The 144,179-nt window shown below is 38.9% G+C and overlaps 2 protein-coding genes and 1 long non-coding RNA gene across 6 annotated transcripts; 1 reads left to right on the top strand and 2 right to left on the bottom strand.

Annotated features, from left to right (window-relative positions):
* Positions 1-15,309: 15,309 nt before the first annotated feature.
* Positions 15,310-72,987, bottom strand: KLHDC10 (kelch domain containing 10). 2 transcript variants are annotated; one of them, XM_081284684.1, is made up of 10 exons: positions 72,720-72,987; positions 45,516-45,602; positions 27,745-27,966; positions 26,182-26,336; positions 24,066-24,214; positions 22,499-22,583; positions 20,951-21,017; positions 20,379-20,426; positions 18,278-18,417; positions 15,310-17,365 (listed from the first exon to the last, which is right to left on the bottom strand). In XM_081284684.1, the coding sequence occupies exons 1-10, from the start codon at positions 72,883-72,885 to the stop codon at positions 17,156-17,158; spliced, it is 1,329 nt and encodes a 442-aa protein (XP_081140810.1). In that variant the 5' UTR covers positions 72,886-72,987; the 3' UTR covers positions 15,310-17,155. The 2 variants fall into 2 exon arrangements, with proteins under 2 accessions (XP_081140810.1, XP_081140811.1); XM_081284685.1 differs by lacking the exon at positions 45,516-45,602.
* Positions 72,988-94,110: 21,123 nt separating this feature from the next.
* Positions 94,111-126,067, top strand: ZC3HC1 (zinc finger C3HC-type containing 1). 3 transcript variants are annotated; one of them, XM_081284733.1, is made up of 10 exons: positions 94,111-94,278; positions 96,439-96,550; positions 102,185-102,335; positions 102,872-102,955; positions 113,027-113,154; positions 114,300-114,454; positions 115,526-115,769; positions 121,871-122,083; positions 122,682-122,888; positions 125,634-126,067. In XM_081284733.1, exons 1-10 carry the CDS (start codon positions 94,133-94,135, stop codon positions 125,700-125,702), a joined length of 1,509 nt encoding a protein of 502 aa, XP_081140859.1. In that variant the 5' UTR covers positions 94,111-94,132; the 3' UTR covers positions 125,703-126,067. The 3 variants fall into 3 exon arrangements, with proteins under 3 accessions (XP_081140859.1, XP_081140860.1, XP_081140861.1); XM_081284734.1 differs by lacking the exon at positions 102,185-102,335 and having other exon boundaries at positions 96,439-96,569; XM_081284735.1 differs by lacking the exon at positions 125,634-126,067 and having other exon boundaries at positions 121,871-122,192; positions 122,682-122,818.
* A 9,869-nt stretch (positions 126,068-135,936) lies between these two features.
* LOC308644050 lies at positions 135,937-140,757 on the bottom strand. The gene is made up of 3 exons (XR_014020886.1): positions 140,696-140,757; positions 139,717-139,817; positions 135,937-136,010 (listed from the first exon to the last, which is right to left on the bottom strand). It is a non-coding gene; the product is annotated as an uncharacterized lncRNA (long non-coding RNA).
* Positions 140,758-144,179: the final 3,422 nt, after the last annotated feature.

Genomic DNA, 144,179 nt, shown 5'->3' with positions numbered 1-144,179 from the left:
CTCCCAAGCTGCTGAAATTACAGGCATGTGCCACTGCACCCGGCCCATTCTTGAACTTTTAACATTGCCTCTGATTAGCCTACATCACATTGCACCATTTTGTGAGTGGATTTGTTTCTTAATCATTTTATATCCTTGAGAGTAGACCCATTTCCTGTTTTTTTTTCTTGTTTCCTTTTCCCAGTATCTAATGTGGGTATAGAGTGTGTTTGTGTGTGTGTGTGTGTGTGTGTGCGCGCGCGCACGCGCGCGCTGGGCCAGGATTCATATGTGCTTAGTATATGCTGTACCACTACACCACACTCCAGCCCCTGGTATGGGAGCTTTGCCCTCAGCCTGTGCTAAACTATTTGCTGAAACAAAATGGTCACTTAGAGAGGGCCTGGAGGACCCTCAGAGCCATGTGTGGAGGAAGCCCTCTTTGCAATGGACCACATACCTTCAGCTGCCTGTTCAACAGCCACCCCTTCCTGGGGTGACCTGCCTTGTCTGGCCCACCTGCCCTCCCCATGTAAGATGAGGGCCAGGCTCCTTCCGGCAGATCCAGAGCAAAAGAAGACACAGCGGAGGCAGCAGCAGGTAGCACCCATGTCTTCATCTTCTAGGTGGGTGGGTGGGGGCTCATGAGTCTGGTCACTTAGCCTGGCCTCAGTGCTCAGCCCTCCCAGCCCTTACCCCACTGCTTCCTGTCAAGCCCAGCAGCAGTGAGAGCACCCTTCTGCAGGGAGAGACCCTGGTGCTGTGACTCACCATGAGACTTCAGAGAGCAGGATCTGGGAGAGGGATAGCATGTCTTCAAAGCTAAGCAGCCCCTGGTGGGAGCAAGAGGTCTTGAGGGCTTTCATGATCTAAGGTTTCTCAAGCCTTTCACCTCCCCCTACCCTCATGTTGAATCAAATTTTAACTGAAACCTGTAAAGTGCAAAGTCTTGCAGAAATCATTACAAGAATCTTCTGGAAAATAGGGATTGACAACACTCCCTGCAGGGATGAGGATGAAAGTAATTCAGGGCTTACTAAGCCCTCTGGGCAACAAGTCCCAGGGCACCCAGCAGCCTTCTTTGCCATTTCAGTGCTATCCTATTCATGGTCTCATTAAAAGAAAACCAAAAGGGCCATATTGGAGCTGGGGGTGTAGCTCAGTGGCAGAGCGCTTGCCTGGCATGTGTAAGACCCTGAGTTCCATCCCCAGAACTGAAAAACAAAGCAAGCCATATTATTTGGCTCCCATCTGGTCTTTTGAAATGTAAGAAGGACTTTAATCCATAGAACATTAAAGAATTAAATCACTTTGCAATAACAAGGAAGCTACCAGCTGGCCCTTACAAAGTGACCTTGCCAGAGTGGATGGGGAGTGAATGGCACCACATGGGCCTGCCTTTTCTCTCAGGGAAGAGTGAGCAAGGGCACCATTTCAGATTCCAAATTTCCCCCAAATGACTTCCCAAATGCAGAAAATTTATGCCTCTGAACAACTTATATCCAAAACATCACTGGCTTTTTTCATCCCACTGTACCCACCCTAAGCAAGCCCCCTTCAGTTTCCTATTCCAGGTCAAAAATTCCAACATGCCCTTGTCAGGAAGTGTTGGCATTTCTAGGCCCTCAAAGAAGGCCCCCAGAGGAACAGTATGGAAAAGTCTAAAAGGAGAAAATAAATTACCTTGGTAGATGAAACAAGAGAGTTCACCTCATTCTTCCCCCAAGCCTGAATCTAGGACGTACCACCGCTCTTCCTGAAGCCACCTTTCTCTCAAGGGGAAGAACCCGACACTAAATCTGTGGAAGAAAGATGAAGAGGCAAACTGCCCAACAGTCTGGGAGCACTCTAGTGGCACTAACTGGCCTGCCCCTTCTCTAGGAGCCACAGAGAGGGAGCCTAAACGTCTAGACCTGGGAGCGCAACCCACAGTGGAAGATTCCCACACATGTTCCTCTGGCAATGGTGCCCTAACTTTTGTGTCCCCAGGAAAAAGAGAAAAAGGGGAGTAGAGAATCTTTGGGAGGCAGGATGGAAACTGGAGCCGGCCTTGGAAGCACTGTGAGGAGGCAGCTTGGGATCTACTTTCCCCAAAAGGGCTGTTGAGGAAGCAGTTTGAGGTCAATCTTCTCACCAAATGATACTCTTGCAGACTGAGCCACTTGGCTGGCTCCCCTTTCATCTACTGCTCCACCCTGGGCTCTTTACAAGCTGTGGAAACTACCCCCTGGTACTTGTTGAGTACTAAGGCCTCTTGACCAATGGTGCCCTTTTGGAGGAACTGGCCATTATCACCCTGGGTAGCACTCTGGCCCACTCAGATTGGGGAGGTCCATCTGAGGTGTGAAGTGGTGAGGAAGATATCTCCCTGAAGGTGAGTAGTGATCCCGGGAAGAGCCCTCCTGACGTGTGTGGGGCAGCTCATGTGGCTGGAACCACATATTCCACAGGCTCTTAAATGTGGCTTTGTAGTCCTAGCAGTGTCTCACAAGACTCCTACCAGACACTTTTCTGGTCACCCTTTTATAATTCTTGTACTTGATCTTCACAACCTTTTCTGTGGGGCCCAGGTGGTCATCAGAACCCTTCTGCCTGCTGGGCTGTTGTCCTCAGGACATGGCCCCCCAGTTTCAGGCTCAGAGCCTATGAGTTCAGCAACCCCAGAAGAAAGCAGCTCTTTTTGACTTAATTCTTTAAAAGAAAACCTAGAGAATAGCATAGACAACACTTGTACCTCCCACCCAGAATTGTCACATCATCCCATTATGTAAAATCTGTGCTTAAATTTTTTTAATGAGAAGGTTTTATTAAAGAAATACCAAAACATCAAAAACACTACCACCCAGGTCTTGACTTTGCATGATGCCCCATTATATATAGTTCCCTGGCTGAGTTAAACGAGAGACATTTATTCTCCCATATTCTAGATGCTTGAAGTCCAAAATGGAGGTGTCAGCAGGGTTAGTTCCTTGTGAGGGGCAGCTGGGTCCATGCTTCCCTCCTCACTTCTAGAGGTTTGCTGGCAATCTTTGATGTTCATCAGCTTGTAGACATATTACCCCAAACTCTGCCTTCACATTTGCATATTGCTCTGCCTGCGTGTGTGTGTGTGTGTGTGTGTCCAAATTTACCCATTTTGTAAGGATAACATTCATGTTGGGTTAGGGCTCATTCTAATGACTTCATTTTAATTTGATCATCTTTGTGGAGACCCTATTTCCAAATAAGGTGCTGTAGTTTAGGACTCGAATATATCTGTTTTGGAAGGGATATCATTCAGCCCACCACACCACTAAGGACCTAACTTGCCCTGACAGGTGGCCGCCATGGAGCCTTGAGGACAGCGTTGATAACTAGCCTGGGCAGAGTTGACTGTATCCCATCTTGGAGCGCTCACAGGTAATTTCACAAGTCAGATGCAATTCACACCTCCATGTTCCATCACAGCAACCTGTCAACACGCCTGTCGACTTGGTTAGACACAATTTCCAGGTGTCGCAGGACCATTCAACATGTGGCAGGTCAGCCTTCGCTCAGCAGCAGGGACAAGCCTCCTGCAGTCAAATGCAGAGGCTGTCCTGGAGACCCGGATGCTCCAGTAGCTTTCAATTTCTTACTCTGTGCCAGTGCACCCACGCCCGACACTCTGCCAAGCAGGCAATTCCAGCAAGAGTTTTCTCAAGATCTATTGCCCAAAACATACTTACGTTTGGCATGGCCATTTGTATTCCTTCTAAGTCCATTTTTGCATTGCTGACTTCAAGAAAAGCTAATTAATTATTTTAGACACCCTATTAAATTGACATAGTGATTAATCTGATAATCCTTTTTATGAAATTACCTCTGAAATGCTAACTTTTCATCTTTTGAAACTCACTGTGTAAATTACTCTGAAGATTACATTGTACCAGCTTTGGGCTCTGTAAATCTTAATGGCAGTTTTTTTTTTTCATTTTTTTTTTTTTTTTTTTTTGCCAAAAGCAATAAAAGCTGTCCTGAATTTATCAGGTCAATCAGAAAAGAAGGAGGCAGGCAGGAAATTGAAGGTGACTCATGCTGCAAGTGGAAGTTTCGACTGATGGAACTGTTAGAACCTGCTGTTACTGGTTAGATAGGAGCCTCATGAAGCAGAGGAGCACGCGCAGCCCCTGGTTGCAGATATCCCTGAGAGAAAGCCAGCATGAGGCTGAGAGATGGTCCCCTCCCCTTCTTCCTCACCCCTGCATCTCCACCCAATGCATAGGGCTGGGTCTCTCTCACTGCCACTAACTCTGCGCAATCCCCAAAATTCTTTGGCATGGGGCAGGAGCATACCTGAGCTATTGTCTTCCACCCTGCTGAACCCAGTGGATAGGACCCTGGCACTCCAATGGTGCTAGAGATACTGTTGCATAGGACCTTAAAGCCGGGCTAGAGCTTGGTAGAAGTAGCAGTATCTACTTTTAGTCTTTTTGTTAAAGCTAGTTTGCTGCTTTTCTGATTTAGTAGTAACCTTGTACATCTCTGTGTATGCCTATCTTAAGGCACAGGTCTCACTTGTCTGGAGGACAAAACCTGCTGAACCTGTGGTCCCATTTATCTACTGTTATAGTTTTGATATGAAGTTCCCCCAAAAGCTCCTGTTACTACAGGAATGGAGGTGGAATGATCAGATGAGAGCTGTGATCTAATTGGCCCATCCTAGTTTGAATGGATTGACCGGGTGGTAACTGTAGGTAGGTAGGGCATGGATGGAGGAGGTGGTCACTGGGGGTGTGCCCTGGAAGGGTGCATCTTCCCTGCCACTCCTTCTTTTCTCTGATTTCCTGCTGCCACAAGGTGAGCAGTGCTCCACTGCTAGGCTTTCCACCATGATGCGCTTTCTTACCTTGGTCCCAGAGCAACGGAGTTGGCCCTCTATGGACTAAATCTCTGAAATTGTCAGTTCAAAATAATCTTTTCCTCTTTCAAGTTGTTCATGTCAGGGATTTTGGTCACTGTGATGAAAAGTTGACTAACCCACCATCCATCCATCCATCCATCCAAGAACGAGGCTCCAGATAGCACAAGAACAAGGCAGATGATTCCGGCCCTCACAGCACTTCCATTTTACAGAGGGAGTCAGACAACAACAAGATGATCACAAAGTGAGATGGGAAGAGGACAGGGCTAGGGGAGGAGAGGGTATAGATATAACTTAAAATCAAGGAACCAAGGTCTGGTGGCCTCATGGTGATACCCTAGCCGTGGCTCTGCCTCACTGAGATGACATTTGAATAAAGAACTGAACTTGAGGAAATAAAGAACTGATGGTGTTAGTATGGAGGACAGCATTCCAGGCAGAGCCAGCCACTAGTACCTAGGCCTCAAGAGGGAGTGTGCCTGACTAAGGAGCAGCAGGGAGACCTCTGTGGCTGGAGTGAGCCAAGGGACGAGGTAGGTGTTCAAGTTAGGGAAGTTTGGAATCTGTGGGCCATGGAAAGATCTGAGATGTGGCATTTCGGGATTTTTGCAAGGGAAAAGCAGGCCTATTTGCCTTTTCTTGTCTTTGCCCTTGGTTCTTTCCTGAAGGTATCTCCCAGGAAGACCACAAGCATCTGAGGTCTTATGTTAAGAGAGGAGGCCTGAGGCCTGGATTTCCTGGGCCTAGAAGCCTCACTGCCAGAGGGGGTTGTTGTCTAGCCAGGGGAAACTGAGCCAGAAGAATCCAGCTTCCGGCCAGCATCCCTGCTGCTGCGTCAGGGGCGGGTGGAAGCTACTCAGGTTCACTCAGCTTTGCTGGGACAGGAAGCTTACCCACCCACATCTCCCTCTCTCACACAGCGGTGAGAGCTGAAGGATAAAGCCAGCTGCTAGCACCCCAGGAATGGAATGAGTTTCTGAGGAATCTGACAGGAAGTCTCAAGAGGTTTCTGACCCCCTTCAGGTTGCTCCTGAGAGAAGGGCTTTGGTGATATGGCTTCCGTCAGTGGAGACTTCATTCAACTACCGGAGAGTGACATGGTGACAGTCTTGGCCTTCAGGACGGGAGGGGTTAACCCCTGAGACCCACACCCACAATTCCAAGCAGGAGTTATTCCGTTGTTCCCTGAGGCTCACCTCTTTGAGCAGCCATTGATCCCATACTGAGGGATCAGGCTCCAGAAAAACAGGACAGGTCTTGAGGAGGAAGATGGGGCCAGCCAGGCGCTCCCAGGGGAGCAATGTCCTGCCAGCTCTCTGAGATGGGGAACTAGGGATCTCTCTGTTTCACACAGACTCTTGTTCGGGCCTCAGTCCCTGGGTCTCTTGGTCCCAGCTCCGTGGCTGCCCCTTGGAAGGGCTTTCTGGAAAAGGGCAGTGAGGTGGGAGTGGGAAGGTCTGGGACCTTTGGTATCTGTTTTCTGTTTCTTGGGTCGATGACTGCATTTTTGGTGCAAACCCACACCTGGGGTGTCTCTGTCCCCAGGCCCTGGCTCATCTGCCACTCCACTAAGGGTGCCCAAGGTCCCCTCTCCCCCCAACACCAGGCCCATGTAGTGTTCCAGAATGACTCCCACCGCGACCACGGCAAAGGCTTTTGCAGTGAATCTTTTTCTTCCCTGAAATTACACGCACACATCCGAGAGCCATGTCGACCGCCCTCTGGGTTGCCATGGAAACAGAGCGTTCTTTCCTCCCCACCTCCCCCCTGTTTACCTTGGTCAGGGACTGCGGCAGAAATCAGCCTGTCGCGGGAGAAGGGGTGGGCGGCAAAGAGGAGGAGGGAGAGCAGCCCGCCCTAAACCAGATCATTCCGGTTCGGAGTGACTCCCCCTCCCGCACTGGGAGCCGCCCTCTGCAGTCTGGTGGCGGGGGCTGCGTAAGCTCCGAAGAGTGGCTCTGGTCCCTGAGTAGCTTTAATGGAGAGGGTCCGAAACTTCCGTGCCAAGCCCCTGCCCCAGTTCCACACAGGGTCCCTGTCTCCCTTCCTGCCAGGGCCTGGCTCTGGGCAGCCTCTACAGGAGCTGCCCCAGGTTGTGGGCTGTTTGTCCTGAAGGATGTCACTACTCAAGAATCCGTGCTCAGGGTGGGTGACTGAGCACCCCGGGTGCCCAGGCCTTAAGCGGCCAGGACCAGGGGGCTTGCCTCCTGCTGGCACGCTCCCTGTGGCGCCAGAGGGGCCCTTGGGTGTGGCTGTTGGGCTGAAAGCTTCCCGTGCTGTTAGGCTAGGTGACCAGCGATGCCACAGCTGCCCGCTGCCTCTCCTTCCTCACTTCCCACGCCCCTTCCTGGGCTTCCCCTGGGACGCGGCACCTGAAGGCACTTGGAGCTGGGTACTGTGTCTGGAAACAGATGGAGTGTGCCACTTTCCAGCACCCTCGAGTACGCTGGCTCGGTCCTCGGAGGCTTTCGAGAACTTTCCGCACAGCTCCTGGTCAGCCTCCTCCCCTCCTCCCATGGAAGCTCCCTGAAGGCAGCGCCGTGTCCCGGGTGCATCCAGCCCTGCCCGGGGCAGGGCAGTATCATGTGCTCAGTTAGCAGCGGCCCAAACGAGGGCCACCGCTTAGCTTCCCCGAAGCGGTGGCCACCTCCTGGCGGAGCACCGCCGGGCTCCGCTGCTCGCTAGGGGGCGGCAGAGAAGCCACCCCGCAAGGCTTTTTGGAGACGACTTGGCGCGAGCACGAGGCCATCTTGTTGCGACCTGAAAACCGCGACTTTTGCTCTCCAGCTATGTGTGCGGCGGGCGTCCTGCCCCAGCTGGCAGGGATCGGGGGCAGGTGGGCGGCTGCGGGCAAGGTGGCGCTTTGGGGACTCCCCGCGCACCGCTAGCAGCACAGCTTCACCGACCAGTCCCGGGCTTCACGGTGCTGCTAGGCTGCTCCGCCGAGAGCTCCGCCCACCCCGGGAAGTGTCCCTTTTTAAGAGCCCTGTTGGTGGCGATGCAGGCAACCCGGCGGGGAGGGTGCAGGAAGGATGCGATTTCTTAAGCATGGGCCTTCTTAGGATCATGGGCTGCTCATCCTTTATCTGGGCTTTGAGGGCCAGGGAACTCCCTTGGCAAACCACTTACCTTGGCTAGCCTTAGCCTACCAATCTGTGAAATGGGGCTAGGATCTCCAGGCATACGTTCCTCTACAGATTGGCTGAGAAGAGAATGCTGGGCTACCAAGGCACAGTTTGCGGGTGTGGTGGGGTGCAGAAGCAGATGGAAAGCGGACGATCTAGGCCTGAACGTCCCATTGTGCAAGTAGCTCTGTGCAGCCTCCATGGTCATCGTTCTTAGGGATCATGTCTTTGTGGGTAGTGCAGGATGAGCAAGGGACAGATGCTGACACCCTGAACCATATTCTGATCTTGGTTGTCTTCAGGATGACCTGATTCTGGTGATAAATAAGAGCCAGATGCATGTTGGGTGTGGTGCTGACCACCTGTAATCCCAGCGACTCAGAAGCCTGAGGCAGGAGATTTGCAAGTTTGAGGCCAGCCTGAGCAATTGAGCTTGAGACCCGTCTCAAATTTTGTAAAAAAGGGTTGGGGATTGAGATGTAGCTCAGTGAGTGGATAAGCGCCCCAGGGATCAATTCCCAGTACCAAAAAACACAAACACAAAAAACAAACTCCAGGTGCGACAGATGCCTGGGTAGTCTGAATGTATTTCTTCGGGGTTGTGCACTAGGTAAGTTTGCTTCCTTACAAGGGGTGGAGGAAATTTGGGGACACACCCTTGGCAGTCATGGTAAGAGCCTCCTCAGCTCCAGAAGCCAAGCAGCTTTAGTATAAGAAGGATAAACTGATCTGTCTGTGGGCCTCTGAGGTAACAAACTGAATGACAGCTGTTTTCTCTTCTCACAGATGCCATTTGCAATAAATACTGTTCTAAAGATCCCCACCTAGTGTGGAGTCCCCAAACAGTAAATGGCCACGCTCCCAGTCATCTCTAGTCTTCTCTTTCCTGGGGCTGGAGCTGGGCTGCGGGCTTGTTGCCCTTTGACTCAGGTCTTGCCGTTCCTTCCTGCCAGGCTGCCTGCGCCTCCCAGTTGATCTGTCTCACTTTTTGCATTCAAGGTTTCATTGGCAGGACCCTGGGCAAAATGAGCAAATCACTGGGTATGCTTGGTATGCCACTCAAGAATCCCCCACGGTCCTCCTCTTACCTGGCTATGGAGTGTATCAAAGAACAAAAAAACTCTGCCCTTGTTCTTGAATAAACGGATGGTAAGGAACAGACTGGGCAACAGGATAGGACCACATTTAAACTGACAAATTGTGATTTTTCTTTCTTTTTTTTTGGGGGGGGGAGACCAGGGATTGAATCCAGGGTGCTTAACCACTGAGCCACATCCCCACTCTTTTTATACTTTATTTAGAGACAGTCTCATTGAGTTGCTTAAGGCCTCACTAAATTGCTGAGGCTGGCTTTGAACTCAGGATCCTCCTGCCTTAGGCTCCTGAGCTGCCTCGGCACCCAGCCAGTTTGTGATTTTTGTTTTTGTTTTGTTAGGTACTGGGGATTTAACCCAGGCTCCCTGTACCGGAGCTATATCTCCAGGCATTTTATTTTTTATTTTGAGACAGGATTTTGCTAAGTTGCTGGGGCTGGCCTCAAACTTGTGATTCTCCTGCCTCAGCCTCCCAAGCACTGGAATTACAGGCTTGTGCCATGGTGACCCTCACCGTGTATTTTTTAAAAAGCCCCTCCCTTGCTCTGTTTTTTCCTCTCACTAACCTCTAAGATTGGTTATTAAGTTAAAGATTCTCAAATGCCAGTGGAGCTGAATCTGAATAATGAGAGACTAATACTCTTTGAGTCACCCAATCTGAAAGTCTCACTTAGAAGAAACCCACATTCATAGTATTACATACAGCTCATTTGTTTCTTTCATTCTCTTTCCCTCTACCCCCCCCCAACCACCCCCCTTTTTCACAGTACCAGTGACTTAACCTAGAGACACTCTTCTACCAAACTACACTCCCAGCCCCTTTTAACATTCTTTAAAAATTTTTTCAGACAGGGACTAAGTTGCCTACAGTGATCTCAAACTTACTATCCTCCTGCCTTAGTCGCCCAAATTTCTGGGAACACAGGCTTGTACAACCATGTCCTACTCATTGCTTCAATTTGAGACATTCCAGGTATCCCCTGTTTTGCTGTGGAATGGAGGACTTGACTCCTTTATATCCCCATCTCTCCTCCTCATCCTATGTTTAGTTTCCTTATTGGTTAATTTTCTACTTTATAGTAAATATTTCACTTTCATCAGCTACCAAGAGCAGCAGTAGGTCAAAAATCATGTAATGTGTACACAGCTACTCATTTAAGCCCCACAAGAATGTCAAGAGATAGGATATTATTATTATTATTAGTTCCATTTTAGGAGGAAACTAAAGCCATTTCATTGGCTCTCCAAGAAGGGGAAGAGATAAATATGTGTGGCCAGTGTGTCATCTTGACGCTGAATTCTGATAGGGCAAGGGCTGGTGATAATTCACTCTTGGCTCTAGAGTTCCAAGCTGGAAAATTATGACAGGATTCCCAAATGTCTTAAGCCAGCTAAATCCAAATCAACTGAGTTTGTAAAACAACACATCAATATACTGAATCTCTGTGATTTGGGCCCAGGAATCTGTATTTTTAACAACCATGCACCACATTTTGGAAACAGTGGGTCACGGGTGGGCCTGTTTTATTAGGTACTGGGGATTTAACCCAGGCTTCCTGTACCGGAGCTATATCTTGTTCTATTTCCTACTCTGTCCACAGCACTCATACTCAGAGCCTGCACCTCACAAGCGGGGATCCAGACTGTGGCACTCATGAAGGAACTGCCTGGCCTGTGCTGCAGGCCACCAAGCACCACAGTGGAACCAGCTATTTTAGTATCAAATCAAGGTGCAGAAGTAACTCTAGTCCAGGCCTAGCGCTGTATAGATGGATGCTCCAGGCCTTTGGCCAAGCATCCTAATGGCAAAATGTTGAATCTGAAAGGGATGTGGGGGATTATCTAGCAAACCTCCTCTTTGACCAATGAGTTAATCAAGGCCCAAAGTAAAATGAGTTGCATTCAAAACAGGACTATTATGAACTGGGCCAAGAGCAGAGCCCTGGTGTCCCAATCCCTGGGTCATCTCTTTCTAGAATTGCCCTAATAGGTAACCACATGTGGTTATTTACATTTAAAAAAATTTAAATTACCAAATTCAAAATTTAGTTCCTCAGCCACAATAGTTACACGTGGCTAGTGGCCACCACCCCAGTGGATGGTGCAGATACTGAACATTTCCATCACTGCAGAAAGCAATACTGGTTTACAACCTAGGCCTTTTATCCGAAAGCACCACAGAAACTGGGTGTTTTTGCCAGTGTCCTCTCCCTTCAAGCAACAACTGAGGAAGATTACCTGCAAGAGAATGTGTTGTACTGTTCAATCATGATAGCTGAGTAACAGCAGCCTGACAAACTAGAATCATAAATGTAACTGGAAGAAAAAACCACCCCACTGAAACCTCTTCCCCTAGGCCAAGATGGGGCTAGAAGTCTAAGAACCCAGACAGAAGCAAATAAGAGTCCATTTCAAAGCTCTGACTGATTGAAATCTAAAGGTACAGGGGGGCTTACTTCTTAATTCTGGTAGATCTGAGGGGAGTACACTTTTGAAGAGGTGGTGGGGGAGAAGACAACTTGTGATACATGTCAAGTATTAACTGTAAGGTGGGTGAATAGGAAGAAATTGTTTCTTTTTCCTTGTAGATTTACATTGTAGTATCTAAGCTTACTTATCCTTGGAAGGTATGTTTGATCCATAATTAGCCAATAGAAACACTGAAAATTAAGAGGTATATTTGCAGTTCTGGAAGGGAGACCTTAAAAGTGACCAGACTTGGAATGTCCTTGCCTACTCTGGACTTATTGGATTTGGGGTGACACACTGCTGGCAGAAAGGTTAGAGGGTGAAGTTTTGGAGAAGCAGCATCTGGAAGACTAAGGCCAGAGGTAGGAACTATGGTTTCATCCCCTGAAAAGCCCCCTGCACGGGGCTCTCCTCCTGTGGTGGCTTTTCCCTTGGACTATAAAGTCCTATGACTCTCTATGTAGAGATTTCCATTTTCCTTTCAAATTCTCTGAATCTCCCCCAACCCTTCGAAAAACTCTCGATGTACCCATACAAACTTGCCCAGCAGTTGTTTGGGGAATACAGGATGGGGCAGCTGCTTCTTTGCTGAGGTCCTTGTGGAGGGAGTAGCTTTCTACTGAGCGAACTACTACATGTCCAGGAGTTCCAGATGGTGAGCAGACAGAAGGACCCCCAGGAGGCAGATGACTCTCAGATATTACAGAAAAAAGCTAACCCACAGGGAGATGGTAAGGGGATTGATGGAGATGGTGGGATTGATGCTTATGTCAAACAGGTGAGTCTATATACATACAAATGACTGTCAGACAATCAAGGTGGACTTGAACCAAATAGATTTGGATAAGATTTATTGATCAGATTGTTTTAGAAAACCAACAGCAAAACACTGACAAGGTACATAAATACAGATTGGACATTTCAGGGTAAATTCACTACATTTCCCACTTGATTGTAGGAAACCAGGGAAGGTGGAAAAGCTGTCCTGGTCATAAGGCATGCACACCAGACTGCAAAAGGACTTTCACACTATTTAACAAGACTGTGGCAAAAGCTTTAAAGTAAGGCAAGCATTGTGTGTGGCCTAAGCATACCCTGCAGAGGAGCTCAGCTTAGGCTCACCCCTCAGAGACAGTTTCAGAGACAGGCTTCCCTTTCTTGCCTGGATTCTTCCAGTCAGTGACTTGTCACTGGCAAGTATCCTTACTGGGAGATGCCTGGGCTCTCCCTGCATAGACTCTGCACCAGGAAGTGGCTTTAGAGAGTCAGTGTGTCTCCTGACGCTTCCTTTGTATTCTATACGTGTAACTAGTAAAATAGCAATTACTACTACCTGGTGAACTTGCTATTTCTCTGAAAACTGTCTCTGACTCACCCTGTACATTGACTAAGCAGGGCCTTTAGAAAACATCTCAAAAAGTAAAAATTGAAAACATAAAAATTACACCAAAAGATGGTACCACTTTTGAAGCACAACTCAGAACTTCTGTTTATAACACCAGACAAGGGAAGAGGTCACTTTCCACCAAATTTCACGACGATAGAAGGGAAATTTCATTGCTGGATATAATCTGGTGGCGATATATGGAGGTTCCAGAACTCTACTGAGCCTACCTCAGGCCCTGCCAAAGCTCCTAGAGTCCCAAGATATTTGAGGAACCAAAGCAATTTAAACCAACGGTGACCAGTTTTTGGAACTTATGGTCATAAGACCATAAACCCTCATCTACCCCGGAGCTCAATGCCAGAAAAATGCGACGAAAAAAACAAAAAGAAGCAAAAATGGCTTTTTGTGCTACATCAGAATGCTGGCAGATAAACAATTCGGTAACCTGTGCTACTTTCTAAACATCTGTAAGACCACATAAAAATAAACTGGTATTATAGGATATAAAGACCAACATAGTCGGAAAGGACAGTCCAACCTTTCCTATATGCCAGGCAATCGGGAGATATAACTGGAGAAGGTATCTCCAAAGGAAAACAAAAAACAACAACAAAAAAAGCAAGGACTCGTCAAGAGTCAAAGCAATGTGTTCAAATGATGGAATTTCCTGTGTCATACACAGCTTTTTTCTTCCCACAGGTGCTGAGTTCTTTGGTAATTTAAGAGCGACAGCCTAGAACTCAGGGCAGGAGATGATGCTGAAGAGTGACAGCTAAACTCGGGACTGCACCTGTGGCTCCTCCGCTCAGTGTTCAGCAGTGCCAGGTGGACCAAGTGTAGCTAACCAGGCTGCTCTTGTGTACGCTGCTTGCCAGCCCCTCTGGGGGTCTTCCTTTCCCTTTTCTAACTACTCATTCCACTGAAAAGGAGGTGCGTGTGGCACATGGACGGGAGGGAGAAGAAATACAAAGGAATCAACTGTTTGATAGAAAAGTTGAAACATTGATTATTATCTATGGATTTCAATTATCTGTGCTTTACTCTTGCTACTGTGGGCAACCAAAGGTCACTGTCAATGTACCTTTTGCTTAGAAATGTTAATATGTTTATTATTATACTTTTTAAATCTAGTTATGTAATGGACAGGAATGGTATAGAGCAAATTTTTACATCATGTTATTAAGACCCTGAAAAAAGAAGAATCTGCCAATGGAAAGGATTTTATTTGGCTCCTGAAGAACAGTTAACATTTTATTCTAACCTTTATCAGTCTGGGTTTCTCCAGGGTGTGGAAAATACTTTATTAAATGAAAAAAAAGCATCTTTTTCATCATTTAATAAGGTATTACATTCCCAGATAAATAGTGTATACGTGAAAAAACTGATAGTGCCAAATATTAGGTTTTGATTCCCCATGTAGGAAACACCTTACCAGTGACTTCCTTGTTCCTGGGCAAAACACACAAACATGAGATAGTATAAAGAGGTGACTGGGGAAAAAAATTCTCAACTCTAACAAACCCAGGGAACAATAAGTCTCTATGACCTGGAGTAAGAAAATATGGACTTGAAAATCCAGCTTTACCAAGATTTAGCTTAAGCCAGCTGATCACATCAAAAATTCTAGGCATAATTTTACTCTAAAGCAATGAGCTGGCTTCGCCAAGACAGATACAAAAAAGTAGTGTAGCTGCTTTATAGTCACATCCTCTATATAATCTGTATATATCCATATGTGTTTCTATATATTGCACTTCAATTTCCAGACTGTAGGAAGATGACTGGGAATACCTCAAAGAGGCAGAGGAGCATCAGGCACAAGCTTTCCCACATCAAGTAATGGTGTCGGGAATTCCAAGTGCTGGTTATAGGTATACTAAAATGCCTGGTGACTGTTACATAAAAGTCCAGTCATCTTCATTTAAATCACCATACACACAGTCTCATTTGGCATTCAGAACTTGTGCATGTGAATAGCACTCAGAGCTGGTCATACTACATAATTTTCACAAGTGTTATATTCAAAGAAGACACCGTAGACCAAGGATGTGCACTTTCATGAAAATGTCACATGCAAGGTCTTCAATGTCAGGCCTCCAAGACCTATCTCAAAGAAAACTGCCCTCGGAAGGCTTAAAAAGGATGCTGGCAAGTGTGGACTGTCTCAGATCCCCTCTCTCTCCAGCTTTCTGGTGCAGCAGAGCCAGAGACCTGCTAATGTTCCAAGGACCAGGGAAGTCTAAGCATAGAAGCTAAGCATTTAGTCTTTGGTCCCTGCAAAAATCAATGGAAAAAATCCTTTTGCCACCCTAGACAGCATGACTTGGTTGGTTTCGGATGTAATCCCAACAAATGCCCAGAAGCAGGCTGGAGAGAGCTCCTCTGAGGAACAAGACTAGCAGTGGGTGGTAAGAGGTTAAATGCCTCACTAATTGGGAATGGCAAGAGGTGGGGGCAGGGGACCCCTAGAGGAGCTGTCCTTTTCCTGCCTCTCCCTCACATTCCTTACTCCCCAGGAAGGACCCAGATTCACAGATAAGTGCTTATTACAAGACTCTGCAGAATACAGGTTCCTCTGACACAACCCAACAAGAATGGGATATAATAAGGCCTAGAAGTTAAGAGTCCAAGTCTATAGGCCACAGTTGTCTCTTCCCCAGAACTGAACACTAGATGGTATCTTTTTAGCCATAATAAGTCAAAGGTGATTTTTAAATCCACACATAAGCTAAAGAGATCCCTTCTGGGGTAATGGGGGGAAAAAAAGAATCACTTTAAAAGCTAAGTGAAAAAGAGGCACTTAAAGAAAAATGTGTCCCACATCTCCCACATGAATCTCCCTCTGTGAGGGGATGGCGGGAGGGTCAGCACTGTGCCTTCTTGCATGCCTTCAGCACCTTTGAGAACACCTGTGCACATCCAAATGCTCATGGCAAGCGACTGCTCAACCTCTCTAGCAGCCTGCTGGCAAAACAAGTGAAAACTCATGTCATTTTTCTTTTTAAAACTAACAAATCAGAACTCAAATTTCACACATGAGAAAGCAAATTCCTTCCTTGCGCTAAGTATCTGATACTTGGGTTTCAGGAAGGATGACCTGTGGCTTTTCCCTCAAGACCACTTATCCAATTATTACACAATTTCAGCACCATGCGCATTAAAGCAGACAGAAAAGGAGACAGCAAGCTTCGGGGAAAATTGAGGACCAACTGCCTAAGGAAATGGCAGGTACATGGTCCACAGATTAGAAAAGAAGCAAGTTTTGAAAAGGAAATGGCCAGTGTGACAGTCAAAGGCCATCATTCTGAACAGAAACCAAGTTATCAAATCTGAAGGTGCTCTTTGCCTGCTCTCCTGTTCTGTGGCCATTTACACCACACATTTCTTCCCCATGAAGAAGTCAGAGAGATAAGCACAGGAGAATTTCAAAACTGCCTAGAAAGAAGAACTTGAACAACATTAAATTTCTCAATTTAAAATATTCTTGGTGCCATAATTTCTAAGAGCAACAACAAAGACCACAACTCACATAGAAGTCTCCTGGACAAACCAATCTAACAACTGCTGGCACCGTAAGGAAGAGAAAAGATATCATTAACCAGGAGTTGCTGCGCTGCTTAACTTTCCTCCAGAGTCAAAGGTTAAGCTTAGGTATACATGCAGCAAGATGTCAATCACTGCTGCTATGCAATCCAACTAATCAGACACACCTTGAAAATACCAAGTTAAACATCCTGGTTTTTAAGAATAACCTGCAAGATTCTCAAGGTTAGTTTTCTCAATCTATCCCCCAAACTACTTGTAGCTGTTACTACATTTTTATTTTTGTTTTTGTTGATGATGTTTTAATCTGTAGAGCATTGGTTGACATGGTCATTATGCCCAGAATTCCTTTTAAAAATTTTCTTTATCTTATCTTGATCAATGACATTATTAAAGTACTTTTAAACTTTCCCTCAACTCCATCAAGAAAGAGAAAGTATGTGAGTATGTGGGTATGTATTGAGGCAGGAGGAAGAGAAGCAAAGAAGAAAGCACATGGAAAAGTGAGATGTCCATAAACTTAAAAACCAATTTACAGAAAGGCATCTGATGTATTTTCTGAATAAGGCCTTGATCAGGGTAACCAATTCTCTTTGTAGCACATCCTACACTGCCCATAAATAAAGGAGTCTCTTTAAATTAACGTTTCCAGCATCAATGAACAGTCCAGATATCCTCATTTCAAGCGCTCGATGAGTCCCTGTGTTAGTCCAAGGTGCAGAAGCTGTATTTGGGAGAGGTTTGCTAGGTTGGGGAAGGCCGCGAGCAGCTTCTCCCATGCCAGTTCCAGCAAGCTAGGTACCACCAGCCAGATCTTAAACAAAGACCCAGTCCGCTTGTTTTCGTGGATGTTCACCACTCCTCCATGAATGTACATGCAACCAGCCTATGAACAAATGGCAATCAAAAGAGGACAAATTCAAACGGAAGAGAAATAGATACCAGTGCTGAAGACTCAGCAAGAAAAAAATTAACAAAACAAATAAACCATAGCAAATTAAATCCAATGAGTTGAAACAGAATTTCTCAGGCTGTGCATGTAGCTAGCTCAATGGTAGAGCACTTGCCTAGCATGTAAAAGGCCCTGGGCTGGATCCCAAGTCTAAGAAAAAAAAAAAAAAAAAAAAGAAGTTTTCACTGATCCCAACATATACAGAAATCAACAGAGTTTAAAAAAATGAATGAAAGAAAAAAACTATAGGTGTGTGTATGTGTGTGTGTGTGTATGTATGTGTGTGTGTGTTGTGTGTTTTACTTCAACAACAAAAAACTTCACTATTAACTAACACTAAATTTTTAAAAACTTTTTTTTTAGATGTTGATGGACCTTTATTTTATTCATTTATTTACACGCAGTGTTGAGAATTGAACCCAGTGCCTCACACATGCTAGGCAAGCGCTCTACCACTAAGCCACAACCCCAGCCATTAAATTATCACTATTCTAAGTACCCCAAATGCTAAATGTTGGGAATACAAAATTGAAAATAAAGGTCTCTGCAGTGATATCTTCAATAATATGGTACAGGAGAATAAAGTTATTTTACCCTCTCAGGAAACACCTTTGATATCACTGCCAGGACCTAAATGCCATATGTAGTGTTTCTTTTACATTTATGTTTGTTTAAACTTGGGTATGTTGGTATTTTCCTCCCCTTTTCTCAGAGGAAGGGCTAGCTTCAAAAGGAACTTTTAAAAACAATTCTTAATTCAAGGTTTGCCAATATCGGCATTTTTTTTCTAAAAGATTTTCTTATCATCTACAATTACATAAGGAAGATACAAAAATAAGAACTTACTGGTGTAACAGCTGCACAGTGGAAATAAACTGGCTCTGGCATGGTAGCAGGAAGCTTCACCCATTGAAATGTCTGCAGATTCAACTTCCAGATATCTCCCAGGATCACTTCTCCATTATAGCCCCCACAAATGAATACATCTATCAGAAAAGAGAAGGCCAAGATCACACAAAGGAAAAGGGCCAAAGCTACAGAGTGATTTACAATAGATCACAAGGCTGGCTGACAGTTAAGGGGATTGCCCCATAAGAGAGAGGACATCAGCTGTGTGGTCCGTCACGCTACTGGCTTGTCCTTCAACAGAATTGGGATACTGTGTTGGAAGAGTCTTTGGGGGGCAGGGGCTAAAGCTTTTTAGGAAGTTTCATATCAAGCCTTTCAAATTCAAATACCTCTAGGTTCCAGGCAAGGGGTTGAGGGGAAATAAATGACAGGAAGTCTCAGTACAATATATAGGCGTACTCATGTTCTAAAGAGAGCTGGCTATGATTAGTAACTACCAGATCTTCCATTTTTTCAAGAGAAGATGAAAATCTGGATTTTTTTTTCTAATGAAGTATTTTGATTATAAGTATTGGCCACTAATTCAAAAGAAATTTAATGCACGTAGGAGCCAAACAAAACACATCTATAGATCACCAGTTGCAAGTTCTTCTTTTAAATAATGTTCTGGAAAGTACGTACATTTATTTGCCCACAGAGACTAATGTCCTCCATATGGATTCCCCCTTTCTCATACTGGGGATTGAACCCAGGAGCAGTTTACCTCTGAGCCACATCTCCAGTCCTTTTTATTTTTTGAAACAGGGTCTCGTAAAGTTGTTGAGGGTCTAAGTTGCTGAGCCTGGCCTGGAACTTGCAATCTTCCCCCTCAGCCTATGTAATCAGTGGGGTTACAGGTGTACGCTACTGCGCTCAGTTTCCCTGTAGACATTTAACCTGAGAAGCACTCAGTGCAATGTGCAGCTTGGGGACACAAAAGAAGTTCTTCTAGGCTTTCTTTAGTTGAAAGAAGATATTCTGAAGCTCTATTTGATCTGTACAGCTCTTTGTCAGAAACACAATTTTCCCCAAAGGAAAGGTAGAATTTTAATTTTGTTTTTGTAAAACCAGTTAGTTCTAACTAGTTAGTCAACTTGTAATAAAGACTATGTGAACAGTTTAACTAAATGCCCAGAATTAAGGCTGAATTCCATTTGTATGGTGCTTGGCTTCAAAGAATCAAATGGATAAATATCTTAATTCAGGTCTAAATCAAGTTTAAGCCAATAATTAATTAAACTATAAAATACATCACAATTTTTTTGGTTAGGATTCAAGGAAAACTTTTAAGAACAGTTCCATTCTCAGAGAGGCAAAGCTAAACAATGACAGTATCTATATATCCTATCCCCAAAGCAGAGCATAACAAAAAGCCCCTCTGTCCTAGAAATGGTAGAATAATTCTGGTTAAATATGAACTAAGTTGTTGAAAAGATACAGTCTATCCAGCTCATTTATACACACCTTCCTGGGGGAAGCACTTGAGGAAGTATATCGAAGAATAAAATAAACTGTAAATGAAAAGACAGGAAGTATCCCAAAAAGAGTCATTATCACACTCAGATAAAGGAGCTGCTACTGCTTTCTGAAGCCATACAATGCCTTTGTTATAATATGGCCAAAGAATGAACTAGTTCTATTTGACATTAGTCAGAGAACAGGATAAACTTTATGAAATAATACTCTGAAGGAGTTACTATCATTTTAATATAATATCTACCAAGGTTTCCACTATATAAGCAATCACCCTTATTTGTGTTATAAACATAACCACAGATATCTATTGAGGTCAGATGCTGAAAGATTAGGTGTACAATAAAAACTTATTTATTGCCAATTTTTGAGTTCTCTGATAACTGAAGGAATCCAGACACTAGTTTACATCATAACAATTGCTAAGAGAGGCACAACTCTATAGTTTTCCCTTTAAGTTTAAACTATCAGAAATAGATTCTTCCCAAAGTTATGAACCTCTTTTGAGAAATTATCATTAGAAAATAAGTCATTCTCGGCAGATACAATTACAGAAATGGATCAAAATATTATTTAGAATCCTTACCATTTTTTATTTGAACACAACTGTGACATCTTCGGGCTGCAGGAAAACCTGCCAAACACACATAAAAACAGAAATTCCATTATTCCCAGAAAGATAAGGAATGATGTTGATATGACACAGTGAAAGATATATTTGTAAATAACTCAAAACAATCCCTTTTTTGTATTAAGCAAACATTGACTAGTCCTTCCAATCCTTCCTTATTTCAAAAGCCATCAAAACTTCTCTCTTTATAGCAGCACAATGCTAAGATGCCACGGGAACAAAGTGGGGTGCAGGGACAGGGGTTACTAGTGGCTTTCCCCAACCCTTTTACTCATAAAGAGTTAGGGAGATCTTGATTTCTCTTCCCACCCACATTTCCCCACTTCTGCCACAGAATTCAATAATCCCTGGTAAAATTCTTTGCTCAATTGCTAAGAATAATTGTGTTAAGGAAGAAGTGATTTCTAATATCAGTTCAACAGATATTTTACTTGCCATGTAACTCAAGAAAATTACCTCCCCCCCCCCCAAAAAACAAGTAAAAGTATAAAATAAATTTGTTAAATGAATTAATACTTTTAATTTACCTATTTTTTCATGAGGTTTTGTTGCAATTTCCTCCCATGCATTGGTTTCAAGGTTGTATGCATGTATCTTGGGCGGGGAAAAAAAGAACATATATACAGATAAATAACTTGCAACTTTAATTAGCCTGAAAAAAAATTTTTTTTAAATAGACATGTTTTTTAGAGCAGTTTTTTTAAAAAAACTGAGCACAAGGAACAGAGATTTCCCATACAGACTAACTTATTTTTTTTTCTTTTTTTTTTTTTTTTGTGGTGCTGAGGATTGAACCCAGGACTTTGTGCATGCTAGGCAAACACTCTACCAATAGGTAGACACAATATGTTTATTTAATCTCCAGCCCCAGAATACTGAATTTTTAATAACAGCCTGCGCAAATATTCTGGGTTGAAAAAAATTCTTCTTTTCCTTTGCTTTTCTCTGGTCTTTCCTTTTTTTTTTTTTCCTCCTCACCCCACCCCACCCCATAATACTGAAGATTAAACCTGGGCTACTTTACCACTGAACTACATTCCCACCACCTTTTATTTTGTGGTTTTTTTTTAATATTTATTTTTTAGTTTTAGGTGGACACAATATCTTTATTTAATTTTTTTTATGTGGTTCTGAGGATGGAACCCAGTGCCTCATGCATGCTAGGCAAGCACTCTACCACTGAGCTACAGCCCCAGCCCTCATTTTTTATTTTAAGATAATGTCTTGATAAACTGTCCAGGCTAGCCTTGAACTTGGGATCCTCCTGATTCAGTTTTTCTAGCAGCTAGGATTACTAGCATGTACCACCACACCCAGCTTCTGATCTTTCCATATTAAATAAAATAGGGCAGTTGAAAATTAAGCACATATATGATAATAATTTTTTAAATTCACAGGGGAAAAAAGTGGAATAAAAAGTAGAAGTGCACATGACACTTGATTTTTTTCTGTGTGCTATCTGCTCTGTAACTTCCACATTTTCTACAGTGAATATGTATCATTTTAAAGCAAGCTTTGGTAAGGAAATATGGGAAGATAGCTTTGACAAAACTTGAAAAGTTCAATAATGTTTCAAAGCACACCAAGAACTCTGTTGCCTAATTGAGATTTCCCTTGGGATATGTAACCATGACATTTCAGAAATGCCACAAGGATGGGTGAATAAAAGCTCTTCAGAACTCAGCTTTCTAAAATTAGTCATGTGTATTCCTAAAAATGTCTATTCTTTTTAGCATCGACGATGAGAGGGATATGACATTGTGAGAATCCTGATTCTGATTCTAATTCATTGCCCCATTCAAGCTACTATACTTCCCTTCTAGTCATTTTCCTCATCCAGCTTAAAGGGATAATTTTCATAATATACTCTCAGTGTGTGATAAATGCAACTGTCAACTGAAGAGTATCGGGAGCAGAATTCAGCCTTATATTATAAAAAGCATCTACCACAAAGCAGGTGTTGATGAGGAGGATGCTTGACCTAAAGCAATAGAATTATTTCACTTAGTAAGATACATGACTCTGTCTACTCTTCTCCCTATCCTTTTTTTTTTTTTTTTTTTTTTTTAATGTACCTTGTTTAAGGAATAAGCTGTCCAGGAAGTACCACCTCCCAAGATGTAAATCCTCTGCCCATCATGAGCAATTTCATGTCTGTACCTGAAAATATACCCCCCAAAATATTTATAATTAAGTCAAAAATGATCTAACTAAGGTTTAGCTATAATATTTTTATTTCATCATTATTTATAATAAAAATTACTGGGAATAACCTAAGTGTTTAACCACAGTGAAAACTGGTTAAATGAATTACAGAATACACAGAAATGGGTTAATATACAATCAATAAGAATGTAGGCACCAAGGAGATTAATATATTGAGAACCTCTTTTCATGATATTTACTGAAAAAAAAAAGCAGTTACACCAAAGTAGATAGGCCATAATCTCATTAAAAATGTATAGATATGCAATACACATAGAAAATGACTATAAAATATAACCTAAAATGTTAATCCTAGTAATCTCTAAATTTAATTTTTAAATTTTTTTTCATTTTTGCTTATTTGTATTTTCTAACATCTTTTTGTGATAACTTTGCATAAGGGGGAAATGGTTACAGTTTTATTTTTGCAGTGCTGGGGACTGAACTCAGGGCCTCATATATGCTAGGCAAGCACTCACCCCTGAGCTCAGTCTTTTTCTGGAGTTTTAAAAAGTGATGTACCTACATTTAATTAGAGACCCTAGACTGTGAGTTTTCAAATTAGAACCCTTATTTTGCAGAAAACTATGCTATATATAGAACTGTGATATAAAATACCTACCAGGATTTTTATCCAGGCAGTCTAGTCTAGCTAAAAGCTGAAATAATTTATAATATGTCCATAAAATGATTCCAAGAAGGCAACCAGGTGAAACTACTTTGAAATCTACTTCCTTCTTTCCCTAAAAAATCTAGTGCGGATAAAATAAATTTCATTGAAATCATTCCAGTATCAGGCTGTCTCCCAAGTCTTCTCATGGAAGTTTTGCGATAATCAGACCACTAATATACCATACAAAAGATAAATATTACAGGTGCTTCCTTAGCATCCATAGCCATTTTGTTTAAAGGCAAAAAAAAAAAAAAAAAAAAGACACTGGATAGTCTAAACAATGAATAAAAAAATTATTTGCTCTTTCTTTTAAACTTGAGGGGAAATAATTTCAAGTTTTTTAAGGAATTCTAAGAGGCAACTACTATTAGGAAAGGAAAGTGAAAGGTCTAGGACTACTAGTAGAAAGCCACTAGAGAGAACTATGTGACATTGGAATGTTTAACAGAGCATTTAAAAAATAATCTTTTTCACCCATCCACCCATCCAATCAACATTCATTGATCACCAATACAAACTTTTGCTACCATTGGTTTCTTCTTCAAAGTATTACAGAAAGATTAAAAAATGTAAGAGGAAATAACATGAAAACATTTTACAGTTCAGGGGGAAATGTCATATTCTCACTAGAATACCTTTCTTTACTGCTGACCTGAGATCTCACAGCCAATTAGCTATTGTAATCAGGGTCATTGGATTTTCTTCACATTACCAATATTCTAAAAGAGATCCAATCTTAGTATGCTTTAATATTAGAAGCTTACCTCTCTTCCGGCAGGTCACAGGACAGGTTGTTTGGTTTCAGTTGTGTCCACTCTCTGGTATTGAGATCTAACTTGTGCAGGTCTGTGCTGTAAATATAGCCAGTTGTCCCTCCAAAGACATAAAGGGAGCCATTGATGATAGCCATTGCCTGGGTAACAAGGAAAAGTAGACAAGAATGACTTGTTAACACTTTTTAAAAATATATATATCTTTTTAGTTATAGATGGACACAATATCTTTTTTTATTTTTATGTGGTGCTGAGGATGGAACCCAGTGCCTCATGCATGTGAGGCAAGTGCTCTACTACTGAGCCACAACCCCAGCCCAAGAATGACTTAACACTTGATTACAAAATGTAAACTTGTTAAATGCCCCAAATCAGGTTTTATGAAATTCTCTTGAACTTTGTTTGTTTGTTTACTGGGGATTAAACCCAGGGGCACTCAACCACTGAGCTACATCTCCAACCCTTTTTTGTTTGTTTGTTTTGTTTTTTATTTAGAGACAGGGTCTCGCTAAGTTGTTCAGCCTTAAGTTGCTGAGGCTGGCTTTGAACTTGCAATCCTCCTGCCTCAGCTTCTGGAGCACCTGGGATTATAGGTGTGCGCTGCTGCACCCAGATCTCTTGTACCTTTTAACCATTAAAAATACCAGACCCAGGGCTGGGATTGTGGCTCAGGGGTAGAGCGCTTGCCTCACAGTTATGAGGCACTGTGTTCGATCCTCAGTACCACATAAAAATAAAGGTATTGTGCTCATCTACAACAAAAATATATTTAAAAAAAAATACCAGACCCTAAAGCTGGGTCGGTGGTACATGCCTGTAGTCCCAGTTACTTAGAGAGCTGAGGCAGGACAATTGCTTAAGCCCAAGAAACAGAGGCCAGTCTGGGCAATACAGCAAGACACCTTGTCTCAGAATAATAAAAAATAAATATCAGACTCTCAAAGGAGTAAAGATTTTGAGGAATCTAGGTAATATTTTCAGAACCTGGAGATTCCCTTTAGAATGGTAAAGTTTTGTGAATTCTACCTAGAAAGGCAAGGAGAAATGATTCTTAGAGTCCTAGTCAAGAATGTACCGATCATGACATGAACATTTCCACTGAAAGCTACTTCTCTTTCTAAGCAATCAGAAAAATGTTCTCAAGAAGCAACAGCAGAGATGAAAATAAGCCATGAGAATTCTGTAGATAGGAAGGCTAGAGTTGGCAGTCTCAGGAACACAATAGCGTCCATTAATCTCTTCTTCAATATAAATTCAGCTATCGTTATCACTGTGGTCGGATAGAGAGTATGGTCCAGTATGTGCCCCTTTCAAAGTTAAAGTTCACAAGCTGTTTATCAGTACCAGTGCCAGTTAGTCAATAAAGAAATCAAACCGTGGTATTTTAACTTAGTCCATTATTTTCAAAGAGTTTCTAGTGTAGAGTGGGCAGCTCCCTATCTTTCTGGATATAACTTTGCCAATCTAAGGTTGAAGCACTGGAACCTAAACTAACCTGCACAATGTTTAAGCTCATGTAAAAGCCTCTTAGCCAAGTATAGGGATCATCTACTGTACTACTTAGGATTCTATGAAGAGCCTTCTCGACCATCATTCTAAAAATGACAGATTGTAGACTGTCCTAGAGCCCAGTCTCTCATTTGGTGTGGAGATGAGGTGAGGTTCTCACATTTAAAGAAACTTCCAAACAGGCCTAGATGATGGCCCTAAACTGGATTAGAAACAAAAAGTGAAGGAAAAAGGAGAGAAATGGCAAAATTAAAGTTTCACATCAGAACTGAAAAATCAAATATTAATCACACTGAATTCATTCTCCATTTTTAAAAAAGACCAGCAGCATGTTGCGTGCCTGTAATCCTACAAACTCGGGAGTCTGGAGCAGAAGGATTGCAAGTTCAAGGCCAGCCTCAATAATTTAGCATGATCCTGTCTCAAAATTGGAAATTAAAAACAAAACAAAAATGGACTAGGGATGTAGCTCCGTGGTAGAGCACCCCAGGTTCAATCCTCAGTAACCATCCTCCTTAAAAAAGTAGCAATATAAATATCCTGACACGGCTAGAAAAATATGAACATACAATCACAGTAACTGGCCACAGACTGTTACCTGTCCATATATACGACTGGGTTTCTTTCCCCGACAGCTGAGTAAAGCCCATCTCTTGTACTTCACATTACAGACATGGACATCATTGCCGTTGCTCTCACCAAATGGAATGCCTGTACCTCCAAACACTAACAGGTTGTTTCCATGCAGCACAACTGAGAAGGAAGCACAAATTCCATTTATGTACTGGCTACCTGGAATGTGTTCCCACACAAACTCAGAATAGCTGAAAAACTAAAAAATGTCTAGTGATCTTGTAAGCTAGCCCAACCATTGGCTATTTTATCTAATTAGCAACCCAACATCTAACTACTATAAAGTTCTGCAGAAAAAGGTATAATTCATACTGTGTGGACTATATCATATAGTTTCACCATTAGGAGTATGATACACAGTCAGTATGTATCTATGAAATCTATTAAATGCCATATACACAGCAATGCTGAGTTCTATGAACTATAATATGCCACTGTTGCTCAAGACAGTTCAAGTATGTGATAAAGTAGAAGAAAGCCAAAAATATCATAAACCCCAGGGGACTCAGGATGAAGAAAGTACAGGATCATTCAGTGTGTGTCAGAGAAATGATCTCCACATTTAAATTGTGGTTTCTGACATCTTAATCCCTTATCAAATACTACTATACTAATATACTGCATACTAATATCCTATAGGGAACACTCTCTCTTCTGTTCCTGCCACCCCACCAACACACACGTTCTCCTTTCTCTCTCCCCCTTTTCTTTCTCTCTCTCATGCCTGTTTTCTCCATCTCTCAAAATAGTACCACTGTATTATTTCAGTGGCTTTTTTAAAAAACCATATTTTAAACTGATACACTATAGTGGTCAACAGCTGGGCTCTAGAGCCAGCAAGAATTGGCTGTGACCTTCAGAAGATATTTAACTTCCCTAACTTAACTTTATTTTCACAGCAATTTTACGAGGCAGGAACTATTATTATCTCTCCCTTTTTTATAGATGATTAAACAGAGGTGGAGAGCAGTTCAAATAACTTGCTGAGGGTTTCCTAAAAAGAACCTTGCCAAGCTGGGATTTAATCCCAGGCAGTTTGGCTCCAGAACCTTCACTCTTAACCATTAACCTTAGGGACTCTAAAAGTCTCAGTTTCTTCATTTGTACAAATGGCAATCACTGTAGTAACTGCATCACAGGGATGCTGTAAGGATTAAACAGATAATGTGTGTTAAGTATTTCAATAGTTATTTACTCTCATCATTATAACCCCATTTATTGATCTCTGAAAACATTTTGCCTTGCATATTATGATGCTTTTTATTAAAACCTCTGAGATATTATTAATCCAATTTCACAGGTAAGGAAATTAAAGCTAAAACATCTGGCAGTAAAATGATATATAAATGGATTCAAACTCAGGACTTAATTCTAAATCACCATGCTATATTATTACCAGAGTAAAATGCATATTAAAAAGGTTTAACACATTACAATGTTATAAATTATTAACAAGGAACATGTAGATAGTGAACCTGGACTCTCAGATATTTCATAAAATAAAAAATTCAAAACTGTTTGCACTCACGTGACATAGATGCCAATTCCCGGGGCATGTAGCCATCTGTGCCCATCTGGTGCCATACTCCTGTTGCAAAATGATACCTCCAAAGCTCCCTGAAGAGAGGATAGTCTTCATTATCTGGCCCTCCCGATTCATCATAGTCTGGGTTATAACCTCCAAACACATACAGATTGGTATTATCTGCCACACAACGATGTCCACTGCGTGCTGGTGGAGGTCTGTGGCCTAGGAGAGAAGAAGACCCTTTTCCACAAGTGGCCCACCAGATAGAAAGCACAAACAAAACTGGATAACAACCATTTGAGCTTTAAAAGGGAATCAGGTAAGATTTATAACATGGATGTACTTTTCATTTGTTTAGGTTATTTTATATATTCGCACATACTACTTAAGATTTAAGGAGCTAGTCTCCATTTTTATTTCATATGACTACTTTTAAATTTTAGTAACTGTAAAGATATTTCCCAAGGAAGGTTGCATAGCATGATAAACTCAAGAAAATGGCTGACAACTTGGAATTTTCAAGAAAAGAAAAAAATGAGGCTTGATAATCTAAAACCTAACAGGATAAATTTCTTATTTCCTTAGAGAAAAAAACACAGGAAAACTAAACTGTGAATATTAGAGAACTACATAAATATAACCACAAATGTGAATGAGTCATGTATAAATAAAAATACACACACATAAATCTATGATTTTTCCACAATATATACTTATATACTTTAAAAGAAAACTGGCTTTCAAGGGGTCAAAGAAAAATTTTAAATTTAAATACAGTTCCAGATATTTAACAAAGAATATCCTTACAAGTATCTCAAATAATATTTTTCATTCTATTAAAAGTAAGATTAAGAAAAGATATTTCTATAATTTATATTTGAAAGCTCTCTGAGGTCTAAATTATATCAACTAGTTCACTAAAATATACTTTAAGGTTATTTTAGAGTTAAAAAAAAAACAAAACTTTATATTATTTCTATTATCCTTACAAATTTTTATACTAATTCACATAAACCCTTAAAGCACTATAGAACAAAGATCCTTAAATATATATGGGATAGAACAAGACACTACTGTAGCTGTCTATTATTCTAAAGATTAACCTACCTTCACATGTTAGTAATAGATTCTAGTATAATATTAATTAATATATAGGGTACTGTTAGACATTTGATAAACATCACCAACCTAATACAGGCCTTATATTATTTTTTAAAAATCAAAATCCCACTTTCTAGGGTATGCTTTTAAATAAGAACTGAAAAGAAATTTTGCACAGATCTAGAGCAACTAAAAATTTGATGGTTCCTTACTGCTCAAAGACCAAGACCTTGGCCCAGGATTTTAAAGCCTATTTTCTCTCTCTTGCCCCTCTTTTTGGGAAACCCAGAGTCCTTCCCTTATTCTTGGCCTGGCCCTTCAGTCCCTAGTAGATAAAATGCCTCCAAATATCCCTTGCAGCCCTTTCTCATTAAGGACCTAGGGCCCTTCTGATTTGGGACCATACTCCTCATATTCTAAGGTAGATGTACACAATTAAAAAGATGATTGTACGATAACCATGTAAATACATGAATATAACATGCAGTAAACTAAAATCAGTTGGTGTATTTACCAATGAGCCACAATTTACCTTAAATGAAGAATTCAGTTTCTCTTTCTAGGGCTCTGAAAACAGAAGAATGTGGTATGGAAGAAAGAGCCAAGTACACTCCTCATATCCAGGTCTGAATCCAGGTTCTTTCTATCTGCTACCTTGAGCAAGTCACTGACCTTTACTGAGCCTCAGCCTCCTCATCTATATGTGGGGATATTATTACTGTACTTCACAGATTTATTTATGTTAAAATGTGTATTGGTTTAAATATGCGTCTTTCCAGGAGGCTGTGAACTATTTGAGGGAAGAGGAAAGTATTTGTACTCACCTTCCTATAACCAAGCCTAGGCACAAAGAAAAACACTGATCAAAGTTAGGAGCCAGCTAATTTGCATTTAATTCTACTCTACTCATTTAATCAGCTTGTTTTCCTCTCCAAATAGAGAATAAGCTCAAAGACAAAGATCATGTGTAATAATTATCCTATATCACCCACAACACCTAAAGTAGTTGGAGATATATTAACAGGTCCAAAGTTTGGTTGACTTCAATTCTGGTAAAAGTCAACAGTGACAGGGATCATCAAAACAGTGTCCCACTCTCTGTGGACTTTGATATTATTACGCTTAAGAGACAGATGATGGGGCTCAGTGGTAGAGAATGTGCTTGGTTTGTGTGAGGCCATAGGGTCAATCTCCCCCACCAAACCAAAAAGGAAGAGAGGGAGAAAGAGAAGGTGAGAAGGGGGAAGGGAGAGAAAGATATGATCTAGGGGATAGGTATTGGATTATGAAATGGTCTTCTCAAGACACAATGCAAATCAGGTGTAGTAGCTCATGCCTATAATTCCAGTTACTTGGGAGGCTGGGGCAAGAGAATGGGCAAGTTTGAGGCCAGTCTTGCCAATTTAGTGAGACCCTGTCTCAAAATAAAATTTTATAATGGGCTAGGGATGCAGCTCAGTGATGAAGTGCTTGCCTAACACGTATAAAGCCCCGAGTTCAATCCTCAGTCTCGCAGGGAAAAAAAGACAGCAATGCTTCCAAGAACTAATATCAAGACAATCACAATTACACAGATAGGAACTCAAAGAACTCTGTTATTTGTTCTATTATCTGCAGCCAGTAGATAATTTTTAAAGCTATTTTTGAGCAAATATGAAAAGAAATACAACATATTCTAGATTTTTCTCTAAATGACCATACAGCAAGAAAGGTATTATAAGTTTACTACCAATTATTTCTGTAACAAACATGACTCAGTCACATGGATTACAGTTGAGTCAATGAGATAATGATTTTATGTTTGTTCATTCATCCACTCATTGAGTCAAAAATGTTATTGGGGGCTGGGGTTGTGGTTCAGAGATAGAGCACTCATCTAGAATGTGTGAAGCCCTGGGTTCGATCCTTAGCACCACATAAAAATAAATAAAATAAAGGTATGTGTCCAACTACAAATAAAAAATAATTTAAAAAATGTTATTGGACACCAGCTACGTACTATGGTATACCAGCTCCTGGTATACAATGATAAACCAATTACTATCTATGTCCTCTAGAGCTTACAGTCTGGCCCTTCGTTGGTCAATGCCATAGCCAGCCACTGGCCACATATGGCTATTAGACACTTGAAATGTGGCTAGTCCAACTGAGACTACGTTAAACCCACTGGATTTCAAAGACCTCCAAAAAGAAAATGAAATTCTAGTTTTTATGTTGATTGCATGTTGAAATAATATTTCAAATATACATCACTTTTTTTTTTTTTTTTTTTTTACTGTTCATGTGGCTACTTACAAAACTTTTTGACCCACATAATATTTCTATTGGACAGTGCAAGTCTAAACCAATTATTATTGGCCTCTGTTAATAATTTCATGATCTATGCAAATTAAACTACTGAGTAAAGAGCATCTGATCTATGTTTGATAAATGTTAACCATCCTGTCAAGGAGTTTCACAGCTGGGCGTACACAGGTGACTCCTCTTTTTCTAGTCAGAAACTAGATTTCGGGCTGGGGATGTGGCTCAAGCGGTAGCGTGCTTGCCTGGCCTGCGTGCGGCCCGGGTTCGATCCTCAGCACCACATACCAACAAAGATGTTGTGTCCGCTGAGAACTAAAAAAATAAATAAATATTAAAAATTCTCTCTCTCTCTCTACTCTCTTAAAAAAAAACAAAAAAAGAATCACAGGCTTTGGGACAGGAGTCCCCTGTGTTTCTCCTTTAAAAAAAAAAAAAAGAAACTAGATTTCTTTCTCATATTTATAGCCAAGAGCGATTAACATATTAGAGAGCCACTTCATTTTTAATAAATCAGAGATATTTGTCAGGGTGAATACCATGGATATTAAGCATTAATTTTCATTATATGGAATACAGCATATGCTCCTCAACATTGACAAAAATGAAACTGGGTTTTAGAGTCTAAAGTAGCTCTCTGAATGCTCTCCCAAATTCTCCATGTACAAATCCCTTTCTTAAAAACTACCTTGCTGCTAATAAAACCACCCATAGAATTGGGTTACTTGGTTTGGGAATGCCTATTAAAAAATGCAGAAGTAGGGGCTGGGGTTGTGGCTTAGCGGTAGAGCACTCACCTAGCACATGTGTGGACCTGGGTTCAATCCTCAGCACCACACAAAAATAAATAAATAAAATAAAGTCATTGTGTACAACTACACCTAAAAAATTTAAAAAAAAAAAGCAGAAGTAAAAAAAAAATGGGGCTAGAGCCCTGTATGGTGGCACATACCAGTAATCCCAGTGACACAGGAATCTGAGGCAGGAGGATCACAAGTTTAAAGCCAGCCTTAACAACTTAGACCCTGTTTTAAATTAAAAAAACAAAACAAAAAAAAAAAAAAACAGGAAAAAGGGTGGGAAAGTAGCTCAGTAGTAGAGCACCCCTGAGTTCAATCCTCAGAGGCTGGGGGGTATATGTGTGCTGGGCCATGGTTTAGTGGTTGAGTACTTGGCTGGAATGTGTGAGACTCTGGGTTCCAAACCCAGCACCAACAAAATGAAAAGAAAAATTATCTACACACAGAGATCAACATTTTTTTCAGTTGGGAGGATTACTGGGGATTGAACCTAGGGATGCTTTACCACTGCGCTACATCCCTAGCCTTTTTTATTTTGAAACAGATTCTCATTAAGTTGCTGAAGCTGGCCTGGAACTATCTATCCTCCTGCCTCAGCCTCCTGAGTTGCTGGGATTACAGGCATGTGACACCACACCAGGGTCAGAGGTAAACTCGCTAGCTAGAGGAGACCAGGCAGTTGCAGGGTTGTGTACCTGGGTTATCTGAGTCATATTCTCTTTCCATTCGCAGGCACTGTTCTTAACCCCAGGGAGAAAGCAGGAACTTATGGTAACCAGGGAAATAGGTTTTAACTTCTAGCCCAGAAGCAGAATGAAACTAGCTGTCTGAGATAATATGACAGATGATTAGGTTGTTCTCAATGTTTTCATTATTACGAAGCTTTCTCTACATATTCATATGCAAATGTATGAGTGTTCCTGGAAGTCGAATTTCTGGGTTAAGGGAATACTCATTTGAAATTATTACAGACACAATATTGTTATAGAGCCACACTGCTCTCAAAAAGATGACCAATTTATACTCCCAGCAATGTGTATGGAAATATCTATTTATTCACACCCTCTTTAACCTTTTCATTTGTGCCAATCTGATGAGCACAAATTGATGCCAGGTTAATTTGCATTTCCCTGATTTTACTAATTCACATGTTTATTGGCCCATTTATATTTTTTCTTTTAGGAATTGCCTTATCATATCTTTTACCCACTTTTTCTATTAGGTCATCTTCTCACAGATTTTAAGAAATTATTTTTTTTCTTCCAGCTTACTTCTTGTCTTTTAATTTTGTTTATAGTATTTTTTAGCATACAGAGGTTTTGTGTAATTGAATCCCTCAATTTTTTATAGCTCCCTTGCTTTAATATTTTATTTATATATGCACCATTATAAAATAGTTATTTATTTCCAGTTATTTCATAATTTTGATTTTATATTCAGAATTTAAATTTACACTCAGAACTTTTTTTTAGTATTACATGAGGTAGGGCCCTATCCAAAAAAATGGATAGGCTATTGTCCTCAAACCACTTCAGGATAGCCATCTCTACTACACTCGCTTGAAATGCCATCCCTATCCCATATAAATTGACGGATCTAGAGTAGAATTAGGAAACTCCTAATATTCAAGTCTAATCAGCATGGGCACAAAATTCACTGCTCTTAAAGAATGTACATGTATATATAATCTAAATTATATATAAATACACATATATATATAAGTATAAAGCCACATCACAATCTTAAATGTAGAAGCTTACAGATAAAGTAGCACATAACACTTATTGCTTAATAAGTCTGTTACTTAAAAGATGTAGCCACCTCCAAATGTGCCATTCACCGTTTGTGCTGAGGCCATTTAAAAAAATAAAAATAAAAAAAAAACTTTTGTTGCTAAAAGTACTAATTATAAATACAAAATATTGGGATGGGGTTGTGGCTCAGTGTAGCACGCTTGCCTAGAATGTGTGAGGCACTGGGTTCGATTCTCAGCACCACCTACAAATAAATAAAATAAAGGTCCATCAACAACTAATTAAAAATAAATAAATAAATACATAAATACATACATACAAAATGGCTTAAAGATATATAATTGGTCACTTATTTCCAAATACAAAATAACCATTATCTCTCCAATAAAAGACACGTCTTCAGTTGTGCCCCTGGAAGCCTGGACAGGAAAGCCAAGAAAGCCTGGTCCAGCGGACTCCTGCCCTCAATCAGTGGGCAGAATTTTTTACTGCTCCCAGAGCCCAGGCAGCTCAAGACCAAAGCAATCCATTCATGCTAGCCCACAATATTACTTATTGGTTATGTAAGCATCTCCTACCACAGGAGCTCCACATCCAGTATGAGATGCATATACAAAGAGCTCTTGGCTTCTTAGGATATAGTTATCTTATTGTCTATGACAGCAGCAATAAAAGAAACTTGCTATCACAACCTGTAGTGTTAGCATAAATTAGTTTCAAGTGCTGAGCAAAGCATCCTTGAGATAGCTGTCATGCTCTAGGTGCACCTTTACTAAAATGATGCATACATATACATTGGCTTCTGGGCTCTATTCACTGTCCATTTACCTATTCCTATAGCATTAAACTACCGTTCTAATTATTATAACTTTGAAGTATCTTTCAATACTGGGGAGGACAAAATTTCCTATTACTTTTTTCAAAAACTTCTTGGCTATTTTTCTCCATTTACTCCTGCAATGAATTTCAGTTTGTTAAATCTATAAAAAGTGCCTTGGACAGACAGCATCTTATCCAGGTGATCAAAGTTAACATCACCAGTAATGGGACAAATCAGTCAACATCACTTCAATAAGATGAGCACAGCATTACTTCAGGGGTAGTCCTGCCCAAAATGCATGAGGAGAATGTAATCATGATAAAACAGACAAGGCCAAACTAAGGAACAGTCTATAACCAGTATATAGACTATTCTATAATTGTTCAAAAATATCAATGTCAAAAAAGACTAAGTCAGAGTTCAATACATTGTCCACACCTGTAATCCCAGCTCCTCAATGGGCTGAGGCAGTTCTATGGCAAGTTTGAGGCCAGCTGGGTAACTTATCAAGAAAAAGAAAGGGAAAGAGGGAGAGAGGGAGGAAGGGAGGGAGGGAGAGAGGGAGGGAGGGAGGGAGGGAGGAAAGAAAAGAGAAGAGAAGAGAGAGAGGGAGGGAGAGAGAGAAAGGGAGAGAGGAAGGAAGAGAAGGAGAGAGGGAAAAAATAGGAAGGAAGAAAGAAAAGGCTGGAGATACAGCTCAGTGGTAGAGTGCTTGCCTAGCATGCTTGAGACCCTGGGTTCAATCCCCAATCATACACACACACACACACACACACACACACACACACACACACACGAAGACAAAGCCTAAGAAACTGCAACTCACTCCCAAATAGCTTAAACAGAAAAACAATACATACATGCCTGTTTATGTTCCTGTGAGTTATGCATAAGGGGAAAGAAAGAACAGGATAAAGCAAATGAGATAAAATGTTAACATTTGGGAAGTCTGGATGAAGGGTACAGAAATTTTTTATGATTCTTGCAGTTTTTTTATTGGTTCTTTTTAGTTATATATAACATTAGAATTCATTTTGACATAAATTATAAAAGCATGGAATATAATTTGCTCTAATTCAGTCCCTAGTACTACTTCCCTCCTCCCACCCCATCCCCTTCCCTCTTCTCTATGGATCCTTCTGCTATTTACTATTTTTAAAAACTTAGTGATATACATAATGGTGAGATTCACAGTGGTATATTCATATATGTACACAGGCAAGTTAGGTCAGATTCATTCCACTCTTCTTCCATATCCCATCCATCCTCCCTCCCCCTCAACCACCTTTTTCTCTACTCCACTGATCTTTCTTCCATTTTGAAATTGTAATTTTTATTACAATTTATGGAATAAAAATTAAATTAAAAATGTTTTATTTTCTGAACTCTATAGTGGCAATCATTAATTATCTCAAATTTTATAGGTAGAAAATCAAATCAGATTACTATTAATCATGATTTTCAGCCTTTTCTCTCCAATATGTGGACCTTTTTACTTTTTTTCCCCTTTTGGTTTCTTCTGTTATTTTAGCTGAAACCTCTAGCTGAATAGTGGAGATGACAATGAGCATTTCTGTCTCTTTTTTCAAATTAGGATAGATATTGGCAGGTTTCACTGTTAGATATGATGTTGGCTATTGGTTTCTTATAAACATGTTAACAATACAATAATTTTTTTCAATACCTAAATGACTATGAATTTTTTTCCTTACCAGAAAAGGTATGTTTGTTTTGTTGTTGTTATTGTCTGCAGAACTGAGGACTGATCCCAGGGTCTCACGTATGCTAGGGCAAGTGGTCTACCACTGAACTACATCCCCAGCATTTTTATCAATTTACAAATATATGTATAAACTGATTTTAAATTATCAATTTATAATTAATTTATACACACATATACATGGGATTAAATCCAGAGGCACTTTACCACTAAGCTACATCCTCAGTTCTTTTTATTTTGAGACAGGATCTTACATTGCTGAGGCTGGTCTTAAACTTGTGGTCCTCCCCCCTTAGGCTCCCCAGTAGCTAGATTATAGGTGTGTGCCACCATGCCAGACCAAGGGTATGGTTATTTAAAAAATAAAATTTTGCTGGGGTTGTGGCTCAGTGGTAGAGCACTTGCCTAGCATGTGTGAGGCACTGGGTTCCATCCTCAGCAAAAGAAAGAGAAAGAAAGAAAGAGAGAAAGAGAAAAAGAGAGAAAGAGAGAAAGAGAGAAAGAGAGAAAGAAAGAAAGAAAGAAAGAAAGAAAGGTATTGTGTCCATCTACAACTAAAAAATGTTTTAAAATAAAAATAAAAATAAATAAAATAAAATTTGGTGCTGTGGTTGTAGCTCAGTGGTACAGCACTTGCCTAGCACATGTGAAGCTCTGGGTTGATTCTCAGCACCACATAAAAGTAAATAAATAAAATAAAGGTATTGTATCATATATATAATGTATGCATATATACACACACACACACACACACACACACACACATATATATATATATAAAATAAAAATAAAATTTGTTTTGAAGAGTGCATATATAAGGGCCTAGCTTTATTTCAACAATGAACACAGAATATCAAACTTAATTAAATGCTTTTTTGATATCAGAAAAATCACACTTTTTCCTTTAAATATAATCCACAGATAAACTCCATTTGATTTTTATTTATTTATTTTTTATTTAAATGTATCCTTGACATCTTATATGTATCTTAATGCATTCTGGAAAACAAAAGTTTTATTTTCTATTAACGTTTAGAATAAACCATGTCTGCAAAGAAACAGGCCTATTAATGGTGGTTACCTCTGAAAAGGGGAGTAAGTTGTGCGCACAGGAAAAAGACCTTGCTTTTATTATTTAGTTCCTTTTTACTGTGAAATATAACACATGAATAGAAATGTACATATATATAAATGTAGAATTTAACATATTATTTAAAAAGGAACATGTAATCATCACTTAGGTCAAGAAATAGAAAAACACATAAATGTGGAGTTTAATAAATCACTAAAAAGGGAACGTGTAAACATCCTTGAGATCAAGAAACAGACTACTGACAGCACCTGGAACCCCTTGCCTGCCCTTCTTGATATGAACACTCACTGACTCACCCCCTTCACTACTAGAGGTAACTTTTTTTTTAAGAGAGAGAGAATTTTTTTAATATTTATTTTTCAGTTTTCGGTGGACACAACATCTTTATTTTTTATTTTATGTGGTGCTGAGGATCGAACCCAGTGCCTCACGCATGCCAGGCGAGCGCATTACTGCTTGAGCCACATCCCCAGCCCTAGAGGTAGCTTTTAAAGGAGATTTTTATCATAAAACTTTGTGTGTGGGGGGGTGCTGGTGATTCTACCATTGAACTGCATCCCCAGCCCCTTTTCTCTTTCATTTTGATACAGGATCTTTCTAAATTGCCATAACTGGCCCTTTATCTTCATGCCTCAGCCTTCTGAGTAGCTGGAATTACAGGCATATATCACTGTGTCAAGCTCCTTATAGCTTAATAATACTTTTTATTTTGGCCTTGTTTTAAAGTGTATTTGAATGGAATGATAGAATATGTATTTTTTTGGGTTTTTAAATTTGTGATTATGGGGTTTGGGGATTTGAGTACCAGGGATTGAACCCAGGGATGCGTTACTGAGTATATCCCTAGATCTTTTATTTCTTGTTTTGAAACAGGGTCTTACTAAGTTGCTGAGGCTGGCCTGAAATTTTCAATCCTCCTGCCTCAGCCTCCTGAGTTGCTGAAATTGTAGGTGAGCACCACCATGCCTGGTCCACAATTTTTTGAGATTCATCAATGTTAAGAATAGTATAGATGGTCTGTTAATTTCCATTGCAAATATTATTTCTTTATATGAATATTTATTACAATTTACTTTTTCAGTCTAAGTTTTGTGAATGGACATTTGGATAATTTTAAGTTTTGGGCTTATAATGTTGCTATAAACATTTTTGTACATATTTTCCGGTACATAGACCCACATTTCTCTTAGCTATTAACCTAGAAATAGAATTGAATCCTAATGGAAATCTGTATTTTACTTGATAAGGTCAATATGGTTGTGTGAATTTATACACCCAGCAGTAGCATGTGAGAATTCCTGCTGTTCTACTCCTGCTGTTCTACACCCATGCCAATACCTGTTATTGTCATGGCAGTCTTTTTATTGGCCTTTTAGATTTTTCCTTTTGGGCAACTGTCTGCTCAAATCTCTTCGGATTCTTAAGATAGTTTTTTTTTTTTTCTCCCACTGATTTGTACAAATTCATTGTGTGTGTGTGTGTGTGTGTGTGTGTGTGTGCGCGCGCGCGCATACTTGCAATAAGGATGCTTGCTTTTACCCTCTTTCCATATTATTTGAAATTTTAATAAGTAGATATTACACTTGTATATTTATCTATTTATTTAAAAACTTTTAAAGTTATACATGGACATAATTCCTTTATTTATTTTTATGTAGTGCTGAAGATCAAACCCAGTGCCTCACATGTGCTAGGCAAGCGCTCTACCACCAAGCTACAACCCCAGCCCCATTTGTATATTTTAAAACCAAAAGTCTAAGATCTTTTTTCAGAAAATATTCTTTTAGTTGTAGATGGACAAAATACTTTTACTTTATTTATTTTTATGTGGTGCTGAGGATCGAACCCAGTGCCTTACACATGTGAGGCAAACACTCTACTGCTGAGCCACAACCCCAGCTCCAAGTATAAGATCTTTAATATTAATACTCCAAATTTGTTTTAGTTACAAAATATCATATATATACACTCCCTCTCTCTCTCTCTCTCTCACACACACACACACACACACACACACACACACACATTCGTATCATTCGTCTATATTCTTAGATATCTCTTTAACTATTGTACTAGGCTTCATGGTATCTTTATTCAGATGCAATTCTAAATTGTACTGTTTTAATGCCCACTAGTGCTATTTATAACCACATCTTTTTTTTCACTTTACTGTATCTCTTCAAATATTTTTTCCCAAAATGTGTATATGTCATAAACTTTCAGAGTTCTTATTTACTTTGATCTGACCTGCACTAAAATATTAGTGAGGCTGGGTAAAAAATTGATCTCCTAAATAATTTCCACTTAGAACACTTAAGATACTTATCTTTTAGCAGTTGATACTGTAGGTAAGAAAATCAATGCCAGTCTGATTATCTTTCTATGTAACTTGTTTTCTACCTCTGGAATCATAAGCAGTTCAGTAACATACAGAGCGGTGCTTTTTGTTGGTTTGTTCTTGTATTTTCCAGCTTGGACCTTGGTACAACCTTCATACTTGAAAACTCAGTCTTTCTTTAGTATCGGAAAATATTTTTTCTGTATTTTCTTCCTTCAAGAGTCTGATCTTTACTTTCAATTTCCTATGAAATGGATTTTTATCATTTAGATCTATCCTTAAAGCATGAAATTTCCTCATGTATTGGTTTTCTTACTTTATGGTCTGCATATTTCTTTTATTTTAATTTCATGAAAATGACTGGATTTAAGCATGACTATTATTTAACTTCTAATTTTTATTTCAGCAATAAAATATTTCAGTTTTTCAATACAGAACTAACTGTTCTATTTTGTTTGAGATGGGATCTTACTACATTGCCCAGTCTGGCCTTGAACTCTGGGGCTCAAGTGATCCTCCTGCCTCAGGCTTCCAAGTAGTTAGGACCACAGGCACACATACCAGTGCATTTTACTTCTTATCTATGGCAGTTGACTTTTATATATATATATATATATACATATATATATATATATGTTGTAGATGCACACAATACCTTTATTTTATCTATCTATTTTTATGTGGTGCTGAGGATCAAACCCAGTGCCTCACAGGCACCAGCCAAGCGCTTTGCCACTGAGCCACAATCCAAGTTCCCAACAGCTGACTTTTTATTTACAGATGCAATTCACTTCTTGGCTCTGTGAGGATATCTTTTGTGATTAAGATTTCCTAAAATTACATTCTACTATCATATTATCATCACAGTACCACGAGGTGGTTGTTGTAATTGTTCGTCTTCGTCACCCTCTTCCAAATTTAGTTTTCCTCCAAAGTTCTGGTGAGCCTTGATCACCTATTCATATTAATAAATGAAGGGACCATATACTACTTAGTACTTATAAGAAATAAGCATTTTTTCTCAACAGCTATGTTTATTTGTCTTCAAAACATGCAAATGAAATTTTTGTGGGTCTCTGCAGGTAAGCAGTATGTGAACAGATAGGTTTCCCTTTAGAAGTTTAGAAAAAGAAAGCAGTTTTCCTTTTTGCTGCCAAAATAAGGTAGACTGTATTTATATTGTAGGGTCCCACCCTTCTCACCCAATCTATGGTGGAAGTTCATTATTTAAACATCTGTGTTGTGCACTTTTTCTAGTTCCAGATCCTGCTTAGAATGCCTACCCCCAACCCACCTCAAGGTAAATCCCCTTCTTTGCTTGAAAAGCTGTTCTTATGCCTCATCTTAGGAACCAATGCCATCGCTAGAGCTCTTTCATAGCAAAGGAAGGAGAGAGGAAGTAGGAGAAGCAGCTGTTTTGTAGGCAGTTCTTTACTTATTTACCCTATTGTTTTATCATCCCCAAACCTGATCCCTCTTCTTAAACTTGTTAACTTTATGTTTAGAGTTTGGGGAAAGAGACCTACTAAGAGATTCTCTGACTTCATCATGCAGCAGGAGAATCTATTTTGGATTGCATTTTATTTGGTGCTGGTTTCCTAATCAAAATAATTCCAATTACTTTTGATTACCCGGAAATTCCTTAAAATTCCTGGTATTATTTTTTAATTTTTTTTTAGCTGCAGATGGACACAATATCTTTATTCATTCATTTATTTTTTATGTGGTGCTGAGGATCGAACCCAGTGCTTCACATGTGTGAGGCAAGTGCTCTACCACTGAGCCACAGCCTTAGCCCCCAAATTCCGGGTATTATAACAATAAAAATAATGATAGCAGCTAACATCAATTCCACATTTGCTAAATGTAAAAAATTCCAAGTGTTTTATATACATTATTTCTCTTGATTTTCATAATTTTAGGAGATACAAACTATTATCATCACCTATCATCCTAATTTTATAGATAAGAAAACGGAGGCAATAAAAAAATAAGAATAAGCAATTTGCCCAACGTCACACAATTGGCAAAAGCAGAGCCTGGATTCAGACACAAATAATCTGGCTTTAAACCCCCCCCTTTTTGTTTAATATAATTGTGATTTATTCATTGTCTTATATTTGTTTTGCCATTTTTAGTGATACCTGAGAAGTAGAGGAGGTAAATGGGTACTTTCAGTTCATTATTTCATGATGGAAACCCACCATTTTTACTACATCAGAACTGTTCACTTTTAATGGTAGAAATATATTTTGAGAAGATGCGGGATCTAGTGAAGAAATCTAGTGACAGAAAGTAGGCCAAATGAAACTCTTATATCACCAAAAGAGGTAAGGTAAAGGATTCCCAAAATGAGAGGCTTAAAAGTGGCTATTTCCAAAGTGTAGAGAAGTTAAAAAGAAAAAAACCTAATGAAAAATTAAACAATAGCATTTTCATATTCTTAGCAGTTCATTAGTTCACTGTCACAACCACCAGAGAGAAGCTGAGAACACACTAAAATTTTAGACCCATCCTATGCCCTGACAGCAGCCTTTTAAATAATTCAACTCAAACACACATGCACTATGCTACAAACTAGAGATAAAGAAATGAGAGGCACTGTCCCACCGTCCCTGCCCTTACAGAGCTTACAGTCTAATGGGAGACCCAGACAAGAAATAACTATAATTCCATGAGATAAATGTTAATACAGGTAGGTACGCAGGGTACCACAAGAACAAAGAGGGGTCAGGTTTGCCAGGGAAGTTTCCCTGGAAATAATCCTTAAGACTAAGTATTAGAGAATCAAAGTGGAAATGGGCCTACCAAAGAGGTTTTTCTGGGAAAAACAAAAAACTTTTAAACTAAATGTTTAAATGATGAACTACTGTTAGTTTGCAGAGATGAACCTGAATTATCATGTGTTTCCTAACCCTGACCCTCTTGTCTACCTACATAACACCTAGTGAAGACACTATGGTGTCTTTTTTGATTCTTCCCTCCTCTTCAATTAATCACTAAATCTTATCTAATTCACCCCCCAAAATCAATCCCCTACCCTCCATTTCTACTATAACTACCTTAAATCAGGCTTTGTCATTTCTCACCTTGATAACTATGATAATTTTGTAACTGGTCTTTCAATTAAATCTCTCCTCTGACTAAAAAAACAAATCTGATCGTGAACTTTCCTTGACTGGTGTCCACTAGAGCCAGGCCCTCTCCAGCTTCTGCCCACCCCTTTCCTACGATGCTAATTGAGTAAATGCCTTTACTCAAGCAACTTGCTGGTCCCAGTGGTTAGGAACACTCCAACCTTCCCTTGCTAACATCCAGTCTATAAGCACAACCCTTCTGAAAAGTCATCCTGAGGGCCACTCCTTTCTCCCCCTCCTCCCCTGAAGCTGAGCCAGGAACCTCTTCTGTGTACCCTTTTGCCACAATGCCTCACTGCAACACTTATCACAAAGAATTATGCTCAAATTCCTTTGTAATTGTCTGTTTACCTGATTCTCTACGTCTATACATCATCAAGCTAGGACAGTGCCTGACATACAGGAAGCAACTGAGAAAGAATGAAAGAATGAACAAATGAACAAATGAAGATAGTTAAACCTGAGGAAGTTGATGAGACAACCAAAGGAGATCATGGAAAGGACAGAACACGGAGCCAATACCCACCTTCAGTGGGCAGGAAGAAAGAAGCTAGTGAAGGAAACAGAATGAATAACCAAAGGGTAGAAGAAAACATCTAGGACCCTATAGCAATGCAACCCAAAAGAAGAGAAAAATTTAAGAAAGTGCAGTTGGTTCATAGCAACAAATACTACAAACAGCTCAAAGAAGGTGAGCACTAAGACAAGGCCACTGATTTAAAGGAGGTCCTTGATGATCTTGACTGCTACTGCTGTTTACTACTCCTCACTCTTCTCAGAACTGTCTAAGACCAGCTTTCTCAGCCATTGTTTGCATTTAGGGATTACAAATAACCAATAATATGAAACTTACCTGTGCAATCTTTTTTTCCATGGTTAAAAATTGGAAAAACAGAGACTATACAAAATAAAATCCCACCATCTGAATATAACAGTGATTTCGCTATCTCCTTTTTTATGTTTATATTTTTATATTATTATACTGAATTCTATATCCTAATTAAACTGATTATGCTTATATTTAGTAAGCATAATTATAATAAGATTAAACATAAATAATATATTTAAATAATAAAGTTTAATTTATGCTTCATTCAGCCCAAGTTAGACTTCTCACTGTGAATCAATAAATTAGCATTCCAATTTATAAATAAAAAAATATTTTATAGAATTAGATGCCTGCTTGGCCACAAGTATACAATGGTTTTTCTATCACATGCTGCTAAAATTACTTCTTAATTTTTATCAATAACATTATTTTACTCTAAAAGGTGGCATGCTACACTATTTAATCATATCTTGATCCATTTAGGCCTGGTTTTATTCTTTCCATGCTCTGGAGCTTGGCTGCTAAAAATAGGTTAGGCACTAGATATAGAAACTTCTATAGCAGCTGCAGGATTTTTTCTTAGGTTTTTGTTTTAATCTCGTCAGTTAAAATTAGATATACTGGTGTATAAATAATTTAATGAAGTCTAAATTACAACATGCTTGTCTGACAATTTGTTATATCTAGAAAAACAGTGTGAACTAGAATTTTCAGTCCTGAGATTTTCTTTCTTTTTTAAAAAAGAAAAATTAAATATACTTTTTAGTTGTAGGTGGACACAATACTTTTATTTTATTTTTTAAAAAATTTTTTAGTTGTCAATGGACCTTTATTTTTTATTAATTTATATGCAGTGCTGAGAATCAAACCCAGTGCCTCACATATGCTAGGCAAGTAATCTACCACTGAGCCACAACCCCAGCCCTTTATTTTATTTTTATGTGGTACTGAGGATGGAACCCAGTGCCTCACACCTGTTAGGTGTACGCTCTACCCCTGAGCCACAACCCCAACTCCCCAGATTTTTTTTTCCATAATTATTGGATACATTTTGGTGGAAAAAATAAAAAGTAAAAGGAATATGACAGGTGTAAATCTAAGAACTGCAAGTCAAAGGGTATAAACATTTTTAAGGTTTCTGATACATTTTGCCAAACTGAATCCAGAAAGGCTGCATAAAATTTATACTTCTTCCATCTGAGCTTTGTTTTCCCATATAATTAGTGTATGCCAACCCTAGCAAATGAAAACATCTTATTTTTTTAGTTGTCATGTTTACAACAGTGAAAATAAATATATATATTGATATATATCAATATATATTGGCATTTCTTTTTTATGAATTAATTATTCACATTTCTTTACCTATTTTTCTTGTGGGCATTTGCTTTTAACATTGATTTATAAGAACTCTTTATATACTCATGATATTAACTATTTGATACAAATATTTCCCCCTTATCTTTTTATTGATGGGATCTAACATAAAAGGGATATTTTATACTATCACATAAATTAATCTTTTATGTTTTCCTTGGAATCATATCTATAAAATTGTTCCTACATTCATATTTTATGGATTATTTACTCAAAGTTCTAATATAGTTACAGTGGAACACCACTGATAACAATCAATGAGATGATTTATTTCTACCATCTAATATACATTAAGAGATTCTAACTTCCCCAAACTTATAATTACAGTTCCAACAGTGGACAATATGAAGCACAGGTTTAAAACTAAGTTCTAGACTTTTCTTACTTCAAATTTAGCTATTCAAGACAATTTTTTAAGAAAACAGTTTTGGATTTAGAAAATTCATTCAAAGTCCCCTTTAACCCATATGAAGCACAGATCTCTTGCTAGTTATCACCCACCTCTCAAAAACCTGTTAGGGATCCTTATGATGGGACAGGACTGAATGAAGCGCCTCCTAACTGGGTCCCATCGTATTTTCTTCTTACCTGTTACCACAATTATCAGCAATAAGTCAGACACATACAACACATGGCAAATAATACAGTTACTGTAGTTATAAAGACAGAAAAACAGGAAACAAAACAATACTTGAATACAGAAAGAAAGTGATGTACAGTAGCATTTAATTCTGTTTTGGAAGTCAAAATTAAATTAATATATAAGCAGTGATGAAAATTTTAAACTCTTATCCCCACAAGAATGTAAACAATTGTGTGCACCTTTCTGGGGGATTGGTTCAATAGTATGTGCACTCAGTAATCACCAATGCCATCTTGTGGCAAAAATTTACCAGAAGCTTTGCAAACAGATTAGAAACAACATATTTATCTTAGGTCAGTGAATGTCAAAAAAGGAGCCCTACCCCACACTAACTGGGCATAGCATAGGCTCCTGTTGTCTTCTCGGCTCGGTACCCTTATTTTATTAGTTATAAATCAATGGTCACCATCTTTTAAGCACAAAGTAAGTTGATCTTATAATTAAAATTATATGATAGCAACCAAACAGAACAAACATTTACTATCTTGGCATTTCCAGGGAGTGGAGGAAGTTCATCTGCCTTCTCAGGAAATGCATTAGCTTGTTATTAACCCCAATTAAAACTTGTTTTCTTATAGAACAGAAAAAAATGCAATGCATTTATGAAACTATTAAATGGGGTGATTTTTCTCTCTTCCCAAAGTTGAGAGCTCCCAAAGATAGCTCTTACTGACAATAACAACAATTAATGTTTGTATCATGAATAAAGCTAAAAAGAACTTTCACATATATTTCCTCATATAATTCTCACAACAATCCTGTACTGATTCAATAGTCATTTTATCAAGCACCTGCTATGCCTAGATCCCTGTGCTACAATCCAGGGTTGCAAAAGATGGATATGACTCCTACCCTTAAGAGCATAGGCTCTGGTGAGGAAGGCAGATGTATAAGCAAATAACAACATTATAATCAAGTAAGTGCTGTAACGGAAACTGTCAAAATACTCTGAACAAGATATTATCATCATTTTATAAGTAAGAAAGCCAAAGAAAAATTAAGTAAATGAATGCCAGAATCACAACTCAAACCTAGGCATTCTGAGTCTAAAACCTGCCTTCTTGTACTATACCACACTTACCCTGTCTCAAATTCCCTAGAAAAAGAATAGTCTTTGTTTTTGGCAATTAGAGGTATATTTCAATGTCCATCAGTGAGGTCTAGTTTGCTTACTAAAGAATTTATACATGGAGATACACAAATTCTGTATAATGAAATGCCATTACCTGCATACAAGCCCTTAATATTGTGGAGAAATGGATTTGTGGGTAAAGGGGAGACTTATTTATCTTTCAAAGGGTTTATCTTTTAATTCTCTAAATCTTTAAATCAGTGGTTCCCAAATGTTGGTCTACAGTCTACCACTAGGCTAAGATGAAGATCCCCAACCCAACACAAAATGAGAAAAATATGGACAAGGAAATAAGTTTTTCAAAAAGCTAAAATGTTGCTTTAAGTCCTATCCATTTCTCACAGATCTGAAACTTTTTCTTATTCAATATTTTGTATTTTATGGGATAATAGTGACATAAAATGGTAATTGCTTTTGTTTTTTAATACTCTTTCTTAGAAAAATAGAATACTTGCAAGGTTATGTCTACTTTAAAATAAATAAATATATGTTTGAGTTTATAAGTTTATGACATCCAAAAGTCTGGAGAAACACTGCTTTCAATCAATAAGATATGTGTTGATGGCTCCTGAATCCAACACTGTAAGCCACACTGTAAGAAACTTCCCTTACCCTCTAGAAGCTTATGTTCTAATCAGGGAGACAAGACACACATAAAACAATTAGGTAGCAATACAAGACAGATTATTAACAAGTGATCAGCTTAAAATTTGACATTTTTATGTATCAAAAGTGTTAAAATGTACATACCCTTTGACCCAGCTATTCCACTTCTAGGAATCTATTCCTAAAGAAACAATCATAGATGCATAGAAAGATGTATGGACAAAGATATTAACTATGGTATTACTTATAATGGTAACAAATTAGAAACACTTTCAATGTCCAATGATAGGGAGATGGTTAAGTAAGTATGCTAAATAAACATACTTAAATATGTTCATATTCTATACACCACTTAAAAATAGTATATATGTCTGTTTATTAACATGACAAGACATTCACAATCTATTGCAAATGAACAAGTTATAAAATTGTATATGTGATATTTTAGTACAGAAAAAAGTGTGTATATTTATAAAAAAAAGTACTGGAAGAACATACATCAAATTTTAATTGTGGTTATCTTTGGGTGGTTATTAGGAGTGATTTCTATTTTTTCCCCTTTGTGCTAGTCTTTATTTTCTAAGCTCTCTCACTGAATAGGCATTATTTTGGACTAGAAGAAAAACAATACAACACTACTGTAATTTTTTTAAAGTATGATTTAAAAAATACTGGAAAGAAACATACAAAAAAGTGTTAATAGTGGTTATGATTGGGTTGGGATAATCATCGCCTTATGTGTTACCTGAAAGCTTTATAACATATTATTTTATTTGCCATTTGAAATCTAAAACTACTTTAGAATACCACTGAGGAAATGACACTGAAAATTAATGAACCAAAGCTGTAATCAAAGATCCTTTTTTGGGCTGGGTGTAGCTCAGTGGTAGAACTCTTGCCCAGCATGTGCAAGACCCTGAGTTCAATCTCCAGCACTGCAAAGAAAAAAAAAAAAAAGATCTTTTTTTAAATGTTTTCTCAGAGCTTCTTTCAAACACTTTTGGCATATTTCTCTCTCACAACCAACATGACCGTCATGGGCAAGTTCTAAAGTTGTCTCTATGGAGGTTATTCAGGCAAGATGCACACTGACTTCGGAACCCACCTGTCTTCTTTCTCAAAAAGCAGGAAAAAAGGTAAACCAGCAAATAGCAGGTTAGCACTAACAAACGTGTATTTACTCTTTTTTTTTTTTAAGAAACACATGCCTGTTCAATTTCATATACATTCCTAGTCTTAACTTTTGTTCATGAAAGTTTTCATTTTATGCATTCAAACTGCCAAACTGTATTTGTGATTGCTTGCAATCTTCATCAAAATAAAAAACATAATTTCTTCAATTATTTCATCAATATGTTTTGGAAGTTTTTAAATTTTTTTTCTTCTTTTAGTACGTTTACTTCACCATAAAGACAACATACAGAGTCACTGAGTGGATCAAGGTGGTAGCTAAATACACTGCAAGCAAACTCAGCTTCCAACATCTCATTAATAACACAAAGCCATTAAAAAAAATCCATAATCAAAAGAAAGCAAGAAAAAAAAAAGCTTTTACACACGTTAAAAAGAAAAGAAAAGAAAAGAAAGCAAGACTAATACTATGAGGAATCACTACAAGATGAAAAGCTGATAAAATCAGACTGAAGGAGGAAACTAGAGTACTATACTCCCAGAATAAAGGGCTAGGACAAGTAGTAGAAGTTCCCAGGGTAAAATAAGCCCAGAGATGGAAGACAGCAGGAAAAACTGAAACAACTTACAAAATTTACAGTACAACTAGTTGAGGGTGACAAAGAAGTTACACAGCAGATTAACCTCTTCCACCCATTCACCTGTTTAAGTCAAGAGTTGTGGAATAGAGGTATTTGCTCCCAGATGGGAATAGTGGCAACAGACAACAAGAGTCCTATGTGGGAAGGAACAATGAGTGTGAACGCTTGGACAGACAGGACAGAGCCCTGTCTGTGTGAATATTAACAATTAGGCAGAATAAAGGACAGCTATGCTAAAGAGGACTGGCATACTGGTACACTTCATCTCATCACACGTTCAGTGTCATTGCCCTCTCATCCCTTCCCACTATCAGTGGGGACCTGTTACAATAGATAGATGTGACAAGGACTCTCCAATAAGGATGAGTGAGCATAAACCTAAGATCCAAATGTGAAAAAGTAGAAAATATTTTAAAAGTTAAGATACTAAAGAGAATGGAGAATGGAGCACTCTCGTGCTATTTTTTTTTTCTTTGCTGAATGAACAGATTAATCCTCAACTTCATGTGGAAATGCAAGGAACCCAGAATACCAAAACAATTTTGAAGTTGGAAGACCTGTACTTCCTGATTTCAAACTTACTACAAAGATAACTGCATTCAAAACTGTAGTAATAGCATAAAGGCAGAAATACAGATCAATAGTACAGAAATGAGGGTTCAGAAGTAAACTCAGACACCATGTCTATTGGTTTTTCCCTCCAGTATTAGGGACTGAAACCAGGATTACATCCCCCATCCCTTTTTAAGTTTTTATCTTGAGACTGGATCTTACTAAATTGCCCAGGCTGGCCTCAAACTTGCAATCCTCCTGCATTAGCCTCCCTATGTAATTGGGATCACAGGAGTGCACCATGCATTTGGCTATTGATTTTTAATTTTCATTTTTTGTTTTATTTTAATTTTTTGTTTGTTTGTTTGTGTTTTCTGTAGGACTTGGGATCAAATACAGTTAGGTAAGCACTCTATCACAGAGCTACCTACCTCCCTGACCCTTTTTTATTTTGAGACAGGTTTTCACTAAATTGCTCAAACTGGCCTCAAGCCTCAGCCTCTCAAGTCACTGGTTACTGGAATCACAGGTGAGCACCAATGGCATCCAGCGCAGTCCACTGTCCTTGTTTGTTTGTTGGTACTGAGATTTTAACCCACAGGAACTTAACCACTGAGCAACATCCCCAGCCCTTTTTATTTTTTGAGACAGAGTCTCACTAAATTGCTTAGGGCCTCACTAAATTGCTGGGGCTGGCTTTGAACTCGAGATCCTCCTGCCTCAGCTTCCCAAGCCACTGAGATTACAGGCATGGCCATCACACCCAGCTAATCTATTTATTTTTGACAATGTGACAAGATTACTCAGTGGGGAATTAATCATCTTTTCAACAAATGTTCCTGGGACAACGAGATACACTTTTAAATCTAGAATTCTAAACCTACCCAAACTCTTGTTCAAAGATAGGAGAAAAAGATACTATGGATGTGCAAGTACACAAAAGTTTGCTTCTCTCAGAATCTTTACTAAAAAATGCCAGTCACAATAGTACACATTTGTAACTTAACTACATAGAGGGGAGCAGAGCACCAAGGCAGATGGATCTCAAGTTCAAGACCAGGCTAGGAAACTTAGTGAGACCTTGTCTTAAAATATAATAAAGAGCTGGGAATGTAGCTCAAAGGCTGAAGGTTCCTGGGTTCAATCTCCAGTACTGTGGGGGGGTTTGGGGGGAGTTCAAAGATATACATATGGAATAAAATAATAAATAATAATCTAAGAATAACAAGACATAAGAAAAGAGTAAACAGAAGAACCTTCAAGTCTAAATAAACACAGATAAGGGGGAAAAAAGAAGGACAAAACTTTACTATTAACATTCAAAAACTCTGATTCAGATGATATCAACAGAAGTACCTGCAGGAATACAAAGAGGAGTTTTGAGAAGGGAAAGCAGAAGAATGTTAAAGACTTTGTGTTCAGAAAAGGATATAGAAAGTGATAATACATGTTTTAGATAAATATAAATTTTAGAATCGTATAAAACATTGCAATGGTGAGTTCCTCTAAGTATTTAAGTAAGACACAAACATTTTCAAAGAATAAAAAAAAGTCATTTATGAGATTAGAATCCTTATATCAAAACCTGTTAAGAACATTAAAAATTATAGGTCGGGCTGGGGATGTGGCTCAAGCGGTGGCGCGCTCGCCTGGCATGCGTGCGGCCCGCGTTCGATCCTCAGCACCACATACCAACAAAGATGTTGTGTCCGCCGAGAACTAAAAAATAAATATTAAAAATTCTCTCTCTCTCTCTCTCTCTCTCTCTCTCTCTCTCTCTCTCTCTCTCCTCTCTCACTCTCTCTTAAAAAAAAAGAGTTAAAAAAATTATAGGTCAATATCCTTTATAAATATTTCCCAAAAATTCTAAAAAAAAAATTAGTAAATCAAACTGAAGTTAAATAAAAAGGTTAATATGTCATGAGCAAATAAAATTTATTCCAAGAATGTAAGGTTGATTTAACATCCCAAAATTAATCAATGTAATCAACACCTTAATGGAATAAGAAAAAAACATATGGTAATCTCAATGGATTCAGAAAGTGCTTTCAATAAAATTCAATACTAAGTAAAATAAGAAAAAAAAATTTCTTCAACCTGATTAAAAAAAAAAGAAGAAGAACATCATTAACCTATAGTTGACATTATACTTAATACTGAACACTTTCACTGGAGGTCAGAAACCAGACAAGCATGCTCAGTTCTCTCCATAAAAAGTACTGAAAATTCAAGCTAGAGTTATAAGACAAGAAAAGCAAAAATAAAAGGACTAGAGACTGAAATGAAAGAAGTAAAATTGTTATTTATAGATGACATGGTTCCTTAAGTAGAAATCCCAAAGAATCAACAATTAGAACCAAGAAGTAAATTTAGAAAGTTGCTGGATACAAAGTTAATATCCAAAGATAAAAGTGTATTCCTCTAAATTATCAACAAATAATTATGAAATGAAAAATTTAAAGTGTTATTTATAATAACATCAAAAGTTACCAAATAGTAAAAAGTACCATAAAATATCTATGAATAAATTTAACAAATAATGTGTAAGATCTTTACACTGAAAATTACAAATTCTTTTTTTTTTTTTGCGGGGGGGGGGGGCGAGAATGGGGATTGAACTCAGGGGCCTTAACCACTGAGCAACATCTCCAGTCCTTTTTCTTTTCTTTTTTCTTTTCTTCTTTAGTTTTAAATGAACACAATATCTTTATTTATTTATATGTGGTGCTAAGGATGGAAGCCAGTGCCTCACATGTGCAAGGCAAGTGCTCTACCACTGAGCCACAACTCCAGCCCCCCATTTTATCTTTTATTTAGAGAAAGGGTCTCACTGAGTTGCTTAGGGCATCCCTTAATTGCTGAGGTTAGCCTTGAACTTATGATCCTCCTGCCTCAGCCTCCAGAGCCGCTGGGATTACAGGTTTTTGCCACTGCACCTAGTTGAAAATTTAAAAATCTTGCTTGGAGAAGCTGAAGATCTAAGTAAACGGTGCCTCTATACAGAAGAGGAGAGATTTTGATTGCCTTTTTCCTTTTAAGGACCATTCTTTCAGTCTCTAAAATCCTGTGGCTAGCTGACTTGGCAACCATCCTTCCTACATAGTTGGACTTTATAACATCCTTATAGTAACTGCTATGTTCACAGATGAGTATATCCATTCCTCAATATAAATTTATTCTGTAAATATATATTAAGTGCCTTTTATGTGCAAAACAAAAATGCCTGTGGACATAACAATATGAAGATGACTTTGGTCTGTGGATGACAGTGATGCTAATATTCAAAAGGACTACACTGGGCTGGGGATGTGGCTCAAGCGGTAGCGCGCTCGCCTGGCATGCGTGCGGCCTGGGTTCGATCCTCAGCACCACATACCAACAAAGATGTTGTGTCCGCCGAGAACTAAAAATAAATATTAAAAATTCTCTCTCTCTCTCTCTCTCTCTCTCTCTCTCTCTCTCTCTCTCTCTCACTCTCTCTTTAAAAAAAAAAAGATTAAAAAAAAAAAAAAAAAGGACTACACTATTGGGGGCCAATTTCTAAGTCAATTGACCTGAGTTACTAAAAGGTTTCATTCTATGGTAACATGAAGGCACGCAAACATCAGCTAATCTGGAGTTTCTTAAAACCAGCAAAATTGTTCTTTTTTGCCCAAATACAGTTTTATCAAAACTGATTAGGGACCATATATTCATCAGAATGGGTAAAATTTTAAAAGAGTGGTAACACTAAATGTTGGTGAGCATACTGAAACTGGATGGCTTAACATTGCTGGTAGGAACAGAATGGTATAGCCACTCTGAAAAGGGTATGGCAGTTTCCTACAAAACTAAATGTGCTTACCACACAACTCAGCGATTACATTACCGGGCTTATCCCAGAGAAGTGAAAATTTATGTTCACACAAAAATATATATACAAATGTTCATAACAACTTTATTCCTAATAGCCAAAATATGAAAAGAACCCAATGACCTTCCGCAAATGAATTAAATAAACTGTGTTACCTCTATGAACTACTGATATGTGAATAACTTAGAGGCTCTTAAGTGGATATACTGAATGAAAAAAGTCAATGTGAAAAGGTTACAGAATCATATGATTTTATTTATACAACATTCTTGAAATAACACAATTATACAGATGGGGAACAGATCAATAGTCACCAAGGGTTTGCTAAGGGAAGTGGCTATGACTATAAAAGGGTAACAAGAGGGAGGCTTGTGATGGAATTGCTCCATGTCTTGACTGTGGTGGTCACACAAATCTACACAGGAAAAAAATGTAGGCTCAACACAAACACACACAAAGAAGTGCATGTAAAACTATGAAATCTGAGTTAGGTTAATGGACTGTATCAATTTCAATTTGCTTGCTTTATTAATGTATAATACTAACAAATGCTATTATTCTGGGAAACTGGATGAAGGATATAAGGATCTCTCAGTATTGTTTCTTAAAACTTCATGGGAACCTGTATTATCTTAAAATAAAAAATATAAAAATCAAGTAGAAACAAATATGAATTTAAAAAGCATTGAAGTGGATATAGGATAGATGATGTTTAAAATCATTTATCTAAAACATCATAAACATTGTAATAATTAAACTATTGATAGAGAACATGATCTATAAATTCTTTCTTAGGATGCTATGCCATGTGGTATAACTATACAATCCAGCATCTATAAAGAATTTCAAAAGCAGGGCTGGGGTATTATAGCTCAGTTGGTAGAGTGCTTGCTTTGCAAGCACAAGTCCCTGGGTTCAATCCCCAGCACCACAAAAAAAAAAAAGGGAAATAAATTAATAACATTCAGAATTACTGCAGAGTTGCACTGGTTGCTCACTGTATAAGAGCTCCAGGCTAAGTGTCTAAAACCCAGTCTTCACTTTACCCAAATGCACCCATGGGACAAGGTCTATTGAGAAGAAACATCTTTTTAAAAATTTCATAATGGCAAACTTTGGGCTAGCATGACCCACCTGTTAAATAACTAGCATTCTTTTTTAAAAAAATATTTTTAGCTGTAGATGGGTACAATACCTTTATTTTTTACTTATTTATATAAGGTGCTGAGAATCCAACCCAGTGCCTCACACATGATAGGCAACGCTCTACCACTGAACCACAACCCCAGCCCCAGTAGCATTCTTTTAAATTTTAGAAGAATCAACATTTATTGAGTACCTGTGCCTAGCACTTACATATATTTATTTTTAAATTTCTACCTTTCACCTTTCAACACAAGAAAATCTGAACCCATATCTTAACTCTGTTGAGCTTCTTTCATGTACAATCTTCCTTAGAGGCTACCTTAGAGGCTAAAGTCATTTTTAAAACAAAATGCTATCCAAAAAAGTGCAAACTAAAATACAAATTAGAAAGCTATATTGCCCTGTGTTCTGATTTGATTAGTCACAAGTGCAAACTTTAATAGTACTGTTAAGAGAACTTACCTCATTAATTCTATGAGAAAGATACTGTTATAATTCCCAATTTACATATGAAGAAACTAAGGCACAATAAGATTAAAGTATTTTGCACACTTAGGTAGCAAATGAAAAATCTGGAATTTAAACTCATGCATTTTGAACCTAAATTACTCTTAACCACTATAACGCTCTTAGTTAATGCAATTTGGGGAACTGAAAAGATACATCTAATAGAGGCACTTAATACTTGTTAAATAATGAATATTAAGGCAACGATTCTCAACAAGAATGTAGGTACAATCTCCCTAAACCTCAAAGAAGTTGCTCTTCTAGGATTCTAGTATTATCCCCATTATACTATGTCACTTCCTCATTAAAAATCAAAACCATAGTAAGTCATTATAACTAACAGAATAATGGTAATATTTCCCATTCCTTGGGTTTTTAGAAGTTAAGAAATAGATTAAGAACAACTGTTGTGGTAGCTTGAACATGCACTCTAATGCCTTTATGAATCTTCTAGCTAGGATGTGAATAGCTGTTGACTACTTACTCTTCTCTCTGGTACTTCCCTAACACAAACACAAGAAATAGAACTTTAAGAAGTTATTGAGGCAAAGTGACTATTTGCCCCTAGACATCAGACATGCTATAATCTCTTGCACCTTTAGCCACACTATAGATAATTATTTTAAACATTCTATTTTCATAGGTATCAGTTTATAAATCATCTCAAAAAATTTTATTCTTAAGAGAGAAACAAATGGATTAATGAATAGAAACTGCTGGTTCTTGCCTTCTCTGTTGCTTGCTATTTATTTCTGTTGTTCACGAAAAGTCTCACAGCTGACTGAACTCCTTCCCATCATGCTGCAATCTTGCTTCTTTCACTTCATTCTCTTGCCTCCTCCAACACTATTCAGTTTTTATATAAAAAGGTAGGCCTGTCATAGAACTTCTTCTACACATACGAAGTAATCACAGCACATTGAGCAATATCTTCAAATCTTAAATTATTCTTTGTCATTTTGATTTATAATATTTGTTATTCAAATATCCCTTTGCTGAAAAAATAGTCTCATTAGTTGAGTTTTTGTCTTTAGGGGAGCAAAGGGGCACAGGCAGATGTGATATTGAAACTACTTATCTTTACGAATGACTGAATTCTCAGACTCTTCTTCTGAAGAAACAAGCTGAACTTTTACATATTTACATATATTAATCAGAAAGTATTATAATTCATAAACCTGTGCTAGATTAAAATATTAAATCTGAATCTAATAAACATAAAATTCCTGGGAGCACTCTGATTTAAAATAGTATCATCACATTCTTAATGTTTATGAATGGCTGCTAAGGCTTTGAAATACATTTTGAAATAAAAACTCCATCCTTTGGCTCAGTGTAATCTTTTGTTAGGAAGAATTAACTATATATGGCTTATGAACCATATATATACTAGATGGTCTCCAAAGCACTAAAAATTCTACAATCCTTAAAGGAATCACAAATATACCAAGATCCTTATAACTACCTATTTGTAATGGTTTCTAAGACACCAGATTAGCTGACTTGTTGTGAGCTTATTTTTAAAAATAAATATATAACATAAAAACAAAAACAAAAAGTACCAGGCCCACCCCAGCAGGACTGGTATACTAACTTTTGGGAGGATGGCATTGGTCTCCATTGAAACTAAAAAATAAAAGTGTATATATACAAAAAAAAAAATGTGTGTGTGTGTGTGTGTATATATATATATATATATATATATATATATATATATGTATCTCTCATTAGCTCTCTTCATAGAAAAATGCAGATATATTCATAAATTTTTACATATAATATAATCTCTTGAAGAACATCCATAAACTCATGAACTGATGGACCCCAGGTTTTAAAAAACGAAGAGCTCACACCTATAATCCTACTGGCTTAGGAGGCTGAGGCAGGAGGATCAAAAGTTCATGGGCAGCCTCAGCATCCAGCAAGACCCTGTGTCCATCTACAACTAAAAAAATATATATTTTTTAAAAATGTTCAGAATACATTATTTGGTCTTCAGTTGCTTCTGGATATTTGAGTGTTCAGAGGATCACCTTTCTCCCTAAAAAAAATCATTGAAGAAAAGACTTTGTGCTAAGGAGTGTAGGTGTAGGATACTAAACAGAAAATCTGGACTTTTAAATTGATATATTATGATAATGTCTTTTGAACTAAAAATTTGCAACCTCCCTCCTTTTAAAGAACACCAAAGATGCTTACCTCTCTAGAGCCACTGGATCCCCCTCCCTATTTCTGCAAGTGAGACTACAGAACTAAGCAAAAGAAAATCTGCAAATTCCAACAGATAAATGATTGTATCTACAAGTGTTATTTATTACTTTTTTAAAAAATATTTATTTTTATTTATTTATTCTGCATTGAAGTGTTTTTTCTATAAAGTCACAGGTAAGTTTGACTTAAAATCATAATTTAGGTACAAAAAAATTTTCCTCCATGCCCAGAAAGTCCAAAAAGATATTTTTGGTGTTGGTACTGGGTTTTGAACCCAGGGGTGCTTAACAACTGAGCCACATCTCCAGCCCTTTCTTTTTTTGAGACAGTGTCTCACTCAGTTGCAAGGCTGGCCTCAAACTTCAGTCCTCCTGGCTCCCACTCCCAAATCACTAAGTTTACAGGTTGTATACCTCCACACCTGCCCCCCCCCAATTTTTATTTAACTTTAAGATGCTATATTCTTGAATGATTTTCAAGGCTTCATATATGTGTGTAAAAGCTAAATATGTTTTACCTCAAGTTCAGAGTACACATTAGAAATTTCATATTCGGGTTTGTACATGTTTTTAAGTAATTTGTTTTATGTGACACCAAAATATTTGTGGTTAGCATTTGATCAATTACACATCTGGTTCAAATTAATTGAGTTGACAGTTTGTTAATGAAACCATATGGCAAGGAGCTACTATGTGTAAAAAGGGAAACAACTCAAGAAACAGCATTATTCAACTCCAAAGATTATTTATAATCTCAAGCTTCTCTTTCTTTGCTTTCTAGTCTTACAGACAAGTCAATGTTTATATCTTTTTTAAAAATACTTTTTAGTTGGTGATGGACCCTTATTTTAGTTATTTTGTGTGGTGCTGAGAATTGAACCCAGAGCCTCACACATGTTAGGCAAGCACTCTTCCACTGAGCTAAAACCCCCAACCCCAATGTTTATATCTTAAATAAAGCAAGACACAAATTTAATGAGGACTAGAGAATATAAAAGGGAAGAGAATGAGATTGGGCTGGATTCTAAATGAGGCGGGAAGCCACTGAAGGATTTTGATCTGGAAAGCAATACTACAGTCCCTTACTAGGAAGATTAATTTTATTCTTACAAGATGGATCAGGAAAGAAAACCTGAGAATGGCAAAAAACATTATCAATATAGTTCAGTTTAAGGTAATAAAAGCCTAAATGTGATGGTAACAGAAAGAACGGAGAAGGAAAGGGAACAAAACCAGGCAAGATGGCACATACCTGAAATCCCAGCAACTCAGGAGGCTGAGGCCCTAAGTTCAAGGCCAGAGCCTCAGCAACTTGATGCGACTCCCAGCAACTTAATGAGAGCTTTTCTCAAAATAAAACATAAAAAAAATATTGGGGATGTAGCTCAGTGTTAAAGTGCCCTATTCAATCCCCAATACAAAAAGAAAAAAGAAAGAAAAGGGTACAGAGAAGAGGACAGCAGAGTGAAGAGCAAGGATTTTAGAACCACACTCTGCCTGGTTTCTGTCCCTTGCTTGCTACATGTCACTGGACAAAGACTTTGCCTAGACTTCTTTACCTATAAACAACAGGGACAGAAATAGTATCTAGCCCTTAATAGGTTATAAGTAAATATGAAAGTGCCTAACTAGTATTATTAAGGGAATAAAACATAAGGACTTAAAAGAGAAGCTGGATGGGAAAGGTTGTGCAAAACAAAGGGATACATATGTTTTAAAGCTCTATAATCTAAAGTACACTTTTAAAACACAGATGTCAAAGGGCAAGTTGTCAATAGTTATCACCTTGCATTGCAGCGATGTTTTTACATAGCAGAAATCAGAAAAAATCTAAATATCTATCAACTGGGTGGCTGGTAAATTATAGTACATAATACTTTCAGCCATGAAGAAGAATGTGATAAACATAAATGTGCTAATGCAGAACAATTTTCCCAAAATACACTTTTACGTTTAAAAAAAAAATAGGTGCAAAAAGAATACCTAATGTTGCACTCTAATTTGTTTAAAAATAAAGGTAACACATGCATATGAATACATATATAAATTATATTTTTGGAAAGACAGACCAGAGACTCTAACAGATGATACTTCTAGGGACAAAGACTCTGAGAACAAGGGATCTCAAATGGAACACATCCCTTCTTACATACTATAAGATTTTACTATGTTTACACAATGTCTTTCAGTTTTAAAAAAACAATGAAAAAATTTTAGGGTATAAACAGATGAGTTCAATAACAGGAAGTCATATTTACATGTTTAAAAAAGCATTACCTTTATGTTTTACAAGTTGCCCATTTTACAGGTAAAAGTCTAATGATACTAAGGTTTCAAAACCATTAAGGTCATTTTTAAAAAGAAGGGGAAGTGGCCTTAAAAATAGATGAGGGAGGCCGAATGCAGTAGTGCACATCTGGAATCCCAGTGGCTCAGGAGGCTAAGGCAGGACCCTGTCTCAAAATAAAAATTAAAAAGAACTGTAGCTCAGTAGTAGAACACTTGCCTACCATGCATGAGGCCTTAGATTCAATTCCCAATGTTAAAAAAAAAAAAAAGCAAAGTATACAGGCTATTAAAAATTAGGCTGCATTTCTAAATTCTAAATTAATATGTCAGTTGTTATTTTGAAAATCTGAACATATTTTCCCATGCTGTAAATAGTTAATGTTCCTGAGTCAATCCACAAAGCCTACAAAACCCATAGTAATAGCTTACAGTACTGTACTATTAGTAATAGTGTCCTCCATTTTAGAACTTTATCTTCCTCAAGTTCTCAGGCAATATCAGACAAAGTAACCTCTCCCTCCTTCCTGAAACACTTTCTTCTCTTATCATCAGTGAAACCAAGGAGTTCCGGCCTTCCTCCTATCTTTAATTTAACTCTTTTGCTGCTTTTCCTTTCCTTCTCAATTTCAAGTGTTACAATTTTCTACACAATTTTTTCTAAAAAATTACCTTTGATGATCTCATCCAATCCAATGGTTTGAAATATCATTGTATGCTAATAATATCAAATTTTTACATTCAAGCCTCCACATTTCCCTTGAGTCTAAATTATATGAAAATTGCTACCCAATATCCTCTACTTGGAGGTCAAGTAGACATCTCAAGCTTAACAAAACTAAAACAAAAATCTTGATTTACTCCCATAATCCTGTTCCATTCAGTCTTTTCCATCTCATACACTATCACCCATCTAATTGCTCACGACAAACCTTGGGAATCATCATGATTCTTCTCATTCATATCTCACAGAAAATCCTGCTAATGCTACTTTCAAAATATATTTCATATCCAACCTCTTCTCACCACCTATACACTGTATCTTAATCCAAATGACCATGTCTTTTTAGAAACCCGCAACAGTCTCCTAAATGGCCTCCATGCTTCATGTTCAACATTTGCTACAATCAATTCTCCATTTAGCAGCCAGAGGGAGTTTTTAAAAATGTAAATCATATTGCATCATTCCCCTGCCTAAAATTATCCAATAGCTAACTTCATGACAAGTAACACAACAGAGGCACAGACATTGCTGAAAACAAAGCAAGGGATACAGACCACAGGATCAAGAAAGGCAAAAGAGATATCAAAGGACACAAACCTTACAATAAAGAAATACCACACATTTCAGTTTCAGCAAACTGAACACAAGTGGTATAATAAGTGCATGGCCCGAAAGAGGGATTTTGGCAGAAGTTAAAAAGGGACATGGTATATGAATGAAATTTCAAATTATGGATTTGGAAGAGAACACCTCAAATAAGCTGAAAAGAGAATAGTGAGGACACAGGACCAAGATTTGAGACTCTAATTCATAAAAATCTGGTAGAAGAGCAAGAGGTAACAAAGAAGACCAAGGATGTGAGGTCAGTCACATATAAAGAAAACCAGACCTGATACTGGGGAAACCAAGGGAAAGGACAAAATGAAGAGAGATAAGTCAGATGGAGATGTTAAAGCATCCACTTGATTTGACACACATAAGTTATTTGTGACTTTAGTGCGAGTCTTTCACACAAGTGATGGGAAGGGTATGACAAATGAAGACAGTAATTCTAGGCAATGCTTTCCTGAACTCGGCTACACAAGAAAGAGATCAGAGAGAAAACTTAAGCAAGTTCAAATGCTATAGGAAAAATTCAATAAAAATAAAGAAGATGAACACATAGAACAGAAAAGTCATCATAATATAAATTTTTTGAAAAGGCAGGAGGAGATGAAATCAAGGCAAGATAGAAGGATGGGGGAGGCTGGGCTTGTGGCTCAGTGGTAGAGCACTCACCTAGTATATGTGCAGCCCTGGTTCATTCCTCAGCACCACATAAAGAGAAATAAATAAATGTATTATATCCATATACAACTAAAAATATTTTTTGAAAAAAGATGGAAGAATGGTACAGCCATTTCTGATAATACTCAACATAAAATCACACCTTTTTTTAGTGATAGAGATTGAACTCAGGGTCTCACACCCTTTAAGCACATGCTGTACCATTAAGTTATACCCTCAGTCCCTAAAATTGTACTTTAAATTTTTGGGAGGTATTTGGAAAAGCCATACAAACACTGTATGTGCTAAATTCCAAGGTAAAAAATAAAATAGATTTATGTAATGTCAAATAACCTAAGCTCCATTCTCTTGCAGGGATAACTATAAATACTGACAATTACTAACTCATCCAATTAACAATTAATAAAAGTCTGCTACAAGTCAGGTGGTATTCACAGATAGGAAGACATTACTTTTTGCCTTTAAGGAGCCCATAAATAGTAAGCACACAAGCCCAAAACCAAATAATTGTAATTCAGGGTAACTACTGTGATCCTTTTTATAAACAAAACAAAATGGTGGCCAAAAACAAGGAAGAATACATGGGTTTTCTTTCTTTTCTTTTGCAGTGGCAGGAACTGAACCCAGGGCCTTGTGCATGCTAGAAAAGAGCTCTACCACTAAGCTACTCCCCCAGCTCCTAGCAGGGGCTTTAAAGTCTAGTGGACTGGGTGTGATTCCTGATTCTGACATCTATAGATCAGCAATAAAGACTTTGAGCAAGTTAGGGAGCTTCTCTAAGTCTCAGTTTCCTCTTCATAAAAAGGTAAGAGTTAACCTCACAAAATAATGAGGATTAAGTAAGTTAATTTTTATGAAATACTTTAAAATAGAGCCAGAGTAACTACTCAATAAACTATTTGCACTAAAAGAGAAATGACCAAAAAAAAATGTTGTATTAATTGAAAGGACATGTGGGTAAGACTTGGAGGACAATTATGAGGATGGTACTCTAATTGCAAGTTCTTCTATATAGATGAAATATAAAATGAAAGACATAGGCCAAGTATAGTGACACACCTATTAACTCCAAGTACTTGGAAAGCTAAGACAAGAGGATCCTAAGTTTGAGGCCAACCTTGGAAACAGCCAGACCCACTCTCAATGTAAAATAAAAAGGGTGGGGGATGTAGCTCAGTGGTAAGTGCTTGTCTAGTATTGTCCTGGGCTCAATCCCCAGTATTGCAGAAAACAAAAACATAAATGATAAGGTTGGAAAGATAGAAAGGTCAAAGAAAAGAGGGTAGGGATGAAAAAATCAACAAGTTTTTTGACTAAGCTGGATAAGGGGTGAGAAAAAGGAAGGAATCTAATATGATTCCCAGGTTTCTCATTTGACTCACTAAATCTATGATATAGCCATTAAAACATTAGTCAGGATAAGAAGCACAGGAAGAACAGGTTTGACAAGAAAGATGATGAAACTGTTTTCTGGACATGCTGGATTTAAGGTACTTATCAGTCTTTTGGTGGAAATGTCTAGTAGCCATTGGCCAAGAGGCCAGAAGAGAAATCTGAGTTGGAGACACATTTGGGCATTATCAGGAAAAATAAAAGAGTAAGAAGGCAAAAATAACAAATGAAAAAGATATACTCTTGGATACCATTATGAAGGGATATGTAAAGGAAAACTAATGGGAAGTTCAAGAGATAAAAAGGTAACTAAGAAGCTAGGTGCAGTAATGCAAGCCTATAATCCCAGCAGTTCAGGAGGCTGAGGCAGGAGGATCACAAGTTGAGTGCCTACCAATCCAGTGAGGCACTCAGCAACTTAATGAGACTCTGTGTAAAATAATAATAAAAAGGGCTGGGGATGTGGCTCAGAGGTTGAGCGCCCCTGGGTTCAATCCCCAGTACCAAAAATAAATTTAATTAATGTAATTAAATTAAATTAAACCCACACAATTAACAAAAATATAACTAAGAGATCTTTATGAGTAGGGATTTTGTCTAATTACAATGTGCTTCCAGGGTCTAGAATAAAAAGTAGTTAAAATCAAATACTAAAAAAGCTGGTTGGGATGAAGACGAAGCATCTACTGGATTTTTAACAAGAGTTCCTGAGTGGAAAGATGAAGACTTAAAGTAAGCCTATAATCTTCTCTGTTGAAGAGAAGAAATCAAAGAAATTAAAAAAAAAAAAAAAATCAAAGTCTATTCTTTCTGAAAGCTTGGCTATGAAGAGAGAAGTAAAATAGGCCAGAAAAAAAAAAAAGGACATTCATACAGAAAACTGAGAAGAAACAAATTCCATCAATAAAATAGCAGAAAACATAAACAAGCCTCGTGAGTAAAATATTTATATATTGAACAGTTTTAGGAGAATCTCAAGCTCCTAATGTGATATTTAATTACTTATAGTATTCAGTAATTCACTAATAAAGAACTAAAAGGAAAATAAAATATTAACATGTTGATATACTATGGATGATTTCCACTCGTTTCAATTTTTCTATATTTTTCAGATTTAGTAATGAGTTTACATTCCTTTTATAACAGTGGTGATAGGAAGTGGAAGACAATAAGCTTCACCAAAATTAGTAATAGCTCAAGTGCAGAAATTACTTAAAGAGATTTTAACTCAAGGAAGATAGACAAGAGAAAGAAATTAGGCATGTTTTAATCCCAGGGACCCAGGCTGAGGAAGGAGCATCACAAGTTTGAGGCCAACCTCAGCAACTTAATGAGATCCTAAGCAACTTTGTCAGATCATGTCTCAAAATAGAAACAAAAAAGGGACTGGGGGTATAGCTCAGAGGTAAAGCACCCCAGGGTTCAATTCCCAGGCTTCCCTTTGGGGGAAAAAAAGAAAAAGAAAAAGTAAAAAAGAAAAGAAATACAAGCAGTCAGAGCAACAAAAAGGAAATGTAAAACTTCAATCAATACAGAAATGAAATCTTTTATCAGAAATAACACAAAGGAAGCGCCGACACTGCTGAAAACAGTAAGAGACACAGACAGCAGGATTGAAAAAAGCAAGCAAAATATCAATGGACTCTGAAAACCACAAAACATCGTTGAAGAAATTAAAGAAGAGCTAAATAAATGGGGAACTATCTCATGTTCATGGATTGGAAGACAACATTATCAAAATGGCAATATTTTCCAAACTGATCTAAAGATTCAATGCAATTTCAATCAGGATCCCAAATGACTTCTTTGTACAAACTGACAACATGATTCTTAAATTTATGTGGAATTGGAAAGTACCCAGAATAGCTAAAATGATGCTTTAAAAGAAGAGTAAAGGGGCTGGGATTGTGGCTCATGGTAGAGCGCTGACCTAGCACTTGCAAGGTGCTGAGTTAGAGCCTCAGTACCACATAAAATAAATAAATGAAATAAAGGTATTATGTCCAACTACAACTTAAAAAAATTATATATTTTTTTTTAAAAAAAAGAAGAGTAAAACAGTAAGACTGATATTTTAAAACTTACTGCAAAGCAATAATAATTGAGGCAGTGTGCTACAGGCACATGAGTATACATATAGAAAATGAAAGAAAATTGAGAATCCAGAAATAAACAAATGCTTTTAAAGTCAATTGATTTTTCACAAGGGTGGCAAGACCATTAGAAGGGAAAGAAGATCTTTTATTTTTTTTATTTTTTTTTTTTAAAGAGAGTGAGAGAGGAGAGAGAGTGAGAGAGAGAGAATTTTTAATATTTATTTATTTATTTTTTTAGTTCTCAGCGGACACAACATCTTTGTTGGTATGTGGTGCTGAGGATCGAACCCGGGCCGCACGCATGCCAGGGGATCACGCTACCGCTTGAGCCACATCCCCAGCCCAAGAAGATCTTTTAAACAAATGTTGCTAGGACAATTAGATAGGCAGTTGAGATAACCCTTATACATCACACCAAATATAAAAGCTAATCCAAAATGGATCAAAAACATAAATGTAACAGCAAAACTATAAAATTCTTAGAGAAAAACATAAAGATGTCTTCATGACCTTGTATTTGGCAAAGGACTATTAGATAGGACACCAAAAACATGAGCAACAAAAGAATAAAATGATATACTAGACTTCATAAAAATTAAAATCCTTTGTAAAAAGACAACCATAGAACTGTAGAAAATATTTACAAACCATATATATGATAAGGAACTTGTACCTGAATATATAAACAACAAAACAAATAACCCAATTAAAACTTGGACACAGGATCTGAATGAATATTTTTCCAAAAGGAAATCACCCACACATACAAATAACCAGCAAGTATATGAAAAAATGCTTAATATCATTAGCCACAAGAAAAACACAAATCAAAAACCACAATGAGGGTTGGGAATATAGCTTGGTGGTAGAGTGCTTGCCTCGAACGCATGAGGCCCTGGTTAGGTACCTAGTACCACAAAGGGAAACCACCACAAAAGAAATCTATTAAAAACTAAAGGAAGGATTTAAAACAATGAAAGAAAAATATTAATAAAAGAAAACATATTTTTAGAAATCTGAACTCTGGTTATAGAAAGAAAAGGGCCAAGCCTCACATATATAAGATAAGAAGTGATAATAAGTAAATATCAGATATGGGAAAAAATTGTTTAAATGAGTAGAGCCCTGCCGGGAGAGAACTTTTTTTTTTAATATTTTTATGTGGTGCTAAGGATTGAACCCAGTGCCTCAGCCACGCAAGACAAGCACTCTACCACTGAGTTACAACCTCAGTCCCAGGAAAACATTTTTTTTTTTAAATCATAAAAGAATATCTTGCTTCACTTCACACAATTTTGAAAATTTGAATGGAATGGACAGTTTTCTAGGATAATATAAATTATCAAAGATTCCCCCAAACATATAAATTGTTAGCAGCCAAATTATCATAGAAGTAGATATAATTATCCAACAGCTACTACTGCATTCTACAAAAAAACGCAAGGTCCACATGATTGCAAAGGGACTTTAACCAAACCTTTAACTTTAATAACATTTAACCAGACAGGGAAAACACACACACACACACACACACACACACACACACACAGAAAAAGAAAGCTCTGAAATAATTTCCATGAAAAAAGCATAACCCAACAAAAATAAAAGAAAACTAAAAATAGCAATTTGGCTTACAAGGAGTGACATAAAATTTCTAAGTTTAGCAAAGGGAACCCAGCAGTACATTTAAAATAGTAATACACCCTGACAATGCAGTTGATTCAGGAATGCAAGAATATAGTTCAGTAACAGTAAATTCATTAGAACAATTCATTGCAAAAACAAAAAAAAAAGAGAGAGAAAAATTATACATTAATTCCCATAAATTCTGAAAAGGCAATTCCCATAAATTCTGAAAGGCACTGGAAAAATGTATTCCCATTTATTTTAAAAAAGAAAACTTTTTAAATGATAACAACTGAATACTTTAATGCATAAAATACATGTACTTCAATCCAAAGCTAGATCTAATATTAATATAAAAGCACTAAAAACATCCTACTGAAGTCAGGAAAAAGGTCTACTAGTATCTTATTGAATATATTTGAAATGTAATAGCCAAACCAATTTGACAAAGGGAAATAAATATAAAAACTGCAAAGGAAGACATAAATTATCATTATTTGATATGATATGATTACTTAACTGTCATTGTTTTTATCTAGAAAAACAATTACACATAATATTATAATTCCAACTGTATAAAATTAATACTCAGAAATTGGTAGCCTTAAAAAAAATTTGGTAGCCTTCCCATATTCCAACAATCATATAAAAGATAACAGAAGTAGAAACTCCACTTACAATAACAACAACAAAAAAGGCTGAGTGTGGTACCATACACCTGTAATCCCAGTGACTTCAAAGACTTGAGGATCACTAGTTCAAGGCCATCCTCAGCAACATGGTGAGATCCTGTTCCCCCAACTCACACACACACACCAAATAATAATAATAATAACAAAAAAGATTAAGTACCAAAGAATAAAGGCATAAATGTATGGAGGAAAAGTAAATGTATAAATATGTGGAGAAAAAAAGAAACATTAAATGTCATTGAGGAGACGGGTATAGTGCACAGGCCTGTACTCCTAGCACTCAGGAGGCTGAGGCAAAAGGCTCATTTGAGTCTGGGAGGGTTCCAGACCTGCCTGGGCAACCTAATAAGATGCCTCTTAAAATTAAAAACAAAAAAGTTATTGAGGAATGCTAAAAACTTGAAGAGAAAAAAATGAATATATACTCTGTCCATGAACTTGGACCTCAAAACAATATCAACTATTTCTAAATCAGTCTATAAACATAATGTGCCATCAACAATATACCCACAGAGTGACCAAGTGTAACTTGTGCCTGTGGTCCCAGCACTTCGGGAGATTATTTGAGCCCAAACAAGACAGATCCAGCCTGAGCACCCTAGTGAGATACCATCTCAAGGAAAAAAAAAATCAGGATATGAGGGGCATGATTAGCTAATTCTAAGTTTTCCTGGAAAATAAGAAAAACTTCTAGAATTCTGAGAAGTAGATAAAAGTCCAATAGTAACCTCAAATTACATGTAGGAATAAAGTACCCCTATAGTCAAGATTTCAAATCAGTAGGAAAAAGTGAGATCATTTAATATAGGATACTGGGATAACTAGGTAGCTACCTGAAAAAAAGATTGGATTCCTATCCTAATACTTAACTTATATTTGTACGGATAATACATCTAACTTAAAAATAAAATTATCTAAGTACCAAGGGAAAAAATAAGAATATGCATTTTAATTTTTAGAAATAATATTGGAATAGGAAAAGTCTTTCTTATAATACAAAACTTTAGAAAGTAAAAAACACTGATAAATTTAACTACATTTTGGGGCAGTGTTGTGGCTCAATGGTAGAGTGCTTGCCTAGCATGCATGAGGCACTGGGTTCGGTCCTCACCACTACATAAAAATAAAATAAAGATATTGTGTGCCTCTAAAACTAAAAAATAAATATTTAAAAAATTAACTACATTTTAAAATTTCTGCTGAAAATATACACAAACAAGGTTAAAACACAAATGAAAAAACTTGTGTATAATATCTGCAACCTATATTAAAAACTGAGAACGAATTTCCTCAAAACATAAGAATTCCTACAAGCAACAGAAAACATTTCAGTAAAAGAAAAAAAAATGAATAAAAAACTGGGCATGGTGGCATGCGCCTGCAGTACCAGCTATTCAGGAAGCTACAGCAGAAGATCACTTGAGCCCATGAGTTGGAGACAGCCTGGGCAACACAGCAAGACCTCATTTCAATCAAACAATAAGTAAAATTTCCATTTAAAACAAAAAAAGAAAAATGGATAAGAAAATATAAAGAGATGTTATAAATAAAGGCAAATATGGGTCTTATACTTGTTGAAAATATGGATAAGAAAACTATTAAACTGGTTATTAAAAAAAAAAAAGGGAAAGGTTTAACAACCACTCCATTACCAAGGGAACAAGGAAGCCACCAGCATTCTTAAAACTGACAGTGGAACATAAACTGGCACAACCTCTATGGAGGGCAATTTGATGGTATCTTATCAAAGTACACACTATATTTTGACCCAGCAATTGTACTTCTAGGAATTTATCCTAAACATAGACTCAGACTATGTGCAAAATTCTATACATACAGGCACATTCATTGTATCACTGTCTGTCTTAGCAAGACTGTTAACATTTTAAATGCCCATCCAAACAAAGAAATCTTAGTCTTCCTATCTACGCGCGTGGGCACACACACATCCATTCCGGAAAATACACAGGAAATTTATCATTGCTTGTTTCTAGGGAAGGAAGCCAATTAGCTAAGGTCAAATGTAGAAAGAAACTTGCCTCTTACCATATGCTGATTTGTACCATTTGAATTTTAGACATTACTTATGATTTTGGTATTATTTTCTCACAGCTTTACAAATTGTTATATTTTCTTCCTCTTTGCTAGTATTCCATTTCCTGTGTTTGCATTATGTTTTTAATTGTTTTCTCAACTAATATATTTCACTTAATCAAACCCACACAGTTAAATTATAATAGCAACATGGATTCAATTAGCCCACGATTTTCTTGCTTCTGAGCTTGCTTGCTCTCTGCATACTATTCTACAAAAGCACTGTTCCCTGTTCCTTCCTGGGTGCACAGAGATTTCTAATTATCCAGGACTAAGAAGCTATGAATTTCTTAGTCTACGGGGCAAATACATCAACACCACTGTATTTAATATACGAGCAGAAAGGCAAGGAGGGTGCTCAGCTTCACAAAATATTGTTTGTGCTTTCACAATGGATGCAGAGTCGACACAACTTTACACACTAAAAAACTTGACTTTATCTGCTTCTCCAGAGTTAGTGGGGCTATAGGAACTGAACCAAACTAATAGATCAAATTCACTAGTCACCAATGTCTTATATATAATGCAAATGTACTTAGAATTTTTAAATCTATATGACTGTGACGTATTTGCATGTATAAAACTGCATTTTTTACATAAATAGCGCAATAGCGCAAGAGCGCGCGTGTGAGTGCGCGCGCGCGTGTGTGTGTGTGTGTGTGTGTGTGTGTGTTTGTGTATGTGTGAAGATATTGATATGCTATTTGAACTGGAAGGCAAAAGTAGAAGCAGGGAGATTGCTTAGAAATCTACTGTGGGAGATCTAAAATGAGGGAATTTGAGTAATGACACTTGAAATGCAAGGGAGAGGAAAATATTAGCAGGGCTGCCCAAGTTTCAGGTTTGCATAATTGGATGGACAAAGAGGGTATCACTGAAAAGGGGTAAGTACACGCCATGAAGACCATGCTGTTTTGTTTCACGGAGAGTTGGATATAGGGTAGAGATGCAAAAAAGAAGAGAAAGGGTTTCTCCAATGTGTACAAATCTTGGTAAAGAAGGATGAGTAATGTCAAATGGGACTAGAAATTAAAGGAGACAGAAAGTTACCTACAGTGATTTTAAAAAAAAAAAAAAAAAAAGCTATACCTCCAGGGTCGGCCATAAAATAAGCCTAGACATTCCTATTCTTCCCTACCACCCAAAATCTTTTGAAATACCTCAAAATAGAATACAAAGAAAAAGTAAGAAGGTTGAAAAATGTAGTACCTTGGAGAATAAGAATTAATATGAAAGAATTTCAAGGTGTATATTGAGATATCAGATATTTCCCCAATTTTGAGAATGAGGGAAAAACGGCCACAGGGAAGGAGAAATGAAGTATCAGTTAGGAAAAAGCAAGAAGAAAGAAGAGACTGATGACCCCACTTTCCTAATTTTCACAGTTTAGACACGTTTTATCTTTACCTCTAGACAAATAGCTGTTTTTGGCCTTGTGTGCTAAGAGAATGCAGAAATAGTTCCACACCTAAGGCCTTATCTGAAATCATGGCTTCCACTGCCCTCAGGTGGTGGCAGTGGGGAAGTGCACCAACCAGGTTCTAAGAGTCCTGATGCCCACATTAAACCCACTGTATAATAATTAATCCATGACCCAAAAAATACAAATTGCAGTGGTAGAGGGCAAGCTGGTAATAGTCCTTGCCAAGATATTTATCTTCTTCGCTACAACACTCAAAATTCAGGTTTTGTTATTAATTTGGAATAAGAAAAAAGATTACTTCTTTCTTCTTCTCCATGTTAAAGATTGCATATGTGGCAATTCTGGATGCCCCATCTGATACTAACACTTCCAGCCCAACTCCTGGTATTTTATATATTTGACTATTTACCAATGCCTCAATTTAATTTTAATGGCACAAAGAAATGGAAAAATGTACATTTCTAGAACACATCAATAACACTATCATAAACACCGGCAATTGTCTTTTGAAATGTGTGAAATTTCCTTTGTTATCTTCAAATTAATCATTAACTACACTGAAATACAAGGCACAGTAACAAACAAATAAAAAACCATCATGTTCTCAAAACTCATCAGCAAAACAAACATATCACTGATATAATAAATTTCAACATGATTCACAAAAAAAACATGGAGAATGATTAACAACATCATTCCTAACAGTTCTCTTGGTAAAAATAAGCTTGCCCGATATCACATTTGACAGTCTGTGATTATTCAATTCCATACCTTCTTACTATTATGCGGAATACTCTCTTACAAATGGATCTCTTTAAAACTGTCTACACACACGCAATAACTTGATCTGGTTTTGTTTTTTAAGACATTTCAATTCAAAGATAAGGCACTACAGGCCAGAACGCGAAATTATTGTATTGGGTACATTTTTCCAATTCTCAGTTGTTTTTATACCGTAGACAAAGCAAAATTTTGTCACCAAGTATATTCTCGATTTTCGTTTTCCTCCTTTAAAATCTACACACTATTATCCGTTCTAACTCTGGGCATTTCATAATATTAAGAATTCAACTAGTTTTCCCTAATCCCCTTGGTTCTCTTTCCCATACATTCCCTAGACAACAAGCCCCCTCCCGCCCCCACCACACATATACTCTTTTCTTCTGTTTCAGATACCCAACTCTTACACACATGGGTGGTTTTTTGTTTTGTGAGTGAGTGTGTGTGTAACAAAACCGCTCCTTGGAATGCTCTTCCGTCTCTTTTCCTTAATTAACACTCTTTTTTGACATAATATTCCACAGCTAGGCGCCAAAGTCTTTCTTTCACAAGATCAAACTGCGGAAGGGGAAGAGATTGGGAACCGAGTAAGCGAAACATTTGGGAATGTCAACGAGACAGTGATCTCTCTTTGGGAAGGAGACAGAACTCTCCGCAGAAAGCTTTCGACAGGGCAAAAAAAAAAATACTTTTCTTCGTGGTGCTCCGGTTCCCTCCCTGACCTCAAAGACACCTTTGCTTTTCTTTGATTCCCATTCTCTCTGCTTTGCGTGGGGGCCTCCCTTTCCTTCTCCCAAGGAAAAGAAAGCCGGGGAGAAAAGACAAGGGAGCAGTCACCTTCCCGCCGCACCCGCAAGCTGTCACGACCCAGTCCCACGACTCACCTGGCAGGTGCGGCCGCCCGGAGAGTTGCACGAAGCGGTTGAGCTGGCCAGTCCCCCGACCCCCGCTGCCCCCACTGCCCCCGCCGGCCCCGCTACCTCCGCCGCCACCGCCGACCGCTCCTCCTCCCCTCCGGCGGTTCCTGTCCCATCCCTGGGCGGCCGACATGACCCGCTAACGACTGCCGCAGCCTGGTCCCGGCAGTCCCTGACCCGGCGGCACCAGCGGAGCCTTCTTCCTGGGCTCCTCAAGAGACCGGGGAGACAGGGAAAGGGGGAGCGCCCGGTCTCACCAGGGACCAATGACTAACGACCTTGGTGACAGAGCGCCAATGGGCAGTCGTCTTCTTGGTAGGTGGAGGGAGGCGGAGAGAGACGTGGTAACCATAGCTATGGCTAAAAAAAAGTGTGGGGAGAGAAAGACAGAAGCAGCCACTTATCAATCGCATCCACCGCGCTGAGCAAGCCCGCGTAGCCTCGACTCCTGCGGGTCAGGCGGGCCAATCGAAGCCCGAATGAACGAGGCCACGCCTGCCGAAAGACTCCCGGAGACCGCTGTACTCCAGACATGTTTAGGACTCGGGAACTCTTTGCCATAAACCTTGCATTCAGAAGCAGGCAATGCACATAATGCACATATTTGTGGGCGATACACTTTGCTGCCAGGTTTTCAGATGAAGAACCCATCCCTTGACTGTTGGCACACACAAAGGGCTCGCTGGGGAAGGGAGGAAAACTCAGGGCGGAGTCGAAGCTTGAATGTAAAAACGAGATATTGCTGGGTTTCATCGTTTGCCTTGTCTTTCCGTGGGACTAGCTGAACTAATCCCGATATAAGCCACATCCCAAGCAAACAGCTTTAAACCTTTTAACAAACATGGGAAAATGTTTAGTCTTACCAGTAATGATAGAAACAATTAAAACCCTGATGAGAAACATGTTCTGGTTTATCACATTGGAAAGGCTTTTTGAAATGACACCCGGCGGTCTGTGCCAAGAAAAAGATATCCTCATAGATGACTGATGGCCATGTAAATGTTTTTGTTCAATCAACCCCTTCTTGCTCGCAGAAAATGTTAATCGGCTTAGAATGTGTACAATGAGAATTGGAATGTGAAATAAATGACAGGAACAGGTACGGATGACCAAGATCGAAGAAAGATGTAGATAAGCAGATCAGAAATTCCTATTGTTCCAAAATTGAACAGAAAATTTGGGTTTGAATTTAGGGGGCGCAATTCCAAGTGGGAAAACACAGACCGATGTTTCGAATAAGGAAAAAGCATATAGAATTCCTTAAGGCAAACAAAACTTTTTGAGGTTCTTGGATCTGATGGATTTTTCTCCCGTGGTGTTTCACATCAGGAAACCTTACGTCTGGCAGAGAAAAAGGGAGAAACTCTGCCGAAGCTGAGGGCAAATACCCTTACACCCTGATATACAAGTTTTAGATCGCCACCTTCAGGCGCCGCGTGGTTACTTTCCTACGTTCAGTGTCTGCAGGAAAGAGAGGTACTGTAGCCATTAAGTTACCATGAACATTTCCCCATAGCACGGCTTAGGAAAATGTTGAGACCTGAAAGAAATAGACCTATGGCTCTAAGATAGGAAAACCAAAATTAAGAAATTATACCGCTCAATAACCAAAGTGTAGCTGAATAACATTGTTCTTTTTATAGGAATATTCCAAACAGTAAAAATGAGAGGCGAGACATAGCAGGTTGTGGTGGCACACACCTGTGATCCCAGTGGCTCAGGAGGCTGTGGCAGGAGGGTGGGGAGCTCAAAGCCAGCCCTAGCAACTTAGCAAAGCCCTAGGCAACTCAGTGAGACCCTGTCTCTAAATAAAATATTAAAAAGGGCTGGAAATGTGGATCAGTAGTTCAGTGCTTCTGGTTCAATCCCCTTTGCCAAAAAATAAAAAAGAACACAAACATGACTATGAAAATCTTGCAGAAAAGAATTAAACCTGAGTCTCATCAGACATCTAGATACAACACCAATTTATAGGAAATACAAAGGAATGTTAAAAGATGCTACAGCAAAGTTGACTACAGAAATTCAACAACATGCAAGTTTCTTCAATAAATAAATTGAAAAAAAGAAATTTAGAGGAGGAAATCTACAAATTAAAGAGACTTCTGATGGGTGTTCCACCTTGTAAATATGCTAAAAATCACTGAATAACAATGGTAAATATATTAAAAACTTTGTAAATAGATTAAAAACCACCAAATAATGTACACTTTAAAAAGATGAATTATATGGTATATGAAATATATCTTAAATAAATTTTAAATAATACGAGAAGGGTGAAGTGGATGGCAAAATAGATGAAACAAGATTGATTTCACTTTAAATCTTGAATTATGTATGTGAATTACATCTCAATGAAGTTGTCAAGATCCTATGTTCCTTATCAATCGCATCCACCAAGTTATACATGACCAGTATAACTCCACATCATGTTCAACCACTGCCCCAGTCCGGCTGCAGCAAAATAAGGGGGGGGGTGATGAGCAACTTGTGTACATTGATACAGCGGGAGTGGGAGCCATTTATTGTAGGACAGGAGGGGTATATATACATTCCACACAGCTTATCTTAATTAACATAAACTAGATACAGCAGTCAACCAGTCAACCAATAAGGAACCTCCACTATGGCGCCACCTCACAAACCACTCCCCCTGGCAAAATGCCAGGCGCCATCCTGACATGTTTACAGACTCTAACAAACCACAAAAATGGAATCCTTGTTAGAATAAGTTGTATTCCATGTGTGTATAATATGTCAAAATACATTCTATCATGTGTATTTAAAAAGAAGAAATAAAATTAATAAATAAACTTGTCAAAAAAAGAGACTTAAAAACATAACAACCAAGTGCTGTAGTGGACCTTATAGGAATCCTGATTCACATCAACTGAGGAAAAAGCATTAATGACAATATTGGAAATTCCAACACTAAATTTCTTTTTTGGGTGCTCTACCACTGAACTACATCCCCAGTCTTTTTTTTCTCTTTCCCACATTTTTTATTGGTGCATTATAGTTGTACATAGTGACAGGATTTGTTGTTACATATTTGTACATACACACAATACACAATATAACAATAATATGTGGTCAATATCACTCTCCCCTAGTTCCTCCTTCCTCCCTACCTCCCTCACCTTGGTCTCATCCCTCTACTTATCTCTTTTTGATTTTCATAAGATCCCCCCTTGTTTCTTTTCCATTTCTCTCTCTAGTTTCTGAATATGAGAGAAAATATATGACCCTTAACCTTCTGAGATTGACTTTTTTTGCTTAACATAATGGTCTCTAGACATATCCATTTTCCTGCAAAGGACATAATTTTATTTCTCTTTATTGCTAAGTAAAACTCCATTATGTATATATACTACATCTTCTTTATCCATTTGTCCATTAATGTACATAAGCTGGTTCCATAATTTGGCTATTGTGAATTGTGCTGCTATAAACATGGGTAAGCATATATCACTATAGTATGATGACTTAATTCTTCAGGATAAATATTGAGAAGTGATATAGCTGGGTCATATGGTGGTTCCATGCCCAGTCATTTGAGGAACTTCCATACAGATTTCCATAGTGGTTGAACTAATTTACAATCTACCAACAGTTTAAAAGTGTTCCTTTTTCCACACATCCTCTCCAGCATTTATTATTATTTATATTGTTGATGGCTGTCATTTTGACTAGTGTGAGATGGAATCTCAGGGTAGTTTTGGTTTGCAATTTCCTAATTGCTAATGATGTCAAACATTATTATTTCATACATTTATTGGCCATTTGTATTTCTTATTTTGAGAAGTGTCTGTTTCATTCATTTGCCCATTTATTAATTGAGTTATTTGATTTTTTGGGTGTAAAGTTTTTTGACTTTTCTATGTATTCTAGATATTAATACTCTGCCAGAAGAGTAGCTAGCAAAGTTTTCTTTCATTCTGTGGGTTCTCTCTTCACATTCCTAATTGTTTCCTTTGCTGTGCAGAAACCTTTTAATTCGATGCCATCCCATTTATTAACTGTTGACATTATTTCCTAAGCTTTTGGGGTCCTATTGAGAAAGTTGTTGCCTGTGCCTCTATGCTGGAATGTTAACCCTACATTTTCTTCTAGGAGTTGCATAGTTTCTGGTCTAATTCCTAGATCTTTAATCCATTTTTAGTTGATTTTTTTTTTGTAGGATGAGAGATAAGGGTATTGTTTCATTCTTCTACATATGAACAACCAGTTTTCCCAGCACCATTTATTAAAAAGGCTGTCCTTTCTCTGATGTGTGTTTTTGGGATCCTTTTTTAAAATATTTTTTTAGTTGTAGATAGACACAATATCTTTATTTATTTATTTTGATGTGGTGCTGAGGATCAAACCCAATGCCTCATACATAGACACTCTACCACAGAGCTATATTTTGGGGATCTTTGTGAAGGATCAGATAACTGTAGATGTGTGGGTTTGTCTCTGGGTCTTCTATTATGTATCATTTGTCTATGTGTCTGATTTTATGACAGTACCATGCAGTTTTTATTACTATAGCTCTGTAGTATAATTGGAAATCAGGTATTTTGATGCCTCCAGCATTGCTTTTTTGGCTCAGAATTGCCTTGGCTATTCTGGGTATTTTATTCTTCCAAATGAATTTTAGGACTGCTTTTTCTAGTTCTATGAAAAATTTAATTGGTATTTTGATGGGGACTGCAATGGGATGGCATCAAATTAAAAAGCCTATGCTTTGGGTAGTATTGTCATTTAACAATATTAATTCTGCCTATCCATGAACATGGGACGTCTTCTATCTTCTGAGGTCTTCTTCAATTTCTTTCTTCAACATTCTATAGTTTTCATTGTAGAGGTTTTTTGCCTCCTTGGTAGGATTTATTCCTAGGTTTCTCCAATTTCTTTTCTTTCTTAGTAGATTTGTTGTTGGTATATATAGGAAAGCTCTTGATTTTTGTATGCTAATTTTGAACCTGTTACCTTGCCAAATGTATTTATTAGTTCTAGCTATAGGATCCTATCCTCTCCAAACCATGATAATTTGACTTCTTCCTTTCCTATTTTTATCCTTTATATATCCTTCTTTTGCCTAATTGTTCTGGCTAGAATTGTAGCACAGTGTTAAATAGAAGTGGTGAGAGTAGACAGTCTCATCTTGTCCATAAATTTAAAGGAAATGCTTTCAGTTTTTCCCCATTTACTAGGAAGTTGTCTTTGGGTTTTTCATATATAGCCTTAATAATGTCAAGGTTTCTTCTATCCCTAGTTTCTTCAATGTTTTTATCATAAATGAGTGCTGAATTTTGTTGAAGGACTTCTCTGCATCTATTGAGATAACTAAGTTATTTTTTTCCCTTAATTCTGTTTATGTGATGAATTATATTCATTAATTTGTGAATATTAAACCATCCTTGCATCTCTGGAATAAAACTAACTTGGTTGTGGTGTATAATCTTCTTTATATGTTGTTGAACATGATTTGCTAATATTATATTAAGAATTTGCGGGGGCTGGGGATGTGGCTCAAGCGATAACGCCCTCACCTGGCATGTGCAGGATGCTGGGTTCGATCCTTAGTACCACATAAAAATAAAATAAAAATGTTGTGTCCACCAAAAACTAAAAAATAAATATTAAAAAATTCTCTCTCTCTCTCTCTCTCTCTCTCTCTCTCTCTCTTAAAAAATATTTAAAAAAAAAGAATTTTTGTATCTATGGGGCTAGGGTTGGGGCTCAGTGGTAGAGCACTTGCCTAGGATGTGTGAAGCACTGGGTTCAATCCTCAGCACCACATATAAATATAAATAAACAAATAAATAAATAAAATAAAAATATAAAAATAAAGGTTAATTCATACACACACACTATATATATATATATATATATATATATATATATATATATATATATATATATTGCATCTAAGTTCCTCATGGATATAAGTCTGTAGTTTTCTTTCCTCAATGTATCTTTATGTGATTTTAGCATGAGTGCAATACTGGCTTCATAGAATGAACTTAGAAGCATTTATCCTTTTCTATTTCATGGAATAATTTGAGGAGTTTGGGCATTCGTTTTTCTTTAAAGGCTTGGTAGAATTCAGCTAACAATTTATTAGTCCTGAACTTTTTTTTTTTTTTTTTTTTGTACCGGGGATTGAATTCAGGGGCACTCAACCACTGAGCTACATTCCCAGCCCTATCTTGTATTTTATTTAGATACAGGGTCTCACTGAGTTGCTTAGCACCTCACCATTACTTAGACTGGCTTTGAACTCATTATCCTCCTGTGTCAGACTCCCTGGCCAAGCCTCTGGGATTACAGGCATGCATCACCACGCTGGGCCTGGGCTTTTCTTTGTTGGAAGGCATCTCATTACTGCTTTTATCTCATTGCTAGTTATTGGTCTGTTTAGGTTTTGTATGTACTCTTGATTCAGTTTTGACAGATCGTATTTGATTAGAAATGTACACATTTTTCTAAGTTTTCCAGTTTATTGGAGTATAAATTTTCAAAATAATTCCTAATGATCCACTGGATTTCTGTGATGTCTGTGGTGATTTCTCCTTTTTCATATATAATTTTATTAATTTGGGTTTTTTTCTCTTTTTCTTTTGGTTAGGTTGATTAAGAGCCTATCAATCTTGTTTATCTTTTCAAAAAAACAACTCTGTTTCATTAATCCTTTGTATTTTTTTATTCTAAATTTCATTGAGTTTGACTTTGATCTTAATTATTTCCTTCCTTCTACTGGTTTTAGAATTGGTTTGTTCTTCTTTTTCAAGGGCCTTGAGATGCATATTTAGGTTGTTTATTTGGAATCTTTCTGATTTTCTTATGTAGTCACTCATAGCTATAAAATTTCCTCTTAGAGCTGCCTCTTAAAGTGTCCCAGAGGTTCTGATATGTTGTATTCTCATTTGAGTTTAAGAATATTTAAATTTCTTTTATCATTCATTCATCATTCAGAAGTGTATTTTTCAATTTCTATGTATTTATTCAGTTTTTGTAGGTTTTTGTCACATTGATTTCTAATTTCTCAACATTAGGATCTGATAAGATGTAAGGAATTATATAATTTTTTTTATATTTGCTAAGAGCTGATTTGTGGTTATGTTAACAATAATCCTTATCTTTTAGAGATATATCCTGAAATATACATGGATGAAATTATATGTCAATCATTTGCTTTGAAATAATACAAAACCCAGTAATTCCACTCCTATGTAAATCTCTAAGAGAAATTAATTTTTTTAAAAAAAGAGAGAGAGAATTTTTTTAATATTTATTTTTTAGTTTTCGGTGGACACAACATCTTTGTTTGTATGTGGTGCTGAGGATCGAACCCAGGCCGCACGCATGCCAGGCGAGCCCACTACTGCTTGAGCCACATCCCCAGCCCTCTAAGAGAAATTAAAACATATTTACATACAAAAATATGTACAGCCAGGCACAGTGGCACACGCCTGTAATCCCAGCAGCTTGGGAGACTAAGACAGGAGGGTCACAAATTCAAAACCAGTATCGGCAAAGGCGAAGCACTAAGCAACTCAGTGAGACCCTGTCTCTAAATAAAATATAAAACAGGGTTGGGAATCTGACTCAGCGGTCGAGTGCCCTGAGAGTTCAATCCCCAGTACCATAAAATCCCATTAGGGTATGGCCTTCCTTTTGGGATGGGTCTTTTCTTCTCCCATCTTAAAAAAAAAAAAAAAAAAAAATTAAAAGGGCTAGAGATGTGTCGTGGTTGAGCACCCCTGGGTTAAATCCCTAGTACCAAAAAATGAAATGGGGGGAAATTTTATGGCATAAGAATTATATCTCAAGAACAAAATCATAAATTACACAGATGTGAGAAGTGGATGAAGAATTAGATGAAACACCATCAGCCTAAACTGAAGCCAGGTGATGAGTACACGAGGATTCATTGCACTGTTCTGCCTAGTTTATATATGTTAGAAAATCTTCCTAATGAAAACAGCAAGAGGGGAAAGAATGTACAAAAAGTAAGATCATCAATGTGGTTTGGATGTGAGTTGTCCCCAAAAGCTCATGTTTGAGACAATGCAAGAATTTTCAGAGGTGAAAAGATTAGGTTAAGAGGTATAACCTGATCAATGGGTTAATCTTCTGATAGGGATTAACTGGGCAATAACTATAGGCAGGTAACTATGTGGCTGGAGGAGGTGGGTCCCTGGGGGTGTGCCTTTGAGATTTTATAGTTTGGAGTTCATTCTCTCTCACTCTTTCCCTCCCTCCCTCCCTCCCTCCCTCCCTCCTTCCTGGTTTCAAGTCCTAACCTGCTTTCCTCCACCAAGCTCTTCTGTCATGATGTTTTATTTCACCTTTAACCCAGAGATATTGAGTTGGGTGACCATGGCCTGAATCTCTGAAACCATGAGCTAAAATAAGCTTTCCCCTTCTGCATGGTTCTTGTCAGGTCCTTTGGTCACAGAAACCAATGCAAAACCTGAATAAAACAATCATACTTGCTTAGTATGCCCAAAACCCTGGGTTTCAACCCTAGCAAGTAACAACAATAACAGATAATAAATAAAATTTTAAAAAAGAACCAGTCAACTGCAAATCATCAGCTATATTTATGTATGTATATACATGAAATCAAATTTAGACTATAGAAACAAAATGAATAATTTATTCTTAAAACTTTGAATCATTTGGAGGCTGAGGCAGGAGAATGGAGGGTTCAAAAGCAGCCTCAGCAACTTAGAGAGGCCTTAAGCATCTTAGCAAGACCCTGTCTCCAAATAAAAATATAAAGGGCTGGAGATGTGGTCAGTGATTAAGTACCCCTGGGTTCAATTTCTAGTACAAACACACACACACACCAAATAAATAAATTATTAAATTATTTTAAAATTCTTCGAAATGGTTATGACTATATATTCTTTAGTGTGGAAAGGTGGGTACACATTGATGGGTATGACATGATTTGTAGAGGAGTCTTCAAAATAAGGACATACCAGGTAATATGTGCTAATAGGACACAGTAAGTACATGATATCACCTATGAAGTAATCTTGCAAAAATATTTACTTGAATCTAATCAAGGTTCAAGCTCTAATGTTCAATTTATAGAAATTTCATGAGACAAAGGAAGAAGTCAAATGAATAGGAAGCAACTGAACAAATTCATAAGAACAATCTCCAAAATTATCTAGCTTGATCTCATCAACAAGTCAATTTCACAAGAAACAAAATGAAATAAAACAAAGATGAAATGGGAAGGGGATAACCTCCAATGAAATAATAGATTTAGGCAATGGTAATCAATGTCCACTAGCATAGCAAAAACCAATTATCACACAGTACTACCTGCTGATAGAAGTATGCACAATGATCTGTCTATAAAGTAGTCTGATCAAAAACATGAATCAGAATAAAATAAAACCTTTAGCTCTACCTGCAAGTTTACAGTAAATAAAGGTTTAGAGAAGGGCTGGGGATGGTTTAGTGGTACAGTCTGTGCTTAGCAATCATAAATCCTTGGGTTCAACCTCAAGCACCAAAAGCAAAAACAAAAATGGAACAAAAAAAGTTAAAAGAGCCCTGGAATGATGGCACACTCTCATAATCCCATAATCCCAGCCATTTGGGAGGCTGAGGCAAGAAGACCTCAAATTCAAGGTCAGCTTCAGCAATTTAGTGAAAGTCTGTCTCCAAAAAAAAAAAAAAAGGAGGGTCCCAGGGGTGTAGTTTAGAGAGTGCCCCAGGTTCAATTCCCAGTACCAAAAAGAAAGAGAGAGAGAGAGACTTGGGGGGTATAATCTGCAAGACATACATTATAGGAATTTCTATAATCTATTTTCTATTATGTCATTTTGCAAGGAAAAAAAAAAGAGGAAATGAGAATCTACAGAATAATAGAGTTTTAAGAGACATTATTAATCAAATACAATGTTTGCATATTAATTAGAACAAACCAACTAGTTTTTTAAATGGGAAAATTTAATTGAGTATTGGATAAGAGGAATCATTACTCTTTTTAGGTTTTGTATAAAAGAGTTCTTATCTTTTAGAGAAGCACAATGAGATATTTATAGGTTAAAAAAAACCACTATGATGTCTAAAATGTGCTTAAAAATAATCAGGGACGGGATTGGTGGAGGACTTTGGAGGCAAGGTGAGGGTACAGACTAAACAGGATGACAGAAGAGGTAGCCCACCCCATGATCCTAGTGACCCAAGAGGCTGACACAGGAGGAGCAAAAGTTCAAGGCCTGCCCCAGCAATTTACCAAGACCCTGTCTCAAAATAAAAATATAAAAATATAAAGGGATGGAGATGGAACTCATTGGTAGAGCAGCCCTGGGTTCTGTCCCCATTAACACACACACACACACACACACACACACACACACACACAAAGGGTCTGGGGTTGTGGCTCAGCGGTAGAGCGCTTGCCTGGTATGTGTGAGGCCCTGTGTTCGAATCTCAGCACCACATAAATAAATAAAATAAAGGTCCATCAACAACTTTAAAAAAAATCATTCTAAAAAAAAACAAAGATATCTGTGAGTTGATGCTTAATGTAGCTCGGTGATGGTTATTCCACGTTCATTTTCTCTTTTTGTGTGTATTTGAATTTTTTCCTCATAAAAAAAGGTTTAGGGGGCTGAGGATGTGGCTCAAGGGGCTAGTGCACTCGCCTGGCATGAGTGTGGCGCTGGGTTCCATCCTCAGCACCACATAAAAATAAAAAAAGTAAAGATGTTGTGTCCACTGAAAACTAAAAAATAAATATTAAAAAGTTCTCTCTCTCTCTCTCTCTCTCTTTAAAAAAAAAGGTTTAGTTCTTAAAAGAACAATTCTAGATTGCACTAATGTGGACTTGGCTGAAAATGACATGTCACTATTGGTTCCTTGCTTATAACAAATGAGCCACACACTGGTGTCGGGTATCGATGCAGGAGGAGGCTGCACAGGGAGGGGGGAGAGGCGGAGACTCTCCCTTCCATTCGATTTTGTTGTGATCCTAAAACTGTTCTGAAAAAAGAAAGAGCATCTTAATTTAAAGGGGGAAAAAATGTGGGATTTGGGGATGGGTGTAAAAGGAACCTGGAAGATCTTGAAAAATCTTACCCGTAGATATTCAAGTTGGACGGCCATGCTCTGGAGGACAAGGTGAATGTTTTAGTCAGGTGTTCCACCACTGTAACCTAAAAGACCTGACAAGAACAGTTTCAGGAGAAAAAGTTTATGTGGGGACTCGCTGTTTCAGAAGCCTCCGTCCATCCGTGGTCAACTCCGTTGCTCTGTGCGAGAGAGCTCCACTCAACAAGGACAAAATAGATACCTCAAAGGCACCCCAGTGACCCCCTTGTTCTAACCACCCCTATCTACCTACAATTACCACCTAGTCGATCCCTATAGGGGAATTAATGCACTCATTAGGTTAAACTCTCATAACCTAATCATTTCACATCTAAATTTTCTTGCATTTTTCACACACGAGTTTTTGGGGGACTCCTAATACTTAAACCATAACAATGGACTATAGCACCTTTCAATGTCCCTCTCCTGATGCTCAGGCAGGTATTTGATCAATATTGGAGTAAGTAATGACTATGTTTAGCAAAGTTTTACATGTTCACGAGCTGGAAAACTTGAGCCCTGTTTAAGGATCTGAAATTTTTAATTGAACCCAGGGGCACTTAACCACTGAGCCACATTCCCACCCCTTTTTTCTTTTTTTCTTTCTTTCTTTTTTTTTTTTTTTAATACTCTATCTTGAGACAGGGTCTCACTAAGTTGCTGAGGCTGGCTTTGAACTTGTGATCCTCCTGCCTCAGCCTCCTGAGCGGCTGGGATTACAGGCATGCACCACTAGGTCGGGTTACTTCCATATGTTTTTACGTATACCTCTGGACAGAAAGAACTAAATTTGTCTTTCTAAAAAAAAAGACACATAATTATACACATTTATGAGGTACGATGTGATAATTCAATACACATATACAATTTATTTTTTTAATATTTATTTTTAAGTTTTAGGTGGACACAATATCTTTATTTTACATTTATGTAGTGCTGAGGATCGAACCCATTGCCTCGTGCATGCTAGGGGAGCACTCTACCACTGGGCCACAACTTCAGTCGCCACATATACAATTTATAATAATCAGATCAAATAAAATAGCTATTTTATTCTTAAATACTTAACCATTTCTTTGTGTAGGGGTGTTTCAAACTCCTCTCTTCCATTCTAGATCTTTATAAAATAGTTAATAAATTGTTGCAAACTGTAGTCAGCCAACTGTGTCATAAACATTAGAACTTATTTTTCCTATCAAATAGTATTTTGAGCTGGGGATATGGCTCTGTGGTAGAATGCTTGCCTCGCATGCATGAGTCCCTGGGTTTGATCCCCAGAACTCCAAAATGAAATGAATAAATATTTCCGGACCAATTATCTGACCTCCCTCCATCCTCCTCCTCCAAATTTGACTTTGAGGTTTTTGGGGAAAGAGCTTGGGCGTTGCTACATAAAGGTAAAACCACGATTTCATTCTGGAGTGGGGAAGGAGTTAAATAATTCTGCTTAAGATGACATTGGAAAGGTAAGTCTCATCAAGGAGCTTTGATTGAATCCTAATGGAGCGAGAAGCCATTGCAGGCTTTAGAAAGAAAGATTTATGTTTTCAAAGATCATTTAAGCTCAATAAATTGGTTGAGAATTTATATGGGAATCTCTCCATTGCCATGGGTGGGGGGTGCCTGTAGGCAACAACCTCAAGAATAAAAGCTCCATTCCCAAATATCCCCCACGTGACACGATGTGTGAATGAAACTAAAGACTGGAATTCCTGCTTAGATTATGATTTAAATGCAGTACAGTTCTAATACTAAGTAAGTCCCATGGTTTTATAACCATCAATTATAAAGATAATTCTCAGGTCTGAGGATGTGACTCAGTAGTAGAATATTTGCCTAGCATGCTTGGTACCCTGGGTTCAATTCCTAGAACTGCAAAAATAAACAAAAAAGAAACAAACAAAAGCAATGTTTTCATAAGGGTGCTTTGTAACTGAAAAACGAAAACAGAACTGATTTTTTAAAAGCTATTTAATAATTTTTTTTAACTTGGCATCATCACTTTAGGTATTACAAGCTAATAAAAAGAGGAGGATGGCTACCATGTAGCATTTAAATAGGCTCCCATGTCAAATGAAACCAGCATGACATTACAGCAGACTGTCCAAGAGTAAGTTTCACAGTGTCCTAATGTTTCAAGTAAAAAGCCAGTGCTTGAAAACAAAACTGATTTTTAATTTATGAGAATGAGACTTTTGAGTATTTACTTCCTTCCTTCAGCAATCCTAAAAGAAAGTTCTAGATTTAAAAAAGGACATTTTTTAATATCTTCAATAATTGAACTTGAAGCCCAGATATTATTTCCAGTTCCCAGTTTCAGCAATAATTGGTTTAGATACTTATTTAATGCAGATTTCAATAACACCGACTTAACTACAATGGGATCAAGACAATTTGATTAAAACACCAAGTCACATTTCATTAAATTGACCTTAGAAGATTGCTCCCTGGAAAAATTTTGTGAACTATTAAGTTCAATTATCTTTAAAAAATAAATAAAGCCTTGAAGTAAAAAGCTTTTAAATTAGTCATCTAGGAGAAATGAAATAAGATACATAATGTTTTAATAATCCCCATATTAGCCAATAGCTGTATGGGTGTCTGAGTCCATTTTCTGTTGTCATAAATGAATAACGCAGACTGAGTAACTTATAAGAATTGAGGTTTAGTTATGTATAACTAAAAACAACAACAACAACAACAAAAAGAAACAGAATTGAGGTTTATTTAGCTCATAGTTCTGAAGGCTGGGAAGTTCAAGGTCATGGCCTGGCCTCTGGTGAGGGCCTTCTTGTTGCATTATAACATGATAGGGATGCATGATGAACACAGCAAGCAGGCCAGCTCAGGTCTCTCTTCCTCTTCTTACAAAGCCATTAATGTCACCAAGTTCACCCTCCATTACTTCCCTTGATGCTAATTGCCTGCCTAAAGCCCCACCTCCAAATATCATTAACATATGAGTTTGGAGTTTCCAACACATGAACCTTGTGGGGGGTACATATTTCAACCATAGCATTGGGTAACTCTACTGTGTCTTTAAATTAAATTTTAATTTTAAAAATAATGAATGCAAGGCTTGGGATGTGGCTCAGTGGCAAAGCGATTACATACCATGCATGAGGCCCTGTGTTCAATCCCCAGCATTGAAAAAAAAAAGCATCTTTATTGTAAATATTCTTCAATAAATAAAAGAAAATATAGAAAAGGTTAAATTCTCTCTTTCACTCTCCCCACAATATTACTCTCCTTTCCCAAATCCTGTTAATAGTTTGATGTCTATTCTTCCAGATTTTTTTTCATGTATTTACATATGCGTGTGTAAATCAATGCAGGTATTCAATTTTTATTTATCATATTAAGGGGATTGTACAGAATGTGCTAAGCAACTCAGTGAGACCCTGTCTCTAATAAAATACAAAATAGGGCTAGGGATGTGGCTCAGTAGTCCAGTGTCCTTGAGTTTAATCCCTGGTCCCCCCCACCCAAAAAAAAAGGGAGAAAGAAAGAAAACAAAGGCTCTGTTTCCAACCCCCCTACTTTACACCAAAATCAACAGAGACTTCTGTGATATCAAAAAGTATAGGGGCTGAGGTTGTGGCTCAGCGGTAGAGCACTCACCTAGCAGGTGGAGGCCGTGGGTTCGATCCTCAGCACCACATAAAAATAAATAAAGATATTGTGTCCAACTACAACTAAAAAATAAATATTAAAAAAAAGTATAGTGAGTCAGTTATGGTGGCACAGATCTGTAATCCCAGCTACTCGGGAGACTGAGGCAGGAGGATTGAAGGTTTGAGGCCAGGCTGGACAAGTTAGTGAAACCCTGTCTCAAAATTTTTAAAAATGAAAATTAAAAATAAAGTATGGGGCTGGAGTTGTGGCTCACTGGTAGAGCACTTGCCTGGCATGTGTGAAGCCCTGGGTTCGAGCCTCAGCACCTCATATAAATAAGCAAATTAATTAAATAATTAATTTAAAGATCCATTTACAACTAAAAAAATTTTTAAAAAATAAAGTATGGGGCTGGGGTTTTGGCTGAGTGGTAGAGTGCTTGCTTCACATGTGTGACACGCTGGGTTCAATTCTCAGCATCACATGTAAATAAATGAATAAAATAAGGTCCATGGACAGCTAAAATAAATAAATAAATAAAGTATGGGGATGTGGCTCAGTGGGGAAGTGCCTCTGAGTTAAATCCCCTGTACTGCAAAAATGAAAAAACAAAGCCTAAACTTCACTTGATAACAAGAAAAGGTTTTTTTTGCCTAAAGCTGCTTTCTTGCACCTTTTGTAAAAAAGGATAGGGTGGAACTCAGTTCCTTTTCTTGTCTTTTCTTTCCTTTTTTTAATTTTAGTGTCCATGTTACTCAAAGTATCATGTTTTTTTCCTAGCCAATATTACTTTGGAGTACATAGGAGTTGAAATGAGGACAAAAAATATGAACCAAAAGTTCACATTTTTCCATTTGTAGCACTTGTAACTTTTTGAATTCTACCACTGATTAGAATCTAAGCTCCTTGCCTGTCCTCAGCACCTAGAACTCTACCTGGCACATAGTAGGTATTCAATAAATATTTTCCATATTAATAAGTAAACAATTAATAAGTGCTAACTTAGACCAGGGTAGTTTCTTCCCAACTCTGATCACACTCCCATTGCCTTGTATGTATTGGACCTGCTCTGAATATTATTTGAGTTTTTTGTCTTACTTCCATAATCAAGCATTTTTTCTGACCCTCTATACCATGACCACTCCCACCCTCCACCTTTGTTGATTAATGAACCACCCACTATTTTACAAACTATTCTGAAGCAGGGATTCTGTGGTTCAGTAAATTTTGTTAAATAGAAGGGAACCTTGAGCAAGAAGGAAAGGACAGTGAGGAGATATCACCCTGTGTGCTCTGAAGATTCCTGCACTCTCTCTGAAGCACAGAAATACAGAGAATTATGTACAAAGAGACAGAATTCTCTCCCCTACTTCTCAACTTCCCAAGCTCTGCTTATACAACAACGGCAGAGAAAAGGGTCAGACAGAGCATCTTCAGGCGCAGTTTTCTTGATATCTGTAATGGGGTGATGCTATGTCTGAGGACAAGCAGGTCTTCCCCATGGAGTGTTTCAGGTAAATCAGAATGCTTCACAAATGTTCTGAGGGGATTGTGTGGGAACAAGAAGATGGAATCTAGCACCCTGTAACTCCCAAAAACTGTAGTAGAATGGGCTGTACACCTATTTTCTAGACTTCTTCCTACCATGGAATCTTCCTACCATGGTTAGTGGTTGGAGATAATTGTAATAATTAAAACACACACACAAGGCTGAAATGTAACTCAGTGGCAAAGCTTATGCCTCACATTTGCAAAGCCCTAGGTTTGACCCCCAGTTCCAAAATAGAAAAAAGACAAAGCAAACACACACACACACAAACACACACACACATACACACACACACACACACACACACACACACGCAGCCTGAGGGCCTACTAAATTTTCAGGCTGGGAAAAAGTGCTGGGGCTATAAACAGGAATGATAATCTGGCCCAGAGATGCACACCTGCAATCCTGTGACTCAGGTGGCTGAGACAGGAGGATCACAAGTCCAGGCCAGCCTCAGCAACTTAGGAAAACTCCAAAATACAAAGAATTGAAGATGGACCTCAGTGATAAAGCACCTCTGGGTTTAATCCCCAGTACCAGTACCAAAAAAGAAAAAAAAAGGCATAGAGTGCTTCCCTAGAGCATGCTCAAGACCCCCCCCCCCCCCGTTCAATCACCAGTGCGAATTTAACAAATAATAACAACAAAACCAAGAGAGCTTCAGGGAAATTGAAAGGGTATTCAAGAGAATGTAATTTTAACCTGATTTATTTTATTTCGCTTTTTATTACAATACTGTCAAACGTATTCTATAGAAGAAAGAATAATATGATGAACCCCATAACTCTATCACACAAATCCAACTGTTGAAAACATTTTGCAATCTTTTATCATCTATTCTTTCCTGTTTTCTTTCTTTCTTTCTTTCGGTGAATTTCAAAGCAAATCCCACACATCACACCAGTTCACCCATAAATACTTTATGATTCAAAAGACTTTTAAAAACCATAACCACTTAGCAAGACATGTATCAAGCCAGGTGCAGTGGCACATGCCTATAATCCCAGTGGCTTGGGAGGCAGAGGCAGGAGGACTGTGAATTCAAAATCAACCTCAGCAACTTAGTGAGTCCCTAAGCAACTCAGTGAGACCCTGTCTCTAAATAAAATACAAAACAGGGCTGGGCATGTAGCTCAGTGGTTAAGTGCCCCTGGGTTCAATCCCCAGTATCACAAGCATATAAACAAAAAACATAAGCACAACACCATTTTCAGGTACAAGAAAATCAACAGTAATTCCTTAATAGTCTATGAACTAATCCTCAGCGGATGTTCATATTTTGCAAAGATGCAATGACAATATTTAATAATGAATTTAAGATGGCTAAGGAGAGAAGAAACAGGAGTGGTGTTGGAGTTAGGAACAGTGGAAAGATAATTAGATCAATAGGTTGCAGGTCTTGAAGGATGGGAAACATTGTTGGAGTCAGGAGCCCATTAAAATGAGCTGGAAGAGTAGAGGAAATCCCACTTTCCTCTTTGACCATTGTTCAGTCACATCAGTCTTCCAAACTAAAGTGTTGGAAGATTCTGTTTTAATTTCTTCTCTGCAATCTCATTTATCTCAGCTCTGAGCTTGATTCTCTCAGAAGAAACTGCAAACCAAATTAGGTCTTCCTCTTATACCCTAGGTGGGTCTTCTTTGGAGCATTTATAATCACAATTTTTAAACTGAAGGAAGGATCCAGGCACAGTGGCGCATGCCTGTAATCCCAGCCACTTGGGAGGCTGAGGCAGGAGAATCTTGAGTTCAAAGCCAGCCTCAGCAACTTATCCCTAAGCAACTCAGAGAGACCCTGTTCCTAAATAAAATCCCAAAAATGCTGGGGATGTGGCTCAGTGGTTAAGCACCCCTGGGTTCAATGCCTGGTACTAAAAACAAAACACCTAGTAGGAGGGGTCCAGGAATATAGGTCAGTAATAGAGAACTAGTGTGAATCCCTGGGTAACAATCCTGAGCACTGCACTGCAAAACAAACAAACAACGACAATAACAAAAACTGTAGAAAAAATACTTGTTTGGTGTCTAACTCCACTAAGCACCACGTCACCTCTATTCACTACTGTCATTGCCATGTTTAGTGCAGTGTCAACAGGATATTTCAATAAATATGTTAGACAAAGGAGGGAGTGTGCAATAGCGTCAAATGCCACATATTTCTATAACCACCCGCAACATGATTTCTTTCTTTCCTTTTTTTTTCTTTTTTTTTTGTACCAGGGATTGAACCCAAGAGTGCTTACCCATTGAGCCACATCCCCAGCCCTCTTTACTTTTTATATTGAGACAGGGCCTCAGGGCCTTGCTAAATTGCTGAGGCTGGCATTGAACTTGCAATCCAACTGCCTCAGCCTCCTGAGTTGCTGGGACTACAGGTGAGTGCCACCACGTAGGCCCACAACGTGTTTTCTAAGATTACCATATTTCACCTCATAATCGTGGTCATCCAGTTTTTTCAGTCCAATTTTTTTTTTTTTTTTTTTTTTTTTTTTTTTTGTACCGGGGATTGAACTCAGGGGCACTCGACCACTGAGCCACATCTCCAGCCCTTTTTTGTATTTTGTTTAGAGGCCGGGTCTCACTGAGTTGCTTAGCACCTCGCTTGTGCTGAGTCTGCCTTTGAACTCGATTCTCCTGTCTTAGCCTCCCGAGCCCCTGGGATTACAGGCCCGCGCCACCGCGCCCGGCATGGTTGATAACTTTTTATTGCATTATCGTCGCACGGTATAATTCAGTTCATCGCGCCGCTTAAAAGGTAAACGGAGCACCAGGGTCTTCACCAGTGGTATACGGGAATGTGGATTTGTCTGCGCCGGCGCTGCCAGCTTTCAACCTAGAATTCTCAGCGCATGCGCTGTGTCCGTGCATTGCCTGGAGAGCCGACTAGCGCCGGTTGTTTAGAGCGCTGCTGTACCGAAGGTACTGTCACTCAACCCAACCGAGGGCTCTGGGTGCAAGGACAGCGCGCCCAGGAAGCTGCCAGCAGACGGGGTATGTATGGTTCAAGGTGCATCTTCCTGTGATATAAACTTCACTGCCTCTTGCGATACTTCAATGTGCAAAGCATTTCTTGCTGGTTGTGGGTAAATATGAAAATTATTGTGCGGGCTTCAAGCTGAAAGTGATTAAGTTGGCTGAACAGCATGGAAACAGCTGCATGCAGAGAATTATCGGTGAATGAAAAGTTGGTTAGAGGGCTGGGGTTGTGGCTCAGTGGAAGAGCACTTGCCTAGCATGTGTGAAGCACTGGGTTGGATTCTCAGCACCACATAAAAATATATGAATAAAATAAAAGTCCACTGATGTTTAAAAAAAATAAAAAACAAAGAGAAAGGTTGGTTGGAGACTGGCGGAAACTAAAAGACCAGCTGAAAACCACAAATCTTTCTAGATGCAAGGTTCGAGGTCCTAACAGGGGCAAGTTTCTACAAATTGATGAAGTGTTTGTATACATCAACAAAATGCGTAACCATGGCTGCAGTGTATTGCACGAAATGTTGCAAGAGGGAGCCCGCAAAAACAACATTCTTAAAACTCAGTTTTAGGTGAGTCAAAACTCAGTTTAAGGCGAGTCGAGGCTGGGTTATGAGACTGATGCGAAGATGCAATCTATCTATCTGTGCGAAGGAGCCGCTAGGATCAGAGTGCGCCACCACGCCTGGCCAACATATGACCCAAATTGCTTGCTGATTACAGTGAAAAATTGTAGCCCTGCAGAATCTTCAGAGACAGATTAAGTTTTGTAAATTCATATTTTGCAACACTAGTAAGTTTTCTCAATTGTAATATTTCAACTATAATACAAATCAATAACAACTAATGTGTTAACCTTTTTCTTTTCTTTTCCAAACCAGAAAAATATTCACTATCCGGGAGTGGTGGCGCACACCTATGATCACAATGGCTCAGGAGGCTGAGGCAAGAGGATCACAAGTTCAAAGGCAGCCTCAGCAAAAGCGAGGTGCTAAGTAACTCAGTGAATCCCCGTCTCTAAATAAAATACAAAATGGGGCCTGGGATGTGTTAAAGTGCCCCTGAGTTCAATCGCAGGTACAAAAATAAATAAATAAATAAATAAATAAATTACTAAACTGTTAGGAAGAAATGATGCGCATCGATTTGGACTATTCAGTTTAATGTATATTCACAAGTATTCTGTGCATCCTAATCCTGCTCTAAAGACAGTTTAATAATAAGTGATGTTTTATTATTTTTACTTTGTTTTTGTGGTACAAGAGACTGAAGCTAGGGCCTTCCTTGCACATGCTAGGCAAACACACCACCACTGTTACACCCCTAGCCCTGTAATAAATTATTATTATTATTATTTTTGTACCGGGTATTGAACCCAGGGGCACTTAACCATTGAGCCACATTCCCAGCCCTTTTTTTGTGTGTTTTATTTAGACAGGGTCTTGCTGAGTTGTTTAGGGCCTCACTAAGTTGCTGATGGTAGCTTTGAACTCGTGATCCACCTGCCTCAGCCTCTGGAGCTGCTGGGATTACAGAGTGCGTCACCACGCCTGCCCAATAAACGATTTATTTTATTTTTTATATTTTATTTTTTAGTTGTAGTTGGACACAATATCTTTATTTTCTTTGTTTATTTTTATGTGGTGCTGAGGATCAAACCCAGGGCCTCTTGTATGCTAGGCAAGGGCTCTACCGCTGAGTCACAACCCCAGCCCGCAATAAATGATTTTAAAATAATATCAGCACAATTTTTTTCCTAAAAAAAAAAAAAAAAAAAAAAAAACCTTCATATAATTCTCGTACCCCGCTTTTTTGCTTAAAAAAAAAAAGGCATATAATCTGCGATGATTATTCGGTGAAATACGGTACATTGAGTCCCTTGTCCCCGCTGAAAGCTCTAAAGATTCTTTACCAACCTAAATATTCTGATTAAAAAAGGAACCGATCAACCTAAGTTTGGTCTTAAACAATGCGACCATCCTTAAATCCTCTTCCTAAAAGCACCAGGAAGGGGCGGGTCCTGCGATTAGACTTGCGTGCGAGATTGCTTCAAGACGCGGATCTTAACCCCTCAGAACGGAAGTTCCTGAGCCTTCAAACCCGCGGGGAAGCAACTTTGCAACGGACCAACATGGCGGCGTCCAGTGAGGAGCAGGCGTTTGCTTCAGGGGTTGAAAAAAACTGGGGTACAGTAGTCCGTTCCCCAGAGGGGACCCCTCAGAAAGTCCGGCAGCTGATAGATGAGGGGATTGCCCCAGAAGAGGGAAGCGCAGAAGCGTGAGTTCTAAAGTCAAACCTGGCTCAGGCACTGGGAGAATGGAGATGGCTTGGGGAAGATAGCCACGGAGCAGGGGCGGATGGTATTGGGGTCCCCTCGATTGGCGACTTGGTCAGTAGGGATGAACAGTTATTGGGACCAGAAGGAGACTGAGACGGCTGGGATACGTCGACTTAGATCTTCTCAGGATGTACCTGATTTCGCACCACGGGAGGAATTTTGCCATAAATTGTTTTTGGAAGGAAATATGAAGAGAACCGTTAGTTAAGCTCACAAACTTCTTTTAGTTGGGGTTCTTAGTATTTTGTGTGTGTGTGTGTGTGTGTGTGTCGTAGGCCGTTTGACAGTATGGAGATATGTTTTTAAAGTGCTTAAAGCAAATAGGGGATTATAAATGAAACCCGTTATATTGGAATGTAGTTATCAAGACAGTAAAAGAAATTGTTATGGGCTGGGGATGTGGCTCCAGCGGTAGCGCGCTCGCCTGGCATGCGTGTGGCCCGGGTTCGATCCTCAGCACCACATACCAACAAAGATGTTGTGTCCGCCGAGAACTAAAAAATAAATATTAAAAATTCTCTCTCTCTCTTTAAAAAAAAAAGTCTTCCTTTCTTTAAAAAAAAAAGAAATTGTTATGCATAACGTGCGTTTTTTTTATTAGAGTTAAATGTTATCTGTAAGTATGTCTACTATCAAACGGTTCTGAAATAGTAAAGAACATCAGCTGTATTTCGAATTATAGCCAACAACCATAATGTGAGAAAATTGTTTTCATTGGTGACAATAGTTATTGCTCTTGGTGTCAGATTTGTAAGTACTGCTTATACTGCGCGTTTTTGTTGTTGTTTTGTTCTTCCCTCATAACTGAAGAAAATGTTGAATCTCAAAGGTTAGTGAACTCAGTGCCGTTTTATTCCCAACTTTATGGATGTTTTGAATTTTTTCCGAGAGGGGCTCGGAATCTTTGAGGAAGATTAGAAAAAAATTGCTTCTTTGAAGCTGTGATTGTTAGTGTAACCCAATTTTTATTAAAATGATACTTGTCTCAGCAATTCCAACACGGACCTCTACTCCCAGGCACCCTTGAAATGGCTTTCATTGAAAATGAACATTGCCTGGCTTTTTTTTTTCCCCCTCTCTGTAAAATTTTTTCATGAAGTCTCTTAAAGATCCTTACTTTGATTTGAATTGTTTAATTGGTTATTTTTGGAATGGAGCCATCTTCAAAAGAGTCTATTCAGATAGCAATATCAGAGTTACTTTTTCTCCTATTATAACATTGCATTCAGATTGTATGGTGAATACCTGAGGACTTCATTTCTTATTTTGTGATTACTAAAATTGTGTCAGGTACTGTTGGAGAACAGTGAGTGAGCTAGGAGAATAGCTTGTTGGTATTAGCAGAGTACTGTAGAGGTAGAAATTGACTGAAAATTAGATATGGCTAAACTGTAAAGAATTTTTGAAAAAAAAATTTTGACACCAGGAATTGAACCCAGGGGTGCTTAACCACTGAGCTATATCCCCAAACATATTTATTTATTTAGTATATATATTTATTTGTTCTAATTAGTTATACATGACAATGCATTTTGACACATCATACATAGATAGAGTATAAATTCTCATTTATTTGGTTGTACATGATGTAGAGTTACATAGGTTATGTGATCATGTACGCACATAGGGTATTAATGTCCCATTCATTCTATTATCATTCCTACCTCCATGTCCTCTCCTCTCCCTGTTTATTTTTTTATTTTGAGACTATGTTGCTGAGGCTGACTTTGAACTTGCAATCCTGCTGCTTCAGCCTCCCCAGCTACTGAAAATGCAGGCTTGAAAAATAGTAAGCAGAGGAATAACATTTCTGAAATGATTTTTTTTTTTGAAAGCTTAAAATCCAGTGTTGGGCGGGGCTGGGATTGTGGCTGAGTGGTAGAGTACTTGCCTAATATGCATGAAGCACTGGGTTCTATCCTCAATACCACATAAAAATAAAATAAAGATATTTTGTCCACCTAAAACTAAAAAAATAAATATTAAAAAAATCCAGTGTTGGAATGATTGATGGTGATTTGCAGAGAAGCTAGATAGAAAACATTTAAGTAGAGTGGTACCATGAAAAGATTACCAACAATTCTATCACTTTGTTTTAGGAGGGATACATCTGCCACATTCCAGTCAGTTAATGGATCACCCCAAGCAGAACAACTTCCATTGGAATCTACAAGCAAAGAAGCCTTCTTTAGCAGAGTAGAAACATTTTCTATATCCTTTTTCAGTACATGTAAGTTGTGCTTTCTACCTGTTCCTGAAATTTTTATTCCTTCAGGCCATTACATCACTTACTCTGATATTTTAACTTGGTAAGAACTTTTATAGGAAAATTAACATCATAATATGTTATCAATCAAAAGGAATATTTGAGATTATCTGACCTCTTCTTTTTACAGAAGAAAAATTAAAGACCTGAGAAAAGGAAGAATAATAACTAATACTTCTATAGTGTGTTTTCTATAAATTACTACATTTGCTCTTCATCTTAAGCCTTTGAAAATAAGTATTATGATTACGATTATTATACATTTTACAAAGGAGGAAGCAGTCATAACAATAGGTTATATGACTTGCCCAAAACAGCCTTCTAGCAAATGGCAGAGCCAAGACTATAGTTTAATTTTTTAAAAATATTTATTTTTCAGTTGTAGTTGGACACTATACCTTTATTTTATTTATTTATTTTTAGGTGTTGCTGAGGATCAAACTCAGGGGCTCGCACATGCTAAGTGAGCGCTCTACCGCTGAGCCACAACCCCAGCCCTTATAGTTTAATTTCTTAAAGACTGTCCTACTCCATTATCTCTTTCTAGATTTTCCTTTGTGTGTTAGTCCTCTGTTGTTACATAAAAAATTGCTTTAAAACTTAGTGGCTTTGGGCTGAGGTTGTGGCTCAGTGGTGGAGCGCTTGCTTAGCACATGTAAGGCACTGGGTTCAATCCTTAGCACCATAGCAAAATAAATAAATAAAGGTATTGTGTCCATCTACAACCAGTGGCTTAAAACAACAAACATTATCTCACAACTTTTGTGGATTCAGAATCTAGGCAAGACTTAGTTGAGTCTCTGGCTCAGTTTCTTACTGAGAGTGCAATCAAGGTCACCTGAGTATAGTCATCTCAAAGCTAAGCTAGGAAACGATCCACTTCTACCCTTTCTCATGATCGTTAGCAGGGTTCATATTCTCGTGGCTATAGGACCAAGCCTTCAGTTTTGTGCTGCCTGTCAACCAGAGACGACCTCTTGATTTCTTGCTGTGCAGTCCTCTCAGTAGGAACAGTTCATGACTTGGCAGCTGGTTTCCATCAGAATGAGTAAGCAGGGGAGCAAAATGGAAGCTATACTCATTTTTGTAAACTCATCTAAGAAATGGATGCTCTGTCTCTATTAACTGGTGGTAACTCTGCAGGAATCATAGACAGAAGGTGGAAGAAATGGTGGTCCACTCCAAGTACTCCTTTTTTGATGACTTTGTCACCCCATATGCAAGGACCAAAAGGCCCAGCTGCTATTTTTTAGAATTTTTATTTTTATAGTTTTAAAATAGTTAATTTTGTCTCTAAGTTTCTGTGGGGGATTGGTTCCATGGCCCCCTTGGATACCAAAATTCAGTGAAGCTTAAAATCCTAATAAAATGGCACAGTATTTGCATATAACCTATGCAACTTTAAGTCATCTAAGTACTATGTAAAATAATTGTTATACTTTATTGGGTAGAGAATAATGACTAGAGAAAGGGTTGTACATGTTCAATAGAAATGCCTTTTCTTTTTTTTTTTTTTTTAGTACTGGGGATTGAACCTAGGGGCACTTTACCATTGAGCTACATCCTCAACTCCCTTTTAAATTGAGACAGATTCTCACTAAGTTGCCGAGGCTGGCATCAAACTTGAAATCTTCCTGCCTCACCCTGCCAAGTAGCTGAGATTACAGGCATTTACCACTTCACCTGGTTCAAATGCCATTTATTTATTTATTTATGTATGTATGTATGTATGTATGTACTGGGTGTTAAACCCAGGGGCACTTAACCACTGAGCGACATTCCCAGGCTTTAAAGTTTTTTTTAAATATGGACACAATATCTTTATTTATTTGATTTATTTATTATGTGGTGCTGAGGATAGAACCCAGTGCCTCACATATGCCAGGTAAGCGCTCTGCTGCTGAGCTATATCCCCCACCCCCTTTTTCATTTTTTATTTTGAGACAGGGTCTTACTGAGTTGTTGAGGCTGGCCTCAAACTTATGATCCTCCTGCCTCAGTCTCCTGAGTCACTGGGATTATAAGCATGAGCTAGTGTGCTCAGTTTAGATGCCATGTTTGTAAAAAAGATTTTTTTTTTTTTTTTTTAATACCAGGGATTGAACTCAGGAGCACTCAACCACTGAGCCCTATTTTTGTATTCTATTTAGAGACAAGGTCTCGCTGAGTTGCTTAGCGCCTCACTTTTGCCATCCTTCTACCTCAGTCTCCTAGCCCCTGGGATTACAGGCATATGCCACTGCACCTGGTTAAAAAAGAATGTTTTTGATTCTATATGGATATAGACCTTGAGAATACTAGGGGCTGACTATACAGACTTAGAAAAAGTTTGCAGAGGTTATAAAGAATATATATATTTTTGGGGCTGGGGATGTGGCTCAAATGGTAGCATGCTCGCCTGGCATGCGTGCGGCCCGGGTTCGATCCTCAGCACCACATATCAACAAAGATGTTGTGTCCACCGAGAACTAAAAAATAAATATTAAGAATTCTCTCTCACTCTCTCTCCTCTCTCACTCTCTCTTAAAAAAAAAAAAAGAAGAATATATATATATTTTTTAATATTTATTTTTTAGTTTTTGGCGGACACAACATCTTTGTTTGTATGTGGTGCTGAGGATCGAACCCGGGCCGCACGCATGCCAGGCGAGCACGCTACCATTTGAGCCACATCCCCAGCCCATAAAGAATATTTTTAAAAAAACAATTTTTTGTGCCAGGCATGGTGGCACACATCTGTAATCCCAGTGGTGGGGGAGGCTGGGACAGAAGGATCGAGAGTTCAAAGCCAGCCTCAGGGGCTGGGGTTGTAGCTCAGTGGTACAGCTCTTCCCTAGCACTTGTGAGGCTGAGTTCAATCCTCAACACCACATAGAAATAAATGAATAAAATAAAGATATTGTGTCCATCTACAACTAAAAATTTAAAATGCAACAGCAAGGTGCTTAGCAACTCAGTGAGACCCTGTCTCTAAATAAAATACAAAAAAGGTCTGGGGATGTGGCTCAGTGGTTGAGTTCCCCTGAGTTCAATCCATGGTACCAAAAAAAAATTTTTTTTTTCTAGTTGTTTGCAAATAATTTCTTAAAGTGATGCCTCATTTACTCCCAAATAATTCCTACAAACAAGGACTTTTTCCTACATAACCAGAATGTAACAATCAAAAGCAGGAAATTGACATTAAGTTACTACCATGTAATCCTTACACCCCAGGTTTATTTGATTTTTTTTTATTTTTCACGGGGAGGTTCTCTGAAATTATATAAATACCCATTCCTCATCAAACTTTTTATTTGGACTCATGGTTTCTTTTTTTTACTCAGTAGGTTTTATATATATATAACAATCAGTATATATTTTGATGCTCTAATTGTCTTGTGTTTAGTCAGCAGAATCCCCTTCAGAATGGCTTTTGTGTGTCCTCTGTAATTGTTTGATCTCCTTATTGCTTTCTGGGATAAGAAATAATTAAAAATTTTTTTTCCTGTAGTGCTGAGAATCAAATCCAGAGCTTTGCACATGCTAGCCAAACATTCTACCACTGAAAACAACATTTTTTTGCTATTATTTTTGGTGATACTAGAGATCAAAGCCAGGAGTGCTTTACCACTGATCTACATCTCCAGCCCTTTTTAAAAATTTTGAGATATGGTCTTGCTAAATTGTTGAGAGTTGGGTCAAAATTGGAATGAATCTTCCTGCCTCATCCTAGCTACACAATGAATTCTCTCTCTTGGTGCTTGGTTTCAGCATCTTGACATGGGCCATCCATCTTTATGGACACCCTTTTCATCCCAGTTGGGTTCAGCTACCTGGTACTGAGCTGCCTCTTTACATCCTGGCTCACACATCTTCCTTATTTCTCACCTGTTGTTTTAAGATGAAATTGCTCAGGAAAGGGAAGGTATTTTAAATCATTTTTTATAGTTGTTTATTGCATTCAATTCTGATTTTGATGCAGTACTTAGATCTATTTCTTTTTTCTTCTCATAGACTATAAATTGATTACCATTTTCTTCTTTTTTTAAATAATTTTTAACTTTTTTTATTTTATTTTGTTTTTACGTGGTGCTGAGAATCAAACCCAGGGCCTCACTTATGCTAGGCAAGCATTTTACCACTGAGCTACAAACCCAGTCCTTGATCACCATTTTCGATATAATAATCAGTTAATCAAGTTAAATGATTCTATAACTAGGATAATCCCAGTTCCTTTAATATTTATATTTAAATTCTGTTTTTCTAGCCTTCATTTATTCTTTTGCTGATATTAAAATGTTTTCAAATGTCCATATCATGCTAGGCATGGTGGTGCATGCCCATAATACCAGCTACTAAGAAAACTGAAGTAAGAAGAGGCTGAACACTGTGGTACATGCCTGTGATCCCAGTTTTTTTGGAGGCTGAGGCAAGAGAATCATAAGTTCAAAGTCAGTCTCAGCAACTTAGACCCCCGCTAATAACAAATTAAAAAGGGCTGGGGTTATAACTCAGTGGTAAGGTGCCTCTGGGTTCAATCCCCTGCACCAAAAAAAAAAAGAAGAAGAAGAAGAAGAAGAAAAAGTTCAAGACCAGTGTTGGTAACGTAGCAAGACCCTATCTGAGGGGGGGAAAATTCTTATAAAACTATAGAACTTTCCTGCCTCACATTTTATGTTTTATCATTTATTTATTTATTTTTTCCTGGTGCTTTATAAAATAAGGGCTGTCAAGGTTGGCGATATAGCTTAGTTGGTAGAGTGCCTGCCTTGCATGTATAAGGCCCTGGGTTCAATTCCTAGCACCACAAAAAATAAATAAAATAGAATAAAATAAGGACTGTCTAGAAAGGATCTATAAAAGTGAGTGTTGAATAATACGGATCAATAAATGTTTAAGGACTTAACATATGCTTGGCTGTTTAACACATGTACTCTGAATAAAATGGACTTGATAACCCTCAAATCATATATGCTCACACAATATATAACAATTAAATTTGGGGGGGATAATAATAATAATAACTATTATTATTTTACCACTTTTATTCTTTGGAAAGTAAAGGTGGATGTGCTACAATTGGAAGACATAGACAAGTTGCAGAAGATATTTCTGCCTTTTTGACTTTGTTCATTCCTTATTGCATAAACAGGTCTTTGCTTTCACTAGTGTTTTTAAGTATCCAATATTTCAGATAAAATGAAAATGAATGGCTTCTATATTACACCCCACAACCAATAATAAAAGAAACCTTTTTTTTTTTTTTTTTTAAGATATGATCTTGGCTATGTTTGTTGCCTAGGACAGTCTCAGCCTCCTAAGTAGTTAGGACTATAGGTAAGCTATAAAACCTTTGAATCATATAAAATACAGAAGCTTCCTACAGAAAAAATTAGGAACTTTTTCCCTCCTTTGTTTATTACTCAGATGACCTTCATTCTGCAAAGCATGTATCTGCTTTAAAAATGGTCTTTACCATTTGTATTACTGCTTTTCTCCTTAATTTGATGTGTTTATTCTTATATGAATTAAGAATGGGTTTTACTTCTGATTTATTCATGTTAATATACTTGCAGTGTTGTTTTTCTTAACATGAATACTCTTTGAAATGGGCAGGGAAACCCCCTGAGCTGTCTCCACTCGTCTGTGCAAAATATGGTTGGGTCACAGTTGAGTGTGATATGCTCAAGTGTTCCAGCTGTCAAGCTTTTCTCTGTGCCAGTTTACAGCCAGCTTTTGATTTTGACAGATGTAAGTATAAAACACGGATTATGTTTTCCTCTACTTTTAAAGATACACTAGCTTTTCTCTGGGTGTGTCTGGAGGGGGGGTCACTTTGAGCAAAGAATATATTTCACCATATATAATAAGGTGAATTTGCAGTTGCCTTCACCCTAATTGTTAGCTTCATTCATTACTTTTTTAAAAAATTAAGCTACCCTAGAGTGGACTTGAATCTTGAATTCATGTATTCTAGGTAGCTGATGGCAGTCTGTTTACTTTTTGATTTGAAAATTTATACTTTTATACAAAGTACTTTCTGAAGTCTCACACTTTGGAACGCCCAGCCTTGTAAGTTAAGTGATATATCTTATTTGTTGATTTTAGGATAATAGTTTAGAGCTTTTTCATGGAAAATGTTAAGATGAAATATTTCTATTATTTTTGTGTATTTTTAAATTATCTTAGTTGTTTCTATTTGTAGTTGTATTTGTACTCTTTAAGGCTTTTGGTTTTTGAATCTATACAGTGTTTTTTTAAGGCATTGCTACCTGTGTGGATTTCAGATAAGGAACGATGTGCTGAGCTGAAGAAATCCTTGTATACTGCCCATGAGAAGTTCTGTTTTTGGCCAGACAGCCCCTCTCCAGGTACTTATTTCTGAGAATTCTCATTTATTATATCTTCTGGGTCATTGCATTTCTAGTGTTGTCCTTTTGTGTGTTTGTGTGTGTGTGTGTGTGTGTGTGAGAGAGAGAGAGAAAGAAAGAAACCTAATCTTTCTTTTTCTTCTATTTGTGCTTTTCAAGAACTTGCATTCATTTGTTTTTAATTTTTAATTTTTTTAAATACATGACAACAGTGGAATGCATTATAACCCTTATTACACATATAGAGCACAATTTTTCATATCTCTGTATATAAAGTATGTTCATGTCAATTTATGCCATTATACATGTACTTTTTTTTGCATTATAATTCTTAATACACATATATACCACAATTTTTCATATCTCTGTATATAAGGTATGTTGACACCCAATTCAAGTCTTCATAAGTGTACTTTGTATAATGATGTCCATCATATTCCACCCATCCTTGCTAATCCCCTTTCCCCTCCCTTTCCCTCCCACCCCTCTTCCCTATCTAGAATTAATTTAATCTTCCCATGCTTTCCCTCCCTACCCTACTATGAGTCACCCCCCCTTATATCAGAGAAAACATTTGGTATTTGATTTTTTGGGATTGGCTGACTTCACTTAGCATTATCTTCTCCAGCGCCATCCATTTACCTGCAAATATCATGATTATGTTCTTTTTTAATGCTGAGTAATAGTCCATTGTATATAAATGCCACATTTTTTTTACCCATTCATCCACTGAAGGACATCTAGGTTGGCTCCACAGTTTAGCTATTGTGAATTGGGCTGCTATAAACATTAATGTGGCTGTGTTCCTGTAGTATGCTGTTTTTAAGGTTTTTTTTGTTGTCGTAGATGGACAATTTCTTTCTTTCTTTCTTTATTAATTATGTGGTGCTGAGGATTGAACCCAGTGCCTCATATGTGCCAGGCAGGCGCTCTACCAATGAGCCACAGCCCCAACCCCTGTATTCATTTATTTTACTACTTATTAAGTGCATAATGTGTATACATTATCCCATTTAATCTTCATATGGCCTAGGATGTAGATATCGTCAACTGAGCTTTTTTAATTGAGGAAACTAAGAATCAGAGATCCTAAGACAAACTAAAGAGAACCATAACTATGATTTTATCTGATTCCAAACTCTGCTTTTCCCATATACTGTGTAGCTCCACGTTCTACCAAAGCTTCTTTAGAGGTAAATACATTTTGGTTGTTACAGGAGGCTCACGGAACCCCAAATAAGAGTGGTGTCACAACAGAGTGTGGAAAGGCAGGTCCTAGTCTTCTCTCCCCTTTGTGTAAGGGCCATGGCAGGACATAGTCTCCCTGAAATCAGGAACCACTGATGTGTGCACAGAGTGCTTTATAATAAGCCAAACATACAGTATCAGCTAGGATTTTGAAATATTTTGTTGTTTATGCAGACATGTTTCTGCTAAGTAAATTGCTTCAACAGCAGAGCCCTCTGGTGGGGAATCTCACTAAGAGCAGAACAAAATTTTTCTTTTTTTTTTTTTAAAGAGAGAGTGAGAGAGGAGAGAGAAAGAGAGAGAGAATTTTTAATATTTATTTTTTAGTTCTCCGCGGACACAACATCTTTGTTGGTATGTGGTGCTGAGGATCGAACCCGGGCCGCACGCATGCCAGGCGAGCGCGCTACTGCTTGAGCCACATCCCCAGCCCAGAACAAAATTTTTCAGACCCATGTTTACAAAGCAGAACCGTTCATCTGTATTTGTCATTCCTTGACCACAGAACAGTGCAGTGTAGGTATATTTTTTATTTTAGGAAGACAGCTCATGCTAATTCCAGGATCACTAATGGCTAGGAATATTCCATGAATGACTACTAAGAGGATAAAATAAATTGAAAGTGACTACGGATTGTTATCTACCTCTGATGACACTTTCTAAATGAAGTTAACATATGACAAAGATTTCCTACTGTTGGCCTAAATTGTATCACTGTATAGCATAGCTCAGCCCTGTGAGGACTGAAGTCCATCCTTGCCCAGTGCACTGAGTTTAAGTTTATAGGGTCTGCCCAGTGCTCTGTTCATAACTTGTAACTCTTGTAATTATACACATTGCTTTCTTGATCCCATTCACAATTTTACTACCTTGAAGACCTCTAATTCCTATCTAGATCTGTCTTTTGAACTTGATTCATATTTTCAAGTATTCTCTAAATATTTCACTTATTATTATAGGTACCTGGAACTCAACTTACACAAAGTTGAACTCTTCTCATATACCCAAAGCTTTGCCCAGCTCAGTAAATGGCACTGACCTCTCCATCCATTTGCCCTAAATCCAGAAGTCATTTTTAGCCACCCTTTTCTATCGTCACCCATTGTATCCTATTCATTCTTTCTCCTAAGTAAGTCTCAGATATAACTTCTTAATTACACCATTCCTAGTTTGGTTCTTTAACATAAAAGAGATTTTTATGTGGAGAAAGGAATGTGCACACTATTTATGTTGTAATTTGAATTTATTAAGCATACCTATTAATTTTTAAGGTAATTTTTTTCTAATAATTATACAGTTGCTTTAAACATTTAAATGACATTTACTAACTTACTAGGGCTGATTATTTTGAATATGTTCAAACACTTTATAAACAAAATACAAATACATTAATTATGAAACATATTTAAGCTTATTATGTTAAGACGTTTTCATGATGGGTTTCATTTCCTCTCTGTTCTTTTACCTTCATAAGATTTTGCTGTTGCTTTCTTAGTATTATAGCAATCACACAAAACACTAAATTAGAAAATGATCAGAAGGGCCTTGGGACCTTTCCCAAATTTTGCCAAACCTAAGCCACTGGTCATCAGAACATGTGCCTTTTTATTGTTAAACATTACTTGAAATACAGAAATACAGAAGATAATCAGAAATTATTTTGAATCCTTATACTCCAATAAAATAGAAGATAGTGAAGGCATCGATAAATTTCTTAAGTCATATGATCTGCCCAGATTGAGTCAGGAGGATATAGACAACCTAAACAGACCAATATCAATTGAGGAAATAGAAGAAACCATCAAAAGATTACCAACTAAGAAAAGCCCAGGACCGGATGGGTATACAGCAGAGTTTTACAAAACCTTTAAAGAGGAACTAATACCAATACTTTTCAAGCTATTTCAGGAAATAGAAAAAGAGGGAGAACTTCCAAATTCATTCTACGAGGCCAACATCACCCTGATTCCTAAACCAGACAAAGTCACTTCAAAGAAAGAAAACTACAGACCTATATCTCTAACCTAGATGCAAAAATCCTCAATAAAATTCTGGCGAATCGGATACAAAAACATATCAAAAAAAATTGTGCACCATGATCAAGTAGGATTCATCCCTGGGATGCAAGGCTGGTTCAATATACGGAAATCAATAAATGTTATTCACCACATCAATAGACTTAAAAATAAGAACCATATGATCATCTCGATAGATGCGGAAAAAGCATTCGACAAAGTACAGCATCCCTTTATGTTCAAAACTCTCGAAAAACTAGGGATAACAGGAACATACCTCAACATTGTAAAAGCAATCTATGCTAAGCCTCAGGCTAGCATCATTCTGAATGGAGAAAAATTGAAGGCATTCCCTCTAAAATCTGGAACAAGACAGGGATGCCCTCTCTCACCACTTCTGTTCAACATAGTTCTTGAAACACTGGCCAGAGCAATTAGACAGACGAAAGAAATTAAAGGCATAAAAATAGGAAAAGAAGAACTTAAATTATCACTATTTGCAGATGACATGATTCTATACCTAGCAGACCCAAAAGGGTCTACAAAGAAACTATTAGAGCTAATAAATGAATTCAGCAAAGTGGCAGGATATAAAATCAACACGCATAAATCAAAGGCATTCCTGTATATCAGCGACAAATCCTCTGAAATGGAAATGAGGTCAACCACTCCATTCACAATATCCTCAAAAATAATAAAATACTTGGGAATCAACCTAACAAAAGAGGTGAAAGACTTATACAATGAAAACTACAGAACCCTAAAAAGAGAAATTGAAGAAGATCTTAGAAGATGGAAAAATATACCCTGTTCATGGATAGGCAGAACTAACATCATCAAAATGGCGATATTACCAAAAGTTCTCTATAGGTTTAATGCAATGCCAATCAAAATCCCAACGGCATTTCTTGTAGAAATAGATAAAGCAATCATGAAATTCATATGGAAAAACAAAAGACCCAGAATAGCAAAAACAATGCTAAGCAGGAAGTGTGAATCAGGTGGTATAGCGATACCAGACTTCAAACTATACTACAGAGCAATAGTAACAAAAACAGCATGGTACTGGTACCAAAACAGGCGGGTGGACCAATGGTACAGAATAGAGGACACAGAGACCAACCCACAAAACTACAACTTTCTTATATTTGATAAAGGGGCTAAAAGCATGCAATGGAGGAAGGATAGCATCTTCAACAAATGGTGTTGGGAAAACTGGAAATCCATATGCAACAAAATGAAACCGAATCCCTTTCTCTCGCCATGCACAAAAGTTAACTCAAAATGGATCAAGGAGCTTGATATCAAATCAGACACACGGCATCTGATAGAAGAAAAAGTTGGCTACGATCTACATACTGTGGGGTCGGGCTCCAAATTCCTCAATAGGACACCCATAGCACAAGAGTTAATATCTAGAATCAACAAATGGGACTTACTCAAACTAAAAAGTTTTTTCTCAGCAAAAGAAACAATAAGAGAGGTAAATAGGGAGCCTACATCATGGGAACAAATCTTTACTCCTCACACTTCAGATAGAGCCCTAATATCCAGAGTATATAAAGAACTCAAAAAATTAGACAATAAGATAACAAATAACCCAATCAACAAATGGGCCAAGGACCTGAACAGACACTTCTCAGAGGAGGACATACAATCAATCAACAAGTACATGAAAAAATGCTCACCATCTCTAGCAGTCAGAGAAATGCAAATCAAAACCACCCTAAGAGACCATCTCACTCCAGTAAGATTGGCAGCCATTATGAAGTCAAACAACAACAAGTGCTGGCGAGGATGTGGGGAAAAGGGTACACTTGTACATTGTTGGTGGGACTGCAAATTGGTGCAGCCAATTTGGAAAGCAGTATGGAGATTTCTTGGAAAGCTGGGAATGGAACCACCATTTGACCCAGCTATTCCCCTTCTCGGTCTATTCCCTAAAGACCTAAAAACAGGGACACTGCTACATGGATGTTCATAGCAGCACAATTCACAATAACAAGACTGTGGAGGCAACCTAGATGCCCTTCAATAGACGAATGGATAAAAAAAATGTGGCATTTATACACAATGGAGTATTACTCTGCATTAAAAAATGACAAAATCATAGAATTTGGAGGGAAATGGATGGCATTAGAGCAGATTATGCTAAGTGAAGCTAGCCAATCCCTAAAAAACAAATGCCAAATGTCTTCTTTGATATAAGGAGAGTAACTAAGAACAGAGTAGGGAAGAAGAGCATGAGAAGAAGACTAACATTAAACAGGGATGAGAGGTGGGAGGGAAAGGGAGAGAGAAGGGAAATTGCATGGAAATGGAAGGAGACCCTCAGGGTTATACAAAATTACATACAAGAGGAAGTGAGGGGAAAGGGAAAAATAATACAAGGGGAGAAATGAATTACAGTAGAGGGGGTAGAGAGAGAAGAGGGGAGGGGAGGGGAGGGGATAGTAGAGGATAGGAAAGGCAGGAGAATACAACAGACATGAGTATGTCAATATGTAAATCAATGGAAGTGTAACTGATGTGATTCTGCAATCTGTATATGGGGTAAAAATGGGAGTTCATAACCCACTTGAATCAAAGTGTGAAATATGATATATCAAGAACTATGTAATGTTTTGAACAACCAATAAAAAAAGAAAAAAAAACATTAAAAATTTTAAAATTTATACCTTTTCCTTTTTTTTTTTTTTTTTAAGAGAGAGAGAATTTTTGATATTTATTTTTTAGTTCTCAGCGGACACAACATCTTTTGTTGGTATGTGGTGCTGAGGATCGAACCCGGGCCGCACGCACACCAGGCAAGCGCGCTACCGCTTGAGCCACATCCCCAGCCCCTATACCTTTTCCTTTTAATTTTACTTTTTTTTTTTTTTTTTGGTAGTGCTAGAGTTCAAGCCTAGGGTCTCACTCATGCTAGGTAAGCACTCTACTTTTGAAACACACTTCAGCCTGTAACCTGATTCCTTAGTAAAGTAATGTTTCTTAAATTGATGGTGCTGGTTGCATTGGCACACACCTGTAATCCCAGCTACTCAGGAGCTTGAGGCAGAAGGATTACAACTTCCAGGAGAGTCAGAGCAATTTTGCAAGACCCTGTCTCAAAATAAAATAAAAGGACTGGGGATGTACCTCAGTGGTAGAGCACTTGCCTAGCATATAGGAAGCCCTGAGTTGAATCCCCAGTATCACAAAATGAATAAATAAATTAAGTTAATTGATGGCGTGTATTTTGACATATGTGATTATAGTCGTCCATTTTATCCATGAATGCTTGGTTCTAAAACTCCCTTTGATACTAAAACCTGCAGATCCTCAAGGCCTTTATATAAAATGGCATAGTGTTTGTATAAAACCTACTTTCTTCTTCCTATATACCTTAATTATGTTATGTTACTTAATAGAATATACTGTATGTTATGTTACTTAATAGAATATACTGTATCAAATAGTTGTTATAAAAAGTCTGTACCTGCTCAGTACAGATTTTTTCTTTCTTTCTTTTTTTTTTTTTTTTTTTTTTGCAGTGGTTGAATCTAGGATGCAGAACCCATGGATTTTGAGGGCTAACTATATTTGCAATGACTTTAAATAATTTGATTTAATCACCCCGAATGTAGAAAGTACCACTTTCAGTTACTCATTGTAGAATGTTTGCCTAGCACATCATGCAAGGCCCTAGGTTCAATCCCCAGTACTGGGAAAAAGAAAAAGAAAGTATTCCTTTGTTTTCATTTTTTAACTTTTAAAATAATTTCTAAAATTTTGAAAATTTTCAAATATAGACAAGATTTCTACCACCCAGACCCACATAATGCCAACATTTTCTATCTTTGTTTCAAACCATTTCATCTTGCTTGTTTTTATGTGTGTGTTTTGGGGGAGAGGGGGTTGTGTTTATCTTAGTTATACTTACCAACTTCACAGTTTCTAATTTTTCTCTTTATTGCTATTCTTTATTTAGTAAGATATCCTTCTCATGCTTTCCTTTAGTTTTTTGAACGTTTTAAATTTTCTACCTATGTTTCATGATATGTCAACTTTGGAAATCCACCCCCCCACCACAAGTGTTTGTTGTTATTATTTATTGTTTGTTTAGTTACTTTTTCTGAGCTGATTCTATAAAGTACATCTTCTTTATTATAGGTGTTGCTGAAGTCTCTGCCTGGTTAGATGATGATTTGACAATAAGTCCCCCAGTCTTTGTCAAGGAACTCTGTTCATTGGGTCAAGTGGTCAAGCAGGCAGTTTGCAAATCTGCATTAGGTCTCACTTCCTCCTTGCACAGAGCCACCAACTCAGCCATAGATGAGAGCTTAGGGCCTTTTTAGGTCTTTCCTGAGCTTATGTACAGCCCTATACATTCACATATCTCAGATTCCAAGGAGTGTGTCAGAGCTTTTCAAACCCTCCTATGGACATCTCAGTTCCCAACTTTTCATTTTAAGGTTTGTGGTCCGTTTGTTGCCTCCCCCCAACTGTTTTGGTTGCCTCATTTTTTTTTTTAAGTGATTCCTCATTTTTTTAAAGTATTTATTTTTTTAGGTGGACACAGTATCTTTATTTCATTTTTATGTGGTGCTGAGAATTTAACCCAGTGCCCCACGCATGCTAGGTGAGCACGCTACCACTTTAGCCACATCCCCAGCCCTTGGTTGCCTCGGTTTAACTATGATGCTAAATATTTGCTTAAAACAACTGTTCTTGAAAACCATTCTCAGGAAAAGAAGGCTTCTCATATGCTAGACAAGTGCTGTACTACTGATTTCACTGGGCCAATATGATTTTTCATGCACTGTTAGATCGTATAATAACAGTCTCTAAGATGGGGCTTTGGAGGAGCAAAGCTCCCCAATGTCCTCTTCCAAGGCTGTTAAGCTGCTGATTTGCACCATGATTGTGGAACTCTTGGTTTTCTGGGCTATATGGAGGATCTAAGCTGGGGAAAGAAGGATGGAAACAATACAAATTAAAATGCCATAAGTTCATTTTCCAAGCTGACTAGAGCCTTTATTCTTATCAAGATTCTGCCATTTTTTCTTGAATAAACACTTCCCAGATTATTGCAAGCCTTTGGTTAAATTTGAGAATGCTAAGAAAGTATTGTTAAAATTTTGCCAACATTCTTATTGCTTTTATAGGAGACAGGATTTTCACAGGTTCTCAGTCCACCATTCCCACAAGGACATCCTACAGAGAAGCAAGAGACATGTACTTAACAGAAAAAAGTACTCAATACATCAGTGCTCTCCTACTTACTAAAATTAATTTAAAATTAACAATTAGCTAGGTGCAGTGGTGCATATGTATCATTCCAGCTACTTGTGATCTTAGTCTAGGAGATTAAGGCAGGAGGATCACAAATTTAAGGCCAGACTGGGTTACTTTGGTAGACCCTGTCTCCAAATAAAATAAAAAGGGCTGGGGATGTAGTTCAGTGGTGGAGCCACTTGCCTAGCTTGAGCAGTGCCTTAGTTCAGTCCCAGGACGGCAAAAAAATGTTACTCTTTTATGCTTGTTTGTATTGTATTTGTTTGTATATCATTAAGAATTCATAGCCTTTCAAAAGCATTTTATTTTAATTATAAGTTATTTTCTTATTTGAGTTTCAAGGTATTCATAGCTGGAAATAATGGATTGATTTCCTTTAAACTGGCTCTTCTGTACTTTCAACATTGTCTCTAACATTCTTGAAAGCATTCTTGCTTGGCAGCAACAGACTTCTATTCTGGATACAACTTGATTTATTTTCCCTACCCCACAATGTGAAATCAGCAGCTCTCTCAAGAGCTTGATCCTTTTACTAGCATTAGAATAGTATTAGAGACCAAAATCTGATTGCTAATGAGGCCTATAATTAATTGGACAGAAGTGCTACTGTTACTATTAATACAAAATAAACTAAAATATTTAGAGATACAAATTGGTAAGTTTTCACATATGACATATGTGTACACCCTTGAAATCATCACTGCTAAATATTTTTATTCTTTCTTTCTTTCTTTTTTTTTTTTTTTTTTTTTTTTTTTTTTTTTTTTTGTGATGCTGGGGATTAAACCCAGGGAAGGCCTTGTAAATGCTCAGCAGGTGATCCTAGGTACATCCCTAGCTGCTGGATACTTTTTTTTTTTTAATTTGTAATATTTATTTTTCAGTTTTTGGCGGACACAACATCTTTGTTTGTATGTGGTGCTGAGGATCGAACTCCAGGCTGCATGCATGCAAGGCGAGCACGCTACTGCTTGAGCCACATCCCCAGCCCTGCTGGATACTTTTTAAATAATCAGTTTAGGATGACATGTGAAATCTCACGTGTGTGGGATTGAACCCAGGGTCACTACCACTAAGCTACATCCCCAGCCCTTATTATTTTTCATTTGAGACAGATCTCACTAAGTTTACCTCAAATTTATGATCCTTCTGCCTCAGCCTTCCTAGTTGCTGAGATTACAGGCATGGCCACCATGACTGGTCAAAATGTATTTTCATTCTTCGTCAGAGCTGATTAATTGTGGTTTCTACTAATTATTCTTGGCCAAATAGCCTAGTCTCCTTAGGAAGTACCTCAGCAAGACCTTTCTGTCCTCAATGTGCATTTGCCAGTATACCAGATTCCATAGATAAAGATGAAGATAGGGTTTATCTGTAGGTTTTTTTCCTTCCTGGCTCACAATAAGTTATGTATCTGACAGCTTGGTAGTTGTTATAAAAGGCTGGTTCTCTAAACTTTGTCACCTATTTGAGCCTCTGTGTTTTTTTATTTTGTATACCAATATCATCTTCCTGTTTACTTTTTCCATAGATCGATTTGGGATGTTACCATTAGATGAGCCTGCTGTTCTTATTAGTGAATTCCTAGATCGTTTTCAAAACCTTTGTCACTTGGACCTCCAGCTTCCTTCCCTGAGGCCAGAGGACTTGAAAACTATGGTGAGTTTTTCTTGGCTAGGTTGTAGTGACCTCCACTTGTCATCAGCATTTGTATATGAAATAATTCTTTTAATGACAAAATGGTGCAGATTGTTAGGAAGAGAACAACTCATTCATTTCTCATCTGATCTTTTCGATTTCAACCAGAAAGTGACTATTGAGGGTTGAAGCAAATAGGTTCCACTTAAATGTTTAGGTATGATTCTTGAAGTGGCAAATTTAATTTTATCTTGATTAGTTACTTATATTGTTTAACAGAAGACACTGACATGTGACTGCATATCATTTTTTGCATATAATTTTCCATAGTGATAGAGGCCAAGTAATAAACTCTTCCTGTGAATAGAAGTGTTGAAATACTCTGGCCCATCTGTACTTTGAAATTGCATATTTACTATCCCATTTCATTAACCTGTTAGTGCTGTGAGAAAAAGCTATATTATAGGAAATAGCAGCTTATTTTAGTCATCTATTACACTACTGTGACTAAAGGACCCAAACCAGAAGAACTATAGAGGAGGAAAAGTTTATTTGAAGTGCTCACAATTTCAGAGGTCTCAGTCTATAGATAGCTGGCTCCATTCCTCAGGGCTTGAGTGAGACTGAACATCATGGTGGAAGACAGTGTGGCAGAGGGAACCGGCTCACGTGATGATCAGGAAGCAGAGAGGGAGAGACTCCTCTGCAGATACAAAATACATACCCCATAGCCATGACCCCATAAATTATTTCCTCCAACCACACCCCACCCATATCTAGCCATCACTCAGTTAATCCCATCAGGGATTAATTAACTGATTGGGTTAAGGTTATGACCCAATCAGTTCTCTTACATTGTCTCACACATGAGCTTTTGGGGGACACCTCAGCAACCGAGTAAGACCCTGTCTCAAAATAAAAAAAAAAATGTGGCTCACTGGCAGACCACCTCTGGGTTCAATCCCTAGGACCATAGGGGAAAAATAAAGCTGCTGTGTGATTCCTAGCCCTGCCTAAAATAAATCTTCTCTATGAGGTCAGTCTCATCATATTTGTCATTTTTTTCCCCTGATTTTTGCCTTGTACCATATAAGTACATCATATGAATAATTTTTCTTTGTATAATGGTAGAAACTTGAAGGTTTTTTATCTTGGTTCCTTTGTAGTGCTTGACAGAAGACAAGATCAGTCTTCTGTTACACCTGCTTGAAGATGAACTTGATCACCGAACTGAAGAGAGAAAAACTCCAAGCAAGTTAGGCTCCGACATCCAAGTCCACATCACTGCTTGTGTTCTCTCTCTGTGTGGCTGGGCATGTAGGTCAGTCAGCAAATTTTGCCTGAGGGCATAAGCTGTGATGATGGCATACACCCATATGTATATCATTCACTTATAGTCTTTGGAAATCACATTATGTTTCCAGTGAGAAAACAGAAACAAAGAGAAAAGTGAGGGGAGGAGTGGGATGGGTGCAGGATAGATAATAAGAATTAGTAACAAAGAGAATTAGAACTTGGGGATTCCTTGTGTTCACACTTGAACTTTGTTTCTTGTACTGTAACTATCTAGGTATATTCCTATAAGCAGTGAAGCTCCTTTTTGAAAATAGAAAATAAGCTATTTTTAGGAAGAAAAATCAGTGTAATTGAGTAAAAACTACCAGAGATTGGTGGGGGATGCAAGTGTAACCAGATAGAGCACTTTCCTAGCATGTGCAAAAAGCCCTGGGTTCAGTCCCCAGTATCCCCTAAAATTTCGGAAACACCAGTTGGTATCCCCTTGCCCCATGCTGATGTGTTTTTTTTTAACTGCTCAGTTTGGCAGAGACTGCCTCTGAGATAGAAGATTTTTGAAACAAATTTTTTTTTGGCCCCCAATGGGGAGCAAAGCTAGGCAGAGCCTCACACACCCTAGGTGAGTGCTATGCCACTGAGCCATGTCTCTTTTTATTTTTTGTATTTGAAACAGGATGTTAACAAGTTGCTGAGACTGGCTGAAACTTGCAATCCTCCTGCCTCAGCCTCCCAGATTGCTAGGATTGCCGGCATGCACCACCATGTCTGGTTTGATTTACCTTTGATATGCTTTCTTTGGTAGATTAGGAAAGAGTTTAAAGAGGGACAGGACAATTTTATAAAATGTACTTCCTACATAGTCTTGCCATAGAGAGCACACCAAGACCCGCAGACCTTTCTACAAGAAATAATGTAAGAGGTGATGGAGAGACATAGGAAGATGACTGTCCTCAGATCAGAGGATGTAAGGACATGGTTTCCAGTTCCCTGAACCACTGAGATTTTTTTGTTGAGATGAACCATACTCACATTACACTTGGTCACATAGAAGTGTTATCCTTCAGAAAGACCCAGCTTGTTTTCCATTTCTTCCTAGTTCTGCTTTGGAACCCATGCAGCTCTCCCTGATAACATGTTCACAGTGTATGAGGAAGGTGGGGCTCTGGGGCTTCCAGCAGATCGAATCATCCATGACTGACCTGGATACATCCTTTGGCCCAACCAACTCTCCAGTCCCAGGCCCTGAAGGTCGTCCAGAGCGCTTCCCTCTGGTGCCTGAATCGCCTCGGAGGATGATGACCAGGAGCCAGGATGCCACATTTTCCCCAGGCTCAGAGCAGGTATTGACTTAACTTGTTTGAGGTGGACATTTTAAAGACATTGTTGCCAAAAGTGTTGGTGGTAGAAAGTGGAAAATTGGTGGGTAGGTTTCACTTCTGGCCATATTGATCAGAGTATTATGTCATTTTTCTGTTCATCAATTGAGAAGCTAAATTTGTTATAGAAATTCAATAAAGAAATATAGTATTCTTAGAAGAGTGTACTTATGTAGGCAATTCAAAAACTAAAAGAATTTTTTTTTTTTTTTTTTTTTTTTTTTGTGTGTGTGTGTGTACTGGGGATTGAACCCAGGGTATACCCATTGAGCTTTATCCCTAGCCCTTTTGTAAATTTTTTTAAAAATATTTTTTAGTTGTCAATGGTCCTTTATTTATTTACATGCGGTGCTGAGAATCGAACCCAGTGCCTCAAACATGCTAGGCAAGCGTTCTACCACTGAGCCACAAGCCCAGCCCCTTTTTGTAAATTTTGAGACTGGGTCTTGCTAAGTTGCTGAGGCTGGCCTTTAATTTACAATCCTCCTGCCTCAGCTTCCTAAATACCTGGGATTACAGGAATGCACTGCTGTGTCTGGCAGAAACTAAATTTTTATTCATTTATTTGTAGTTCCAGAAATTGAATCTAGGAGCACTCTACTGTGGAGCCACATTGCCTTCTGTTTTGTTTTGTTTTGTTTGAGACAGGATTTGACTGAGTTGCTGAAGCTGACCTGGAATTTGTGATTCTCCTGCCTCTGCTTCCCAAGTCACTGAAATTATAGGCTTGTGTCACTGCACGCTGCTCCATATAAGTTTTTATATATATTTATTTTTAGGTGTAGATAGACACAACACAATGCCTTTATTTTTATGTGGTGCTGAGACTCGAACCCGGGTCCTGCCCATACTAGGCGAGCGCTCTACTGCTGAGCCACAATCCCAGCCCTCCAAATAATTTTTTAGTAATGTTTTGTTTTGTTTGTACTGGGGAATTGAACCCAGGGACTCTTTACCACTGAGCTACATCCCCCACCCTACACTCCCCCCTTTTTTTGAGACAGGGTCTCAATTGCTTAATGCCTTGCTATGTTGCTAAGGCTGGCCTCAAACTTGGAATCCTCCTGCCTCAGTTTCCCAAGTCACTGGGATTATAGTCATATGTAACCACAGGCAGCCTAAATTATTTTCTTTCTTTTTTTTTAATGTATTTAGTTTAATTAGGTACATATGACAGAAGAATGCATTTTGATTCATTGTAAACAATTGCAGCACAACTGTTCATTTCTCTGGTTGTACACAATGTAGCTTCACACCAGTCATACATGTGCCTAGGGTAAGGTCCATCACCTTCCACCATCTTTCCTACCCCCATACTCTCTGCTCCCTTCATCCCCTTTGCCCAATCAGAGTTCCTCCATTTTTCCCATGCCCTCCCCCATTATGGATCAGCATCCACTTATCAGACAGAACATTTGCCCTTTTTAGATTTTTGGTATTGGCTTACTTCACTTAGCATGATATTCTCCAACTCCATTCGTTTACTTGCAAATGCTGAGTAATATAATAATTTTATTCTCTTTTAATGCTGAGTAATATTTTAGTGTTTGTGTGTATCATAGTTTATTTATCCATTCATCTCTTAAAGCGCATCTAGGTTGCTTCCACAATTTAGCTATATGCTGATTTTAAGTCCTTTGGGTATATATGAGGAGTGGGATAGCTGGGTCAAATGGTGGTTCCATTCCAAGTTTTCTGAAAGATTTGCTTTCCAGAGTGGTTGCACCAATTTGCAGTCCCACTGGCAATATATGAGTGTGCCTTTTCCCCTACATCCTCACCAACACTTATTGTTGTTTGTTGTGGGAAGCCATTCTGACATGTGATTGGGTGACTCCCGTTAAGGGCCTGAGGCGCTTTGGCTCTGTCGAAGCTTTCCCGACCCTTTCCTGCTGAGAGAGCCCATCCGTGTGGGGGTGTGCCTGACCACTGTCCCCGGGGACCCAATCACTGACCCTGACCTTGGAGTGCAGCTCCCCCTCAACCTTCATTGGATGGAATTCTTCCCTGAATCTCTTGTTCCCCAATAAAAGGCTACTCCCCGGCGTGTTCACTCTCTCTCTCTCCTGCTAGCCCTGAGTAATCCTTGCTGCCCTGCTGGGCGGTTAGAGGAGGGAACCAGAGAGGGGAGCCGTCTCGGACCTAGCAATATAAATAAGGTAACTGAGTCTGTGTGTTTTATTTTGATCTCTTCTAACTAACTTTATGCCTAGAACCTCATTAATGAAACCACTGCGCAGGCCGCGTGGTAGAATTGGCGCCCAACGTGGGGCGACATTCTAGATTAGTTAGATTGAGTGGGAGCGCACTATAAAGATAAGGAAGAAAAAATAAAGATAAGGAAAAAATGAAGATAAAGGAAGAGGTGACAATTTGAGTCACAAAAGTACCTGGAGATATTGAAGGAAAGAGACGTTAAATTACTTAAAATGGGAAATTCAACTTCTACGGATAAGGAAATGTATCTGACTATTTTAGACAGTATAATTAATCAGAAAGGAAAACAGATAAAGAAAACTCAGTTATTACAATTTTTAAAGGTTGTAGGTAAATATTGTCCTTGGTTTTGTGAACAGGAATCTCCAAATTTACTTACTTGGGAGAAATTAGGAAGGAAGTTACAGAGAGTCTGTCTTTCTAATGAACTACCTGGAGGCATAAAAAATATTCAGAAAACTTGGACGGCCCTAGAAGTTTGTCATTTTGAATATATGGGCCAGAATTCGAGGCCCCCTGAGGACCTTATAAAAGGCATTCAAGGAGCTGTTAAGTCTATTCAAATGGAAAATCAGCCTGAGGGTAAGTTAATTCTCTTTCCCTTAAGCCATTTAAAAACAAAGGCACTAAGGGCCAAGCCAAAGGTTAGAAATGTGAACTTAAACTCGCAGCCCCATGCGGAGGATTCAGATGGCGTGGATCAGCCCGCCTTCTCGCCGCCATCATTTCCTCCTAGCAGGAGCCGAGCAACAATACGGGAAATTCCAAGGGAGGTTGCACAGTGTGACGTCACTGGCGCCGACCAGGACAGCCTGCGATTTTTACCGGGACAGAGATCGCAGACAATTTTCTTAGGACCTTCAAAGACAGTTGAATTAAATCCTGAAACGGGGCCAGAACAAATCCCTACTGGGATTTTCGGGCCGCTTCCTGATAATACTGAAGGTTTAATTTTGGGACGTAATAATTTAAAGGGAGCCATTGAGGTAATACCTGGTGTGATAGATTCAAAATTTAAAGGACAGTTATATGTTACTGTAAAATCCAATTATGCCCTAAGGCTCACCCCAAAGGATACTTTTGCCCAATTAATATTATTGCCTTGTGTCTCAGAAAGGCACCTGCCGGTAGATTCAGTTTCTAAACCGCCGGACAGAGTATACTGGTCACAGTTAGTAGGGCAAGAACACCCTTTATTAAAACTTAGAATTAATAATAAAAATTTCCTAGGAATAATAGACACAGGGGCTAATATCTCAACGCCTAGGAAAGAGCAGGACCCCAGTCTTGATGGTAGCGACAGTAATTGCCCTATTGGGCTGTCAGGTAAAGGGGAATCAAGTAGACACTTATTGGACATATTTCCCAGATCCACCCCTGGTACACCCAGCTGTGTGGACTGGAGAATCTATTCCAGTATTTACTAATGACTCATTCATGATGGGAGGATTTACAGATACTCATATTACTCCCAATCATGTGACTAGATTTAATTATTCTGGCTACAGTGCCAATTAGCTTTGTGTTGGTCACATGATAAACATGCTGGCTGTCTGAAAGTATCATTCGAAGAAAAGACAGCGATTGGTAGACCTAGACTGACAAATAATTCTATTTATGGGGACTTAAAACCTAATACTAGATCAGTAATTAAGATGGGACTTTCCCTAACAAGCCAGTCATTTCTGGAAAACCTCCACCGATACCCCACTGTCCAAATAGTTCTATAATTGAGATCGGCACCTTCCCTAAATGGATGGATTGTGTAAATACCTTTCCTGTACAACATAAGGTGTCTAAAGATAGTGGGTATATTTTAGACTGGTCTCCAAAAATTGATAAGAGACAATTACGAAGAAATTCTGCTATGACACCTACAGGATTTGTTAGTAATATTTTGACTTATAGTGAAGGAGGTGTTCAAAAAGATATTTGGCATTTAGTTGCTGCCTCAGAATATTTACATTTTACTTGTAATAAGTGCAACCTAACCAATTGTATTACTAGGTATAATGGAGGAAAAGGAGTGCTGATACTTCATCAGCCCTCTTTTGTTTTATTACCTGCTAATATTTCAGAGCCATGGTATGCTGATGCTGGTTTACAAGTCTTACAGCAAATTCATGCCCAGCTAACAAGACCTAAATGTGCTATTGGAGTCATAATTGTTGGTGTTTTAGCGCTGGTCTCATTCATTGCCTCAACCGTCTCTGCGTCTCTGACGTTGTCTCAGAATATTCAGCATGCAAAATTTCTTAATAATTTAGCTCAAAATACTTCCAAGGCTCTGCGTAATCAAGTAAATATTGATGAGAAGATTAAGACTAAATTAAATGCCTTAGAGGCGACTGTTATAGACATAGGTAATGAACTTTCAGCCTTAAAATTTAAGGAAAGGCTTAAATGCCATGCTAATTATAAGTATGTATGTGTTACAGCTGCTAAGTACAATGCTTCTCTCTGGGATTGGGAGAAGGTTAAAAACCATTTATTAGGTATTTGGCAAAATAGTAATAATAGCTTGGATATTCTGGAACTTCATCACCATATCCAAGACATTCAAAATAATAGAGCTGATTTTTCAGATCCTTCTTCTTTGGCTAACCAAATATTGAAGGAGTTAAATGGATTCAACCCTGGAAATATTCTTAAACACTCCGCTTGGTACATTATTGGATTATTCTCCTTGCTGTTAATTCTCTTTTGTGTTGTAATCATAGGATGGCGAGTCTTCCAATCAAGGATCCAGAAACTCCAGAGAGTGAACCCCTGCCTCATTGTTAAGAAAAAAAAGGGGCGATATGTGGGAAGCCATTCTGACACGTGATTGGGTGACTCCCGTTAAGGGCCTGAGGCGCTTTGGCTCTGTCGAAGCTTTCCCGACCCTTTCCTGATGAGAGAGCCCATCCATGTGGGGGTGTGCCTGACCACTGACCCCGGGGACCCAATCACTGACCCTGACCTTGGAGTGCAGCTCCCCCTCAACCTTCATTGGATGGAATTCTCCCCTGAATCTCTTGTTCCCCAATAAAAGGCTACTCCCCGGCGTGTTCACTCTCTCTCTCTCCTGCTAGCCCTGAGTAATCTTGCTGCCCTGCTGGGCGGTTAGAGGAGGGAACCAGAGAGGGGAGCCGTCTCGGACCTAGCAATATAAATAAGGTAACTGAGTCTGTGTGTTTTATTTTGATCTCTTCTAACTAACTTTATGCCTAGAACCTCATTAATGAAACCACTGCGCAGGCCGCGTGGTAGAGTTTGTATTATTGATAACTGCCATTCTGACTGGCGTGAAGTGAAATCTTAGTTTTGAGTAGTTTTGATTTGCATTTCTGTAATTACTAGAGATGTTGAACATTTTTTCATATATTTGTTGATCGGATGTACATCTTCTGAGAAGTGTCTGTTTAGCTCCTTAGCACATTTATTAATTGGGCTGTTTGTTTTTTTGGTGTTAAGTTTTTTGAGTTCTTTATATATCCTGGAGACTAGATTATTTTCAATGTACCCATTAAAGATTTTCTCTGAAACCTAATATATTTATAATTTAAACTATAAAATACTTGATTTCATGGTTTTTTTTTAATATTGAACCCTCTTTTATTTTTTAAAGAAAGGAAGGAAGGAAGAGTTATTTTTTTTTAATTTTAATATTTATTTTTTAGTTCTCGGCGGACACAACATCTTTGTTTGTATGTGGTGTTGAGGATCGAACCCGGGGCCGCACGCACGCCAGGCGAGCGTGCTACCGCTTGAGCCACATCCCCAGCCCCGATTTCATATGTTTTAAGAAATACTTCTAGCCATAATTATCAACGTGATGCATGGACTTTCCTTTATTTCCTCTTCAGGTTGAAAAGAGCCCTAGTCCCATTGTCTCCCGAACCCGGAGCTGGGATTCTTCTAGTCCTGTTGATCGGCCTGAGCCGGAGGCAGCCAGCCCCACCACCAGAACCCGGCCAGTGACTCGAAGCATGGGAACAGGAGACTCTGCTGTCCTGGAAGTACCCTCCAGTCCCCTCCGGAAAGCCAAACGAGCTCGCCTCTGCTCTTCCAGCAGCTCAGTGAGTCCACCTTCTCATGTAGCCATCACTGAGCACAAACAGCAGGCTGTGCTCTCACCACGCAGCACTGAGACACAAGCGTGAATCACCCCGGGTCCTCTGGCTAAAGGTAGACTGCGTGAATAGGGTTAAAGATGAAATAGGTGACCAAAGGGAAAAGATTGAAGGGTTTTGTCATTTGTTCCTTTGGGTAGATTCTGGAGAGGTAATAAATATTTGAGGCTAATGGTACAGCAGTGAGGTGGGGGGACAAAGCTGATAAGGTAGTTTGTTTTAACAAAAGGACTGAAAGGAATGGGCTGGGTTTGTGGCTCAGCAGTAGAGCACTCGCTTAGCATGTGTGAGGCCCTGGGTTTGATCCTCAGCACCACATAAAAATAAATAGAGATATTGTGACCAACTACAACTAAAAAATAAATATGAAAAAAAAGGACTGAAAGGAAAATAAAAAGACAGAATTTAAAAGCATTAAAACTAGAAGTGAGGACAATTATGAGATTTTGGACTTTATGACTAATAATATGCCTATAATGATATTCCTCCTTGAAGAGACATAGCATCTGCCCTTCATTAACACTCTCTCTTCCTCCTCCCTCAGGACACATCTTCCCGGAGCTTCTTTGATCCCACCTCTCAGCACAGAGACTGGTGCCCTTGGGTGAATATCACACTTGGCAAAGAATCTAGGGAGAATGATGGAACAGAGCTTGATGCCAGCACCCCAGCAGAGCCGGGCTGGAAGGCAGTGCTGACCATCCTGTTGGCCCACAAACAGTCTAATCAGCCAGCTGAAACAGACTCCATGGTGAGATAAGCTGTTGCCCTGCTTGTATGCAGCACTTGCTCTTTATGGGATAAGCAGCAGCAGTTAGTCCTATAATTAGCACCCTGCCTGCCTTCAGCTTTCCTAAGTTTTGTAGACTTATTCTGATTTATCCTAAAGAAAGGCATGGAAGTGGTCAGTCTTTCTGCGGCTTAGTATATGGCATTCCATCAAATTCTGTTAAGTTCTTTGTTCTCTCAAATAAAATGACTCAAAGTGGAAAAGTAATACAGAAACAGAAATAGATGAATAGGCAGCTGCTGTGGCCTCATGTTGCAGCGCAGCTGCTTTCTCCATCAGTTGCTGTCACTTGCCTTTGGAGCCTGGCCCGATAACTTAGCCTTTGAATCTGTGCTCTGACACCAAGCCAGTTTCTTTCACTCCCTGTATCAGTCAGACATGTGTGTTGGACCATCATTAGCCATCACAGTCATGGCTACTGTGGTTAACAAATGTGGGTACATGCAAAGCCATCGTCAAGAATGAGAGTGATGTGTGTCCTTAGTGTCCACCATGATTCCCTAATGGAGTATTAAGAACTATTTTGTTTTGTTTCCCTTTGCGGACTTACTTTCATATTCGCCTAAAAGTTACTGATCTCTACACCCTCCAAGGTCAAAGCAAAGTAATACCTGCCAGCCAGTGTTCCCAAATTCATGGTTTTGTAGGGTCTTAGGAAGCCACTGGAAGGAGCTGCACTGATGCTTTTTTTGGTACTAGAGATCGAACCCAGGGGCACTCTATCATTGAGCTACATCCCCAGCACTTTTTATTTTTACTTTTTTCTTTTTGAGACCAGGTCTCATTAAGCTGCTGAGTCTGGCTCCCAAGTTGCTGGAATTATGGGAGCATGCTGCCATTCCCAGCTTGTACTGATGCTTAAAGCCCAGCAATGAACAATGTATATTAGTGCCTTTAGAAAATATGTAGATGAATGTGTCCAAGTTTTTGCAGGAAAAAAAAAAAATCACTTCTTTTCAATTTAAAAACTTTTGGAATTGTGTAAAGCTATTTAAAGAAAAATATTTGCCCGACTATTCAATTTGGAGTTATTAAATCTATATTTGCACATAAGTTCTCTCTACTTAGACCTTTAGGAAGTAATATTTTGGCAGTTTTAGTAATAGTTCCCTCTGTTACTGTTATACCAAAAAGAAAGCACACAGGGTTAGGTTTTTCATTCGTTTGTAGAAAACGTTGGCCTCATAATTGGCCCTGGATTCTGGGGCTCTTAGAATTCTTTTTAGTAGCATGTCTTTTAATCTTCCCACCAGCTGCTATGACTGGGTGAAACAAAGCTTGATGGGGCTATGGTGAAGGAGCTTGATGTTGGAAAAAGTTTATACTATTTTTTTTTCAACTTTGTTTCTTTCAGTTTTTTTTTTTTTTAAGAGAGAGGGAGAGAGAGAGAGAGAGAGAATTTTTAATATTTATTTTTTAGTTCTCGGCAGACACAACATCTTTGTTTGTATGTGGTGCTGAGGATCGAACCCGGGCCGCACGCATGCCAGGCGAGCGCGCTACCGCTTGAGCCACATCCCCAGTCCCATCTTTGAGTTTTTTACTAAACTAAATTCCCTTAGTTCCTTGAGTCAGAGCTCAAACTTTTCCTCCTGGATCCTCGTTTTATTGAAAATTTCATCCCACAAAGAGGAAAGGAAAACAGTAGAAATGCTATCTTATATGAGAAACTGGAGGTTATTTTATGGCTCATCTTACTAAATATTCTTTGTTCTCTTACTGAAGTTCTTGCTGTGTGAAATATCTGCTCTTTATTATCTCAAAGACAGAACCAAGTGTTCTGATTTACTGAGAACTTTTATCTTCTAATGAATTGCTTTGTCTCCTGTAACACTATTTCTCAGAATCTCAGAGCACTTGATAGGTATGATCTAGTGGCAATAAGAGTCTTCCTATTTTTAGCTCTGCTGGCTAAAAATGAAGCTGAGAAAGTCAAGGTCATAGTTTAGACTCTTAGGGGTTATTCAACTTTATTTCCTGGCCTTGGATTATACTGTTAATCCCAAGTAGGTAGGTTCCAGGTAAATTTGAATCCTGTTCACAAGAAATAATGAACTTGGGCCATTTGAACATCACGGATTTTTTAAAAAATGCAAAATGAATGTGTGCTCTATTAATGGTAGGTCAGAAGTGTCATCATCACATAGAAAGATTAGACACTTAGAAAAGATGATGAGCCATGTTTGTTGCCTCAGTTTGTTAAAAGCAGTCTGACAGTAGAACAAAGGCTTCTTGATTTCATTTAATCTTAACTGTACATTATAGCATATTATAAAATGGGTTTGTATTCAGTCCTAGATATATTTTGATCATTGTAGAAGAAATTTATAGATTCTGATACTGCAGAGTCTAAAAAAAAATAGTGTAAACTTTTTTTTTTTTTTTTGAAGGGAGAGAAGTGGGCATCTTTTTTTTTTTTTTTTTTTTGAGAATTTTAATATTTATTTTTTAGTTTTCGGCGGACACAACATCTTTGTTTGTATGTAGTGCTGAGGATTGAACCCAGGCCGCACGCACGCCAGGCGAGCGCGCTATCGCTTGAGCCACATCCCCAGCCCTAGTGTAAACTTTTTTCCAACATCACACTCGTTCACCCCAGCCCCCTTAAGCTTTGTGTTGTCTAGTTAGATAAAACTGTTATGTATTATTTGTTATTTGTCTCTATAAAAGAATTTAATCCTAATAATAATCTTTTTCTACCAATAGAGTCTCTCTGAAAAATCAAGAAAAGTATTCCGAATATTCCGACAGTGGGAATCTTTATGCTCATCCTGAAGCTACTCTACCCTGTTCCTGGAGAAAACTGAAATGAGAGTGACTTTTTGAAAAATAAAACCTGAATTTTCTTTGGGTCAGCTGATACTGTTTTTCTCCATTCTGGTTTAATTATAAAGAGCCCCTGCCATTGCAGAGGTAGTGAGCGTCAACGATCTGCATGTTTAACAGGAGACCCATTTCCCTGTGGGGATGTGGACAGGATAAGGTACTGCAAACCCAGTTCTATTAAAGGACTGTGAGGCTACAAAACTAGATGGAAGACCCAGGAACATGCATTTCAGCAGCTTCAGTGTGGGCAGTGTTTCAAGGACTGTATATCCCAGGATTTGACAGTGTGTGTTATTAAAGTATTTGCCAAGATGCTTCGATGCTCAAGATTGTTTTCTCCCTTGCCTGGTAGGCTGGAAAAAGCTTAGGTGATATTATCAAGAGTTAAACTGTGGGCTGGGCATGGTGGCCCACACCTTTACACAGGAGACTGAGGCAGGAAGATTGCAAGTTCAAGGCCAGCCTGGGCAACTTAGCAAGATCCTCCACAGCTTAGAACCTGTGTCAAAATAAAAAGGCCAAGGGACATAGCTCTGCATTAGAGTATCACTGGGTTCAGTCCCAAGTACTGCCTTCCCTCCCCCCCAAAAATAGAGTCAAACTGGGTTTTCAGAGTGGATACAAAACCTGAAATTTATTTGTAATTCCAGTCAAAGAGGTATAGTCTTTTTTAAACTGGAAGCAAGGTGGTTTCATTCTGTTACCAGGACTCCTGGTGTGATGCAGTGTAAGGTAAGCTTATTTTCTCCTCACCTTAACCTTAACAGAGTAAGAGAATGGAAGGAGGCTAGGAAAAAATACCCAGAAGAGGCCCCTCATGTGCTGTCTAATGCCTGGTTCCCCGGACTGGGCACCCCAAGCCTTTTTCCCTGCTTGTGAGGCTCATCAGTCTCTGTAGTAGGGAAGAGTGACCTGAACCTGACCCATCTAAATACAGCTGCCTGCTGATAAAGTGACCATAAGCTATTAGAGGCTGGAAAGAATTCTCTGATATGTTATACTTTAGTAATGTTGATTTATTTTATGGCTCACCTTTTTTTGGGGGGTGGGGGGAAGGCTTGCTAGGGATTAAACTCAGGGGTGCTCAACCCCTAAGCCACATCCTCAGCCCTTTTTTATTTTTTATTTTGAGGCAGGGTCTTGAGTTGTTTAGGGCTTTGCTACGTTTCTTGAGGCTGGCCTTTAACTTGTGATTCTTCTGCCTCAGCCACCTGAGTCAGATGTCAGGTTTATAGGCGTGTGCCACCATGCTTGGCCTTTTTTTTTTTTTTTTTTTCATAGTTACTGGGGATTGAACCTAGGAACACTCTCCCTCTGATCCATGTCCCCAACCCTTTTAATTTTTTGAGACAGAATCTCACCAAGTTGCCCTGGCTGGCCTCAGACTCAAAATCCTCCTACCTGAGCTTCCTAAGTGGTTGGGGTTACAGGCATGTGTCACCACATCTGGTTTATATCTTTATTTTTAAACTAAAGTGATTTAAAGAAAATAACATTAATATTTTATCCATACTATACTTTGGCTTATCTCTCTAAAAAATACACCTTTCCCCTTACAAATTACACCAAACAAAAATTAATAATCCCTGGGAGCTGGTTGCAGTGGTACATTCCTGTAATCCCAGCGATTTGAGAGACTGAGGAAAGAAGGATCACAAGTTCAAGGCCAGCCCCAGGAATTTAAAAAGACCCTGTTTCAAATTAAAAAAAAAATAAAAAGGACTAGGGATGTAGCTCAGTATTAAAGCACCCCTGGAGTTTCCCCAGTACCACACACAAAAAGTAATTATCCATGAATATCATATAATACCAATCTATATTCAAAATTCCTAATTGTGAGGCTGAGTTGTAGCTCAGTGGCAGAGCACCTGCCTAGTAAATATGAAACTCTTTGAGTTCAATTCCCAGCACCAAAAGAAAGTTCTTGGGCTATGGCTATAGCTCAGTTGGTAGAGTACTTGCCTTACATGCACAAAGCCCTGGGTTCAATCCCCAGCACTACCAAAAAAAAAAAAAAAGACTTATTTTTTCTAAACATGTTCTTTATATATCTGATTTGTCCAAATCAGGATTGTGTATTGTATAATTCTCTTTAGACTTTAACTCCTTATATTATCAGATTTTAAATTCATCATTTCTTTTTTCTTAAAATCTCCCACCTCTTTTTTTTTTTAATTTCTTACATATATGACTCACGCCTCTTTTTATTTTTATGTGGTGCTGAGGATCAAACCCAGTGCCTCAGATGTGCTAGGTAAGTACTCTACCACTGAGCTACAAATTCATCATTTCTAATTCTAATTTTTAGAATGGTAAACAGTTGGGTTTTTTTTTTTAATTTTCAATATTTATTTTCTAGTTCTCGGCGGACACAACATCCTTGTTAGTATGTGGTGCTGAGGATCGAACCCGGGCCGCACGCATGCCAGGCGAGCGCGCTACCGCTTGAGCCACATCCCCAGCCTCTTTTTTTATATCATTTTGGATACAGGGTCTCACTAAGTTGCCCTTGGACTTGCAATCCTCCTGCCTCAGCCTCCCAGGTAGCTAGGATTAAAGTCATGTGCCACAATGTGTGGCTTCTAGGTAATAATTGTTCTTAAGGAGTGGTATAGAATCATTAATATAAGGTAGCCATGTGGACTTTAAATCTTAGATTCAGGCTTTATTAATGTGAGTAGTTTTTAAGTCTTTCCACTGTAAATTTTTAATTTATACTCCCTCCAAAAAGTACTTACATTTCTTTAAAATAGGCAAAACTTCACGTTTTTGTGTTTATTTTTTATCATAAATGGAAGCAGACTGAGATTTGCTGTAATTTAAGAAACATTGGGGGGCTGGGGATGTGGCTCAAGTGGTAGCGCGCTCGCCTGGCATGCGTGCGGCCAGGGTACGATCCTCAGCACCACATACCAACAAAGATGTTGTGTTCGCCGAGAACTAAAAAATAAATATTAAAAAAAAATTCTCTCTCTCTCTCTCTCTCTCTCTCTCTCTCTCTCTCTCTCTCTCTCTCTAAAAAAAGAAAAAGAAAAAGAAACATTGGGTCTCCTGTGTGTGTGAGGCACCATGGGAGCCATCATAAATGAATGACTACCTAGTTTCTATCTTCAAGAAGTTTATAGTCTGGGCCAGAAGATAAAAATGTTGTTTGGATATACAGATGTCACACAAGACAAACTGTGCCAAATACTCTAGAAGTATAAAAGTCAAGGGAGTTAATGTACATTATGGAATTGCAGAGAATTTCAGTGAAAGTAGATTTGAACTGCACCTGAGAGTGTAGTGAGAAATGGAGGCTCCATGAGAACAGGAACCTTGGGCTGGGGATGTGGCTCAAGCGGTAGCGCGCTCGCCTGGCATGCCTGCAACCCGGGTTCGATCCTCAGCACCACATACCAACAAAGATGTTGTGTCCGCCGAGAACTGAAAAATAAATATTAAAAAAACTCTCTCTCCTCTCTCCCTCTCTCACTCTTAAAAAAAAAAAAAAAAAGAACAGGAACCTTGTCTATCATAATCTCAACATGTAGAACAATACCTGTGGCAAATGGTGAACATTCAATAAAAAAAGGACATTAGAGGTTGAAGGAACACTGAGCAAATAAGCAGAGTGTAGGACATGTTCCAGAAAGTGCAGGTGTTCTGCTAATGACTAGAGACTTGGGCTGAATAGAGGAAAGAGGCAGAGAATGGTAGTTGGACCAGTTTGAAGTCTTGTATGTTATACAAGGAAGTTTGAACTTGGTTCTGTAGGGAAAGAAGATCTTGAGGAATTTTTGAGCAGAGGAATGACATTAGTTCTTCGAAAGCTAATTCTGGTCCCTCTGAATATCTTGCATTAGGGGAGTCAGGAAGGATTAAGGGAGGTGTGTAGGCAGTGGCCTGGTAATGGTAGTAGAACATGATTTGATAGAAATGTCAGAAGTGCCTCCAATATGATTGGTGTGCGTATAAGGAAAAGGAGAAAAATCAAAGGTGATCTTCAAGTTGTGGCCTAACCAATCAAGATAGAGAACTAGGTGGGAAGGGAAGATAGTTGTTTTTCTTTTAATCTGTTAAATTCAGTATATCTGAAATGCTTTTCTGCAGTTCAGGGAGAATGATTTGATGTGTTGAAATCAAGGAACATGCCAGGCAGTGGCGCACATCTGTAATTCCAGCTGCTCAGGAGGCTGAGGTGAGAAGATCGTGAGCTCAAAGCCAGCCTAAGCAACTTACTGAGGTCCTAAGCAACTCAATGAGACTGTCTCTAAATCAAATTTAAAAAAAGGCTGGGGATGTGGCTCAGTGGTTGAGTATCTCTGGGATCAATCCCTTGTACCAAAAACAACAAACAAACAAGGAACATCAGTCCAAAGGCTCATCATCTATAGGGCTGTGCAGAGTGAAGCTCTCAACATTGTTTTCTTAAAGCCAGCCTGTCTTGGTCCCCAATGTGGAAGTATTGGCAGGTGGTACCTTTGAGAGGTATTTGGGTCTATTAAGAGGAATTAATGCTTTCCTCACAGGAGTGAGTTCACACTGTCCTGGGACTGGCTAGGTTACTGCAAGAATGAGTGGTTATGATATAAGTTTGGCTTCCTTGCTTCTTTCTTGCTTCCTCTTCCAATGTGTGTCCCTTCCACATGACCCCTCCATGTAATGCTATCCACCATGAGCCCCCCCACGGGAATTTAATGCTGTGCTGTGTCCTCAGACCTCCAGAACTAAGAGCTCAATAAACTTTTATTTACTTATTTGTTTATTTATTTGCAGTCCTGGGATTGAATTTAGGGCCTTGAAATGCTATGCAGATGTTCAACCTCTAAGTTACATCTCCCACCCCTATTTTTATTTTATTTTGAAACAGTGTCAGTCTCACCAAGTTGCCCAGGCTGCTCCTGAACTTGTGATCCTCCTGCCTCAGCCTCCCAAATAATAAACCTCTTTTCTTTATGAAGTAACCAGTCTGCATATGACGTACCCAGTCTACAGAATTTTGTTATAGCAACGAAAACCAAGACTTTAATTTTCTACAAAGGTGTTGTAAGTCAACCTGTTAAGAGATGTAGCTAACTTGTATTACCTACAATAAGTACATTATGGGATACTGTGTAATCTGGGTTAATTTGTTCCCTCCTAGTAAACAAAAATTTCAAAACCTTCCTCTTTGCCTCCCAGACCAGCACCTTCTTTTGCAGCATGGTAAGTATCAGTGATAAGGTATCTTGAAGACCCCCTGATATTCAAGGTTATTTAGAGCCCCCCCTCTTTACCCAGTTATCCCAGTCTTCAGAATCTTCTTTCATTTTTTTTTTCACTGAGCCTCTAGAATTCCAACAAAAGTTGTAATTCTCATCCAAATCAACTTTTTTTTTTCAGAGAGGAAGACTGAATCTCATATTTAATAACTAACTCTGCCATAGCTAGAATATGGCAGAGCTGCACTTCACTTGCTCTTTCCAGCCTCATGTTCTTTCTGTTACAGTACAGCTGGGATGATCTTCAAGCACTATGATTCTGACTTTCCTTTCCCAAGCTCAAAGTTGAATTCTTCCTCTTACAATAGAAATACCTTACAACCACTCATGGGATGTAAGCATCTTGGCTCTTTTTAGATGTTTAATAAATAGACTTTGCAAGTGGGGCATTTGGGTGGGGGGGCTTTAGGGGGACTTCCTTGTGAACTCATTACACTCAGATCAGTTGTGGCTGCCTCCAAACCAGCTTTCTATCCCTTCCACCCTATCCCTTCTTAGGCACTAAGAGCTGCATGTGCAGCTTGACCAACAACAAAAGTGCAGATGCTTCCTCCTCCAGTTTGCCTTTCTATTTTTAGTTATATTCCTATTCTCAGTTTTCTTTGGCTTTTTATAGCTGTCATCTGGGTCAGTTGACCCATGCTCTCAGAAAAGAATATTACACTTGAGCCCTTTAATGAGAGACCATTCATTCCATCTTTAGCCATGTTCTCTTTTCTCTCATTGCTCCCTGGCTACAATTGTAGCGATTTCTACCTTTTTTTAATAATTTTATTTCATTTATTTTTATGTGGTAGGAAAGATCAAACCCAGTGCCTCATACTTGAGGGGCATGTGCTCCACCACTGACTACAACCCCATCCCTAATAACTTCTCTTTTTTAAAATATTTTATTTTTTAGTTTTCGGCGGGCACAACATCTTTGTTGGTATGTGGTGCTGAGGATCGAACCCGGGCCACACGCATGCCAGGTGAGCGCGCTACCGCTTGAGCCACATCCCCAGCCCGCAATTTCTACTTTCTATCCACAGTACCTCTGGTTGAATTGACTGTTGTGTAGCTGAGGCTGGTAAAGAGAAAAGGGACTATATAAAGGCCTCTGGACCTTTGGAAATTTAGTCTTTTATTTAAGATTCAAATCATTCTAAGAATATACTTGTCAGCCTCCTGTACTCTATCTGCTAGCTACTGATATCCCAGAAGGCAGATAGAGGAAAACTAACTATTTCCCATGGCAGGTCAGCAAAGTCCTCAAGGGTATGGAAATAGGAGCCTAAAATGAGAGGCCTAGAAGGGATCCAAGATTCACCTCCAAGCCAGATACAGAGGCACATGCCTGTAATCCCAACTTCTCTGGAGGTAGATAATTTTGAAGCTAGCCTGAACAACTTAGCAAGACCCCTGCCTCAAAATAAAATTTTGTTTATTGAAAAAAATTTTTTTAAGTTGTACATGGACACAATAACAATACCTTTGTTTTATTTATTTTATGTGGTGCTGAGGATCAAACCCAGTGTCTCACACATGCTAGGCAAGTGCTCTACCACTAAGCCACAACCCCAGCCCTTGTTTATTTATTTTTATTTCTTGTTGAGGTACTGGAGATTGAATCCAGGGGTGCTCTACCACTAAGCTACATTCCAGGATCTTTTTATTTTTTATTTTGAGAAGGTCTCACTAAGCTTCTCAGGGCCTTGTTACATTACTGAGACTGACCTGGAATTGGTGACCCTTCTGCCTTAACCTCCCAAGTTTGTAGGAGTACAGGCATTCACCACCATGCCCTGCAGCCTGGTAGTAATCCTATGAGATGGGTTCAATTACTATTCCTTTTTTACAAATGAGGAAGTTAAAGCATAAGTTAATTACTTTGCTCAAGGTCACCTACCCAGTAGGTGAGGGCCAGGATTCAAACTCAAGCCATCTTCCTCCAAAGCCTGTGTTCCTAACACTATTCTTAATGCCTCCTGACCAAGGATATATTTCAAAAGAAGAAAAGGCATATGTATGATGATCTTAATACACTGTTACTGATAATAAATTGAAAATAACCTAAACATCTAAAACAGTTGATTACAGAATATGTATGTGGAATCTAATTCAAACCATTAAAATGATCATTGTAATTGATAATGCAGCAATGTGGACAACTTTTTGTGATATATGTGAAAAACAACCATGACAAGAGGACAATACAAAGGCTGGGGTTGTAGCTTGGTAGTAGATCTTTTGCCTACTATACACAAGAATTTTAGTTTTGCAAGATGAAAAGGTTCTAGAAATCTGTTACACAATACACATATAGTTAACACTGCTAAGGTGGGGACTAGGGATGTACTCAGTGGTAGAGCATTTGCCTAGAATGTGCAAAGCCTGGAGGGAAAAAAAAAAAGATGATCTTAGTTTTGTTTTGTTTTGTTTTGTTTGGGCAGTACTGGAGATTGAACCCAGGGCTTTATACATGTGAGGCAAGCACTCTACCACTGAGTTACATCCCCAAACTTTTGTATTTTATTTTGAGACAGGATCTTGCTAAGGTGCCCAGGCTGGCCTCCTACCTGAGCCTCCAGAGCGGCTGGGATTATAGGTGTGCACCACCACATCCAGCTTACAATAGTAAATTTTTTATATGTTCTTTACCATAATAAGGAAAATAGAAATGGCCTAACTTGTTATATACATGGAACAAGATTATTTCCCTTAATCCTTCAGTTTAGGCTTGGACAGCATCATTTGTCATATCTTCTTTCTTTTTTTTTTAACATTTTTTTTAGTTGTAGATAGACAAAACTTTACTTATTTTATGTAGTGCTAAGGATCGAACCCAGTGCCTCACATGTGCTAGACAAGCCCTGAGCCACAACCTCAGCCCATTATCATCATCCCTTCTTTCTCTTGACATGTCTTATTGTCTGCTCTGACACCTACCTGTAGTCATGGTCTTGACTACTTGGTCTTCCATAACCTTACATTGCACTTTCTCTGGTGGGGAAAGGATGAATGAAACCAAACGTGAGACTCTTATAGAGCCAGAGAAGTTACATGTCAAGGTAAATATGACTTACCAGATATGAAGTGGCTAGAAAATCTCCCCTTAACAATCATGCCATCTCCCAAGTCTCTGTAGCCTACTTGAGATTCAAGGTCAGGTATGGGGCTTTAGTGCCAAGCACTAATGCTAGCAGTACCAGCCAGAGCCACTAGATGCCCCCAGTGCTCCATGCCTGACTTCTTAGCTTAAATTGCGGAGGCAAGACAAACCTGACCTCCCCATTTCATACCAATCACCATCAACAGTATTGGGCAATACAGCACTGACTTTTCAAATGATTTATCCTCATTTCTGCATCATTCTTACTTTGTCCTTATTTCTGTTATAGGTCTTCCTTCCTAGCCCTGCTTAAACTGAGTCTGAAGCTGCCTAGTGTCAACCATAGGCTAATCCAGTGGTGGAAAAAGAGAGATTGAAAGCATTAAGATAATCCATATGGAAAGATTGGATATTTATTGAAGAGCCAGAGAAGGGGGTGGAAAATCTCCCTTAATTGAAGGTTGGGGTTAGGACCCTGCATCCAGGATATAGAGGCATGAATGGCAAGGGTAAGGACCACGTTCACTAGAAAGTCAGCTAAAAAAGAAACCCAGGGGAAGATAAGCCATTGGCAGCCATCGGCACACATAAAAGTGCTGAGGCAGCCCTCTCAAGATGTCATCCTTGCCCCCTTCTCAGCACCAGCACTCTAGGCTAGGTCACTCCAGGGCCAGGTCACCTCCAGGCCAATTCACAAAGTTAAGCAAACCAGTAATGAAGTTTCAAGAACATATTCATAGGGGCACAGGCCAGTGTGGTGTGTCATGATGGCCACAGGGCTGCTTAGACCTGGCAGGTGACCCTTTGCATATGAGGATTCCAAAGTCTGTGACTAATACTAATTAACTCTGACTCATGGTAGCACCAAGTACAGACAGATCATTATCTCCCTAGATGGAGTGGGGAAACTGAGGTATGGAGTGGGGAAGCAGCTTTGCTCCATTAGTCAGTGGCACCAGGTCACAAGTTTATCACCGTCCTACTCCAGTGCCCATGAAGCTTCCCTTGATTGTCAGGAGTAAACACTTCCAATGGGGCTGTGCATGGGAGGAGGGAGGGGCCTTTCCTCAGTGCCCTTTCCAGCCCTGTAGAGCCATAGGTCTGGAATCAGTTGAAAAGACTATGTGACCTAACTCCCCTGAGTTCCACAATGAATCCGAAGGTCAGAGTGGGGAGATGCAGCCAAGATCGCAGAGTGGGTGTGGCTGTGCCAGGCCTAGAGTCCTGGGGTTCCATGTTCAGACCCCTGCCTGTTGTACAGTAAGGATGACAGAGCAGAAAAAAGGCAATATTCTGTGAGAGGTAAGAGTGCCAGCCTTAGGCCAGGTGGTTTGGCAGGTGGAGCAAGCAGGCATTAGATTAGTACCCTGGGTTCAAATCTTGGACTTGAGGGGCTGGGGATGTGGCTCAAGCAGTAGCGCACTCGCCTGGCATGCGTAGGGCCCGGGTTCAATCCTCAGCACCACATACAGACAAAGATGTTGTGTCCGCCAAATACTAAAAAATAAATATTAAAATTCTCTCTCTCTCTCCCTCTCTCTCACTCTTAAAAAAAAAAAAAAAAACAAAACAAATCTTGGACTTGATGGTCACCAGCATGTACTTCTAGGCCAACAACCCAGCACTTCCATTTCTTCATCTGTAAAACAAAAACAATACTAGTAGCTGTGTCATAGGGGTATTTGAAAACTAAATGAGAGCTAGGCACAGTGACCCATGTCTGTAATCCCAGCCACTTAGGAAGCTGAGGTGAGAGGATCACAAGTTCAAGGCCAGCCTTGGCAATTTGGCAAGACTGTCTCAAAAGAAAAAGGACTGGGTTGGGGATGTGGCTCAAGCGGTAGCGCACTCACCTGGCATGCATGCGGCCCAGGTTCGATCCTCAGCACCACATACAAACAAAGATGTTGTGTCTGCCAAAAACTAAAAAATGAATATTAAAATTAAAAAAAAAAAAAGAAAAAGGACTGGAGATGTAGCTCCATGAGAGAATGCCCCTGGGTTCAAACCCCAGTACTACAAGAAAAAAAAAAAAAAAGAGAGAGAGAGAGAAAGAAAAGAAAAGAAAGAAAACTAAATGAGAGATTGAAGTGCTTAGAGCAGAAGCTAGCATACTGTAGTGCTCATTCAGAGGTTCAGTACTATTTCAATGAGGCAGGCATGGCGCACCTGCCTTAGTGGCACACACACCTGTTGGTTTAAACCCAGTTGTCTCTGGCCAAATGCCTCTAGTTTGCCTGGCCTTGGGGGTCTCCTGAGAGAAGGAAGTGCTGAAATAATAAATGTTGGGATTAGGAAAAAGTGATAGCCTAGAATTTCCTCCACGGGTTGGCATTGGGTAGGGATTTTTTAGCTCTGCAGCTTCCACCCCGTCAGACAGTGCAGGTGCTGGTGGTTCAGCTTCAAGCCCAGCCGTAGAAGCACCTTGGGCAACAAAACACAAACCAAGGTAATCACATTCCTGCCGATCTCCTTGTGTCCTGGATCTGTGCCAGCAAGGCCACCCTCAGGAGGTAGTGGTACAATGACTACAGGAGGGCTAATTACAGGATCATCCTGCTGGGGTGAGGATGCTGGTTTGTTTGTCCAGCACAGTTTACCTGAGTCATCCATCCTGGAACTTGCAGCCACCTGGGCCTGGAGCTAGACCAGCAGGCTGCCAGCCTTCTGTGTGCTGCACCCGACTGGTGCCAGCACTTCCTTCCTGCTCTCCGCGAAGAGAGCCAGATGAGGAAGTTTTGGTTCTACAAACAGCGAAGAACTGGGCAGGGGCCTGAGAACAAGTCAGAGACCCCAGGGCCCCGTGTTGGGTAAGCAAACAAGAGCTGAGGCCTCAAAGTATTTGGAAAATCACCTCACAGATCAGAGATGAATCTAAAAGGTAGAGAACAAGCAGGGTAGCAGCTTCCTCCACCCCTCCATCCCACCTCCAGGTCCCCACTCCCATGCCACTGAGCTCAGGGGGCCTTGGGATCTCTTGCCAAGCCCCAACTCTGCCCAGGGTGCCCAGGCCCACCCTACTGGTCAGCCATGATCTGGGTTCAACTCCCACAGCTCAATCTTGGGGTCTCCCAAAGTAAGATGGGGAGCAAAATGGGTCCTGTGTGTCACAAGAAAAGTTTCCAAAATAATAACAGAAAGTACTTTTTCAAAAGGTGTTAAAAAATGAGAATCAATGTTCCGTGTTCCTTCTGACTTACTGGGTTAGGGGAACAAGGACATAGCAGAGGAGAAACGCAGTGGGGCACCCCCTTCCGAACTGGGTGTGAAGATGGCCTTGGGTCTTAGCATAAGCAACTCCATTTTAAAACTACATTTTGAAACCTGCAGTCTCATTAGACATGCCTACAGAGCACTCCAATATGGTCACCAGGCATAGCCCTGACATAAACAAGTCACTTCTCCCCACCCTGACAAACTCAGAGTGAAGTAATACCACCCTCGCCCCCATAAGGATAAAAGGCAAGAAAATCAGGGTGGGGACCACCAGACCAGATGCTTTAACCTCAGGGCGGATGATGTCACGGAGAAATTCAGTAGCAGCTGATAGGGGTTGAAAGGGCAGTCAGATGCCCCAGAATTTAAATTTAAATAATGGAACAAATGAACTGACATTCAGCCAGCCGACACTGATGCCCTCATGCCGGGGAGCCTGATGAGGACCTGGACTGACATCCCAACTCTTCTCATCCTCTGCATCTTCCTCACCACTCTCAAACAGCCACATCTTGACCTTGGTGAGAACTGCAACATCTCCCTATGACCTTCTCCTCAACCAGCCGTCAGCCCCACCCCAGGAGAAGCCTGCCTCAGCTCCTGACCTGATCACCGCGGTCTGAGTGAGGAGTGAGTGTGCATCTGCTGGACTTAGAGCCTAAAGCTTGAGACTTTAGATCTGGCACTTGAGCTTAGCTCATGTCTGTCATGAGCCTGTCATGATTAAGAGTGTTTGCAGTGCTTAGAATTAACTTAGCATTGTTTGCTGTGGATTGATTATGTCTATTGCAGAGTCTAGCATTAAGGATTTAGTAATTTTCTTGATTAAGAACCTATAGAGTGAAATTGTATTGAGTGATCTGAGTGAATAAAACATTGAAAAGGGCAGAAGCACGTGGACATTCTTTATTTCGTAAGTGGCACCTTTGTCCCTTGTGACACTGGGAGGAAGACATTCGTGCCCTGAAGGGATTTCCACAGGAAGGCAACCTGGCTGGCAGAGGGAATCTGAGAAGGCCTCTAGTGGGGACAACTATGGGTGGGACAGGAAACAGGAAGCCATGTCTTAAGGCAGTGATCCCATAGGCCTAGGAAGGAGGCTCTCTCCTCTAAGAAAGACAGCCAAAGAATCCACATAAAATCCAGTATGCTAAGAGGCCTGGGCTGCTGAGGGGAGATTGCGTCAGGCCTGCCTCCCTTCAGCTGAGGTCCCACTTGTCTGCCTCGCCCCCTGCAACTCCCACGTCATTAGTCATGGGTGTTGGCACCCTCTGCCATTAAGTCTCAGCACACTCCTGTTGCCACCCACAGCCCCTCACGTTTTCTAGATCATCATGAAGTGAGCCTGACAATACACTATCCCCTGAGGGGAGGGAGAGGCAGGAGGGTGGGGAAGACCTAGTTCTGGCCTTGCTGACTAAAACACGACCTCAGTGTCATAATGACTGGCTTTCTGGTTAACCTGCCAACCAGGGCCTCCCCGCCCTGGCCTTCTAGATGGCCTCCAACAGGATATCATGTCTCTTGGTGTACAGGGAGCAGTGGGGTTTCACGTGGCAGAGGTCAATCAGGGGTGGCACTTGTTAGTTAAATCCTCATGTTGTGGCTCCCCAGAACAGGACCTGAACCTTGTAACTTGAGACAACTTTCATCATCACATATTCTGAGGGAAAAACCTGGACGAGGGGGCTAAGTAGGACTGACTTCATGAAGACAACATGACGATTTAAAAATGAGACTGTCCCGCCAGGTGCAGTGGCTCACACCTGTAATCCCAGCAGTTTGGGAGGCTGAGACAGGAGGATCACAAGTTCAAAGCCAGCCTCAGCAATTTAGCTAAGCTCTGTCTCAAAATTAAAAACAAAAAGGGCTGGGGATACGCTCAGCGGTTAAGTGCCCCTGGGTTCAATCCCTGGTACCAAAAAAGAGACTGTCCAGCCAGTTGTGATGTGTTCCTATAGTCCGAACCACTTGGTAGGCTGAAAAAAAAAAAAAAGGAAAGAAAAGAAAAAAATAGACTCTCCCAAAAAACTTGGGATATGTAATCTCTGTGGTGTACCCAGAGCTCAATGTCCAGGAGGCAATGTGGTGCAGGAGGCCCAAGTTAGGATAGGGAGCCTGGCTATCCTGGGGTCCCATCCGTCATCCTGGTGACTTGGGGGAAGCCAGTCTTCATTTTATTCTCTATCTGTCCAGGGGTAGTCATAAGTACCTAACAGTGTTCAGAACAACTTGTTGTTGTTGAGAACATGTAAAGTACTTTTGGGGAAAGTAAAACTGTACATACATATACACCGTCAGTATGAGGTACCGGGTTACTTGATTTGGGGGTGAGAGGTTTCACCGCAGGTAGGAACAGTGACTGGCATCTGAGTCAAGAACAGGCAAAGATGCCAGGCACCACAGTACATACCTTTAATCCCAATGGCTCAGGAAGCTGAGGCAGGAGATTCACAAATTCAAAGCCAGCCTCAGTAATAGCAAGGCACCAAGCAATTAAGTGAGACCTTGTCTCTAAAAAAAATACAAAACAGGGCTGGGGATGTGGCTCAGTGGTCTAGTGCTCCTGAATTCAATCCCCAGTACAAAAAAAAAAAAAAAAAAAAAAAAAAAAAAAAAAAAAGAACACAAGACAGAACTGACATGGAAAGTCAAGGGCCAAGGAAGAAAGCCCTGAGAAATCAGGCTGAGAAGCATCCTGCTGCCAAGGTCAGAAAATAAAAGGGGTTGGGTGATGACACAAGCAGATGTTCTTTTCCTCAGTGGTTGTGGTGTCATGTCTCCTGAGACCCTGCTGGCATATAGTCCAGTTTGCTCACTAGGAAAGAAGCTCTGGGCTCCAGGGCTGTGCCCATCTCTGAGCCCCTGAAGCAAGCAACAGAGGCCTACAGACTTCTGTGAACGCCAGATCTGGCACTTACTGTGGAACAGGTCACCACATCCTAGGCATGTGACATAATAAGTCTTTAGAAATTTGGATTCTTATTCCCTCAATTCTCCAGGTGGGAATAGTGCCATCTGGGGTCCTCAGATCTATTGAGGAGTTCCAAAAGGGGGCTTTACATGTGTCCACAAGCCAGTCTGTCGTAGTCACAATGGGGAAGTTACATTGGGTTCTCTGACTCTGGCTTCAGCCCTTACCAAGTAACTCCCCATGCCCCTAAGCCCCTTGAAGGAATCCAAACTGCTATGTTTCTGGGCATCCCAGGAAGCTGGATTTCCTGTCTATGCGGAGATAACTCCTCTGGTTCAGTGCCAAACATGGCAGTGTACCTCAAAGCCACAGTGCATGGCCTCCAAAGTGATCTGTACACTGTTGGGTTAGCTTCTGACCTTCCCCTCAGACTATGGGGACATAAACTGAGATCAAAGATCAGAAAGGCGACACCTACCTGATCATTCCTCCTTTTCTCCACCAAGTTCCTCCTTCCACCCTTATCCTTTGCCACCTTAAAGTAGTTTTAGAACTTGGAGCCAGGACAAGCACAAATCTCCATCTCAGAAGAAGCTGTTCCTTCAGGTTTGCTTATCTTCAAGATCAATTTTAGTGTTTTTTCCTGATACAAAGGAACTGGGTGTCCTAAAGGTATACGGAAGTTTGTACAGGAACAGGATTCCAATGAGAAGTTGGCTTTGATTGTTTTCTTGGGCTCATTGAAAATCTTAGACAGAGGTTCTGTGGAACACAACATAACTTAAGGGTTCAAGTAATAAATAAGACAAATTGAATGTTAAAAGATGTGAAATCATGTGTAAGATTGTAAAGGTAAAATTTCTAAGCTGATTCTAAGCCGCAAAACCTGAGTTAAAGTGTAAAAGACCGGGCATTGTAAAGTTTCTAAACTGCAAGGCCTGGGTTAAAATGTGAAAGACTAGGTATTGTTAAAATTCCCCTGCTACCCCCAGAACCTGTAATCCCTGTAGCTGTTAGGACAATACCCAAACTGCCCAGTAAAAATTTCCACTGACTCCCTGGTTGTTTAATAGCTAAGGGCTCTGAGTAGCTCGGCACTTAGGCATCCAGGCCCCAAAACCAATCAGTTTGAATGTGTACCCCGCTTAGGAGTGACCAATCACCTCCGTCCAATCTGTTCCCGCCAATGAATGTACTAATCATGTCTCAGAGTTGTTGTTCAATTTTCCCGCGCCTCATGATGATTTGTTCTGATGTATGCAAAGCCCCCTGCCCTCTCCAAAAAGTGTACTTAAGCTCTACTTGACCTCTGCTCTGGGCTCTGAGCTGTTTTCCCTTCCTGAGTGAGCCTAGAGCCTCAGCGCGCTGAATTAGGATCCTCTTCAATAAAACTCCCTCCTGCCAATTGCATGAAGCTGGTCTCTTGTGGTCTCTTTCTCCGACCTTCGCCGGACCTTTACAAGATGACCTTTGATCTCTCAGAACTTCTCAATTACTTCACCACCTACAATCCATATCTCTTTTTTTAAAAAAAATTTTTTTAGTTGTAGTTGGACACAATACCTTTATTTTATTTATTTATTTTTATGTGGTGCTGAGGTTCAAACCCAGTGCCTCACACATGCCAAGCAAGCACTCCACCACTGAGCCTCAGCCCCAATCCTCCATGTCTCCTTGCCATGGCTGTATCCCAGTACCCAGAACAGGTTCTGGGACAGAGAAATGCTCAGGATATATCTGTTGCATATGTAAACAAACACATCTTTATAGTTAAGTCTAAGAGTTGGAGGCAGAGCTAACTTTGTCTTTCCATCCTATGCAGAGATGAAGCAATGCCGCAGTCTGGCTGGGCACAAATCATGAGCCACTCATGGAGGAACAAACTTTATTTCCGAACTCCCACAGCACTCCACGCACACTCCCTGGGAACTATCCCGAACGCCACCCACGTGGCTCCTTCAGGAACACTCCACACACCAACCGGAACTCCCTCCACTGGGCTGCATGCTCATCTACTCTCAGAACTCAACAGGAACTCCAAAGTAGCAGGCACCCGAGGCAGCAAGAGCCGCCCTATTACTGGTGTAAAGGTCTAATATACAATTGAATCAATCCAGCATCATCTTAATGGCTCGCCTCTCAACCATTACTTCTGGCAAAATGCCAGGGGCCATTCCGACTTGGCTGTGGCTCTCAACAAAGCAATGCATTATGGGTTCTTCAAAGAACCTGCATTGGACTGGGGATGTAGCTCAATGGTTCAGTGCTTGTCTAGCATGTGCAAGGCCCTGGGTTCAATCTCTAGTACTGGGGGAAAAAAAAAATCTACATAATGGGATTGCCAGATGGAACTCAGGGGTAAAGCATGTGCTTAGCATGCATGAGGCCCTAGGTTTGATCCCCAGAATCAAAAAAGAAAAGAACCTACTTTGGAAGGGGTCTGGAAAACATGATTGTCCACCTCTTAATGAAATACAGGCAAACCAGAGTAGGAAGTAGAAGGGGAAACTGGCCAAGTTCTGGAAAGGGGAAATTTGAGGCAAATAAATGAAGAAGAGGACCATGTGTCCCAGTATGTGGCTTGACTTTGATGACATTAGGAAAATATTGATATGATATATACTTCTATAACTCTTCCCTACCTCATTTGACATTCTCAACTTTGATCATATAAAGGAGAGAACTGTGTATAAACTCTTGGGTTTATTTTTTATTAAAATAAGGATAATAGGGGCTGGGGAGGTGGCTCAAGCAGTAGCGCGCTCGCCTGGCATGCGTGCGGCCCGGGTTCGATCCTCAGCACCACATACCAACAAGGATGTTGTGTCCTCCGAGAACTAAAAAATAAATATTAAAAAAATAATAATAAATAAAATAAAATAAAATAAGGATAATAATTTAAAAATAAAAACTAATAAAGGAAACAAAATTTTAAAAAAAGGAAAAAGAAAAAAAAATAAAGGGGTAAGGCAGGTGTGAGAGCACACACCTGTAATCCTAGTGACTTGGAATGAGGCAAGAGGATCACAAGTTCCAGGCCAGCCTCAGCAAGTTAGTAAGATCCTTAGTAACTTTAGTAAAACTCAGTCTCAAAAAGGGCTGGGGAGCTGTGTGCAGTGGTGCAAGACTGTAATCCCAGTGACTAGGAAGGCTAAGGCAGGAGGATCACAAATTTGAGGCCAGCCTCAGCAATTTAGTAAAATCCTTTCTCAAAAATAAAAAGGGCTGGGAGTGTAGTTCAGTAATAGAGCACTCTTTGGTTCAATCCCCAGTACTCTAATAAGTAAATAATAAATAAGAGTAACTAACCTTATGTGGAGATTTATCATAAAGAAATCATATCCTATCGTAATTGCAATAATTTTACAGAAAAATACCCATATCCTTTACCCTGTGTCACCAATTTATGACATTTTGCCACAAACATTTTGTAGTTCTCTTTACATACACACACACATACTTTTCTCTGAACAACTGGAGGATGGATTACATATCCCAGGCCCCTTTTATTTTATACCTGTCAATTCTTCATGTATTTTTTTTCCTATTTTTTTTAATTTTTTTTTTTAGAGAGAGAGTGAGAGAGGGAGAGAGGAGAGAGAGAGAATTTTAATATTTATTTATTTTTTTATTTTATCGGCGGACACAACATCTTTGTTGGTATGTGGTGCTGAGGATCGAACCCGGGCCGCACGCATGCCAGGCAAGTGCGCTACTGCTTGAGCCACATCCCCAGCCCTTTTTCCTATTTTTATTATTGCATATTTCCTAAGAATAAGAATATCCTCAGCTGTGATACACAACTGTAGTCCCATCCACTTGGGAGGCTGAGGCAGGAGGATCATTTGAGACCAGGAGTTTATTTTGTTTTCTTTTTTCTTTTTTTTTTTTTAAGAGAGAGGAGAGGGGGGAGAGAGAGAGAGAGAGAGAGAGAGAGAGAGAGAGAGAGAGAATTTATTTAT

This window comes from Spermophilus citellus (assembly GCF_964194105.1).
Source record: "Spermophilus citellus genome assembly, chromosome: 3".
Taxonomy (NCBI): domain Eukaryota; kingdom Metazoa; phylum Chordata; class Mammalia; order Rodentia; family Sciuridae; genus Spermophilus; species Spermophilus citellus.
The sequence above is the reverse complement of the archived record's forward strand: the minus strand, read 5'-3'. Positions and strand labels throughout refer to the sequence as shown.

What these genes read in the sequence shown, in the direction of transcription:
- KLHDC10 (XM_081284684.1), bottom strand. Translation starts at nt 72,885, where the DNA reads ATGTCGGCCGCCCAGGGATGGGACAGGAACCGCCGGAGGGGAGGAGGA. An exon ending in TTGTGTTCAAATAAAAAATG is followed by an intron (nt 18,418 to 20,378) that starts GTAAGGATTCTA and finishes CTTTTCTGATAG; the next exon opens with ATGTATTCATTTGTGGGGGC. An exon ending in ACTGTGCAGCTGTTACACCA is followed by an intron (nt 17,366 to 18,277) that starts GTAAGTTCTTAT and finishes ATTTGTTCATAG; the next exon opens with GCTGGTTGCATGTACATTCA.
- ZC3HC1 (XM_081284733.1), top strand. Translation starts at nt 94,133, where the DNA reads ATGGCGGCGTCCAGTGAGGAGCAGGCGTTTGCTTCAGGGGTTGAAAAA. An exon ending in CTGTGTGGCTGGGCATGTAG is followed by an intron (nt 114,455 to 115,525) that starts GTCAGTCAGCAA and finishes ATTTCTTCCTAG; the next exon opens with TTCTGCTTTGGAACCCATGC. An exon ending in CAGCTGAAACAGACTCCATG is followed by an intron (nt 122,889 to 125,633) that starts GTGAGATAAGCT and finishes TTCTACCAATAG; the next exon opens with AGTCTCTCTGAAAAATCAAG.